General features: G+C 48.0%; 1 long non-coding RNA gene across 1 annotated transcript; it reads left to right on the forward strand.

Moving 5' to 3' along the window:
• Window positions 1–25,832: 25,832 nt before the first annotated feature.
• On the forward strand, window positions 25,833–81,831 carry LOC134911069 (uncharacterized). The gene is made up of 3 exons (XR_010176304.1): window positions 25,833–25,937; window positions 44,717–44,869; window positions 81,640–81,831. It is a non-coding gene; the product is annotated as an uncharacterized LOC134911069 (long non-coding RNA).
• The last annotated feature ends 62,348 nt before the right edge of the window (window positions 81,832–144,179 follow it).

Genomic DNA, 144,179 nt, shown 5'->3' on the forward strand with positions numbered 1-144,179 from the left:
TTTGGCAGTCAATAATAACTGCCACAAAATATTTAAGGAGAAAAATGTAAGTCAGGGGTTAATTGATTTCCATGGTGGGGAAAGGAGGAAGAATGGAGTAGGTGTGAAGAGAGTATGACCTAGTGAGAAAGCAGGAGCATGTGTGTATGAGTCCATGTTTGGGGGGGTCATGTATCATCGTGCCGTACGTGTGGTAAATCAAGCTTCGAGGTATTGCGAAGTATACATTTGAATTCCTTCTTATCCTGTGGTACAGGTCTGTGGATGGGCTGTCAAACTCTACCGAGCTCATTTCGGCTGTGGTTGTAACACAATGGGGATGCACATTTTAGTTGATGATACATGAATTGGGGGGGTATGTGGTTGCTGCTATCTGTGCCTGTATTCCCTATCGACTATGTGTGTTATTACCTGAGGGTTGCAGAGATGAAGATAAAGAACACTTACGAAAAATGCAATGATATTCTATGTCAGGTTAATGTACGTTCGTCGATTGAGGTCTTGATTGGTGTCGTTTGATTGCAGTCTTCTTCTTTGTGCTTTTGCTCATAAATCGTGAGTAAAGCAAACAACGTCCATGGATTTACAAAAAATGTTGGGCTAGCGTGATTTTAAAGTTCCTAGGGAAACTGGGGTACCCATGGCATTGTCCATAAAATCTTGTATATCAGGTCGTCTGCTCTTCTTCTTTCCATCTTTCCGTTGTCGGCCCCTTGGCTCATCAGGTCCTTCGTCTACGTGGGTCTTTGTACCTCGGAGGAAAACATAGAAATGGGTGAAAGACGGACCGTATACTCATTACATCATTACGTCATGGTTTCTAGCATTGGGTCATAAATCAAATCCAGGTTAATTACAGTTTCCTCACTCCTCAAGCTCATCACTTTCGTACTTTGTTTACACCTCATCAAAGCCTGCCCGCATCTAAATATCAATCCAATAGATATAACAACACCTAAGATACACAGGAGAAACTTTCCAACATCCATTATGACTCCTTGAGCCCACTCTCCCAAACCGGAGAACCAATTTCGCGGGTTCAACCATGACACCCAACCAGTCAGCTCATTACCTACAGCAGCAAGGGTGAGATTGTGTTTCCGACGAAATTCCCACTTTAATTGCAGAATATCGTCCATCTTTTGGTCTATGACCTCTACCGGATCCTCGGTGTTATTTGTGATATACGTGCAACACTTTATACCGTACTGTGTTGCCAATGTAACACAATATCCGCCTGTTACTGCTGTAAGGTAATTAAGAACCATCCTATGCTGAACTAGTTCTGTTTTGTAAGCTTGAAGTTCTCTTCCAGTGTATCTAAACGTGTCATCATACATTTCAGTGATATTATCTAACAAATTGGCGAGTGCGGAAATGTATTTATAATTCATCACTCCTCGAGCGGTACGAGTGAAATCTAACGCTACCAGAACCTGAATCCCGGTGGATTCATGGATAAGATCAGAGGCCGGATGCTCTAACCTTTCTGACAGTTGTCTTTTAACAAGGTGCTCGTAGTGAGTGTGAGTATAAGGAGCTTGGGCACCACGGTGTATGTCCTTCATTTTGTCATGTGTTACAGTCATCACTTCAGGCAATACTTTTCCAATATAACACAATCCTTCAGAGTTTGGGGCAAGCCACTTGTACGCCTTTCTCCCGCATATGAAATATGCATCATCGGGGAGAACATAAGGGACGGAGAAGGACATGACCATGTTACAAACCTTCCAGGTGAAATCTCCTGACCCTAATTCTTCCATCTGTCTAATACATGTATCGGTTTGTACGATATGTGCACAGTATCCTGGTGATACCTCTCCAACTTTAGTAATTCTATTTCCTAAGGTATACCTATACCGGAAAGATTTTCCTCTACTGGCTATGTGGCGTACAAGCTCTGTATCTGTAGGCATTCTATCTGCTCTGTGTGAAAAGGTCATGGTAAGGTTGCTCCATGACACTTCCCAATTTCCCGGTTTTCTAGGATTGGAGATGTTAAAACATAAGAGGGACCTATCCACATGGTATTGGTGGAGCTTCAAACTGGGAGGGCTGGAGATGTTAAACCTCCGGTCCACCGGTCTCCCACCACTTAGCTCAAGTACCTCCCCTAACGTTAAAGGAAATGGTACTAGCCCTGATTTGCTGTGACCCTGAGGTACTTGAGAGCATACCCAACAATCTGTTTGGTTCAACACGTTACCCACTAGAGAGTGATAGTCACTCAATGGATGCCGGTCCATATGGATATTAAAACTAGATTGGCATTGCTTTATGCATCCATCTTCAACCAGATTACCACAGAGCCTACAGATACAATTTTCCTCAGCTAACAATCCATCACAATTTCTTCTATCGGATCGTTTTCTGATACTCGCCTTTGCTTGTTGGATTGGTTGATCTTGGAAAACTACGCCTCCATCATCATAATCGGAACCCATTCCAGAACCTCTCTCGACCTCTATGGTACTCTCGCCGGAACAGACTGCTCTGGTCAACATCATGGTTAACATCAAAATCCGGATCACAGTCTCTTTGGGCAAGTCCATCTTTGAGGAGGAAATGGAGAAGAATGAGAAAGGGGAAAAAGAAATATCAAGGGAGAAGGGATGGGAAGTGGAGAAAAACAATAAAAGGGAGAAGGGAGTCGACAACTGCTTTCGATCTTCAAGGCTCAGGTGCCGCCTCAGTCCTCCTGGAACAGACACTCCAGTGATACAACCTCTACCGTCTGTTCCTTATCACGGGACTTCTCTGGGTCAGCAACCTTCTTGCAGTGGGATGAATGGACCCAAGTCTCTCTCTCAGCAACCTTCAATGCTGTGGTGCTAGTCAATAAGACCTGGTATGGTCCTTCCCATCTATCAATAAGACAACCTGAGCGTAGAAAATTTCGTATCATTACATAATCCCCAGGTTCAATGTCATGACAATTACTATCTGGTAAATCAGGAATCACCAACTTCAGATTATCATTTTGACTCCTCAACTGCTTACTCATGTTAATCAAGTACTTTACAGTTACTTCATTGTTACATTTCAAATCATCCTGAGGGTTAATCATGACATGCGGTTGTCGACCAAACAGAATTTCAAAAGGAGACAGATTAAGAGGGGACCTGGGAGTGGTTCTGATGCTATACAAAACAATGGGTAAAGCTTCTGGCCACGTCAATCCTGTCTCTGCCATTACTTTACTCAATTTATTTTTAATAGTGCTGTTCACTCTTTCGACCTTCGCACTCGCCTGTGGACGGTACGGAGTGTGCAGCTTGCTATCAATTCCCATCAACTTACACATTCCTTGAAAGACATCACCTGTAAAATGGGTACCCCTATCACTTTCAATGATTCTAGGGATACCATATCTACATACAAATTCCTGCACAATTTTCTTAGCTGTAAACATAGCGGTATTTGTAGCTGCTGGAAAAGCTTCGACCCAATTCGAGAAAACATCTATACAGACAAGTACATACTTTAAGTTTCTACATGGGGGCAATTGGATGAAGTCAATTTGTATTACTTGGAAAGGGCCGCCGGCAGGTGGGATATGGGAGGGTTCTGTAGGTATTGCCTTTCCAATATTCTTTCTCAGACAGGTAAGGCATGACATTGCTCTTTTACCAGCATGAGAGGAGAATCCTGGGGCGCACCAGTATGCTCTTACCAATTTGCACATCCCCTCCTTGCCTAGATGAGTCAGCCCGTGAGCTGCTTCAGCCAGACATGGAAGGTATGCCCTGGGGGCCACTGGTTTACCATGTCCATCCGTCCAGAGCCCTGAGGGCTCCTGGCCATATCCCTTTGCCTTCCAGACTGCTCTCTCTTGAGTGGAACACAAACTCTGCATCTCACACAACTTCTGTGTGTTGATGGTATTAAATACCATCAACTGTGTGGTGTCTGTCCGTATGGGGGTAGCAGCTGCAAGCTTTGCAGCTTCGTCTGCTCGGCTGTTACCAAGGGATACTGGGTCTTGGCTATACGTATGTGCTTTACATTTGATAACAGCCACTCTGTCGGGTTCCTGTATCGCTGTTAGAAGCCTTTTTATATACGCTGCATGCGCTATCGGTGTGCCAGCTGCCGTCATGAAATTTCTGAGCCGCCATAGGGCTCCGAAATCATGGACTACCCCGAACGCGTATCTAGAATCGGTGTAGATATTGGCAGACTTACCCTTAGCCAATTCACATGCTCTGGTTAGGGCGACCAGTTCAGCAACCTGGGCTGAGTGAGGTGGGCCTAGCGGTTCCGCTTCTATGGTGTCTTGGTCATCTACGACTGCGTATCCAGTACACAAGTCTCCCGAGTCTGACTGTCTGTGACAACTACCGTCCGTGTAGAACGTGAGTTCTGCATCTTCTAGTGGATTGTCACTGATGTCAGGCCTTGCGGTAAAATTTTGGGTCAAATATTCCATACAATCATGTGCATCCTCCTTTGTATAAAATCCTCCTTCCCCATCACTCTCACCTCCCACCCTTTGTGCCTGTCCAGGCACACCTGGGAGAAATGTTGCAGGGTTTAATGCGCTGCATCTCCTTATGGTGATGTTTACTGGGGCCATTAATGCCAATTCCCATCTCGTAAACCTTGCTGATGAGACATGTCTGGTTTGGGCAGAATTTAATAAGGCAGATACTGCATGTGGTGTATGGATTGTGAGGTTGTGGCCTAGCACGACATCTTCGCTTTTCGTCACTAGCAATGCTATCGCCGCAACGCTACGCAAGCATGTGGGGAGGGACCGCGCTACCGTATCTAGCTGAGCGCTGTAGTATGCAACTGGCCTGCTGGCGTCACCGTGTTTTTGTGTTAGTACACCTGCTGCGCACCCAGCACTTTCTGTTCCGTATAGTTCAAAGGGTTTCCCATAGTCTGGCATACCTAGTGCAGGTGCCTGCGTTAGACACTGTTTGAGTCTCTCAAATGCCGTTTCAGATTCGTCTGTATGCGAAATCCGATCAGGTTTGTTTGAGGAGACCATTTCCTGCAGAGGTAGTGCCAATATGGAAAACCCTGGGATCCAATTACGGCAATACCCACACATTCCTAAAAACGTTCTGATCTGTTGCTGGGTTTGTGGTAGTGTCATGTCTCTAATGGCTTGGATTCTATCAGCGGTCAGGTGTCTCAGTCCTTGTGTTAGACAGTGTCCCAAATATTTTACCTTAGCTTGGCATAATTGCAACTTGTCTTTGGAGACCTTGTGACCTGTGTCTGAAAGATGAAACAGGAGCTGTTTCGTATCTTTCAGGGATGCCTCCAATGAATCAGAACACAGTAGTAGATCATCCACATACTGTATCAACACTGATCCACTTTCTGGTTGAAAAGACTGTAAACAATCATGCAAAGCCTGAGAAAATATACTTGGACTATCTATGAAACCTTGGGGTAATCGAGTCCACGTGTATTGGACTCCTCTGTATGTGAATGCAAACAAATATTGACTGTCAGGGTGCAGAGGTACCGAAAAGAAAGCGGAGCAGAGGTCAATAACAGTGAAAAATTTGGCAGTGGGAGGAATTTGCATTAGGATGACAGCTGGATTAGGCACTACGGGGAACTGACTCTCGACTATTTTGTTAATCCCCCTTAGATCCTGCACTAGCCTGTAACCCCTCCCCCCACTCTTTTTAACAGGGAAGATGGGACTATTTGCTGTGCTGGACGTTCTTACTAGAATGCCCTGTTGTAGCAAGCGCTCTATTACGGGAAAAACTCCTAACTCCACCTCTGGCTTCAGAGGATACTGTGGGATTTTTGGAGCTATCCTACCATCTTTTACTTGCACTACTACTGGAGCTACGTTTGCCATTAATCCAGTGTCTTGTCCATCTTTTGTCCAAAGTGAATCTGGTATCTGAGATGTCATCTCTTCTACCTGGGATGGATTCCTATTTGTCATAATGGAATGTGACATTAATTTTGATGGGGAGTCTAACATATCTCGTACTTCTTGAGCGTGATTCTCAGGTATGTCCAAGAATACACCTTCAGGAGTACAATAAATGACGCAACCCATTTTACATAGTAAGTCTCTTCCCAGGAGATTGGTCGGTGCCGATGCAGCCAGCAAAAAGGAATGCTTGGTGTGCAGAGGCCCTATTGTAATCTCGGCTGGTTTGCTAACAGGGTAGTGCTGGACTACTCCTGTTACTCCTATGGCTGGAACTGTCCTACCAGTGGTTCTCATGCCCACTGTCGAATTTATCACTGACTTGGCCGCCCCTGTGTCTACAAGAAAGTTTAAAGTTTTACCAGCCACATTGATTGCAATCTCTGGTTCGCTTCCAAGACTGGCAATCAATTTAACTGGTTGCAGATTACAGGTATGGCCACACCCCTATTGGGTATGCTGACCGCCCTGAATCCCATTGGCAGCAACTACTTGTGCGGGGGTTAGCTGGGAACTACCAGAGGCATGCCAATCTCTGTTTGGGGGATATCTTTTTGTTTCCCCTGTATGTGGCTCAAAACTCCGCCTCTGTGGACCCTGCTCCCAATGTCGTGTGTGGTGTTGTTGTCTAGGGGGTTGAAAAGATCTTTGTACATTTCTTACTCTACAGTCTCGTGCAAAATGTCCTGGTTTGTTACAAGAAAAACATGTTATCATACTTGCCTTATCCACAGGATTCGGTGGTACATACGCAGGCTGCCTTGTGGTCAGCGCCTGTATACTTACGGACATCAACTTATCACTTTGCGACTCCCTGTGCCTAGTGATGTTTTTGTCGTGATCAACAGCAGCCTCTCTCAAAGTGGACACTGACAGACCTCGCCAGCATGGCTGCGTGGTCTGTACCCTAGCCTTTAATGTTTCTTTCAAACCATCCATCAGTACAGATACTGCTACTTCTCGATGGTTTGGGTTGGTCTTTATGTCTTCTATACCAGTGTATTTTGCCATTTCTGATAATGCCCGGTGGAAATATTCTGCTGCCGTTTCAGACTCCTTTTGTTTAATGGAGAATAGTTTATTCCATTTAGCAACGGCTGGGAAATATTCTTTTAGCTGCAAATTTATCCTTTTTACATTATCCTGGTCGTACACATCTGTAAGTGGTACATCTTTATCTAATAGACAATCAGCTAAGAATTTAACTGAGTCGACACTGGGAGGTAAGCAAGCTCTTAACACTATCTGCCAATCCTTATTATTGGGCTCTAAAGTGTTTCCTAAATCCCTGATGTATTTTTGGCTTGCCACTAAATCCTTTCTGGGGTCTGGGAATTCAGACACTATGGTCCTCAATTCCATTCTAGTTAACGGGCAATACATGGCAATGTTCCTGACGGGTGTGACTCCTGATGCATCTGTTTTCCCATTGGGAACTACTATCACCTTTACAGGAGCAATTCTAACAACTTCATTCTGTGTAGATTCTACAACTTGTGGTACAATTGTTTCAGTGTAATGCATGGTGCCGTACTTACCCGCTGACACGACCTCACCTATCCCTCCGCTAGGGGCCTTCACTAATCTCGTGGGTGGTGCTGTGCCTACTGTGGTCTCTGCTATGGTGGCCGCTAGAGAGAGCGCTGAAATCGTTGCCGAATCGTCTTCTTGTTCACACTCCTGAGGAAGGTTCAAAACAGGGTACAACTTGCACGGGTTAATACTTGCATGAGTTATTTGGTTAACATCATTAACATTTACATTGTTACTAAGAGTTTGTGTTTTACAACCCAGTGCGTTTCTCTCCGCAATCAACTTCTCTCCTGCAATATATGGTGGAGGAGGAGCTGTGGCAATCAACTTCCTGACTGCCCCAGATCCTGCCGCCAGAGCCAAACCTCTCTGTATCTCACCTTCCTGGTGCCATAACTGTAAGTAATCATGATGCTGAATTCGTCTCTTTGATGATTTTACGAGACATATCCTCCTCCTTAAATTTTGTAACACTTCCGGACTGAAGCTACCTATTCTTGGGAACTTGTCTCTGTCTTGAACAGTCATTCTCTCCCATTCATCACATAAAGATTCGGTGTGAATTCCATATTTTTCACACATTACATATCGTGCCGACCCAACTGGTCGGTTCACAGAATCAACCTGAACCAGGGTTGATCGCCCCCTACCTGAGCAACTGGCCCCCATCGTCTGTAGGTGTTGCTTAGTCCTCCTTGGATTTTCTGTATCAAGGTTTTCAGCAAGCCTTTACAGACAACCAAATTACTCCGCAGTAGGCCGGCGGTGGCGGTTTACCGAGTACCCCACTCACTCGCCCACCTCGACCAATACGACCTGATCACACCGACGTGGTGCTGGCGTACTCGATACAGGGCCCCTATGGAACCTTCAGTTTACTGGAACATATGAGGGATACCCGCAGGACACTTACTCTTTCCAGTAAACGTTGGGGTTGTTAGATAGTTCCTGAGTGACCAGCGAACTTCCCTTCCAAAAATAAAAAATTACACAAATCACGTCAGAATGTACAAATAGCGTTTATGACCTTCGTACACAAATAGTACCGGTCAGGTTTACTAATGCACACAATTACGTGCGGTACAATCGTTCAGCACATAAGCAACTAATCTTATGTGCGGAGCGACCAGTGGAATCGAAAATTTCGGCTGCGAATTCCTTCAGCCAGAGCTTAATGGCCTATATGGGTTCTGCACCAACACCCCAGGCGTTGTGCCACTGGACTTTTATAGCGGACCTTTTTACCTTATGACCTCCTGGTCTTGTTCCTTATGACCTCCTGGTCTTGTTACCTTATGACCTCCTGGTCTTGTTACCTTATGGTCCGCTATACTCTAATGCTCAAATATTATTTAACCAGAGATGCCTCCCTGGCCACCGTATATGTCACTTACACGTATGTTCCTTAACGAGTACCCGACTTTCCTTTTGGTTCCACCTTAAAGTTATATAAACTTTTGTATACAAAACACACTCACTCAACACATGTACACTTTTGTTTCTATATCTATTTCTGCGCAGAAATTGTCTTCAGGCCAAGAGTGTTACCAATTAGGAGCAGGATCTGTTAAACTAAATTTCAGATTTTCCAAAAATAGATTTGCGTTATTTACCGCGTCGCGTTATCTACCGCTGTGCGTTACTTATCGCCTTTGCGCCACTTATCGCTTTTGCGCTACTTATCGCTTTTGCGCTAATTCAACTTTATCACAACTTGAGCTACGTGGGCGTAACCAGACGCTACGTTGCGTAATGTACGCTGCGTGCGTCTGCCTTTCGGATTGCGTACGCTAGTCTTTGTTAGCGACACGTGTACGCAATGCAAAGGATCCACCGTAACACAATATATATTTTATCAATGTAGATGATCCCTGATCATCTACCGCAATCCACACTGCACACTGGCTGCCTCGTCTCTCGGACAAGCCGTGTGTTGTTCTATTCTTTAACTATTACCTCTATTTATTAAATAACAGCAAATCTCCTTTTAGCACTTTCTATCAACTATAAAATTTGGCAAACAGGAATAGTGATATACGAAAAATGGAACAGAAATGCAGATATATGCGTGCGTACGCAAGACAAAAGACAAATAAACAGTTTTTTAAAAGACAAGCGTTTTGTTCTTACTTCCGGTTACCGGATTCCTTCAGCACTCTTTACCTAAGTGAAGCAGACGCTTATCCCGTCAGCAACTGCGAGACAACCTCCCACCCTTTTGCTGGGGGATAATGTCTGCTGATCTACCTAGTGCAGATGTGAAAAGGATCGGACGAGTCCCCAATTGACAATGCTAAATTCCTATGTCGTATAAACAACCCTTATGAAGCTAAGAACACTGTACGCTGTTTACTTAAGAAATACCGTAATGGTACGCTATTTGCGTAACGATCGCTCAGCCGTAGGCGAGACGCTCAAGCGTCACGTTCGCTCACGGCCCAGCGATCACAGGACACGTTATTGGTTATGTCTAGGGGAATGATTCGCTATGGCGTAGCATACACTCGAGACCACGAGGAGGTCACCAGCGATGCAGACGCTCACAACACTATACCTTGATATTAAACCTTATACCGACGAAACACACAGAATACCTTTAATGTGAGTACAGGGTGTAAATGCAACTTTGTGTAGCCTGACTACCTACAAAGCTGTTTGAGCGTCACCGACGCTCAAGTGAACACTTAACACTATAGTAAATACACAGATACTGTTTTAGGGTTCCAAAGCCTATTATCTGTATTATATCTAGTATACTTGTAAAAGAGTAACACAGTACAAATGATACACTACAATATAACAAAGACTTCCTAACCAAACACCTAACTAAGGGATAAACTACAATACTATCCTGGCCTAACACAATACAATACAATACTATAAAGTTTAGTCTAGGGGAGTTACGAGAGAAAAGAGAAAATAGAGAGAGAGAAATAGACACAGAGGGAGAGAGAGGAATTGGCTCACAGAAAGACAATGATTACGGAGAGAACTTACGCACAAAGGGTATGATCGCCTGCGCCTCGATATCCAGCTCCCGATTATCAGCAGATAACCGTTGATGAGAGAGTGAGAGCTGGATGTGGTCGGCCTGCCTATTTATGCCCCACACACAATGCAATCTCCTGGTCCTACAATCCTTCAGTTTATTGGACACAGGAATTCGGCCCTGTACTGTAACCAAAGGTCATAGGTTGATTCATACAGGTGGGCTGTGCTGAGTTTAAACGGCTCAGGTGGGTGGGAAACTGGGTTTCCCGCCGCATACCTGAGTATGGGTAAATAATAGAAATGGACATAAACTTCTTATGTTCATAACTATTCGCACGAGCGATTAATACGCTCCAAACCAACACCGGAATATTGCTAATTAAATACTCTTCCGATGGGTACCAAATACTGCTGTATGACTCCTGTTAGACCCTTCGTGCAATACAAAGAGGGACTCCTCCGCTCAGGGACATTCTATCTAAACCAAACTTACAGAAACTATTGAGGGGAACATGATCTATAAACGACATTAATTGTGAACTTTTGTAACGAATGAGTCGCACGCTACGATCACATAAACTCTACCGTAAATGCGCATACTGCGCGTGCGAGTGCACGCTATTGCGGGTATGCGCTTCCACGGGAGAGCATACGCATGCGCAGCACGGACCAGTGTGCGGTGCAAATATGGCAGTGTGCATTGAGACATTTTTCTGACTTCGACACCCATACACACAAAGGAAGGGAGAGATCCCTGTAGCAGAGTGAGCCGCGTTGTTATAGGCAAACTCCGCCATGGACAGATGAGCAACCCAGTCAGTCTGACACTTGGAGACATAACACCTGAGGAACTGCTCCAAGGACTGGTTCACCCTTTCAGTCTGCCCATTAGACTGCGGATGGTAACCTGACGACAAGCTGACAGAAATCTGGAGATTGGAACAAAATGCCCTCCAGAATTTGGCCACAAACTGGGATCCGCGGTCAGAGACCACATCAAGTGGCAACCCGTGGAGGCGCAAAACATGCAGCATAAATAATTCAGACAGGCGTCTGGCCGATGGCAGCCCAACCAATGGAACGAAGTGCGCCATCTTCGAAAACCTGTCAACGACGACAACCCAGATGGCTGTCATCCCCGAGGATTTGGGCAAGTCCACCACAAAATCCATTGAAATGTGGGTCCATGGCTTAGATGGAATAGAGAGTGGATGTAATGGGCCAACAGGAACCCCTCTAGGAGTCTTATTTCGGGCACAGATGTCACATGCCCGAACCCACTGATCCACATCCCTAGCCACCGAGGGCCACAACACCGCCCTAGATAGCAACTCCCGAGTTCTGGCAATACCCGGGTGACCTGCCGACTTTTTGGCATGGAATTCCAGGAACACTCGCTGTCTTAACCTAGGAGGCACAAACAAAAGACCTACCGGAAGGTCTGGAGGAGCCTGCTCCTGTGCTCTAAGGACTGATGACAAGAAGTCCTGGGTAATGCCCACTTTAATACATGATGGGGACACAATGGGCAATGGCTCCTCGGTGGTCTCCTGGATTGGAGCAAAACTCCGCGAGAGCGCATCAGCATTGATGTTTTTTGACCCAGGGCGATATGTTATCAAAAAATTAAAGCGAGCAAAAAACAAAGCCCATCGTGCCTGCCTGGCATTGAGGCGCTTCGCTGACTCTAAATATGCCAAATTCTTATGGTCGGTGAGAATTGAGACCACAAACTTAGCCCGCTCAAGCCAGTGTCTCCACTCCTCGAGTGCATCCTTAATAGCCAACAATTCCCGGTTACCCACGTCATAATTCATCTCGGCAGGCGAAAATTTACGGGAAAAGTAAGCACAGGGATGAAGGCGATTATCAGACACCCCCATCTGAGAGAGCACTGCCCCAATACCCATCTCAGAGGCATCCACCTCCACCACAAAAGGACGCTCTGGATCTGGGTGTCGCAGCACCTTGGCCGAGACAAATGCCCTTTTGAGATGGGCAAAAGCCGCTTTGGCCTCACAAGACCAGTGAGCAACATCCGCCCCTTTCTTAGTGAGTGCCACCAAGGGCGCCCTTATAGACGAAAATCCAGCGATAAATCGTCTATAAAAATTCGCAAAGCCCAGAAAACGCTGAAGCGCCTTCAAACTAGTGGGCTGCACCCAATCCAGGACTGCCTGTACCTTGGAACCCTCCATTTGGAAACCTTCTGGGGAGATAATATATCCTAGAAATGCAATTTGCTGAACTTTAAATTCGCACTTCTCCAGCTTCGCCCCAAGCCGGTGGTCTCTGAGTTTCTGGAGGACTAAGCGTACATGCTTCCGATGTTCCTCCAGGGAATGGGAGAAGATTAGGATGTCATCTAAGTATACAACTAAGAATCTATCCAAATATTCCCTGAGCACATCGTTCATGAAGTCCTGGAAGACTGCCGGGGCATTACAGAGCCCAAAAGGCATCACCAAATATTCATAATGCCCTGAGTGGGTATTAAAGGCAGTCTTCCATTCATCCCCCTCTCTTATTCGGATTAGATTGTACGCACCGCGTAGGTCAATCTTAGAAAAAATGGTTGCAGTACGAAGCTGGTCAAACAAGACCGAAATGAGAGGCAGTGGGTATGAGTTTTTAATCGTGATACGGTTCAATTCCCTGAAGTCGATGCAGGGTCGCAACGAACCGACCTTTTTACCCACGAAGAAGAACCCCGACCCAACTGGAGACTGTGAAGGTCTGATAAATCCCTTAGCCAAGTTCTCCTGAATGTACTCTGCCATAGCCTGAGTCTCAGGACGTGACAGGGAGTACAACCTGCTCTTGGGAAGCTTAGCATTCGGCAACAAATCAATGGCACAGTCATAGGGGCGATGGGGAGGTAGTACCTCTGCAACTCTTTTGGAGAACACGTCCGCAAAATCTGCATAACATCCTGGCAATCCTGGCAAACTTAGCTGCGAAAGCCTGACTGGAAGGTTCAAGCAACTCCTGAAACAATCAGTACCCCAACTAAGAATCTCCCCAGAGACCCAGTCAAATTGAGGATTGTGGGCCCTTAACCAGGGTAACCCCAACACCAATGGGGCAAAAGTACAGACAGTCACATAAAAGGACAATTTTTCAGAGTGTGTGGCTCCAATAAACAAAGAAATCTGGCTAGTGCAAGAGGTAATTTTACCCTGGGATAATGGTTCCCCGTTTAACCCACAAATCTCAATCTCCGATGCCAAGGGTACTAAGGGAACAGAGTGTTTCAGGGCGAATTGGCGGTCCATAAAAACCCCGTCGGCCCCACTGTCCACAAAGGCCTCAGTCTTGACAGTTTGACCGAGGATCTTCAAGGTCACCGGAATGATAAAAGTCTTCTTGGGAAATTCTGACTTCTGGCCTGACAGGATATTTCCCATCACCCTCAGGCCCTGAAGTTTTCCGGCTTTACTGGGCATGATACCACCACATGACCTTTATTCCCACAGTACAAACATAACCCCTGCTGTCTCCTCCGCGTCTTCTCACGCGAGGAGAGGCGGGTAGCCCCAATCTGCATAGGCTCCTCGGAAAATTCCTCAGAGTCTGAGGTTCCCTTGGGAAAGAAGGAAACCTCGGTCTCCCTTTCAAGCCTGCGCTCTCTCAGCCGTCTATCCACCCGAATGGATAACTGCATGAGCTGATCCAAGCTATCAGGCAAGGGATATTGTACCAGTTGGTCTTTTAACTGGTTAGAAAGACCTCTTCGGTACTGGTGTCTCAGGGCTGGGTCATTCCACTGGGTATCATGGGCCAACCTCCGAAACTCCGTACAATAAACCTCAACTGGCCTTCGCCCTTGCTTAAGGATCGAAATCTGAGCCTCGGCTGAGGCCGTCTTGTCAGGGTCATCATACAACATGCCCAGTGCCGTAAAAAAAGCATCAACACTTTTAAGCGACGGACAGTCAGGCTGCAACCCATATGCCCAGACCTGTGGGTCTCCTTGTAGCAAGGAAATCACTATGCCCACCCGCTGAATCTCCGACCCAGAAGACTGAGGCCTAAGCTGGAAATATAGCTTGCAGCTCTCCTTGAAACAAAAGAACTGCGAGCGATCTCCAGAAAAACGATCCAGGAGATTTACTTTCGGCTCCTTAACCCCTGAAGGAACTGCTGCTGCGGGAAATCCGCCAGCGGCCTGCGAGGTGTGCATTTTAATGGACAAATCATTAAATTGTCGAGTCAGGACCTGCACCTGATCGACCACCTGTTGCAAAGTATTTTTAGGGGTATGCTCCATATTCCCAAAAAATTTCAACAGGAGTATTAGGCTGCTGAATATGTTATGCACACCAGTGCCAGCAGGAATGTACTGGTGTCTGAATGGAGAGGGATGCAAAACAAATGAACTCACAGACATACTGGGGAATATGACATTACATACATAGAAGGTGATAGGGTAACAAAATAAACACAAAGTGAACAGAGAAGCCCAAAGGCTAAGAAACTGGGTGTCTCCCTAGTATTAGGAATGCTCAGATGGAAAGTAGCGAGATGTTGTGATTTAATACGTAAAGAACCCGAAATGCTGTTGCTAAGGGCAACAGCAAAACCCTAAAGGGTTACCAACGGGTGTGGCAGTAAACTCCTTCGTCAGAGATGGAGTAATAGACACAAGGAGAGTCTCCACAATCCTAGTCCTCACTTGCAGTGCACTGGTTCAGCTTACTGCTACTAAACTGACACCTGAACACCTTGCACAGTGAGAAAGGATTTTGGCAGGCAAGTCTGAGAATACAGCCGCAAACCTGCTAGGTTCACAGAGTAGCAAAAGAACCCCAGTAGGTTAAATGACTGACTCCAGTCTTACTGCTAGGTCTGGATTGGCAGAGTGTAATACCAAATCCAAAGGCCTATTTGCAGTAAGCAACAAACAAATACAAAGTTTACACAGTACTAGCTAGCTTTCAGGAACTGACTAACCAACAAAGATTCAGCAGCATCTGCCTAACCTGAGAAGAGGGTTTATATAGCAGGTGCTGTCCACGCCCCACTCAGACCTCACAGACTGTGAGCACAAAAACCAGCACCGGATCCCCTGCCGTGCACAGAGCCTGTAACCACTGCACAGCATAAGACCCGAACCGCAGTATCAGCTACGCTCAGGTTACTCCGCTAGCACTTGTCTCCCGGTTGCCATGACGACGTGGCAGCACAGAGAAGGAGACCCTAACAGTACCTCATCTGTGTCACCCCTGTCTGTCTACCCCTCCCCTTAGACTATAAGCTCTCATGAGCAGGGCCCTCTTCCCTCATGTGCTTATCCTTTTTCTTACTTTAATAATCCTCAACTGCCCAAATCATGCAGTTTTTTGGCCACCTGGAACTTATCTCTGTCATTTACTGGTGTAGTTCTGCTTAGTTACCCTGTACTTGTCCTATATTGTCTTCAACTGTAAGTCACTGTTTTCCTGTTTTGATTATGTGCATATGTACTCTGTAATTGGGCGCTGCAGAACCCTTGTGGCGCCATATAAATAAAGGATAATAATAATAACATAGAGGCAGTGTTGGGTACAGGTGGAGGCACAGAGAGGCAGTATAAGGTACAGGTAGAGGCACTGAGAGGCAGTAAGGGGTACAGGTAGATGCACAGAGAGGCAGTATGGGGTACAGTAAGAGACACACAGAGGCAGTATGGGGTAGAGGTAGAGGCACTGAAAGGCAGTATGGGGTGAAGTTAGAGCGCACATATAGGCAGTGTGGGATACAGGTAGAGGCACAGAGAGGCAGTATAAGGTACAGGTAGAGGCACTGAGAGGCAGTAAGGGGTACAGGTAGATGCACAGAGAGGCAGTATGGGGTACAGGAAGAGACACACAGAGGCAGTATGGGGTAGAGGTAGAGGCACAGAGACGCAGTATGGGGTACAGGTAGATGCACAGAGAGGCAGTATGGGGTACAGGTAGAGGAACAGAGAGGCAGTATGGGGTAGAGGTAGAGGCACAGAGAAGCAGTATGGGGTACAGGTAGAGGAACAGAGAGGCAGTATGGGGTGCAGTTAGAGGCTCATAGAGGCAGTGTTGGGTACAGGTGGAGGCACAGAGAGGCAATGTGGGATACAGGTAGAGGCACAGAGAGGCAGTGTGGGGTACAGGTAGAGTCACAGAGAGGCAGTATGAGGTACAGGTAGATGCACAGAAAGGCAGTATGGGGTAAAGGTCAATGCACAGAGAGGTAGTGCTGGGTACAAGTAGAGGAACAGAGAGGTAGTATGGGGTGCAGTTAGATGCACAGAGAGGCAGTATGGGGTACAGGTATAGGAACAGAGAGGTTGTATGGGGTGCAGTTAGAGGCACACAGAGGCAGTGTGGGGTACAGGTGGAGGCACAGAGAGGCAATATGAGGTAAAGGTAGAGGCACAGAGAGGCAATATGGGGTGCAGATAGAGGCATATAGAGGCAGTGTGGGATACAGTTGGAGGCACAGGAGAGGCAGTGTCGGGTACAGGTAGAGGCACAGAGAGGCAGTGTGGGATAAAGGTAGAGGCACAGAGAGGCAGTGTGGGGTAATTGTAAAGGCACAAAGAGGCAGTAGGGGGCACAGTGAGATGCACAGAGAGGCAGTATGGGGTACAAGTAGAGGCACAGAGAGGCAGTATGGGGTACAGGTAGAGGCACAGAGAGGCAGTATGGGGTACAGGTAGAGGCACAAAGATGCATTATGGAGTACAGGAAGAGTCACAGAAAGGAAGTATGGGGTAAAGGTAGAGGCACTGAGAGGCAGTAAGAGGTAAAGTTAGATGCACACAAAGGCATTATGGGGTACAGGTAGAGGCACATAGAGGCAGTGTGGGTTACATGTAGGGGAACAGAGAGGGAGTATGGGGTACAGGTAGAGACACACAGAGGCATTATGGGGTACAGGTAGAGGCACATAGAGGCAGTGTGGGTTACAAGTAGGGGAAAACAGAGGCAGCATTGGGTACAGGTAGAGGCACAGAAAGGCAGTGTGGGTTACAGTTAGAGGAATAGAGAGGCAGTATGGGGTGCAGTTAGAGACACATAGAGGCAGTGTGGGGTACAGGTGGAGGCACAGAGAGGCAGTATGAGGTACAGGTAGAGGCACTGATAGGCAGTAGGGGGCACAGGTAGATGCATAGAGAGGCAGTATGGGGTACAGGAAGAGACACACAGAAGCAGTATTGGGTACAGGTAGAGGCACAGAGAGGCAGTGTGGGTACCAGGTAAAAAAGGAACAAAGAGGCAGTATGGGGTGCAGTTAGAGGCACAGAGAGGCAGTATAGGATACAGGTTGAGGCACAGAGAGACAGTATGGGATACAGTTAGAGACACATAGAAGCAGTATGGGGTACAGGTAGAGGCACAGAGAGGCAGCATGGGGTACAGGTAGAGGAACAGAGAGGTAGTATGGGGTGCAGTTAGAGGCACACAGAGGCAGTGTGGGGTAAAGGTGGAGGCACAGAAAGGCAATGTGGGGTAAAGGTAGATGCACAGAGAGGAAGAATGGGATGCAGATTAGAGGCATATAGATGCAGTGTGGGATACAGTTGGAGGCACAGGAGAGGCAGTGTGAGGTACAGGTAGAGGCACAGAGAGGCAGTGTGGGGTAAAGGTAGAGGCACAGAGAGGCAGTATGGGGTACAGGTAGAGGCATGGAGAGGCAGTATGGGGTACAGGTAGAGGCACAGAGAGGAACTGTGGTGTACAGGTAGAGGCACAGGGATGCGTTATGGAGTACAGGAAGAGGCACTGAGAGGCAGTATGAGGTACAGGTAGAGGCACAGAGAGGCAGTATGGGGTACAGGTAGAGGCATAGAGAGGCAGTATTGGGTACAGGTAGAGGCACATAGAGGCAGTATGAGATACAGGTAGAGGGACATAGAGGAAGAATGGGGTAAAGGTAGAGGCACAGAGCGGCAGTATGGGGTACAGATAGAGACACAGATAGGCAGCATGGGGTACAGGTAGAGACATACAGAGGCAGTGTGGGATACAGGTAGATGAATTGAGAGGCAGTATGAGGTACAGGTAGAGAGAGACACATTGAGGCAGTATGTGGTACAGGTAGATGCACAGAGAGGCAGTATGGAGTACAGGTAGAGGCACAGAGAGGCAGTGTGGGGTACAGGTAGAGGCACAGAGAGGCAGAGTGTGGAATCGCCAGAGTTACACCCCCTACCAATATCTCTATCACGGTTGATAACACCATCATCTCCCCCATTCCCCACCTCCGCTGCCTGGTCGTCACTTTTGACTCCTCTCTCTCCTTTGCATCCTACATCCAACCTCTGGCGCAATCTTGTCGGTTCCAGCTAAGCAACATTGCTCGCATCAGGCCATTTCTCTCCCAGAGTGTGTGAATGCCAAATTGCTTTCTCACAAATATTTAAAATGCCCACTCTAATATATACTGCAGACGCCAGGCGCATCTTATTACCATATACGATAAAAGTGCGCTGTACATCGCAAAACACTGCATCCCATAAGAGAAAACAATACACCCACACATTATCTGAGTTCCAAAGCTCATTGATGTATATATATTTGTTATTAAAAGGATATGGATTCAATATATTACAATGTACAGTATACCTATAGTTACAACTCATACAGTAAGCAGTTAATACATACAGTTACATACAGTTACAGTTACATACAGTTACATACAGTACAATACCATTCCCTCAATGCTTATGTCTCTCTCTCTCTCTGTAAAATCATGCTGGGACTTCATCTTACCCTGAGACCAAAACAGGAACTGAACTCATGTGTGATCAGCAATGTGTTATCTAGTTTGGGGTAGGGAACTTACTCATTCATGATGAGTCACTAGTCTCTTTGTATATGCTAAACAGGTTCAGCCTTGGGAACGTCCAAAGGGGCTGGCATGAGCTTCATGCCCACTACCTGTTTGGAATATATATTGTTCTAACAAAAGTGATTTTAGCTTACATACATTTAATCATAATTATTTGTTGCAATGTCCTACAACTTTATAACAAGTATCAAATGAATCTACACATTAATCTGGTTGCTTAAATACCAAATATGACAGGTGTATCTGGTTTCGTTCAAAAAAATACACATTCATGACATTACTTCTTTATATAATTTTAAATCATCATGATGTCTGGCGCTTGATATTATTATAGTTATGTTCTGTATGAAATAAGTGTAGAATCCATCTCTGTGGCATGTCCGTGTAAATGCGTGTGTTACCATATATTGCTGTGTTTGCTGCGCGTATTTGCAAGTATAGCGACTCATAATGTGTGTAGTTTGTATGTTCTTTTTATGTAATATTTTTGACTTCGACAGTCCACCCTTTGGCAGTAGACAATAACTGCCATCAATTATTAACATAAGAAAAAAAAATATTTCATACAATAATCGGTGACCTAGACACAAGTATGTATGTATTTCGCAAATCAGACACTTGACTATATTTGGGGAAGTCAGGGAGGAGGACGAGACATCCTCTATATGCACTCGGCGGTCACAGGACCACTGGTTGGGTGTGGGACAACATTCAACCTATAGAGTATGCTGGGACAGTGCTTTGGCATATAATGTCTGATTTGCGACGAACATTTCACACATACATGTACCTACGTCTTTGTACACTGATGTTTGGATTTGATTGAGGTTCTGCTGGGTAGATGAAGAAGACACAAACAAATTGTGACAGTGACATATAAAATTTTCATGATCTATATATTCCTATCATTTTCTGAACATTGTTTCCATTTCTGGAACGTATGCTAGGTCTGTTTTGTCATTGAACAAGGGTAATAAGTAGTGTCCTTCCTAAATAACATAAACCTTTGGAGTTCAGGGAGAGCCACTCATAAACCTTTCTTCCACATATATTAATGAGCTCTTTATCTGCAATGTGTGAATAGCCATTGTCTGATTGTTCCTGATTACCTCTGAACTCCATAACTACTAGAACTTTGATTTTTCTCTGACTTTAACAAACTGATCGGCTAATCCTGGGATCCTATAAGGAAATCACTCCTTCCTCCAGAACCAGTTCCAGTCTCACACTCGACTCCTCATAAAAAAACCTCGCAAAAATAGAATATCCTGAAAAAAAATGTTTGTCAGCGGGAAAGAGAGAAAAGAGAAATAGAACAAAACAACTCTTGTTCATAACAAATCAATTACAATGACTGGTCTTTCTGCAATCCTTTAGAATGCTCAGGTAGTGTTCAACAGTGCCGCCTCTCAGTCTTCACGGAACAGAGTCTCTGGTGATACTTTTGCGATCTCACTCCATTTACGAGTTCCTTCTGGACTACCAACTTTCCTGCAATAGGAATCGTTGATCCAAGTCTCTCTCTCTCTCGGCTACTTTCACTGGGATAGTGCTGTCAACAAAACTTGGTATGGTCCTTCCCACCTGTCTATTAGGCAACCTGAGCGTAAGAACAATCACACAGTCTCTTGGTTCACAATCAAGACAGTTAGCATTTGGCATACCAGCAATCAACAGTTTCAAGTTCTTTTGTCAAGTTCTCAAATGCTGGCTCATCTCGATAAAGTACTGTACTGTCACCTTATTGGTGCATCTCTGATCATTGTGCGGATCAATCATGACATGAGTTTATCTTCCAAAAACAACCCAAAAAGACACAAATACCAAAATAAAAACAAATTTCAAAGAGGGTGATTCGTTGAGTGAAGATCTGGGAGTGGTTCCAAACCTACATAATACTAGTGGCAGTATCTATGATCACAATAGTACAATTTCAAGCTTTGCTCCTACTTCTAGGGGTACCATTATCTACACACAAATTTCTGCGCAATTTTTCTTTGCGGTAAACACAGCAGCATCCGTGGTGGCAGGAAATGCCTCTACCCAGTTTGAGAAAACATCAGTGCACACCAATACATAACAATAATTCCTAAAGGGTGTTAACTGTACAAAGTCGATTTGTATTTCCTGAAAAGATCCGTCTGCAGGAGGGATATGGAATGGCTCTGTTGGTATTGCTTTACCAATATTCTTCCTCAAGCAAGCAAGACAGGTCATTGCTCTCTTACCTGCATGAGAATAGAATCCTGGCACACACCAGTAGGCTCTCATCAGCCTGCACATACCCTCTGCCTAGATGAGTCAGACCGTGTGCCACCTCAGCTAGACTTGGAAGGTATGCTCTGGGGGCTACTGGCTTACCGTGTCCACCTGTCCACAGTCCTGAGGACTCCTGGCCATACCCCTTTGTCCTCCAGACTGCCTTTTCCTGTAGGGAACACAAATTTTTGTATCTTAATTTAACTATCGTGTGTTTGCAATGTAGAGTACCATGAGCATAACTCAAAAAAAAAAAAAAAGAAACATCTCTAGAGGAGAGAAAGAAGAAGAAAATGAAAAAGAAAATGTCAGGTTTGCCATTCACCAACAGGCATATCAGTGTCTATACAAAATTTCCATTCACCAGTATTCCCATTCTCCACCCTTTGTGCAAGACAAGGCACACTGCAGTAATACTGGTGTCATCGTACTGTTGAGATATACTGGGTTCGGGCAGAACTCTGAAGGACCTAGGCATGTGGAGTTTGAACTGTACTCGGGTCCATGTATTGTACCACCCTGTGTGAACGCAAAAGATGAAGAGGAAAACTGTAGAGAAACAGAATAGAGGTTGGTGACAGATGAGTTTGTAGAGGTAGAGAAGATTTTATAAAACATTGACTGAGGAAGCCACTGAATTACAGAGCTGCTGTAAGGTGGGGAAACGCGTCTCAATCCAATCGCTCGGTGGGACCACACTGACAGAATCCGCTGTAACACCTGACATCACTGGGACTGGCTACACCTCCGGACAAGGCTCATACTACAGATTTAAAGCACTAGAGCCGGGAGAGAATGGAAGCATACTAGCCACAGTGAGGATGTGGTAAATCATTTGTTATTAAAGGAGCATGGCCATGCTTAATTGCAATTGCACTTTTTAAAAATCCTGCATAAAAATCCTGCATAAAAATTACCTTTATCTGCATTCCTAAAACAACATTTGCTAAACACATACAGGAACCGTTTCAAGTTGAATTACATACTAATCCTTCTATGCTTGGCAAACTAATCAACACTCTTTTCTTTGCTTGGCAAACTGCAAAACAATTTAACAAACTAAGTATTAACTTGGCAAGAAAGGATCTATAGCAATTTAGATAAAGATCTTCCAAGCACGGACTATCTGTATCAAATGACTGTTTGCAAGTAGGCTATAAATATATGCATGCCGCAAGTTACTCTGGCTAAGAATACGTTTGCTATATTAAAAGTATAATAACATCATGCTGGTATCTTACAAACAACAGTTTTTTTGTGGTGATATGTAAAGGTAAAGGATGCATTGAGCTAGAGAATAATTAAACATTGTTTTTTATTGTTTTTAATAATTGTTAGTGAAATTGGTTCACAGTGAGCTATTTAAGAGTATATATTTTACTATAGCAAGTAAAAACAGCTAAATAAAAATAAAAATATATTTTAAAAATATATTCTGTCAGCGCTTTTTTAATATATTGGTAGATTTTATACAAATTTGACAACTGGATTGGGCACTACGGGGAAGTGATTCTCTACTTGGTCTACTCCCTTAAAAAATATTCTGTATTTGTCGTATCGCTATTGGGACTATACCAGCCATCAATCCAGTGTCCTGTCCATCCTAAGTTCATAGGGAACCCGGTATCTGTGAGATAATTTCCTCTACCTGTGATGGACATGCATCTAGAACAGTAGAATGCGACATTAGTCTTCGTGGGTGTCTAACATACTTTGTACTTCCTGTGCGGGAGCATAGTATATGTATATCATATCTAACAAAATTAAGTTAATCAGGGGCCATTTCTGCTAGGAAAAAGAAGCAAAAGTTTAGAGGCCCCATCTTAACCCCAGCAAGTTTTGTCAAAGGGTAATGTTGCATTTATTTTGTTCTTCCCATTAGCCGAATCTGTGTTTTCTATATGGCTCATGATTTCTTACTATATGCCCCCTGGTCCCGTGTATGGATTTAATAATGTGGCTTGTGTTTTCTGTCTAGGGGGGCTATATTGACTATATTGGAGGCACAGGAGAGGCAGTGTGGGGTACAGGTAGAGGTACAGGGAGGCAGTATGGGGTACAGGTAGAGGCACAGAGAGGCAGAATGGGGTACAGGTAGAAGCACAGAGAGGCAGTATGGGGTACAGGTAGAGGCACAGGGAGGCAGTATGGAGTAAAGGTAGAGGCACAGAGAGGCAGTATGGGGTACAGGTAGAGGCACAGAGATGCAGTATGGGGTACAGGTAGAGGAACAGAGAGGCAGTATGGGATACAGGTAGAGGCACACAGAGGCAGTATGGGGTACAGTAGAGGAACAGAGAGGCAGTATGGGGTACAGGTAGAGGCACATAGAGGCAGTATGGGGTACAGGTAGAGGCACAGAGATGCAGTATGGGGTACATTTAGAGGCACAGAGAGGCAGTATGTGGTAAAGTTAGAGGCACAGGGAGGCAGTATGGGGTAGAGGCACAGGGAGGCAGTATGGGGTACAGGTAGAGGCACAGAGAGGCAGTATGGGGTACAGGTAGAAGCACAGAGAGGCAGTATGGGGTACAGGTAGAGGCACAGGGAGGCAGTATGGAGTAAAGGTAGAGGCACAGAGAGACATTATGGGGTACAGGTAGAGGCACAGAGATGCAGTATGGGGTACAGGTAGAGGAACAGAGAGGCAGTATGGGGTAAAGGTAGAGGCACAGAGAGGCAGTATGGGGTAAAGGTAGAGGCACAGAGAGGAAATATTGGGCACAGGTAGAGGCACAGAGAGGCAGTATGAGGTACAGATAGAGGCACAGAGAGGCAGTATGGGGTACAGGTAGAGGAACAGAGAGGCAATATGGGGTACAGATAGAGGCACAGAGAGGCAGTATGGGGTACAGGTAGAGGCACAGAGAGGCAGTATGAGGTACAGATAGAGACACAGAGAGGCAGTATGGGGTACATATAGATATGTTTTGTATTTTATGTGTGGTGGGGATATACGTGGGTAGTGGAGAATATGTGTGGTGGGGATATACGTGGGTAGTGGAGAATATGTGTGGTGGGGATATACGTGGGTAGTGGAGAATATGTGTGGTGGGGATATACGTGGGTAGTGGAGAATATGTGTGGTGGGGATATACGTGGGTAGTGGAGAATATGTGTGGTGGGGATATACGTGGGTAGTGGAGAATATGTGTGGTGGGGATATACGTGGGTAGTGGAGAATATGTGTGGTGGGGGATATACGTGGGTAGTGGAGAATATGTGTGGTGGGGATATACGTGGGTAGTGGAGAATATGGGTGGTGGGGATATACATGGGTAGTGGAGAATATGTGTGGTGGGGATATACGTGGGCAGTGGAGAATATGTGTGGTGGGGATATACGTGGGTAGTGGAGAATATGTGTGGTGGGGATATACGTGGGTAGTGGAGAATATGTGTGGTGGGGATATACGTGGGTAGTGGAGAATATGTGTGGTGGGGATATACGTGGGTAGTGGAGAATATGTGTGGTGGGGATATATGTGGGTAGTGGAGAATATGTGTGGTGGGGATATACGTGGGTAGTGGAGAATATGGGTGGTGGGGATATACGTGGGTAGTGGAGAATATGGGTGGTGGGGATATACGTGGGTAGTGGAGAATATGTGTGGTGGGGATATACGTGGGTAGTGGAGAATATGTGTGGTGGGGATATACGTGGGTAGTGGAGAATATGTGTGGTGGGGATATACGTGGGTAGTGGAGAATATGTGTGGTGGGGATATACGTGGGTAGTGGAGAATATGTGTGGTGGGGATATACGTGGGTAGTGGAGAATATGTGTGGTGGGGATATACGTGGGTAGTGGAGAATATGGGTGGTGGGGATATACGTGGGTAGTGGAGAATATGGGTGGTGGGGATATACGTGGGTAGTGGAGAATATGTGTGGTGGGGATATACGTGGGCAGTGGAGAATATGGGTGGTGCGAGTACTTTATATTTCCCCTAGATACACACTTGCCCTATGCTGCTATGGCATTACCTCCGGATGTTTTAGCCTCCTTCTGGTTATTGGATAAACAGGGGCACCTTGTACTGGATTTCCCCCCAATGTTTCTGTAGTAGAGGTCTAGGGCTGGTTATATTTTTTAGGAGGGGGGACCTAACCCCCTTTATTTTAAATTAACCCTTTCTTACCTACTCAGTAAGCCTGCTGTGAGAATGGTGCTGAGAGTTACACAACGCCTTCCGCTGGCAGGATTCCCTGTTGTGCAGTGTGAGAAGACACGATTGTGAATTAATATAATTAGTGTGTGTCCTGCTCTCTGTTCCTCCTTCCTTGTGTGGCTCCTATAAAGCACCTGGGATGTCTCCTGGGTGTCACACATCTCCAGCACTCAGACATGTCTGCAGTAACCGGCTCCTTCCTGCTGCTCCTCCTCTGCTATTTGGGCACCGTCCCAGCAGCAGAACCAGCGCCTCTAGGTAAGTGACACAACTGCCTGAGTTACACAATAGCGACATGACATCTATACACTGTGACTGACACAACAATAGGTGACTGACACCTGCAGTTATAATATTCTGTATAATGTATCTATATGTGTGCTTTACCAGGGCAGGAGAACGCTATATACTGTAGGTATTTCTAGGTGTGTCATCCCGAATGTCCCTGTCACAAACTCTACATCAGCAGAACATCCAGACCTTCAAAAGTCAGATTATTGGAACATGTAGAAATCTCCTGTCTCCATAGCGCTGCATTTCCAGACATTCCAGGACAGTGACCCCAATGGCCTCAGGGCGTATGGGATGTCAAATGTTCCATTAGGGTTACGTGGGGTGATCTGACCAAGAGCTGCTTGAATCTGATACTAAGATGATCTTCTTAATGGGATTCATATATCCAATAGGATTACATGTAGCTCTCAGCTATGGTCCGCTCTTGTAGGTGTCCTATGGTCAGATTGTTGTAGCTGTGTCCGGCCGTTTATGGTACACCCTACTTATATATATACTTTAATAGAATATTTCCTAGGTAACACGTTCTATTCTAATCTTTTAAAACAATTCTTTCATAGAAATTCTGTACAATATACAAGGACCCAATCAAATCGCTTTCATCCTGTTTTTTTTACCCAATGTTGACATTTTTGGGAATATATATTCAGTAACGCAGAGCCCTATAATGTGGCTGAATATTGCTGTATGTTCATTTCCTCTTACATTATAATACATTTTCCCTTACGGTTATTTTACTTTCTCTTATTTGATAGAAACATGGCAGATCACCAGTATATATTATATATTCATTCACACTACAGAACATGGATTTTTCACGGTATTTCACTGGATTTTTTTTGCACACTTAGGGGGTCATTCTGACCTAATTGCACGCTGCAGTTTATCGCAACGGTGTGATCCGGTCAGAACTGCGCATGCACCAGTGCTGCAATGCACCGGCGCATTTCAGACAGCCGAAGGCCGTCGGGTTGCTATGATCGCCTCTGCCTGACTGACAGGCAGAGGCGGTCGCTGAGCGGGGGGGCTGTCTGGCCAATGCAGGCGTGGCCGGACTGAACAGGAGGCGGGCCGCAGCGGCTGTGTGATGTCATACGCAGCCGCTGCGGGCCGGGGAGCGATGAGTAGCTCCCAGCCAGCACGCTAAAGCTGCGCTGGTCGGGAGCTACTCTTGAAGTGCAGAGGCATTGCCGCTGTGTGATGCCTTTACACTTCTGCGGGGGGGGGGGGAGCCGGCACTGATGTGTGGGGCGTACTAGCCTTGTGCTGGGCGTCCCCCCGCATGTCAGGGTGAATGATGGTATTTAGCACAGCTACGATCATCTCGGAATGACCCCTAGTTACATCTGTTGTTGGAATTGTTGTCACCTTGCACTTTTGTACATGCTGAGTCTTGTATCATATGTAACTCACTGAATATATATATATATATATATATATATTACCAGTCTCTGTGTATCAGTGTTATCACATGATTTCACATCATTGGATTTCTCTCTTATGTTCTTTGCCAACAACTCCATTCATATTCTCCTATAGATGACTTTCACCGCAGGACTGTATTATTCTGTTACTATGTCACTGTATATATATATATATATATATATATATATATATATATATATATACTCTTTCTTTCATTGTATTATTTACCTTTTCCTTTCACATAAATCCAGGGGTGCAGGGACGGTGGCTCCGGTGGAGCTCAAGCTCCAGGTGCCAAAAATATTAGAAGGCGCAGTCCAACCACGCAAGTGCCGACACCGGCCGCCCGGCCACCTGACCCCCCACAGCTCACAGCTGTTACCAGCCGCCTGAGCTGCTTCCTCCCTCCACGCTCCTGAGTTGTGCGTGTGGCATCATGACATCACAGCGCACATGCGCACAAGTCTCCCAGTCAGAGAAATATTTCCTGTCAGTATATGGCTTTTACCCACACAGGACCCTTCCACCCACACAGCCAGACAGTGTGGAGAGACCTCTCAGCTGTATTGTGACAAGGTGCTAGAGTAGTGTATTTCAGCCACTGTGCCGTGGCGCACCAGTGTGCCCTGAGCAGTCTCCAGGTGTGCCGCCATAGAAGCAGCGTCAGGCCCGTCAGTGTGTTGCCGCTACTGAGGCCCTGGAACGATCAGTACGGGGGGGTTTAGTGGTTGCAGAGATAGGTGTAATTTTGGGCCCGGCCAGTGTTGCGCTCTTCTGGCTTTCTCAGATGTGGCTCAGGCGTTACCTATGGAGAAGCTGCGACATGACATCCTAGGACACGGAACTGCACCATGCAGCACCATTATATGTGAGTGTGCCTTGGTAATATTTATATCTTGTTCAGTGTACCGCGAGTTGTAAAAGGTTGAAAATCTCTGTGCTAGAGACTTATCAGTCACATTTAGGGACCCAGGCACAGCTAATGTACAGTGGTGGCCATTATAGTAGTGATGGGAAATCTAGTTCACTTTGGTGATTAGTTCACTGAGAAGATTAGTTCAGAAGATTAGTTCATGTAGTTCATGTAGTTCATCATTTCACTCAGTGACTCTGAGACTGAAAGGATTGAATGGATTTAGAACTAGTCTAGACTATTACACATAGAGAAGGTATTTCTAGTACTAGCTCACATTGTAGGAGTTATAATCTTGTTCAAATGATCTGATATGTTTAATATGTCTGATTTTTTTATATTTAAGAAAAGCAATAAGTTATATAGCAACCTTATAGTGACATGTATTGATGAGCCTGTTCGGATCCTCGGAATCCGAACCCCCCCCCCCCGAACTTCACCCATTTTACACGGTTCCGAGACAGACTCAGATCCTCCCGCCTTGCTCGGTTAACTCAAGCGCACCCGAACGTCATCGCTGTCGGATTCTCGCGAGATTCGGATTCTCTATAAGGAGCCGCGCGTCGCCGCCATTTTTCACTCGTGCATTGGAAATGATAGTGAAAGGACGTGGCTGGCATCCTCTCAGTATTGTTCAGGGGCTGCATATATCTGTGCTCACACTGCTTTATTGTGGGGACTGGGGACCAGCAGTATTATATAGGAGGAGTACAGTGCAGGGTTTTTGCTGACCAGTGACCACCAGTATTATACGTTCTCTGCCTGAAAAACGCTCCATATCTGTGCTGCATTGTAGTATATAGTAGGAGTACAGTGCATAATTTTGCTGACCACCAGTATATAATATATAGCTGCACGGTACAGAAGGCCACTGCTCTACCTACCTCTGTGTCGTCAAGTATACTATCCATCCATACCTGTGGTGCATTTCAGCTTTGCACAGTTTGCTGACCACCAGTATATAATATATAGCAGTACGGTACAGTAGGCCACTGCTCTACCTACCTCTGTGTTGTCAAGTATACTATCCATCCATACCTGTGGTGCATTTCAGTTGTGCGCAGTTTATATAATAGTAGGCCATTGCTATTGATACTAGTGATGTGCACCGGACATTTTTCGGGTTTTGTGTTTTGGTTTTGGGTTCGGTTCCGCGGCCGTGTTTTGGATTCGGATGCGTTTTGGCAAAACCTCACCGAAAATTTTTTGTCGGATTCGGGTGTGTTTTGGATTCGGGTGTTTTTTTTCAAAACACCCTAAAAAACAGCTTAAATCATAGAATTTGGCGGTCATTTTGATCCCATAGTATTATTAACCTCAATTACCATAAATTCCACTCATTTCCAGTCTATTCTGAACACCTCACAATATTATTTTTAGTCCTACAATTTGCACCGAGGTCGCTGGATGGCTAAGCTAAGTGACCCAAGTGGCCGACACAAACACCTGGCCCATCTAGGAGTGGCACTGCAGTGTCAGGTAGGATGGCACTTCAAAAAACCCTCCCCAAACAGCACATGACGCAAAGAAAAAAAAAGGCGCACCAAGGTCGCTGGATGGCTAAGCTAAGCGACACAAGTGGCCGACACAAACACCTGGCCCATCTAGGAGTGGCACTGCAGTGTCACGCAGGATGGCCCTTCAAAAAAATACTCCCCAAACAGCACATGATGCAAAGAAAAAAAGAGGCGCACCAAGGTCGCTGGATGACTAAGCTAAGCGACACAAGTGGCCGACACAAACACCTGGCCCATCTAGGAGTGGCTCTTTGCTGGCGCAAAGATTAAAATTAAAAATTAACTTTTAATAGATTTGTTAAAATTGTCTAACCACGAAATAAAGAAAGTGCAATAAACTTATGTGATATAATTACCATATATGGTGAATAAAAATAAATTATTAAAATCAAGGTTCGCTACCTGTGTCTTGTCTTTATTAATCCAAATTTAATGTATCCTAAGCAGGTTGTACTGTATTCGTACAATTCATTATATCAATTATTGGCTTATTAATTGTAATTAGCCCAATATTAGGATGCCGAATACTTTATAATATTTATTAATTGTATACTAATAGTTATATCATAAGTTTGGCGATAGTTCCAAATGTCATTCACTACAATATTCCTTCAGCAGTAGCTTCCCTTATTTCAAGCCAGTCAGTGTAATCTCCTATAGTAACTCTAGCTGTTATAATAAGGTATCATGTGGCTACTGAAGAGAGAGTGTCAGCATGTAAATAAATGCTGAGTATTGAGTGAGTGATGTGGAAGTGTAGGAATATTTAATAGTTCTCCCACTGTTCTATAGATATTGCACATTTATATATATCATAATTAGTGCAAACTGTGTAATGTTCATATATATCCACTATATCAATTGTATAAGTGCATTATATATATATATATATATATATATATATATATATATAGTGATTAAGTGGGGCTATTAATAAACACAGTTATTTTATTGGAGAGATCACTTTAAGTAGAGAGAGCTATATCCTCCTGCAATAGTTACATTTGTTACAATGAATACTATGTAACTAACAAGTCACTCCTGCAGCAATAGCTTCCTTTATTATAAACAAATCAGTGTAAATTCCACAGTAGCTGTTGTTATTGTAATAGGATACAGTGTAGTTGTTAGAAGGAACCTTTCATAAAGAGGAAGGGAGCGTCAAGTGTATCTCCTTATAAAGAAAAGTACTTGTAAGCTCTATAATACCAACTGTGCATTATGTTCATGTGTCCCCGCTGTATTGATTATATATGCGCATTAAATATGCACTTATATGTTTTAAATGGGGCTGCTGAGAGACACAGTGGTTTTACTGTAGATATTTTAGATGGAGGGAAATGTATCTTTCCACAATGACTGCATTTGTTGCATTGAGTGCCAGGTAGTAATTAAATCGCATCATTATATGCCAACCCTGCAACTGGGTAATTGTACAGTAATTGGGTTACCCCTATATTTAATTCAATACTAATAGCTTAGTATATATGAGAGCACACAGTTCTAAACAATAAGTTGTTCCATGACTAGCGTGTCAAGGCTGTAATTAATGCAGACTGTAATTGCTATTAGCTAAATATTAATTGTACTGCTGCATAGGCTTGCTTAAATATACACAATTGTTGCAGCTGCCAGTGAATCTTATATCATTCAGATGTCTCCCTATTATCAGAGAGAGCTTGCTATTACTGTGTCAGTCTATGCTCAGTAATATAATTTATTAGCTGGCAGCACAGTATATAGAATTGAAATAGTGCCAGCCTAATCTCTCCAAAGGGGTCCCTGTTACTGTAACAATCTATCTCTTGTATGGCAACAATAAGGGTTGGGTTAAACTGATACTAATCTGACCTCTCATTACATTACAAAGAGAGCCTCTATTGCAGTGACACTATGGCCCTCATTCCGAGTTGTTGGCTCTGTAAATTTCATCGCATCGCAGCGATTTTCCGCTTAGTGCGCATGCGCAATGTTCGCACTGCGACTGCGCCAAGTAAATTTGCTAGGCACTTAGTAATTTTACTCACGGCTTTTTCATCGTTCTGGCGATCGTAATGTGATTGACAGGAAATGGGTGTTACTGGGCGGAAACAGGCCGTTTTATGGGCGTGTGAGAAAAAACGCTACCGTTTCCGGAAAAAACGCAGGAGTGGCCGGAGAAACGGGGGAGTGTCTGGGCGAACGCTGGGTGTGTTTGTGACGTCAAACCAGGAACGACAAGCACTGAACTGATCGCAGATGCCGAGTAAGTCTGAAGCTACTCAGAAACTGCTACGAGGTGTGTAATCGCAATATTGCGAATACTTCGTTCGCAATTTTAAGATGCTAAGATTCACTCCCAGTAGGCGGCGGCTTAGCGTGAGCAACTCTGCTAAAATCGCCTTGCGAGCGATCAACTCGGAATGAGGGCCTATGTGCAGTATCCCCCACATGCAGTGCTACACATTCACAGCCATCATACACAGCCTATGTTACATATTCCTTTCTTATAATACAGGAACTATATGCCATAAACTAGTTTTGCTTTGATCTAGATACATTCATTCTATTGAGTATAGTAGGACCAGGTAGCGGCCATGACGCCGCCGACACGTGTTTCGTGCAATTTAGACTTTTTCAGGGCTGACCCGATTGTTTACCCTGGTTACCCTATATTGGCAACCAGTGTCCAATCGGTTACTCACTAGTGGATCATGTGATCCTCCTGGCCAATCGCGCGTCTCCCATGTTAAACATAGGAGACGCGTGAAAGACTTCCTGCCCACAGTTCCCTCTCTCTTACACAGAGCCGGCCATAGGTATAGGCAAACTAGGCAATTGCCTAAGGCATTTGATATGCCCAGGGGCATCAGCAGCTTCTGCTGATTAAAATGATATGCGGCATGCCTATATTCTGTGTTTAGCATTTCATATGCAGATACAGCTACAGTCTCACACAGTATATAGGCATGCTGCATATCAGTTTAATCAGCAGAAGCTGCTTGTGCATCCTAGCCACATAACAATGCAATAAGAAGCATTTTCATAAAAAAAAAGTGCCCGACGTTAGCATTGAGGCAAGATTTATGAGGACACATCTGTATCCTAGCAGAGGAGGAGGTCACAGTGTTAGTGGCAGTGTGAGTGCTGTGTGCATGTGAGTGGGTTGGTTGTGCAGTAGTGTTCGGAATATGTGTAAGAAGCATTATGAGTGTCATGTAAAAATGCATTAATAATGTGCAACATATGTGTAAGGGGCACTATGGGTGTCATTATGTGTATAAGGGCATTAATAATGTGCGGCATATGTGTAACCGGGTACTACTGTATGTGTGTCATTATGTGTATAGGGGCACTAATAATGTGCAGCAAATGTGTAGGGGGTACCAGTGGCGTCACAAGGGGGGAGCGGGGGGTGCGGCCCGCTCCCGGGTGTCACCCGCAGAGGGGTGACACCAAAATGCCGGCTCCTGCAGAGTGACAGAAGCCGAGTGCTGCACTGTTATATTATGTGCAGCACTCGGCTCCTGTCACTTTGTAGGAGCCAGCACTGCAGGGACAGCACCTCCCGAGAGTCAGCCCTCACCTCCCACACCCCCCAGTGAAAAAAAAAAATGGGTGTCGGGACGTGAAGCCCCGCCCCTCCGCAAAGCCCCACCCCCTTTGCGTGCCTGCAATGGTTTAAAAACGGGTTCCGTCCGCGAAGCCCCGCCCCTCTATTTAAGCCCAGCCCATTCCCGCTAAGCCCCGCCCCTTTTATCCTCGCTGCCGCACCGGGTGTCACAGAGGTGAGTGACGCCTCTGGGGGGCACTGTGTGTGTCATTATGTGTATAAGGGAATTAATAATGTGCAGCATATATGTAAGGGACATTATGTGTAAAAGAACATTAATAAATAAAGGGGCATTACTGTGTGGAATTATGTGTATAAATGCATTACTGATGTGTGGCATTATGTGTATAAGGTGCTCTACTATGTGGCGTTGCGTATATAAAGGGCACTACGGTGTCGTCTAATATGAATAAAGAGCAATAGGGTGTGGTGTAATGTGAATAAGGAGCAATTCAGTGTGATATAATGTGAATAAGGGGCTCTACTGTGAGGAGTAACGTTTATAAGGTAAAGTGATACTACTGTGGGATGTAATATGAATTATGGACACTATCGCATGATCAAATGTGAATAAAGATGCAGTACTGTGTGGCGTATTTGGAATTGGGGGTACTATTGTGTGGCCATGCCCCTTGCCAGCAAAAACACGCCCCTTTTTGGGCTGTGTGCCAAATGTGCGAACTGTTCCTATTTAAAATATAGGGGGTACAAACACCAAAATAAGGACTGCTATGGGTGAGGGGTGATCGTGCTGGGAAAGAGGTGCAAGGTCAGAGGCGGAACCAGCGGCGGTGCTAGGGGGCACCAGCCAAAATTTTGCCTAGGGCATCATATTGATTAGGGCCGGCTCTGCTCTTACGTCACGTCAGTCACGTGACTGGCTCGACCAATGACGATCCTCCCATGTTAAACATAGGAGGAACGTCACATGGTATCCTGCGGCCAATGGGCTGGCTTCCATGTTAGAGATAGGGGGAAAAAAACGTCCCGTTTGTATTGAATGAAAGCTAGATACTTTGCATATTGCCGTGTCGACCCGGGTCAGTGTGCGATGTGAAAGGTCCTTGGTCGTTTTAGCGGGTCGCCTGACCCGGTAATTCAACCCGGTAAAAAAGAAGGGTTTTACCCCGGTTGATTACCGGGTCAGGTGCGGTGTGAATGAGAGCTGTGTCGATGCAACACGGTTCCCATTCACAGGATAGGCAGAGGCGGTGCAGGAGATGAGCTCATCTCCCAACGCCGCCTCCCCCCCCGCCCCTGCTGCTGCTGCTACCTCCGCTGCTATGGCAACCGACCCGGTATATTGCCGGGTCGGAAAGCCAGCAGCAGAGCGCAAATGCCGGATCCCACCCGGTAAGTACACGTTTGTCTTACCGGGTAGGATCCGGCATTTGCGGTCTGAAAGCAGCATTACATAGCATAGTAGTAAGAGAATTGATGGCAAGAATTGTATATTAATCATTGCTAAGTTAAATATGGATATATTTTTTGCAAGAAGCTTGTCAGCTGGTAAGATCCCTTCTATAATAGAAATAGGTAAACAGTAATCCATTATCCTGTTCCTTATTACAATAATCATAGGTATATTCATCTGCCATTTATATTATAGCAGACTAATTCCTTATTATAGTGTTTATGGATATATTCCTCTGCTATTCATGTTATAGTAAACTATTAGCATTGAATCAAACATAAAAAAGGTAAGTATGATTTCTTTATATAGTTTTCCAATATAAATTAGGTAATATAGTTAAAATGTATATTCTTCGATCACATGGTTATTATTCTAGAACTCTATTACCAATCACTCAGATTTTGTCCATTAATATCCAAAGTAAATACAATTCATAATAGATTTTAGTGGTAATAAGTAAGATTAAATGATGTACCCCAAAGGATATCCTATAGGCAGGGCCGTAACTACGTGTGTGTCAAGGGGGCTTGGCACACAGCGCAGTTGCCCTGAGGGCGCACGGCCAGTGGCATGTAATGAGTCAAATTGACTCATTACATGCCGCCGAAGTCTGCGCCGTGCGCCGCGTTGGAGGGAGAGGAGAAACCAGCGCCGGGCAGCAGAGAGGAGGAGGAGAAACGATGCTGGGGAACCGCATCCCAGCATCCATAGCAGCGCCGGGCAGCCAATACAGAAGGAGAGGGGGATGCTGCAGCGGCGCTTACTACCAATCAAATAGCGCTGCTGCGGCTCCCTGCTCCCCCTCCCTCCTCCTCCTTCTCACCTCACAGCCTGCACCAGGAGACTCGAGGAGCCTGTCAGCGGGGAGAAGGTAAGTATATCCCCTCTCTCTCTCTCTCTCTCTCTCTCTCTTTCTTTCTCTCTCTCTCTCTCTCTCTCTCACACACCGTCTGCCGCAATGTGTAAAAAGGGGGACTGTCTGCCGCAATGTGTAAAAAGGGGGACTGTCTGCTGTAATGTGTAAAAAGGGGTCCTGGCTGCTGCAATGTGTAAAAAGGGGGACTGGCTGCCGCAATGTGTAAAAAGGGGGACTGTCTGCCGCAATGTGTAAAAAGGGGGACTGTCTGCTGTAATGTGTAAAAAGGGGTCCTGGCTGCTGCAATGTGTAAAAAGGGGGACTGTCTGCTGCAATGTGTAAAAAGGGGGACTGTCTGCTGTAATGTGTAAAAAGGGGTCCTGTCTGCTGCAATGTGTAAAAAGGGGGACTGTCTGCTGCAATGTGTAAAAAGGGGGACTGGCTGCCGCAATGTGTAAAAAGGGGGACTGGCTGCCGCAATGTGTAAAAAGGGGTCCTGGCTGCTGCAATGTGTAAAAAGGGGGACTGTCTGCTGTAATGTGTAAAAAGGGGGACGCTGTCTATTGTAATGTATAAAAGGGGCTCTACCTGGTGTAGTGGCGCTACTGTGCAGCGTAATTTGAATAATGTAGACTACTGTGCACCGTAGTATGAATTGCTATTATTTTGTGGCCACGCCACTTCTCCGTGAAGCCACGCCCCTATAAAAATGTTGCGCGCCTGCGGCGCGCCCTGCCCCTATCTTACATGGGGGGGTGCCACTATCGTTTCTTGCACACAGCGCTAAAATGCCTAGTTACGGCACTGCCTATAGGAATATGCTTAATTAACAATGGGGGTAATTCCAAGTTGATCGCAGCAGGAATTTAGTTAGCAATTGGGCAAAACCATGGCCCTCATTCCGAGTTGATCGGTCGCAAGGCGATTTTAGCAGAGTTACACACGCTAAGCCGCCGCCTACTGGGAGTGAATCTTAGCTTCTTAAAATTGCGACCGATGTATTCGCAATATTGCGATTACTAACTACTTAGCAGTTTCAGAGTAGCTTCAGACTTACTCTGCCTGTGCGATCATTTCAGTGCTTGTCGTTCCTGGTTGACGTCACAAACACACCCAGCGTTCGCCCAGGCACTCCCACCGTTTCCCCGGCCACTCCTGCGTTTTTTCCGGAAACGGTAGCGTTTTCAGCCACACGCCCCTGAAACGCAGTGTTTCCGCCCAGTAACACCCATTTCCTGTCAATCACATTACGATCGCCGGAGCGAAGAAAAAGCCGTGAGTAAAAATACTTTCATCATAGTAAAGTTACTTGGCGCAGTCGCAGTGCGAACATTGCGCATGCGTACTAAGCGGATTTTCACTGCGATGCGATGAAAAATACAGAGCGAACAACTCGGAATGAGGGCCCATGTGCACTGCAGGGGAGGCAGATTTAACATGTGCAGAAAGAGTTAGATTTGGGTGGGTTATTTTATTTCTGTGCAGGGTAAATACTGGCTGCTTTATTTTTACACTGTAAATTAGATTGCAGATTGAACACACCCCACCCAAATCTAACTCTCTCTGCACATGTTAAATCTGCCTCCCCTGCAGTGCACATGGTTTTGCCCAATTGCTAACTAAATTCCTGCTGCGATCAACTTGGAATTACCCCCAATATGCGTGAGCTATTGAGCGTGACTAGGTGATGGGATATGTTATCCCTAAATTGTTATACCTGTGTATAATGTGAATACACAGATATGTGTACAGTGTGATATAATATTAATGAGAACTAAACAATTGTGCATAATCCAAAAAGGTGTAAAAATAACTCAAGTAAATGTGAAACGTGTCAAATGTGAAAACATTAATATTTTGAGAGGGGAATTAATTTCCCCAGATTAAATGAGTGCAGAAAAATAGGGGGGGGGGGGGGGGGGGAATCAGTAATCAGTGGCATATGTCCTGTTATTTAATTAAATTGGTAATAATTGATTAGTGATTCTATATACAGAGATATATGGTATATGGATTATACTGAGTTATGTTGTGAACCACCCGTTGATTCAAATGCTAGGTCTTATCATTTGGAGGTAAGTATAATCTGCTGGGGGATCCGTTATAATACATCAATTAATAAACGATTAGAATAATCGGTCAAAGACTGCCTAGTAGTTCTAAACTATACATTCTAATATTTCAGTTCATGGTAGAGGAGCTCATCTCAATGAATTTTAAAAGCTAAGTATAGTCAATAAAGATAAAAATCAATTATCTAGTTGTGGACCACCCATTATTTTAAATGTTATATCTTAACAATTGAGACAAGCATAATCCACTATCATGTTCATAATACTTCATCAGTTTGTGATCAATCCAGATAGCGGTCACAGACTATCTAGTAGTCGCAAAATTTAGACCCTAGTATTTCAATTCATAGCAGATGGGTTTATCCAAGTAAACTTAAATAGATAAGTATGGTCAATAAGGGTAAAGGTCAGGGTATATCAATATTTGATTTTAGACTAATTCGTATATCTTAGATACATCAATTATACATCTAGATAGTGAGAACTAGTGTTGTTAATTCGAATAAGTATATAGTTTTCTTCCAGCTAATAAGATGAATTTCTCGTCTAAATTCAGCGATATCCATGAGCATAATTAACAAGAAATCAGCAGCAATGATTAAAGAAACGGGGCATAGCTGTTCTGCTCATTCAATCCTTTTATAAACTGGGAGTCCATCAGAAAAATCATCTTTGTCTCGAACTTCAACAGTTCCTTATCTACGTCACATCCTCTTATGCCTGGTTTGATCTGTTTCATACCGAATGCAGTTAACCCTTTGGGGTTGCCATCATGATGGTACAGGAAGTGACTGGCCACTGGAGATAATGTTCTAAATCTGAGTTTATCTTGTCTGGCATTCCTTATACTTCCTACGTGCTCGAGAAGCCTGGTTTTAAATGGTCGTATGGTCTTGCCAATGTATAATTTGTCACATGGACAGGTGAGTTGGTAGACTATTCCTACTGACTTGCAATCTATGTATCCATCAATAGTCCATTTTCTTCCAAATCTGTCCAGGTAATGCTCTTTAGGTGTCAAGAACTGGCAAGCTCTACATTGTCTGCACTGGTAAGATCCTTTTCTGAAATGGAGGGGTGGTTTTGAAGACGGTAAATGGCTTTGTACCAAAATATCTTTTAAGTTCCGTGCTCTTCGCCAACTCATTTGTACTTTTGGTGGAAGAATCTCTCTGAGGTCTACATCAGTTTGTAAGATCGGCCAATGTCTTTGCAGAATAGATTTGATCTCCCAACTTTTGTTGTTAAATGTACCAATAAATCTGATTGGTTCTTCTTTCAGAGTTTTCTTCTTTGGGATCAACAAGGAATCTCTTGAGTAATTACGTACTTGCTGTTGAGCTGTCCGAATGATCTTGTTACCATAACCCCTCTGTTTCAGGCGGTTACAGAGCTGTTGTTCTCTTTCTTGGTATACAGTAGTATCTGAACAGTTCCTTTTCGTTCTTAACATCTCTCCCTTGGGGATCCCCTTGATAGTAGATGGGAAGTGAGAACTTTGAGCATGCAATATGCTATTGGTAGCTGTTTTTTTACGGTAAATATCAGTTGTAACCTGTCCTGATTCATCCATTTGAATAGCCAAATCCAAGAAGTTCACCCTATGCTGACTGGATTCACCTGTCAGCTTGAGGTTGGAATCATTAGTATTGAGGATACAGATAAATTCTTCCAAGGTACTCTGATCACCTTCCCATAACAGCAGAATGTCATCTATATATCTAAAATAGATGAGAATGTGTTCAGTATATCTTTCAAGATGTTAGCTGAACACCACCTCTTTCTCCCATCTCCCCAGGTAGAGGTTGGCATACGTTGTTTTGCGCGAAGTCAGTTTTGTCTCTATGGAATTTTCTACGCTTTCTCTGTATAATGCTATCTTCGAACTCCTCAACTTCTTTTTTGAATTTATTATATGTTGTCTGAAATTTCTCCATGGATTCAAATCTTTTTAATCTATCGCCTAATACATTTATTTCCTGCGCGTATTGATTGAGAAGAATTTCATCATGACGAATCAGGATTTTAATAAGTTCTCTTGAACATTGGGTTAGAGTTTTTTCCCATTCACTCTTTAATTCTGCGTTGGCCAGTTCGTATGTTGGGAATATTTTTGGCCTTAGTCCTCTCGGTGTTATATTATGGCTTATGTAGTTGTCAAAAGTTGTCTTGTTCCACCATGTCTTACTCTGGCGCATGAGAGTTTGTTTTAACACATACAGGTCTTCCAACCAATCCCTCTTAGAAGGATCCCCTGGTTCCATATCCATGCCAAACATCAGGTCTAAGCCATTCTTGAGCTTGTCACGTCTCTCATCTAGGTCTTTAGTCAAATTGAAGGAAGTCATATTGGGACTAAATAACAATCGGGATATAAATTCCATCACTGCACATGTTACATCTGCCCCACCTGCACTGCACATGTTACATCTTCCCCAACTAAACTGCACATGTTACATCTGCCCCCCCCCTGCACTGCACATGTTACATCTGCCCCCCTGCACTGCGCATGTTACATCTGCCCCACCTGCACTGCACATGTTACATCTTCCTCACCTGCACTGCACATGTTACATCTGCCCCCCTCCTGCACTGCACATGTTACATCTGCCCCCCTACTGCACTGCACATGTTACATCTGCCCCCCCTGCACTACACATGTTACATCTGCCCCACCTGCACTGCACATGTTACATCTTCCCCACCTGCACTGCACATGTTACATCTGCCCCCCCCTGCACTGCACATGTTACATCTGCCCCCCTGCACTGCACATGTTACATCTGCCCCACCTGCACTGCACATGTTACATCTACCCCACCTGCACTGCACATGTTACATCTGCCCCCCTCCTGCACTGCACATGTTACATCTGCCCCCCTGCACTGCGCATGTTACATCTGCCCCCCTGCACTGCACATGTTACATCTGCCCCCCTGCACTGTGCATGTTACATCTGCCCCACCTGCACTGCACATGTTGCATCTTCCCCACCTGCACTGCACATGATACATCTGCCCCCCTGCACTGCGCATGTTACATCTGCCCCCCTGCACTGCACATGTTACATCTGCCCCGCCTGCACTGCACATGTTACATCTGCACCCCCTGCACTGCACATGTTACATCTTCCCCACCTGCACTGCACATGTTACATCTGCCCCCCTCCTGCACTGCACATGTTACATCTGCCCCCCTGCACTGCGCATGTTACATCTGCCCCCCTGCACTGCGCATGTTACATCTGCCCCCTGCACTGCGCATGTTACATCTGCCCCCCTGCACCGCGCATGTTACATCTGCCCCACCTGCACTGCACATGTTACATCTTCCCCACCTGCACTGCACATGTTACATCTGCCCCCCTCCTGCACTGCACATGTTACATCTGCCCCCCTGCACTGCGCATGTTACATCTGCCCCCCTGCACTGCGCATGTTACAACTGCCCCCCCTGCACTGCACATGTTACATCTGCCCCTCCTGCACTGCACATGTTACATCTTCCCCACCTGCAGTGCACATGTTACATCTGCCCACCTGCACTGCACATGTTACATCTCCCCCCTGCACTGCACATGTTACATCTGCCCCCCTGCACTGCACATGTTACATCCAGAGCCGGCGCCACCACTAGGCAGCTTTAGGCAGCTGCCTATGGGCGGCGGCCACTGGAGGGCGGCAGGTCACGCTTACTCTTACTCAGCTCCTCCTCTTAAGAGGAGGAATATTTCAAGCGTTACCGGAGACGCGGAGAGGAGCAGAAGAACTGTACGTACGGTACCACTAGCCGGCAGCACGCCCCGTAAGCAGAGTGTGTTCTTGTGGTGCGGGGCGGGAATATGTCGGCGTGGAGAGGAGCAGAAGAACTGTTACAATAGCCGGCAGCACGCTGCATACTCTATGTGCATAGAGTATTAGAGCCGCTGCCGATGAGTTACACTCACACTGACAGCGCTGGCTGGCGGCTGATAACAGTTTGGCGGTCGCGGCATCCCTGCAGCGCTGTCAGTGTGAGTGTAACCCATCGGCAGCGGCTCTAATACTCTATGCACATAGAGTATGCAGCGTGCTGCCGGCTATTGTAACAGTTCTTCTGCTCCTCTCCGCGCCGACATATTCCCGCCCCGCACCACAAGAACACACTCTGCATATGGGACGAGTCCTGCAGGGATAATTATGTTGTGCTAAGTGAGGGACTGGTGCTACACTGCGGAGCAGACTGCGGGCGGCTCCCCTGCTGATGTTCCCTGTCTTCTGCAGCCTGCAATGTAGTCGCCTCGGATTGGTCCCTATTATACATTTTTATGGGCAGAATTCTTTGCTTTACTGGGGCTCCTTGTCAGTGCTCCATTCCTCTACTGGTGTGTGTGTGTGATATATATATATATATATATATATATATATATATACTGCATTGCATTGAATGTATAAATCTTCATTTCGGCCGCACTCAGGAGTAATCTATCCTACGGTGTCCAGACACATTGTAGCCTGTCTGGGGGTCCCCACAAAATGTCACACATAGTGGCTTTTTAAAATATAATTTTTAGAGGCTGTGTGAGGATTTTTTTTTTTTTTTTTTGGGGGGGGGGGGTGCAGCAGGCATATGTTTTGCCTAGGGTGCCGAAGAACCTTGCACCGGCCCTGGTTACATCTGCCCCCCTGCACTGCAAATGTTACATCTGCCCCCCTGCACTGCACATGTTACATCTGCCCCCCTGCACTGCGCATGTTACATCTGCCCCACCTGCACTGCACATGTTACACCTGCCCCCCTGCACTGCGCATGTTACATATGCCCCACCTGCACTGCGCATGTTACATCTGCCCCACCTGCACTGCACATGTTACATCTGCCCCCCCTGCACTGCACATGTTATATCTGCCCCACCTGCACTGCGCATGTTACATCTGCCCCACCTGCACTGTACATGTTATATCTGCCCCTACTGCACTGTACATGTTACATCTGCCCCACCTGCACTGCGCATGTTACCTCTGCCCCACCTGCACTGCACATGTTACATCTGCCCCCCCTGCACTGCACATGTTATATCTGCCCCACCTGCACTGCGCATGTTACATCTGCCCCACCTGCACTGTACATGTTATATCTGCCCCAACTGCACTGTACGTGTTACATCTGCCCCACCTGCACTGCGCATGTTACCTCTGCCCCACCTGCACTGCACATGTTACATCTGCCCCCCTGCACTGCACATGTTACATCTGCCCCCCCTGCACTGCGCATGTTACATCTGCCCCCCTGCACTGCGCATGTTACATCTGCCCCACCTGCACTGCGCATGTTACATCTGCCCCACCTGCACTGCTCATGTTACATCTGCCCCCCCTGCACTGCACATGGTTATGCCCATTAGCTAACAAATGTGTTGCTGCCATCAGGTGTGAATTAGGCCCATAGTTACGGCCGTGGTGGGAATTGAACCCAGGGTCGGTGCAAGGTTTCTCAGCACCCAAGGCAAAACTTCTGACTACTGCCCCTTCCCCCTACCTGCCCTGTTGAAAGCTGAAAGGCATGCTGCTGCTCTCCCCCACCCCCGGTATGTTGCGTGGCTGCTCACCTCCCCCCACCTCTCCAGTCTATGTGGGTGCCTGTTGCTCTCACCTCTCCAGTCTATGTGGGTGCCTGTTGCTCTCACCTCTCCAGTCTATGTGGGTGCCTGTTGCTCTCACCTCTCCAGTCTATGTGGGTGCCTGTTGCTCTCACCTCTCCAGTCTATGTGGGTGCCTGTTGCTCTCACCTCTCCAGTCTATGTGGGTGCCTGTTGCTCTCACCTCTCCAGTCTATGTGGGTGCCTGTTGCTCTCACCTCTCCAGTCTATGTGGGTGCCTGCTGCCCTCAGCGCCCACTCCTCTGTTAAATTCCTACTCCCACCATCATCTCCGCCTCCCCTCCCTCCCCCCCACACACACATACTGCTGCTCTTCCCCTCTTACCTTATCAAATACAGAGAGTGCACTGCGCAGCCACCTTACCTGCAGGTTGTCAAGTTACTGCCTGTGTCGGGTGGAGGCGGAACTGGAGGCTGCAATACGGGAGCTTGGCAGTCGGCTAATGGAAGATACGAGTGCTGGGGGGATTGTGGCTGCTGTGAGAGGTAGGACCGTGCTTCCTTTTTCAGGCAGCTATAGCAGGCTGCCCCCTCAGGTCCCGGCGCCCCTAGGCAGCTGCCTAAAGCTGCCTAGTGGAAGCTCCGGCCCTGATTGAACCCATGACCCCAGTGCTGTCATTACGCCATGTATGTCATTACTTTAATGTTTAAAGGTTTCAAAATAAGGAGATAAAAACCACAAATAATGTGAGGAAATAAGATACAGTGCTGTGGATTGTGTGAGGGAGCCGGGCCCCAAACTACCTAGGGCCCCATGAGAGCTAAATCCGGCTCTGCATTAACCCCAACCAGGGTAACATCTACTGCTCACATGTTGTCATGTAAAATGCTGACACATCCCTCCCATTGTCCAGAGTCCAGGGAGACCGTCCCCTATTCAGACACTGTTCTGCTGTCCCACCTGCGTGCGGGGGGGAGCCTCTGATTACCGCTGCTCTGCTCTGCATAGCCGCAAGTGATCACTGAATAGATGGCGTGCACATGTGCATGGCATCTACACAGAGCGGGGAGGAGAGCAGGGGGCTCTTTAGCTGCTGGGGTAGCACTGGGCACACCCCCCAAAAGTCTGGAAAATGGGTCCGTTTGGTGAGGCCATGCCCATCCCATCTGAGGCCACACCCACTTTCCGGGTCATGCTCCATTCATAGAAACGTTAGGAAGTATGCTGACATGCTGCCCGTCAACATTTTAACAATGTTTATGTCATCACTGCCGACCTTGTCACTACTGCCCATCTGATCACACAGTAACAGAGTTTCCAGTGAAACTACTACGGGTAACCAGGTAATGAGGCGTCTGTCCTTTCCTCTATCCAGGTGATAATGAACAGGATTGCTTCGTGCTGCGACTGGATTTTCTAGAGTCTTGTCTAAAGAAGACTATTCCAAATTGTCAACATAACTCGGACTGTGATGCTGACCAGATGTGCTGTTCCACTCTCTGTGGCAGGCGATGCACGAAGCTTGTGGGTAAGTGGAGCGCAGCGTCCGGGTAACACACAGACAGACAGGAGGATGAGTGGGGGAATCACTGATAATGACACAAAATAATAACACACACACACGATGCACATTACAGCATGGAGCCTGTGTGTAAGTGGAGCGCAGCGTCCGGGTAACACACAGATAGACAGGAGGATGAGCGGGGGAATCACTGATAATGACACATAATAACACACACACGATGCACATTACAGCATGGAGCCTGTGTGTAAGTGGAGCGCAGCGTCCGGGTAACACACAGATAGACAGGAGGATGAGCGGGGGAATCACTGATAATGACACAAAATAATAACACACACACAATGCACATTACAGCATGGAGCCTGTGTGTAAGTGGAGCGCAGCGTCCGGGTAACACACAGATAGACAGGAGGATGAGCGGGGGAATCACTGATAATGACACATACTAATAACACACACACGATGCACATTACAGCATGGAGCCTGTGTGTAAGTGGAGCGCAGCGTCCGGGTAACACACAGATAGACAGGAGGATGAGCGGGGGAATCACTGATAATGACACATAATAATAACACACACATGATGTACATTACAGCATGGAGCCTGTGTGTAAGTGGAGCGCAGCGTCCGGGTAACACACAGATAGACAGGAGGATGAGTGGGGGAATCACTGATAATACCACATAATAATAACACACACGATGCACATTACAGCATGGAGCCTGTGTGTAAGTGGAGCGCAGCATCCGGGTTACACACAGATAGACAGGAGGATGAGTGGGGGAATCACTGATAATGACACATAATAATAACACACACAATGCACATTACAGCATAGAGCCTGTGTGTAAGTGGAGCGCAGCGTCCGAGTAACACACAGATAGACAGGAGGATGAGCGGGGTAATTACTGATAATGACACATAATAATAACACACACACGATGCACATTACAGCATGGAGCCTGTGTGTAAGTGGAGCGCAGCGTCCGGGTAACACACAGATAGACAGGAGGATGAGCGGGGGAATCACTGATAATGACACATAATAATAACACACGATGCACATTACAGCATGGAGCCTGTGTGTAAGTGGAGCGCAGCGTCCGGGTAACACACAGATAGACAGGAGGATGAGCGGGGGAATCACTGATAATGTCACATAATAATAACACACACACGATGCACATTACAGCATGGAGCCTGTGTGTAAGTGGAGAGCAGCGTCCGGGTAACACACAGATAGTCAGGAGGATGAGCGGGGGAATCACTGATAATGACACATAATAATAACACACACAATGCACATTACAGCATAGAGCCTGTGTGTAAGTGGAGCGCAGCGTCCGAGTAACACACAGATAGACAGGAGGATGAGCGGGGGAATCACTGATAATGACACATAATAATAGCACACACATGATGCACATTACAGCATGGAGCCTGTGTGTAAGTGGAGCGCAGCGTCCGGGTAACACACAGATAGACAGGAGGATGAGCGGGGGAATCACTGATAATGACACATAATAATAACACACACAATGCACATTACAGCATGGAGTCTGTGTGTAAGTGGAGCGCAGCGTCCGAGTAACACACAGATAGACAGGAGGATGAGCGGGGGAATCACTGACAATGACACATAATAATAACACACACACAATGCACATTACAGCATGGAGCCTGTGTGTAAGTGGAGCGTAGCGTCCGGGTAACACACAGATAGACAGGAGGATGAGCGGGGGAATCACTGATAATGACACATAATAATAACACACACATGATGCACATTACAGCATGGAGTCTGTGTGTAAGTGGAGCGCAGCGTCCGAGTAACACACAGATAGACAGGAGGATGAGCGGGGGAATCACTGACAATGACACATAATAATAACACAAACAATGCACAATACAGCATGGAGCCTGTGTGTAAGTGGAGCGCAGCGTCCGAGTAACACACAGATAGACAGGAGGATGAGCGGGGGAATCACTGATAATGACACATAATAATAACACACACACAATGCACATTACATCATGGAGCCTGTGTGTAAGTGGAGCGCAGCGTCCGGGTAACACACAGATAGACAGGAGGATGAGCGGGGGAATCACTGATAATGACACATAATAATAACACACACACAATGCACATTACAGCATGGAGTCTGTGTGTAAGTGGAGCGCAGCGTCCGGGTAACACACAGATAGACAGGAGGATGAGCGGGGGAATCACTGATAATGACACATAATAATAACACACACACAATGCACATTACAGCATGGAGTCTGTGTGTAAGAGGAGCGAAGCGTCCGGGTCACACACAGATAGACAGGAGGATGAGAGGGGGAATCACTGATAATGACACACAATAATAACACACACACACGATGCACATTACAGCATGGAGCCTGTGTGTAAGTGGAGCGCAGCGTCCGGGTAACACACAGATAGACAGGAGGATGAGCGGGGGAATCACTGATAATGACACATAATAACACACACACAATGCACATTACAGCATGGAGCCTGTGTGTAAGTGGATGTGCAGCGTCCGGGTAACACACAGATAGACAGGAGGATGAGCGGGGGAATCACTGATAATGTCACATAATAATAACACACACAATGCACATTACAGCATGGAGCCTGTGTGTAAGTGGAGCGCAGCGTCCGGGTAACACACAGATAGACAGGAGGATGAGCGGGGGAATCACTGATAATACCACATAATAATAACACACATGATGCACATTACAGCATTGAGCCTGTGTGTAAGTGGAGCGCAGCGTCCGGGTAACACACAGATAGACAGGAGGATGAGCGGGGGAATCACTGATAATACCACATAATAATAACACACATGATGCACATTACAGCATGGAGCCTGTGTGTAAGTGGAGCGCAGCGTCCGGGTAACACACAGATAGGCAGGAAGATGAGCGGGGGAATCACTGATAATGACACACAATAATAACACACACATGATGCACATTACAGCATGGAGCCTGTGTGTAAGTGGAGCGCAGCGTCCGGGTAACACACAGATAGACAGGAAGATGAGCGGGGGAATCACTGATAATGACACATAGTAATAACACACACGATGCACATTACAGCATGGAGCCTGTGTGTAAGTGGAGCACAGCGTCCGGGTAACACACAGATAGACAGGAGGATGAGCGGGGGAATCACTGATAATGTCACATAATAATAACACACACACAATGCACATTACAGCATGGAGCCTGTGTGTAAGTGGAGAGTAGCGTCCGGGTAACACACAGATAGACAGGAGGATGAGGGGAGGAATCACTGATAATGAAACATAATAATAACACACACACGATGCACATTACAGCATGGAGCCTGTGTGTAAGTGGAGCGCAATGTCCGGGTAACACACAGATAGACAGGAGGATGAGCGGGGGAATCACTGATAATGTCACATAATAACACACACACGATGCACATTACAGCATGGAGCCTGTGTGTAAGTGGAGCGCAGCGTCCGGGTAACACACAGATAGACAGGAGGATGAGCGGGGGAATCACTGATAATGACACATAATAACACACACACGATGCACATTACAGCATGGAGCCTGTGTGTAAGTGGAGCGCAGCGTCCGGGTAACACACAGATAGACAGGAGGATGAGCGGGGGAATCACTGATAATGACACATAATAACACACACACGATGCACATTACAGCATGGAGCCTGTGTGTAAGTAGAGCGCAGCGTCTGGGTAACACACAGATAGACAGGAGGATGAGCGGGGGAATCACTGATAATGACACATAATAATAACACACACACGATGCACATTACAGCATGGAGCCTGTGTGTAAGTGGAGCGCAGCGTCCGGGTAACACACAGATAGACAGGAGGATGAGCGGGGGAATCACTGATAATGACACATAATAATAACACATACACGATGCACATTACAGCATGGAGCCTGTGTGTAAGTGGAGCGCAGCGTACGGGTCACACACAGATAGACAGGAGGATGAGCATGGGAATCACTGATAATGACACATAATAATAACACACACACGATGCACATTACAGAATGGAGCCTGTGTGTAAGTGGAGCGCAGCGTCCGGGTAACACACAGATAGACAGGAGGATGAGCGGGGGAATCACTGATAATGACACATAATAATAACACACACACGATGCACATTACAGCATGGAGCCTGTGTGTAAGTGGAGCGCAGTATTCAGGTAACACACAGATAGACAGGAGGATGAGCGGGGGAATCACTGATAATGACACATAATAATAACACACACACGATGCACATTACAGCATGGAGCCTGTGTGTAAGTGGAGCGCAGTATTCAGGTAACACACAGATAGACAGGAGGATTAGAGGGGGAATCACTGATAATGACACATAATAACACACACACATGATGCACATTACAGCATGGAGCCTGTGTGTAAGTGGAGTGCAGCGTCCGGGTAACACACAGATAGACAGGAGGATGAGCGGGGGAATCACTGATAATGACACATAATAATAACACACACAATGCACATTACAGCATGGAGCCTGTGTGTAAGTGGAGCGCAGTGTCCGGGTAACACACAGATAGACAGGAGGATGAGCGGGGGAATCACTGATAATGTCACATAATAATAACACACACAATGCACATTACAGCATGGAGCCTGTGTGTAAGTGGAGCGCAGCGTCCGGGTAACACACAGATAGACAGGAGGATGAGCGGGGGAATCACTGATAATGACACATAATAACACACGCACAATGCACATTACAGCATGGAGCCTGTGTGTAAGTGGAGCGCAGCATCCGGGTCACACACAGATAGAAAGGATGATGAGTGGGGGAATCACTGATAATGACACATAATAATAACACACACACGATGCACATTACAGCATGGAGCCTGTGTGTAAGTGGAGCGCAGCGTCCGGGTAACACACAGATAGACAGGAGGATGAGCGGGGGAATCACTGATAATGACACATAATAATAACACACACACGATGCACATTACAGCATGGAGCCTGTGTGTAAGTGGAGTGCAGCGTCCGGGTCACACACAGATAGACAGGAGGATGAGCGGGGGAATCACTGATAATGACACATAATAACACACACACGATGCACATTACAGCATGGAGCCTGTGTGTAAGTGGAGCGCAGCGTCCGGGTAACACACAGATAGACAGGAGGATGAACATGGGAATCACTGATAATGACACATAATAATAACACACACACGATGCACATTACAGCATGGAGCCTGTGTGTAAGTGGAGCGCAGCGTCCGGGTAACACACAGATAGACAGGAGGATGAGCGGGGGAATCACTGATAATGACACATAATAATAACACATACACGATGCACATTACAGCATGGAGCCTGTGTGTAAGTGGAGCGCAGCGTACGGGTCACACACAGATAGACAGGAGGATGAGCATGGGAATCACTGATAATGACACATAATAATAACACACACACGATGCACATTACAGAATGGAGCCTGTGTGTAAGTGGAGCGCAGCGTCCGGGTAACACACAGATAGACAGGAGGATGAGCGGGGGAATCACTGATAATGACACATAATAATAACACACACACGATGCACATTACAGCATGGAGCCTGTGTGTAAGTGGAGCGCAGTATTCAGGTAACACACAGATAGACAGGAGGATGAGCGGGGGAATCACTGATAATGACACATAATAATAACACACACACGATGCACATTACAGCATGGAGCCTGTGTGTAAGTGGAGCGCAGTATTCAGGTAACACACACAGATAGACAGGAGGATTAGAGGGGGAATCACTGATAATGACACATAATAACACACACACATGATGCACATTACAGCATGGAGCCTGTGTGTAAGTGGAGTGCAGCGTCCGGGTAACACACAGATAGACAGGAGGATGAGCGGGGGAATCACTGATAATGACACATAATAATAACACACACATGATGCACATTACAGCATGGAGCCTGTGTGTAAGTGGAGCGCAGCGTCCAGGTAACACACAGATAGACATGAGGATGAGCGGGGGAATCACTGATAATGACACATAATAATAACACACACAATGCACATTACAGCATGGAGCCTGTGTGTAAGTGGAGCGCAGTGTCCGGGTAACACACAGATAGACAGGAGGATGAGCGGGGGAATCACTGATAATGTCACATAATAATAACACACACGATGCACATTACAGCATGGAGCCTGTGTGTAAGTGGAGCGCAGCGTCCGGGTAACACACAGATAGACAGGAGGATGAGCGGGGGAATCACTGATAATGTCACATAATAATAACACACACGATGCACATTACAGCATGGAGCCTGTGTGTAAGTGGAGGGCAGCGTCCGGGTAACACACAGATAGACAGGAGGATGAGCGGGGAATCACTGATAATGACACATAATAATAACACACACACACGATGCACATTACAGCATGGAGCCTGTGTGTAAGTGGAGCGCAGCGTCCGGGTAACACACAGATAGACAGGTATATGAGCGGGGGAATCACTGATAATGTCACATAATAATAACACACACGATGCACATTACAGCATGGAGCCTGTGTGTAAGTGGAGCGCAGCGTCCGGGTAACACACAGATAGACAGGAGGATGAGCGGGGGAATCACTGATAATGACACATAATAATAACACACACACATGATGCACATTACAGCATGGAGCCTCTGTGTAAGTGGAGCGCAGCGTCCGGGTAACACACAGATAGACAGGAGGATGAGCGGGGGAATCACTGATAATGTCACATAATAATAACACACACACGATGCACATTACAGCATGGAGCCTGTGTGTAAGTGGAGCGCAGCGTCCGGGTAACACACAGATAGACAGGATGATGAGCGGGGGAATCACTGATAATGACACATAATAATAACACACACACATGATGCACATTACAGCATGGAGCCAGTGTGTAAGTAGAGCGCAGCGTCCGGGTAACACACAGATAGACAGGAGGATGAGCGGGGGAATCACTGATAATGTCACATAATAATAACACACACACGATGCACATTACAGCATGGAGCCTGTGTGTAAGTGGAGCGCAGCATCCAGGTAACACACAGATAGACAGGAGGATGAGCAGGGGAATCACTGATAATGACACATAATAATAACACACATGATGCACATTACAGCATGGAGCCAGTGTGTAAGTAGAGCGCAGCGTCCGGGTAACACACAAATAGACAGGAGGATGAGCGGGGGAATCACTGATAATGACACATAATAATAATAACACACACACGATGCACATCACAGCATGGAGCATGTGTGTAAGTGGAGTGCAGCATCCGGGTAACACACAGATAGACAGGAGGATGAGCGGGGGAATCACTGATAATGACACATAAAAAAAACACACACACGATGTACATTACAACATGGAGCCTGTGTGTAAGTGGAGCGCAGTGTCTGGGTCACACACAGATAGACAGGAGGATGAGCGGGGGAATCACTGATAATGTCATATAATAATAACACACACACAATGCACATTACAGCATGGAGCCTGTGTGTAAGTGGAGCGCAGCGTCCGGGTAACACACAGATAGACAGGAGGATGAGCGGGGGAATCACTGATAATGACACATAATAATAACACACACACGATGCACATTACAGAATGGAGCCTGTGTGTAAGTGGAGCGCAGCGTCCGGGTAACACACAGATAGACAGGAGGATGAGCGGGGGAATCACTGATAATGACACATAATAATAACACACACATGATGCACATTACAGCATGGAGCCTGTGTGTAAGTGGAGCGCAGCGTCCGGGTAACACACAGATAGACAGGAGGATGAGCGGGGAATCACTGATAATTACACATAATAATAACACACACACAATGCACAATGCAGCATGTAGCCTGTGTGGAAGTGGAGCGCAGCGTCCGGGTAACACACAGATAGACAGGAGGATGAGCGGGGAAATCACTGATAATGGCACATAATAATAACACACACATGATGCACATTACAGCATGGAGCCTGTGTGTAAGTGGAGCGCAGCGTCCGGGTAACACACAGATAGACAGGAGGATGAGCGGGGGAATCACTGATAATGACACATAATAATAACACACACATGATGCACATTACAGCATGGAGCCTGTGTGTAAGTGGAGCGCAGCGTCCGGGTAACACACAGATAGACAGGAGGATGAGCGGGGGAATCACTGATAATGACACATAATAATAACACACACACGATGCACATTACAGAATGGAGCCTGTGTGTAAGTGGAGCGCAGCATCCGGATAACACACAGATAGACAGGAGGATGAGCGGGGGAATCACTGATAATGACACATAATAATAACACACACACGATGCACATTACAGAATGGAGCCTGTGTGTAAGTGGAGCGCAGCATCCGGATAACACACAGATAGACAGGAGGATGAGCGGGGGAATCACTGATAATGACACATAATAATAACACACACACGATGCACATTACAGAATGGAGCCTGTGTGTAAGTGGAGCGCAGCATCCGGGTAACACACAGATAGACAGGAGGATGAGCGGGGGTATCACTGATAATGACACATAATAATAACACATACACGATGCACATTACAGCATGGAGCCTGTGTGTAAGTGGAGCGCAGCGTACGGGTCACACACAGATAGACAGGAGGATGAGCATGGGAATCACTGATAATGACACATAATAATAACACACACACGATGCACATTACAGAATGGAGCCTGTGTGTAAGTGGAGCGCAGCGTCCGGGTAACACACAGATAGACAGGAGGATGAGCGGGGGAATCACTGATAATGACACATAATAATAACACACACACGATGCACATTACAGCATGGAGCCTGTGTGTAAGTGGAGCGCAGTATTCAGGTAACACACAGATAGACAGGAGGATGAGCGGGGGAATCACTGATAATGACACATAATAATAACACACACACGATGCACATTACAGCATGGAGCCTGTGTGTAAGTGGAGCGCAGTATTCAGGTAACACACAGATAGACAGGAGGATTAGAGGGGGAATCACTGATAATGACACATAATAACACACACACATGATGCACATTACAGCATGGAGCCTGTGTGTAAGTGGAGTGCAGCGTCCGGGTAACACACAGATAGACAGGAGGATGAGCGGGGGAATCACTGATAATGACACATAATAATAACACACACAATGCACATTACAGCATGGAGCCTGTGTGTAAGTGGAGCGCAGTGTCCGGGTAACACACAGATAGACAGGAGGATGAGCGGGGGAATCACTGATAATGTCACATAATAATAACACACACAATGCACATTACAGCATGGAGCCTGTGTGTAAGTGGAGCGCAGCGTCCGGGTAACACACAGATAGACAGGAGGATGAGCGGGGGAATCACTGATAATGACACATAATAACACACGCACAATGCACATTACAGCATGGAGCCTGTGTGTAAGTGGAGCGCAGCATCCGGGTCACACACAGATAGAAAGGATGATGAGTGGGGGAATCACTGATAATGACACATAATAATAACACACACACGATGCACATTACAGCATGGAGCCTGTGTGTAAGTGGAGCGCAGCGTCCGGGTAACACACAGATAGACAGGAGGATGAGCGGGGGAATCACTGATAATGACACATAATAATAACACACACACGATGCACATTACAGCATGGAGCCTGTGTGTAAGTGGAGTGCAGCGTCCGGGTCACACACAGATAGACAGGAGGATGAGCGGGGGAATCACTGATAATGACACATAATAACACACACACGATGCACATTACAGCATGGAGCCTGTGTGTAAGTGGAGCGCAGCGTCCGGGTAACACACAGATAGACAGGAGGATGAACATGGGAATCACTGATAATGACACATAATAATAACACACACACGATGCACATTACAGCATGGAGCCTGTGTGTAAGTGGAGCGCAGCGTCCGGGTAACACACAGATAGACAGGAGGATGAGCGGGGGAATCACTGATAATGACACATAATAATAACACATACACGATGCACATTACAGCATGGAGCCTGTGTGTAAGTGGAGCGCAGCGTACGGGTCACACACAGATAGACAGGAGGATGAGCATGGGAATCACTGATAATGACACATAATAATAACACACACACGATGCACATTACAGAATGGAGCCTGTGTGTAAGTGGAGCGCAGCGTCCGGGTAACACACAGATAGACAGGAGGATGAGCGGGGGAATCACTGATAATGACACATAATAATAACACACACACGATGCACATTACAGCATGGAGCCTGTGTGTAAGTGGAGCGCAGTATTCAGGTAACACACAGATAGACAGGAGGATGAGCGGGGGAATCACTGATAATGACACATAATAATAACACACACACGATGCACATTACAGCATGGAGCCTGTGTGTAAGTGGAGCGCAGTATTCAGGTAACACACACAGATAGACAGGAGGATTAGAGGGGGAATCACTGATAATGACACATAATAACACACACACATGATGCACATTACAGCATGGAGCCTGTGTGTAAGTGGAGTGCAGCGTCCGGGTAACACACAGATAGACAGGAGGATGAGCGGGGGAATCACTGATAATGACACATAATAATAACACACACATGATGCACATTACAGCATGGAGCCTGTGTGTAAGTGGAGCGCAGCGTCCAGGTAACACACAGATAGACATGAGGATGAGCGGGGGAATCACTGATAATGACACATAATAATAACACACACAATGCACATTACAGCATGGAGCCTGTGTGTAAGTGGAGCGCAGTGTCCGGGTAACACACAGATAGACAGGAGGATGAGCGGGGGAATCACTGATAATGTCACATAATAATAACACACACGATGCACATTACAGCATGGAGCCTGTGTGTAAGTGGAGCGCAGCGTCCGGGTAACACACAGATAGACAGGAGGATGAGCGGGGGAATCACTGATAATGTCACATAATAATAACACACACGATGCACATTACAGCATGGAGCCTGTGTGTAAGTGGAGGGCAGCGTCCGGGTAACACACAGATAGACAGGAGGATGAGCGGGGAATCACTGATAATGACACATAATAATAACACACACACACGATGCACATTACAGCATGGAGCCTGTGTGTAAGTGGAGCGCAGCGTCCGGGTAACACACAGATAGACAGGTATATGAGCGGGGGAATCACTGATAATGTCACATAATAATAACACACACGATGCACATTACAGCATGGAGCCTGTGTGTAAGTGGAGCGCAGCGTCCGGGTAACACACAGATAGACAGGAGGATGAGCGGGGGAATCACTGATAATGACACATAATAATAACACACACACATGATGCACATTACAGCATGGAGCCTCTGTGTAAGTGGAGCGCAGCGTCCGGGTAACACACAGATAGACAGGAGGATGAGCGGGGGAATCACTGATAATGTCACATAATAATAACACACACACGATGCACATTACAGCATGGAGCCTGTGTGTAAGTGGAGCGCAGCGTCCGGGTAACACACAGATAGACAGGATGATGAGCGGGGGAATCACTGATAATGACACATAATAATAACACACACACATGATGCACATTACAGCATGGAGCCAGTGTGTAAGTAGAGCGCAGCGTCCGGGTAACACACAGATAGACAGGAGGATGAGCGGGGGAATCACTGATAATGTCACATAATAATAACACACACACGATGCACATTACAGCATGGAGCCTGTGTGTAAGTGGAGCGCAGCATCCAGGTAACACACAGATAGACAGGAGGATGAGCAGGGGAATCACTGATAATGACACATAATAATAACACACATGATGCACATTACAGCATGGAGCCAGTGTGTAAGTAGAGCGCAGCGTCCGGGTAACACACAAATAGACAGGAGGATGAGCGGGGGAATCACTGATAATGACACATAATAATAATAACACACACACGATGCACATCACAGCATGGAGCATGTGTGTAAGTGGAGTGCAGCATCCGGGTAACACACAGATAGACAGGAGGATGAGCGGGGGAATCACTGATAATGACACATAAAAAAAACACACACACGATGTACATTACAACATGGAGCCTGTGTGTAAGTGGAGCGCAGTGTCTGGGTCACACACAGATAGACAGGAGGATGAGCGGGGGAATCACTGATAATGTCATATAATAATAACACACACACAATGCACATTACAGCATGGAGCCTGTGTGTAAGTGGAGCGCAGCGTCCGGGTAACACACAGATAGACAGGAGGATGAGCGGGGGAATCACTGATAATGACACATAATAATAACACACACACGATGCACATTACAGAATGGAGCCTGTGTGTAAGTGGAGCGCAGCGTCCGGGTAACACACAGATAGACAGGAGGATGAGCGGGGGAATCACTGATAATGACACATAATAATAACACACACATGATGCACATTACAGCATGGAGCCTGTGTGTAAGTGGAGCGCAGCGTCCGGGTAACACACAGATAGACAGGAGGATGAGCGGGGAATCACTGATAATTACACATAATAATAACACACACACAATGCACAATGCAGCATGTAGCCTGTGTGGAAGTGGAGCGCAGCGTCCGGGTAACACACAGATAGACAGGAGGATGAGCGGGGAAATCACTGATAATGGCACATAATAATAACACACACATGATGCACATTACAGCATGGAGCCTGTGTGTAAGTGGAGCGCAGCGTCCGGGTAACACACAGATAGACAGGAGGATGAGCGGGGGAATCACTGATAATGACACATAATAATAACACACACATGATGCACATTACAGCATGGAGCCTGTGTGTAAGTGGAGCGCAGCGTCCGGGTAACACACAGATAGACAGGAGGATGAGCGGGGGAATCACTGATAATGACACATAATAATAACACACACACGATGCACATTACAGAATGGAGCCTGTGTGTAAGTGGAGCGCAGCATCCGGATAACACACAGATAGACAGGAGGATGAGCGGGGGAATCACTGATAATGACACATAATAATAACACACACACGATGCACATTACAGAATGGAGCCTGTGTGTAAGTGGAGCGCAGCATCCGGATAACACACAGATAGACAGGAGGATGAGCGGGGGAATCACTGATAATGACACATAATAATAACACACACACGATGCACATTACAGAATGGAGCCTGTGTGTAAGTGGAGCGCAGCATCCGGGTAACACACAGATAGACAGGAGGATGAGCGGGGGTATCACTGATAATGACACGTAATGATAACACACATATGCTACACATTACAGCATTGAGCCTGTGTGTAAGTGGAGCGCAGCTTCCGGGTAACACACAGATAGAAAGGAGGATGAGCGGGGGAATCACTGATAATGACACATAATAATAACACACACAATGCACATTACAGCATGGAGCCTGTGTGTAAGTGGAGCGCAGCGTCCAGGTAACACACAGATAGACAGGAGGATGAGCGGGTGAATAACTGATAATGACACATAATAATAACACACACAATGCACATTACAGCATGGAGCCTGTGTGTAAGTGGATCGCAGCATCCAGGTAACACACAGATAGACAGGAGGATGAGCAGGGGAATCACTGATAATGACACATAATAATAACACACATGATGCACATTACAGCATGGAGCCAGTGTGTAAGTAGAGCGCAGCGTCCGGGTAACACACAGATAGACAGGAGGATGAGCGGAGGTATCACTGATAATGACACATAATAATAACACACACACGATGCACATTACAGCATGGAGCCTGTGTGTAAGTGGAGCGCAGCGTCCGGGTAACACACAGATAGACAGGAGGATGAGCGGGGGAATCACTGATAATGACACATAATAAAAACACACACACGATGTACATTACAACATGGAGCCTGTGTGTAAGTGGAGCGCAGTGTCTGGGTCACACACAGATAGACAGGAGGATGAGCGTGGGAATCACTGATAATGTCATATAATAATAACACACACACGATGCACATTACAGCATGGAGCCTGTGTGTAAGTGGAGCGCAGCGTCCGGGTAACACACAGATAGACAGGAGGATGAGCGGAGGAATCACTTATAATACCACATAATAATAACACACACACACGATGCACATTACAGCATGGAGCCTGTGTGTAAGTGGAGCGCAGCGTCCGGGTAACACACAGATAGACAGGCGGATGAGCGGGGGAATCACTGATAATGACACACAATAATAACACACACACACGATGCACATTACAGCATGGAGCTTGTGTGTAAGTGGAGCGCAGCATCCGGGTAACACACAGATAGACAGGAGGATGAGCGGGGGAATCACTGATAATGACACATAATAATAACACACACACGATGCACATTACAGCATGGAGCCTGTGTGTAAGTGGAGCGCAGCGTCCGGGTAACACACAGATAGACAGGAGGATGAGCGGGGAATCACTGATAATGACACATAATAATAACACACACATGATGCACATTACAGCATGGAGCCTGTGTGTAAGTGGAGCGCAGAATCCGGGTAACACACAGATAGACAGGAGGATGAGCGGGGAATCACTGATAATGACACATAATAATAATGATGCACATTACAGCATGGAGCCTGTGTGTAAGTGGAGTGCAGCGTCCGGGTAACACACAGATAGACAGGCGGATGAGCGGGGGAATCACTGATAATGACACACAATAATAACACACACACACGATGCACATTACAGCATGGAGCCTGTGTGTAAGTGGAGCGCAGCATCCGGGTAACACACAGATAGACAGGAGGATGAGCGGGGGAATCACTGATAATGACACATAATAATAACACACACATGATGCACATTACAGCATGGAGTCTGTGTGTAAGTGGAGCGCAGCGTCCGGGTCACACACAGATAGACAGGAGGATGAGCGGGGGAATCACTGATAATGACAAATAATAATAACACACACACAATGCACATTACAGCATGGAGCCTGTGTGTAAGTGGAGCGCAGCGTCCGGGTAACACACAGATAGACAGGAGGATGAGCGGGGGAATCACTGATAATAACACATAATAATAACACACACATGATGCACATTACAGCATGGAGCCTGTGTGTAAGTGGAGCGCAGCATCCGGGTAACACACAGATAGACAGGAGGATGAGCGGGGGAATCACTGATAATAACACATAATAATAACACACACATGATGCACATTACAGCATGGAGCCTGTGTGTAAGTGGAGCGCAGCGTCCGGGTAACACACAGATAGACAGGAGGATGAGTGGGGGAATCACTGATAATGACACATAATAATAACACACATGATGCACATTACAGCATGGAGCCAGTGTGTAAGTAGAGCGCAGCGTCCGGGTAACACACAGATAGACAGGAGGATGAGCGGGGGAATCACTGATAATGACACATAATAATAACACACACATGATGCACATTACAGCATGGAGCCTGTGTGTAAGTGGAGCGCAGCGTACGGGTCACACACAGATAGACAGGAGGATGAGCAGGGGAATCACTGATAATGACACATAATAATAACACACACATGATGCACATTACAGCATGGAGCCTGTGTGTAAGTGGAGCGCAGCGTCCGGGTAACACACAGATAGACAGGAGGATGAGCGGGGAATCACTGATAATGACACATAATAATAACACACACATGATGCACATTACAGCATGGTGCCTGTGTGTAAGTGGAGCGCAGCGTTCGGGTAACACACAGATATACAGGAGGATGAGCGGGGGAATCACTGATAATACCACATAATAATAACACACACACAATGCACATTACAGCATGGAGCCTGTGTGTAAGTGGAGCGCAGCGTCCGGGTAACACACAGATAGACAGGAGGATGAGCGGGGGAATCACTGATAATGACACATAATAATAACATACACACGATGTACATTACAGCATGGAGCCTGTGTGTAAGTGGAGCGCAGCATCCGGGTCACACACAGAGAGACAGAAGGATGAGCGGGGGAATCACTGATAATACCACATAATAATAACACACACACAATGCACATTACAGCATGGAGCCTGTGTGTAAGTGGAGCGCAGCGTCCGGGTAACACACAGATAGACAGGAGGATGAGCGGGGGAATCACTGATAATGACAAATAATAATAACACACATGATGCACATTACAGCATGGAGCCTGTGAGTAAGTGGAGCGCAGCGTCCGGGTAACACGCGGATAGACAGGAGGATGAGCGGGGGAATCACTGATAATACCACATAATAATAACACACACACGATGCACATTACACCTTGGAGCCTGTGTGTAAGTGGAGCGCAGCGTCCGGGTCACACACAGATAGACAGGAGGATGAGCGGGGGAATCACTGATAATGACACATAATAATAACACACACACAATGCACATTACAGCATGGAGCCTGTGTGTAAGTGGAGCGCAGCGTCCGGGTCACACACAGATAGACAGGAGGATGAGCGGGGGAATCACTGATAATGACACATAATAATAACACACACACAATGCACATTACACCATGGAGCCTGTGTGTAAGTGGAGCGCAGCGTCCGGGTAACACACAGATAGACAGGAGGATGAGCGGGGAATCACTGATAATGCCTCATAATAATAATACACACATGATGCACATTACAGCATGGAGCCTGTGTGTAAGTGGAGCGCAGCGTCCGGTTAACACACAGATAGACAGGAGGATGAGCGGGGGAATCACTGATAATGACACATAGTAATAACACACACAATGCACATTACAGCATGGAGCCTGTGTGTAAGTGGAGCGCAGCGTACGGGTCACACACAGACAGATAGGAGGATGAGCGGGGGAATCAGTGATAATACCACATAATAATAACACACGATGCACATTATAGCATGGAGCCTGTGTGTAAGTGTAGCGAAGCGTCCGGGTAACACACAGATAGACAGGAGGATGAGAGGGGGAATCACTGATAATAACACATAATAATAACACACACACGATGCACATTACAGCATGGAGCCTGTGTGTAAGTGGAGCGCAGCGTCCGGGTAACACACAGATAGACAGGAGGATGAGCGGTGGAATCACTGATAATGACACATAATAATCACACACACACGATGCACATTACAGCATGGAGCCTGTGTGTAAGTGGAGCGCAGCGTCCGGGTCACACACAGATAGACAGGAGGATGAGCGGGGGAATCACTGATAATGACACATAATAATAACACACACACGATGCACATTACAGCATGGAGCCTGTGAGTAAGTGGAGCGCAGCGTCAGGGTAACACACAGATAGACAGGAGGATGAGCGGGGGTATCACTGATAATGACACCTAATAATAACACACACATGATGCACATTACAGCATGGAGCCTGTGTGTAAGTGGAGCGTAGCGTCCGGGTAACACACAGATAGACAGGAGGATGAGCAGGTGAATAACTGATAATGACACATAATAATAACACACACAATACACATTACAGCATGGAGCCTGTTTGTAAGTGGAGCGCAGCGTCCGGGTAACACACAGATAGAAAGGAGGATGAGCGGGGGAATCACTGATAATGTCACATAATAATAACACACACACGATGCACATTACAGCATGGAGCCTGTGTGTAAGTGGAGCGCAGCGTACGGGTCACACACAGATAGACAGGAGGATGAGCGGGGTTATCACTGATAATGACACATAATAATAACACACACACAATGCACATTACAGCATGGAGCCTGTGTGTAAGTGGAGCGCAGCGTACGGGTCACACACAGATAGACAGGAGGATGAGCGGGGGAATCACTGATAATGCCACATAATAATAACACACACGATGCACATTACAGCATGGAGCCTGCGTGTAAGTGGAGCGCAGCGTTCAGGTAACACACAGATATACAGGAGGATGAGCGGGGGAATCACTGATAATGTAACATAATAATAACACACACACAATGCACATTAAAGCATGGAACCTGTGTGTAAGTGGAGCGCAGCATCCGGTAACACACAGATAGACAGGAGGATGAGCGGGGGAATCACTGATAATGACACATAATAATAACACACGCACAATGCACATTACAGCATGGAGCCTGTGTGTAAGTGGAGCGCAGCGTCCAGGTAACACACAGATAGACAGGAGGATGAGCGGGGGAATCACTGACAATGACACATAATAATAACACACACACATGATGCACATTACAGCATGGAGCATGTGTGTAAGTGGAGCGCAGCGTCCGGGTAACACACAGATAGACAGGTGGATGAGCAGGGGAATCACTGATAATGACACATAATAACACACACACATGATGCACATTACAGCATGGAGCATGTGTGTAAGTGGAGCGCAGCGTCCGGGTAACACACAGATAGACAGATGGATGAGCAGGGGAATCACTGATAATGACACATAATAATAACACACACACGATGCACATTACAGCATGGAGCCTGTGTGTAAGTGGAGCGCAGCGTCCTGGTAACACACAGATAGACAGGAGGATGAGCAGGGGAATCACTGATAATGTCACATAATAATAACACACATGATGCACATTACAGCATGGAGCCTGTGTGTAAGTGGAGCGCAGCGTTCGGGTAACACACAGATATACAGGAGGATGAGCGGGGGAATCACTGATAATACCACATAATAATAACACACACACAATGCACATTACAGCATGGAGCCTGTGTGTAAGTGGAGCGCAGCGTCCGGGTAACACACAGATAGAAAGGAGGATGAGCGGGGGAATCACTGATAATGTCACATAATAATAACACACACACGATGCACATTACAGCATAGAGCCTGTGTGTAAGTGGAGCGCAGCGTACGGGTCACACACAGATAGACAGGAGGATGAGCGGGGTTATCACTGATAATGACACATAATAATAACACACACATGATGCACATTACAGCATGGAGCCTGTGTGTAAGTGGAGCGCAGCGTACGGGTCAAACACAGATAGACAGGAGGATGAGCGGGGGAATCACTGATAATGCCACATAATAATAACACACACGATGCACATTACAGCATGGAGCCTGCGTGTAAGTGGAGCGCAGCGTTAAGGTAACACACAGATATACAGGAGGATGAGCGGGGGAATCACTGATAATACCACATAATAATAACACACACACAATGCACATTAAAGCATGGAACCTGTGTGTAAGTGGAGCGCAGCATCCGGTAACACACAGATAGACAGGAGGATGAGCGGGGGAATCACTGATAATGACACATAATAACAACACACGCACAATGCACATTACAGCATGGAGCCTGTGTGTAAGTGGAGCGCAGCGTCCAGGTAACACACAGATAGACAGGAGGATGAGCGGGGGAATCACTGATAATGACACATAATAATAACACACACACATGATGCACATTACAGCATGGAGCATGTGTGTAAGTGGAGCGCAGCGTCCGGGTAACACACAGATAGACAGGAGGATGAGCGGGGGAATCACTGATAATGACACATAATAATAACACACACGATGCACATTACAGCATGGAGCCTGCGTGTAAGTGGAGCACAGCGTTCGGGTAACACACAGATATACAGGAGGATGAGCGGGGGAATCACTGATAATACCACATAATAATAACACACATGATGCACATTACAGCATGGAGCCTGTGTGTAAGTGGAGCGCTGCATCCGGTAACACACAGATAGACATGAGGATGAGCGGGGGGAATCACTGATAATGACACATAATAATAACACACACATGATGCACATTACAGCATCGCGCCTGTTTGTAAGTGGAGCGCAGCGTACGGGTCACACACAGATAGACAGGAGGATGAGCGGGGGAATCACTGATAATGACACATAATAATAACACACACATGATGCACATTACAGCATGGAGCCTGTGTGTAAGTGGAGCGCAGCGTACGGGTCACACACAGATAGACAGGAGGATGAGCAGGGGAATCACTGATAATGACACATAATAATAACACACACATGATGCACATTACAGCATGGCGCCTGTTTGTAAGTGGAGCGCAGCGTACGGGTCACACACAGATAGACAGGAGGATGAGCGGGGAATCACTGATAATGACACATAATAATAACACACACACGATGCACATTACAGCATGGAGCCTGTGTGTAAGTGGAGCGCAGCATCCGGGTAACACACAGATAGACAGGAGGATGAGCGGGGGAATCACTGATAATGTCACATAATATTAACACACACATGATGCACATTACAGCATGGAGCCTGTGTGTAAGTGGAGCGCAGCGTCCGGGTAACACACAGATAGACAGGAGGATGAGCGGGGGAATCACTGATAATGACACATAATAATAACACACACGCTATGCACATTACAGCATGGTGCCTGTTTGTAAGTGGAGCGCAGCGTCCGGGTAACACACAGATAGACAGGAGGATGAGCAGGGGTATGACTGATAATGTCACATAATAATAACACACATATGCTACACATTACAGCATTGAGCCTGTGTGTAAGTGGAGCGTAGCGTCCAGGTAACACACAGATAGACAGGAGGATGAGCGGGGGAATCACTGATAATGACACCTAATAATAACACACACATGATGCACATTACAGCATGGAGCCTGTGTGTAAGTGGAGCGTAGCGTCCGGGTAACACACAGATAGACAGGAGGATGAGCAGGTGAATAACTGATAATGACACATAATAATAACACACACAATACACATTACAGCATGGAGCCTGTTTGTAAGTGGAGCGCAGCGTCCGGGTAACACACAGATAGAAAGGAGGATGAGCGGGGGAATCACTGATAATGTCACATAATAATAACACACACACGATGCACATTACAGCATGGAGCCTGTGTGTAAGTGGAGCGCAGCGTACGGGTCACACACAGATAGACAGGAGGATGAGCGGGGTTATCACTGATAATGACACATAATAATAACACACACACAATGCACATTACAGCATGGAGCCTGTGTGTAAGTGGAGCGCAGCGTACGGGTCACACACAGATAGACAGGAGGATGAGCGGGGGAATCACTGATAATGCCACATAATAATAACACACACGATGCACATTACAGCATGGAGCCTGCGTGTAAGTGGAGCGCAGCGTTCAGGTAACACACAGATATACAGGAGGATGAGCGGGGGAATCACTGATAATGTAACATAATAATAACACACACACAATGCACATTAAAGCATGGAACCTGTGTGTAAGTGGAGCGCAGTATCCGGTAACACACAGATAGACAGGAGGATGAGCGGGGGAATCACTGATAATGACACATAATAATAACACACGCACAATGCACATTACAGCATGGAGCCTGTGTGTAAGTGGAGCGCAGCGTCCAGGTAACACACAGATAGACAGGAGGATGAGCGGGGGAATCACTGACAATGACACATAATAATAACACACACACATGATGCACATTACAGCATGGAGCATGTGTGTAAGTGGAGCGCAGCGTCCGGGTAACACACAGATAGACAGGTGGATGAGCAGGGGAATCACTGATAATGACACATAATAACACACACACATGATGCACATTACAGCATGGAGCATGTGTGTAAGTGGAGCGCAGCGTCCGGGTAACACACAGATAGACAGATGGATGAGCAGGGGAATCACTGATAATGACACATAATAATAACACACACACGATGCACATTACAGCATGGAGCCTGTGTGTAAGTGGAGCGCAGCGTCCTGGTAACACACAGATAGACAGGAGGATGAGCAGGGGAATCACTGATAATGTCACATAATAATAACACACATGATGCACATTACAGCATGGAGCCTGTGTGTAAGTGGAGCGCAGCGTTCGGGTAACACACAGATATACAGGAGGATGAGCGGGGGAATCACTGATAATACCACATAATAATAACACACACACAATGCACATTACAGCATGGAGCCTGTGTGTAAGTGGAGCGCAGCGTCCGGGTAACACACAGATAGAAAGGAGGATGAGCGGGGGAATCACTGATAATGTCACATAATAATAACACACACACGATGCACATTACAGCATAGAGCCTGTGTGTAAGTGGAGCGCAGCGTACGGGTCACACACAGATAGACAGGAGGATGAGCGGGGTTATCACTGATAATGACACATAATAATAACACACACATGATGCACATTACAGCATGGAGCCTGTGTGTAAGTGGAGCGCAGCGTACGGGTCAAACACAGATAGACAGGAGGATGAGCGGGGGAATCACTGATAATGCCACATAATAATAACACACACGATGCACATTACAGCATGGAGCCTGCGTGTAAGTGGAGCGCAGCGTTAAGGTAACACACAGATATACAGGAGGATGAGCGGGGGAATCACTGATAATACCACATAATAATAACACACACACAATGCACATTAAAGCATGGAACCTGTGTGTAAGTGGAGCGCAGCATCCGGTAACACACAGATAGACAGGAGGATGAGCGGGGGAATCACTGATAATGACACATAATAACAACACACGCACAATGCACATTACAGCATGGAGCCTGTGTGTAAGTGGAGCGCAGCGTCCAGGTAACACACAGATAGACAGGAGGATGAGCGGGGGAATCACTGATAATGACACATAATAATAACACACACACATGATGCACATTACAGCATGGAGCATGTGTGTAAGTGGAGCGCAGCGTCCGGGTAACACACAGATAGACAGGAGGATGAGCGGGGGAATCACTGATAATGACACATAATAATAACACACACGATGCACATTACAGCATGGAGCCTGCGTGTAAGTGGAGCACAGCGTTCGGGTAACACACAGATATACAGGAGGATGAGCGGGGGAATCACTGATAATACCACATAATAATAACACACATGATGCACATTACAGCATGGAGCCTGTGTGTAAGTGGAGCGCTGCATCCGGTAACACACAGATAGACATGAGGATGAGCGGGGGGAATCACTGATAATGACACATAATAATAACACACACATGATGCACATTACAGCATCGCGCCTGTTTGTAAGTGGAGCGCAGCGTACGGGTCACACACAGATAGACAGGAGGATGAGCGGGGGAATCACTGATAATGACACATAATAATAACACACACATGATGCACATTACAGCATGGAGCCTGTGTGTAAGTGGAGCGCAGCGTACGGGTCACACACAGATAGACAGGAGGATGAGCAGGGGAATCACTGATAATGACACATAATAATAACACACACATGATGCACATTACAGCATGGCGCCTGTTTGTAAGTGGAGCGCAGCGTACGGGTCACACACAGATAGACAGGAGGATGAGCGGGGAATCACTGATAATGACACATAATAATAACACACACACGATGCACATTACAGCATGGAGCCTGTGTGTAAGTGGAGCGCAGCATCCGGGTAACACACAGATAGACAGGAGGATGAGCGGGGGAATCACTGATAATGTCACATAATATTAACACACACATGATGCACATTACAGCATGGAGCCTGTGTGTAAGTGGAGCGCAGCGTCCGGGTAACACACAGATAGACAGGAGGATGAGCGGGGGAATCACTGATAATGACACATAATAATAACACACACGCTATGCACATTACAGCATGGTGCCTGTTTGTAAGTGGAGCGCAGCGTCCGGGTAACACACAGATAGACAGGAGGATGAGCAGGGGTATGACTGATAATGTCACATAATAATAACACACATGATGCACATTACAGCATGGAGCCTGTGTGTAAGTGGAGCGCAGCGTTCGGGTAACACACAGATAGACAGGAGGATGAGCGGAGGAATCACTTATAATACCACATAATAATAACACACACACAATGCACATTACAGCATGGAGCCTGTGTGTAAGTGGAGCGCAGCGTCCAGGTAACACACAGATAGACAGGAGGATGAGCGGGGGAATCACTGATAATACCACATAATAATAACACACACACAATGCACATTACAGCATGGAGCCTGTGTGTAAGTGGAGTGCAGCGTCCGGGTAACACACAGATAGACAGGAGGATGAGCGGGTGAATCACTGATAATGACACATAATAATAACACACACAATGCACATTACAGCATGGAGCCTGTGTATAAGTGGAGCGCAGCGTCCGGGTAACATACAGATAGACAGGAGGATGAACGGGGGAATCACTGATAATGACACATAATAATAGCACACACAATGCATATTACAGCATGGAGCCTGTGTGTAAGTGGAGCGCAGCGTCCAGGTAACACACAAATAGACAGGAGGATAAGCGGGGGAATCACTGATAATGACACCTAATAACACACACATGATGCACATTACAGCATGGAGCCTGTGTGTAAGTGGAGCGCAGCGTCCGGGTAACACACAGATAGACAGGAGGATGAGCGGGGGAATCACTGATAATGTCACATAATAATAACACACACACAATGCACATTACAGCATGGAGCCTGTGTGTAAGTGGAGCGCAGCGTCCGGGTAACACACAGATAGACAGGAGGATGAGCGGGGGAATCAATGATAATGACACATAATAACACACACGATGCACATTACAGCATGGAGCCTGTGTGTAAGTGGAGTGCAGCGTTCGGGTTACACACAGATAGACAGGGGGATGAGCGGGGGAATCACTGATAATACCACATAATAATAACACACACATGATGCATATTACAGCATGGAGCCTGTGTGTAAGTGGAGCGTAGCGTCCGGGTAACACACAGATAGACAGGAGGATGAGCGGGGGAATCACTGATAATGTCACATAATAACACACACGATGCACATTACAGCATGGAGCCTGTGTGTAAGTGGAGTGCAGCGTTCGGGTTACACACAGATATACAGGGGGATGAGCGGGGGAATCACTGATAATACCACATAATAATAACACACACATGATGCACATTACAGCATGGAGCCTGTGTGTAAGTGGAGCGCAGCGTCCGGGTAACACACAGATAGACAGGAGGATGAGCGGGGGAATCACTGATAATGTCACATAATAATAACACACACACAATGCACATTACAGCATAGAGCCTGTGTGTAAGTGGAGTGCAGCGTCCGGGTCACACACAGATATACAGGAGGATGAGCGGGGGAATCACTGATAATGACACATAATAATAACACACACACAATGCACATTACAGCATGGAGCCTGTGTGTAAGTGGAGCGGAGCGTCCTGGTAACATACAGATAGACAGGAGGATGAGCGGGGGAATCACTGATAATGACACATAATAATAACACACACACATGATGCACATTACAGCATGGAGCCTGTGTGTAAGTGGAGCGCAGTGTCCGGGTAACACACAGATAGACAGGAGGATGAGCGGGGGAATCACTGATAATGTCACATAATAATAACACACACACATGATGCACATTACAGCATGGAGCCTGTGTGTAAGTGGAGCGCAGCGTCCTGGTAACACACAGATAGACAGGAGGATGAGCGGGGGAATCACTGATAATGCCACATAATAATAACACACACACAATGCACATTACAGCATGGAGCCTGTGTGTAAGTGGAGCGAGGCTTGTCATCATCCCGCTGTCGGATACTCGCGAGATTTGTATTCCATATAAAGTACAGCGCTGCCACGTAGAGATGTGGTGTGACGAGAGTAACACCATAGCATATCCTTACTTGGTGTTAGAGCATACAATAGTAGTACAGTGCAGCATTTTGGTGACCACCAGTATATATTGTAGTACAGTACAGTAGGCCATTGCTATATCTTTCAGCTCTGTGTCACTTCAAGTATCCATATCTGTGCTTCATTGTTGTGAGCAGTATATAGTAGTACAGTGCAGCATTTTGGTGACCACCAGTATATATTGTAGTACAGTACAGTAGGCCATTGCTATATCTTTCAGCTCTGTGTCACTTCAAGTATCCATATCTGAGCTGCATTGTTGTGAGCAGTATATAGTAGTACAGTGCAGCATTTTGGTGACCACCAGTATATAGTAGTACAGTACAGTAGGCCATTGCTGTATCTTGCAGCTCCGTGTCACTTCAAGTATCCATATTTGTGCTGCATTGTTATGAGCAGTATATAGTAGTATAGTGCAGCATTTTGGTGACCACCAGTATAGTACAGTACAGTAGGTCATTGCTGTATCTTGCAGCTCCGTGTCACTTCAAGTATCCATATCTGTGCTGCATTGTTGTGAGCAGTATATAGTAGTACAGTGCAGCATTTTGGTGACCACCAGTATATAGTAGTACAGTACAGTAGGCCATTGCTGTATCTTGCAGCTCTGTGTCACTACAAGTATCCATATACTGCTCACAACAATGTAGCACAGATGGGTCTGGGACTCCAGGTCGACAACAAAAAGGTCAACACACCTTAGGTCGACGCCAATTGGTCGACACACCTTAGGTCGACGTGGGCCAAATGTCAACATGGACAAAATGTCGACAGGAACAAGGTCGACATGGAAAAAGGTCGAAATAAGTTATTTATGTTTTTTTGGTGTCGTTTTCTTCGTAGAGTGACCGGTAACCCCAATTAGTGCACCGCGTCCCCTCGCATGGCTCGTTCGCTTGCCATGCTTCGGGCAGGATGCCTTCGCTCCGCTCGGCACAGATTACCATTCCAATCGTAGTCCACGTGGATCGTTAAGTATGAAAAGGTTCAAAAAAAGAAAAAAAATTGTGAAAAACTCATGTCGACCTTTTCCATGTCGACCTTTTGTCCATGTCGACATTTTGTCCATGTCGACCTAAGGTGTGTCGACCAATTGGCGTCGACCTAATGTGTGTCGACCTTTTTGTTGTCAACCTGGAGTCCGGATACCGTGCTGAAGCTACTGCCACTAGTCATGGCTGAGACGATGAAATGCCATCAACGTCGTCTGCCAATGCCGATGCCCAATGTCATAGTAGAGAGCATGTAAAATCCAAAAAACAAAAGTTCAGTAAAATGATGACCCAAAAATCGAAATTAAAAGCTTCTGAGGAGAAGTGTAAACTTGCCAATATGCCATTTACGACACAGAGTGGCAAGGAACGGCTGAGGCCCTGGCCTATGTTCATGGCTAGTGGTTCAGATTCACATGAGGATGGAAGCACTCATCCTCTCGCTAGAAAAATGAAAAGAGTTAAGATGGCAAAAGCACAGCAAAGAACTGTGCGTTCTTCTAAATCACAAATCCCCAAGGAGAGTCCAATTGCGTCAGTTGCGATGCCTGACCTTCCCAACACTGGACGGGAAGAGGTGGCTCCTTCCACCATTTGCACGCCCCCTGCAAGGGCTAAAAAGAGCACCCACAGTCCAGTTCCTGATATTCAAATTGAAGATGCAAGTGTTGAAGTACACCAGGATGAGGATATGGGTGTTGCTGGCGCTGAGGAGGAAATTGACAAGGAGGATTCTGATGGAGAGGTGGTTTGTTTAAGTCAGGCACCCAGGGAGACACCTGTTGTCCGTGGGATGAATAAGCCCATTGACATGCCTGGTCAAAAAAAAAAAATCACCTCTTCGGTGTGGAATTATTTCAACAGAAATGTGGACAACTGGTGTCAAGCCGTGTGATGCCTTTGTCAAGCTGTAATAAGTAGGGGTAAGGACGTTAACCACCTTGGAACATCCTCCCTTATACATTTATCAGAAGTCATTGACAAGTTTAAAAACTTTGGGTGACAGCGGAAGCAGTCCACTGACAACTAAATCCCTTCTTCCTCTTGTACCCAAGCTCCCAGTGCAAACCACACCACCAACTCCCTCAGTGTCAATTTCCTCCTTAGACAGGAATGCCAATAGTCCTGCAGGCCATGTCACTGGCAAGTCTGGTGAGTGCTCTCCTAACTGGGATTTCTCTGATGGTTCCTTGAGTTTAACACCTACTGCTGCTGCTGCTAATGTTGTTGCTGCTGGGAGTCAATCATCATCCCAGAGGGGAAGTCGGAAGACCACTTGTACTACTTCCAGTAAGCAATTGACTGTCCAACAGTCCTTTGCGAGGAAGATAAAATATCACAGCAGTCATCCTGTTGCAAAGCGGAATACTCAGGCCTTGACAACTATGTTGGTGTTAGACGTGCGTCCGGTATCCACCGTTAGTTAACAGGGACTTAGAGAATTGCTTGAGGTAGTGTGTCCCCGGATCCAAATCCCATCTAGGGTCCACTTCTCTAGGCAGGCGATATCGAGAATGTACACAGATGTTAGAAAAAGAGTCACCAGTGTCCTAAAAAATGCAGTTGTACCTACTGTCCACTTAACCATGGACATGTGGACAAGTGGAGCAGGGCAGACTAAGGACTATATGACTGTGACAGCCCACTGGGTAGATGTATGGACTCCCGCAGCAAGAACAGCAGCGGCGGCACCAGTAGCAGCATCTCGCAAACGCCAACTCGTTCCTAGGCAGGCTACGCTTTGTATCACCGCTTTCCATAAGAGGCACACAGCTGACAACCTCTTACAGAAACTGAGGAATATCACCGCAGATTGGCTTACCCCAATTGGACTCTCCTGGGGATTTGTGATATTGGACAACGCCACCAATATTGTGCGTGCATTACATGTGGGCAAATTCCAGCACGTCCCATGTTTTGCACATACAATTAATTTGGTGGTGCAGAATTTTTTAAAAACCGACAGGGGCGTGCAGGAGATGCAGTCGGTGGCCCGAAGAATTGCGGGCCACTTACGGCATTCAGCCACCGTATGCCAAAGACTGGAGCGCCAGCAAACACTCATGAACATGCCCTGTCATCAGCTGAAGCAAGAGGTGGTAACGAGGTGGAATTCAACCCTCTATATGCTTGAAAGGATAGAGGAGCAGCAAAATGCCATTCAAGCCTATACATCTGCCTATGATATAGGCAAAGGAGGGGGAATGCACCTGATTCAAGCGCAGTGGACAATGATTTCCATGTTGTGCAAGGTTCTGCAACCCTTTGAACTTGCCACACGTGAAGTCAGTTCAGACACTGCCAGCCTAAGTTAGGTCATTCCCCTCATCAGGCTTTTGCAGAAGCAGCTGGAGAGATTGAAGGAGGAGCTAAAATGGAGCGATTCCGCTAGGCATGTGGGACTTGTGGATGGAGCCCTTCATTCGCTTAACCAGGATTCAAGGGTGGTCAATCTGTTGAAATCAGAGCACTACATTCTGGCCACCGTGCTCAATCCTAGGTTTAAAGCCTACGTTGTATCTCTCTTTCCGGCAGACACAAGTGTGCAAGGTGCAAAGACCTGCTGGTGAGAAAATTGTCAAGTCAAGCGGAACGTGACCCGTCAACAGCTCCTCCTTCACATTCTCCCGCAACTGGGGGTGCGAGGAAAAGGCTACGAATTCCGAGCCCACCCGCTGGCGGTGATGCAGGGCAGTCTGGAGCGAGTGCTGACATCTGGTCCGGCCTGAAGGACCTGCCAACAATTACTGACATGTCGTCTACCGTCACTGCATATGATTCTGTCACCATTGAAAGAATAGTGGAGGATTATATGAGTGACAGCACCCAAGTAGGCACGTCACACAGTCCGTACGTATACTGGCAGGAAAAAGAGGCAATTTGGAGGCCCTTGCACAAACTGGCTTTATTTTACCTAAGTTGCCCCCCTCCAGTGTGTACTCCGAAAGAGTGTTTAGTGCCGCCGCTCACCTTGTCAGCAATCGGCGTACGAGGTTACTTCCAGAAAATGTGGAGAAGATGATGTTCATTAAAATGAATTATAATCAATTCCTCCGTGGAGACATTCACCAGCAGCAATTGCCTCCAGAAAGTACACAGGGACCTGAGATGGTGGATTCCAGTGGGGACAAATTAATACTCTGGCACTCATTCCAAGTTGTTTGCTTGCTAGCTGCTTTTAGCAGCATTGCACACGCTAGGCCGCTGCCCTCTGGGATTGTATCTTAGCATAGCAGAATTGCGAACGAAAGATTAGCAGAATTGCGAATAGAAATTTCTTAGCAGTTTCTGAGTAGCTCCAGACTTACTCCTACACTACGATCAGTTCAGTCAGTTTCGTTCCTAGATTGACGTCACAAACACACCCAGCATTCACCCAGACACTCCCCCATTTGTTCAGACACTCCCGCGTTTTTCCCAGAAACGCAAGCGTTTTTCGCACACACCCATAAAACGGCCAGTTTCCGCCCAGAAACACCCACTTCCTGTCAATCACACTCCGATCACCAAAACGATGAAAAATCTTTGTTACGCCGTGAGTAAAATACCAAACTTTTGTGCTAATTTACTTGGAGCAGGTGCACTGCGAACATTGCGCATGCGCAGTTTGCAACTAATCACTCCGTAGCGAAAAAAACTAATGAGCGAACAACTCGGAATCACCCCCTCTGTGAGGAGGAGGATGTACACAGTGAAAGGGGTGAGGAATCGAGGGATGAGGATGAGGTGGACATCTTGCCTCTGTAGAGCCAGTTTGTGCAAGGAGAGATTGATTGCTTCTTTTTTGGTGGGGGTCCAAACCAACCAGTCATTTCAGTCACAGTCGTGTGGCAGACCCTGTCGCTGAAATGATGGGTTCGGTAAAGTGTGCATGTCCTGTTTATACAACAGAAGGGTGGGAGGGAGGGCCCAATTATACAACAGAAGGGTGGGAGGGAGGGCCCAAGGACAATTCCATCTTGCACCTCTTTTTTCTTTCATTTTTCTGTGCATCATGTGCTGTTTGGGGACTATTTTTTTCAGTGCCATCCTGCCTGACACTGCAGTGCCACTCCTAGATGGGCCAGGTGTTTGTGTCGGCCACTTGGGTCGCTTAGCTTAGTCATCCAGCGACCTTGGTGCAAATTTTAGGACTACAAATAATATTGTGAGGTGTTTAGAATAGACTGGAAATGAGTGGTAATTATGGTTATTGAGGTTAATAATACTATAGGATCAAAATTACCCCCAAATTCTATGATTTAAGCTGTTTTTGAGGTTCTTTTTTTTAAAAAAACACCCAAATCCAAAACGCATACGAATCCGACACAAATTTGAAAGGGAGGTTTTGCCAAAACGCGTCCGAATCCAAAACACGACCGTGGAACCGAATCCAAAACCAAAACACAAAACCCGAAAAGTGTCCGGTGCACATCTTTAATATATACACATATATAATACACACATATACACACATATATACACATTTATATTACACACATATAAACACACATATATACACATATATAATACACACATTCACACACATGATCAGAGCCGGCCCTAACCAATATGATGCCCTAGGCAAGATTTTGGCTAGTGCCCCCTAGCACCACCGCTGGTTCTGCCTCTGACCTTGCACCTCTTTCCCAGCACCATCACCCCTCACCCATAGCAGTCCTTGTACCCCCTATATTTTAAATAGGAACAGTTCGCACATTTGACGCACAGCCCAAAAAGGGGCATCTTCTTGCTGGGAAGGGGCATGGCCACACAACAGTACCCCCAATTCCAATTACGCCACACAGTACTGCATCTTTATTCACATTTTATCTTGCGATAGTGTCCATAATTCATATTACTTCCCACAGTAGTATCACTTTACCTTATAAACTTTACTCCTCACAGTAGAGCCCCTTATTCACATTACATCACACTGAATTGCTCCTTATTCACATTACACCACACCTTATTGCTCTTTATACACATTAGATGACACAGTAGTGCCCTTTCTATATGCAACACCACGTAGTAAAGCACCTTATACACATAATGCCACACATTATTAATGCATTTATACACAATTCCACACAGTAATGCCCCTTACACATATGAGACACTTTAATGTCCTTATAAACATAATGCACCTTACACATTATGACAACCTTTATTAATGCCCTTTTACACATAAAATCCCTTACACATATGTCGCACATTATTAATGCCCTTATACACATAATGACACACATAGTGCCCCCTACACATTTGCTGTACATTATTAGTGCACCTATACACATAATGACACACATACAGTAGTACCCTGTTACACATATGTCGCATATTATTAATGCCCTTATACACATAATGACACACATAGTGGCCCCTTACACATATGTTGCACATTATTAATGCATTTTTACATGACACACATAATGCTCCTTACACATATTCTGAACACTACTGCACAACCAACCCACTCACATGCACACAGCACTCACACTGCTACTAACACTGTGACCTCTGCCTCTGCTTGGATACAGATGTGTCCTCACAAATCTTTCATCAATGCTAACATCGGGCACTTTTTTTTTTAAATGAAAATGCATCTTATTTGCATTGCTATGTGGCTAGGATGCACAAGCAGCTTCTGCTGATTAAACTGATATACAGCATGCCTATATACTGTGTGAGACTGTGGCTGTATCTGCATATGAAATGCTACACACAGAATATAGGCATGCCGCATATCATTTTAATCAGCAGAAGCTGATGATGCCCCTAGGCATATCAAATGCCCTAGGCAATTGCCTAGTTTGCCTATGCCTTTGGCCGGCTCTGCACATGATGATATCAATGTAATATTACTACAAACTGAGTTAGGAAAGTTGTAGGTTAGTTTTATCCAGTAATTTATCCTATAGAATATCAGTAACAATAACGCAGCTCTTCGTACCATACTGCACCTTATACAAAACCAGCAAAGAATTCTCTGCCGACACCACGCCGGTCACAGACTGAATGTGGTACTATGGGCCTAATTCAAGATTGATTGCAAAACAACATTTTCCTCTAATGTGTAAAACCATGCTGCACTGCAGGGAGGCAGATGTAACATGTGCACTGCAGGTGGGGCAGATGTAACATGTGCAGAGAGAGTTATATTTGGGTGGGGTGTGCTCAAACTGAAATCTAAATTGCAGTGTAAGAATAAAGCAGCCAGTATTTACCCTGCACAGAAACAATATAACACTCCCAAATCTAACTCTCTCTGCACATGTTACATCTGCCCCACCTGCAGTGCACATGGTTTTGGCCATTAGAGGAAAATGTTGTTTTACAATATTAGGCACTATGGGGCTCATTCCAAGTTGTTCGCTTGCTAGCTGTTTTTAGCAGCCGTGCAAACGCTAAGTTGCCGCCCTCTGGGAGTGTATCTTAGCTAAGCAGAAGTGCGAACGAAAAGATCGCAGAGCGGATACAAAAAAAATTGTGCAGTTTCTGAGTTGCTTCAGACATACTCAGCGCTTGTGATCACTTCAGACCATTCAGTTCTGGATTTGACGTCACAAACACGCCCTGCTTTCACCTAGCCACGCCTGCATTTTCCTGGCATGCCTGTGTTTTTTCGAACACTCCTTGAAAACGGTCAGTTGACACCCAGAAACGCCCACTTCATTTCAATCACTCTGCGGCCAGCAGTGTGACTGAAAAACGTCGCTAGACCTTGTGTGAAACTACATCGGCCGTTGTAGTAGTACGTCGCGCGTGCGTATTGCGCAACATACGCATGCGCAGAAATGCCATTTTTTTGCATCATCACTGCGCAGTGAACATTTTTAGCTAGTTATCAACACAGAATGACCACCTATATACAAAAGCTCTCTACTGGGTGCAGTGCATGTATAATCCACCAGAGGGCAGCAGACATGTATCAGGATGTATGTAACAGGTGTAGCAGGATGTATGTAACAGTATGTAACAGGTGTATCAGGATGTATGCAACAGGTGTATCAGGATGAATGTAATAGGTGTAGCAGGATGTATGTAACAGGTGTATCAGGATGTATGTAGCAGGTGTATCAGGATGTATGTAACAGGTGTATCAGGATGTATGTAGCAGGTATATCAGGATGTATGTAATAGGATGAATCAGGATGTATGTAACAGGTGTATCAGGATGTATGTAGCAGGTGTATCAGGATGTATGTAACAGGTGTATCAGGATGTATGTAACAGGTGTATCAGGATGTATGTAACAGGTGTATCAGGATGTATGTAACAGGATGTACCAGGATGTATGTAACAGGTGTATCAGGATGTATGTAACAGGTGTATCAGGATGCATGTAACAGGTGTATCAGTATGTATCAGGATGTATGTAACAGGTGTATCAGGATGTATGTAACAGGTGTATCAGGATGTATGTAACAGGTTTATCAGGATGTATCAGGATGTAGGTAACACGTGTATCAGGATGTATGTAACAGGTGTATCAGGATGTAGGTAGCAGGTGTATCAGGATATATGTAGCAGGATGTATCAGGATGTATGTAACAGGTGTATCAGTATGTATCAGGATGTATGTAACAGGATGTGTCAGAATGTATGTAACAGGTGTATCAGGATGTATGTAACAGGTGTATCAGGATGTATGTAACAGGTGTATCAGGATGTATGTAACTGGTGTATCAGGATGTAGGTAACAGGATGTATCAGGATGTATGTAACAGGTGTATCAGGATGTATGTACAGTAACAGGTGTATAAGGATGTATGTAACAGGTGTATCAGGATGTATGTAACAGGTGTATCAGGATGTGTCAGGATATATGTAACAGGTGGGATGTATGTAACAGGTGTATCAGGATGTATGTACAGTAACAGGTGTATCAGGATGTATGTGACAGGTGTATCAGGATGTATGTAACAGGTGTATCAGGATGTATGTACAGTAACAGGTGTATCAGGATGTATGTAACAAGTGTATCAGGATGTATCAGACAGGTGTATCATATGTATGTAACAGGTGTATCAGGATGTATGCAACAGGTGTATCAGGATGTATGTAACAGGTGTATCAGGATGTATGTACAGTAACATGTGTATCAGGATGTATGTAACAGGTGTATCAGGATGTATGTAACAGGTGTATCAGGATGTATGTAACAGGTGTATCAGGATGTATGCACAGTAACAGGTGTATCAGGATGTATGTAACAGGTGGATCAGGATGTATGTAACAGGTGGATCAGGATGTATGTAACAGGTGTATCAGGATGTATGTACAGTAACAGGTGTATCAGGATGTATGTAACAGATGTATCAGGATGTATGTAACAGGTGTATCAGGATGTATGTAACAGGTGTAGCAGGATGTATGTAACAGGTGTAGCAGGATGTATATAACAGGATGTATCAGGATGTATGTAACTGGAGTGTCAGGATGTATGCAACAGGTGTAGGAGGATGTATGTAACAGGAGTGTCAGGATGTATGTAACAGGTGTATCAGGATGTATGTAACAGGTGTATCAGGATGTATGTACAGTAACAGGTGTATCAGGATATGTAACAGGTGTATCAGGATGTATGTAACAGGTGTATCAGGATATATGTACAGTGACAGGTATATCAGGATGTATGTAACAGATGTATCAAGATGTATGTAACAAGTGTATCAGGATGTATGTAACAGGTGTAGCAGGATGTATATAACAGGATGTATCAGGATGTATGTAACAGGAGTGTCAGGATGTATGTAACAGGTGTAGTAGGATGTATGTAACAGGAGTGTCAGGATGTATGTAACAGGTGTATCAGGATGTATGTAACAGGTGTAGCAGGATGTATGTAACAGGTGTATCAGGGTGTATGTAACAGGTGTATCAGAATGTATGTAACAGGTGTATCAGGATGTATGTAACAGGTGTATCAGGATGTATGTAACAGGTGTATCAGGATGTATGTAACAGGTGTATCAGGATGTATGTGACAGGTGTATCAGGATGTATGTAACAAGTGTATCAGGATGTATGTAACAGGTGTATCAGGATGTAGGTAACAGGTGTATCAGGATATAGGTAACAGGTGTATCAGGATGTATGTAACAGGTGTATCAGGATGTATGTAACAGGTGTATCAGGATGTATGTAACAAGTGTAGCAGGATGTATGTAACAGGTGTATTAGGATGTAGGTAACAGGTGTATCAGGATGTATGTAACAGGTGTAGCCGGATGTATGTAACAGGTGTAGCAGGATGTATGTAACAAGTGTATCAGGATGTATGTGACAGGTGTATCAGGATGTATGTGACAGGTGTATCAGGATGTATGTAACAGGAGTATCGGGATGTATGTAACAGGTGTAGCAGGATGTGTGTAACAGGTGTAGAAGGTTGTGTGTAACAGGTGTAGCAGGATGTGTGTAACAGGTGTAGCAGGATGTATGTAACAGGTGTATCAGGATGAATGTACAGTAACAGATGTATCAGGATGTATGTAACAGGTGTAGCATGATGTATGTAACAGGTGTAGCAGGATGTATGTAGCAGGTGTAGCAGGATGTATGTAACAGGTGTAGCAGGATGTATGTAACAGGTGTATCAGGATGTATGTAACAGGTGTATCAGGATGTATGTAACAGGATGTATCAGGATGTATGTAACAGGTGTTTCAGGATGTATGTCACAGGTGTAGCAGGATGTATGTAACAGGTGTAGCAGGACAGGATTGGGCCGGCTGATGCTATAGAGGTGTCACAAGCTCATGAAGAAATAGGATGCCGCTGTCAATACAGGGTTAATGTATTTAAACAATAATATCTCCGAGTGATCGCTTATAATCATAGTATAAAGAAGAGAATTACTTGTCCTATTTATTATCACTGTAATAATTACTGTATCACATTCTATAATGATTTGTTCCCCTTGTGGAATATGATGATGTGAGAGGAATAGAATGAGCCGCGGAGCAGATCCGTCATATTATCTCTTTTTTTCTTTTTTATGCAGGAATTTGGGCGACGTTTGATAAATGGGGTCCCTGATGTCACATGACCCTGCGGTCCCGGACGCTCTGTACCTGCAGATTGGGGGCACCGGGCACAGATTATGGATGATAAATGTACATTGAGTCACAGTAACGGCTCATTGTATTGTGAGTGATGTCCAGTGTAAATGTAATAAAATGAGTTCCAGTCATCAGCATGTCACAGTCATTGTGTCTTCAGGTTTCAGCACAGTCAGTAACTACCAGTTATAACCATATAATAGTTACTGGAATACAGAGATGTTACAGCTGTCAGCAGGTGATCTCATCAGGTACCGGTATAGGGTTAGGGGATAATGAAATGTAGAAAGGTCTGGTCACATCTGGGTGAGGTCCACAGGACATGTCTATCACCCTGATCCATGTGCAGCATTCTCTGTAAGCCCAGACGTACTGTATGTATACCTGGTATCACTAGGACCCTGTAGAACCTCAGCCTCTGCATGGCGGCTGTACGCTGGCACCAGGGATAGATCTGCTGAGAGGGTCTGATGTCTGGAATGATACATACACGCAGTCTGTCACTGATCTACTGGTGATACCACAGGACATGGAGCTGAGGGTAACAGTGACACATATGGCTGTACTGTAGGAGAACCAGGAGCATGGTGGGTATATGACAATATAGGGGCAGATACACTGGTTGTGACTAGATGTTAGGCGCTGGGGTCCGCTCGTCGGTGCGGCCCGGCGCCTAGCAACCAGGGACGCCGTATGCGTACAGCCGCCGGCTCCCTGGCAACGCTAGACGCCGGGCGCACTGAGCCGCACGGACCCTAGCAACGGGGACGCCACTGGCGGACCGCGTTCCCCGTTGCTGGGTCCAGTTAAAATGATTGTGCACCTGTTTCCTGGCCGTGCAGCAAGGCAGCTGCACGGCATTTATGTAATCAGCCCTGTCAGCAGCTGATTGGAGGACTCCTGTTTATATGCACTCTCAGGGCTTCTCACAGACGCCGGTAATAGCTTCCTGCATGCTGTCCTTGTTTGCTGAGAGTCTGTTTCCAGTCTTGCTGTATCCGGTCGTTCCAGTCTCCAGTAGTCCTGTACTCGGAAGTTGTCATCATGTTCCTGGAGTCCTGACTGATCACCGTTTAACATCCAGTGGTGTTCGTGAGTCGCGGCTTTGCCGTGTGTTGCGGCTTGGCCGCTTTACCATTTATTATTTGTGTTTTGGAGCATTTTGCGGAGGGTTCCGCTTCCACAGGTCCACTCTGGTATCCGGCGGTGCTGGGTAGGAGTATTGGACAAGTGGATTTTTGGTTGTCCTTTTCCCTGGCGGTTTTTCCGCACATACTTCAGGTCTTTGCTAGTTAGCTTGTTGCCCCTGGCCTGTTGTCAGTCAGAGGTCCTCTTGTTATCATCCTGCCTCGGATTTCCCTTTGTCTCTCATTAAGACCGGGGGGCACCGGAGTTGGGCAGACATAATCCGCCCTTCAAACGTGGCTGCCAAGGGCTCAAGAAACCATAGTCTCGCAAGGGATTTCCGATAGCACGGGTGAGACAATAGAGTTAGGGCGCCAGGGGCAACTAGTCTTTCCTGCTCCCGTTACCAGCATTCCATTCCAGCGCTCTGGTCATTGTCATAAGATCTCCTCTGGTCAGGAGTGCTGGAATCATAACATTATTACCGGCCACACCAAAACTTAAAATTAAACGGGGTTTAATTTTTTTCTCATTCAGTTTTGTAAGAGTTTATCGGCCTCATGAATCCAACAGGTTTAGGGCCAAATCCTGGTCAGCTCTTAGTCAGCCAGATTCAAGAACTTACTCAGATGGTTCAGGATCTTTCCCTTCGGGTGAAGTCGCAGGAAGATCTTTTGCGAACTTCCCCGAAGGTAGTCCCTGAACCAAAGATGCATTTGCCTGACCGTTTTTCTGGTGATAGGAAAGAGTTTTTTAATTTTAAAGAATCCTGTAAACTTTATTTTCGTTTAAGACCGATCTCCTCGGGTACTGAATCTCAGCGGGTTTGGATTATTATTTCTTTGCTCCAAGGGGATCCTCAGACCTGGGCATTTGGTTTAAAAGCAGAGGATCCGGCCTTGTTGTCAGTAGACGCCTTTTTTGGGTCTTTAGGGCTATTGTATGATGACCCTGATAGAGAGGCATCCGCTGAAGGTCAGTTGCGCGCTCTCAGACAGGGTAGGAATCCTGCAGAGGTTTATTGTACGGAGTTTCGCCGTTGGTCGAACGACTGTGGCTGGAATGACCCAGCCCTGCGCAGTCAGTTTCGCCTCGGCTTATCAGAGTCTATAAAAGACAGTCTCCTTCAGTATCCCGCTCCTGAGACTCTCGATAAACTCATGGAGCTTTCTATTAAGATTGATCGTCGTCTCAGAGAGCGGAGGGCTGAAAAAGGAGCACCTGTCAGGTCAACTCCATGTGTATATTCCATTCCTGAGGACATAGAGGAGCCCATGCAGATGGGTCTCTCCCGGCTGTCTCCTGAAGAAAGAGCCAGAAGGCAAAACTCTGGTCTTTGTTTGTACTGTGGGGGTAAGGGACATTTTGCTCGTAATTGTCCGAACAAGTCGGGAAACGCCTCGACCAGGTGAATTGTGAGGGGGTTCACCTAGGTCTGCAGCTTATCTCCTAGAATAACTCCCTTTTAGTCCCAGCTAAAGTTTCCTTTGGCAGCCTCAGTTCTTCGGTGTCGGCTTTTGTTGACAGTGGAGCTGCAGGAAACTTTATGGATTTAACTTGGGCTAAGGCCTTAGGCATTCCTCAGTTATCTTTGGGTAGGTGTGTCACCATGCATGGCTTAGATGGGAGTCCACTGTCCAATGGGGTTATTTCCCTCTGTACACCCCCTGTACTACTTACGGTAGGAGCTCTTCATTCTGAAAAAATCGAGTTCTTCCTTACCCATTGCCCAGCAGTTCCAGTGGTTCTGGGTCACCCTTGGCTGGCCTTTCATAATCCCACCATTGATTGGCGGTCGGGGGAGATTTCACAATGGGGTACCTTCTGTGATAAGGAATGTATTACGTTTCCAGTCAGAATAGCAGCTGCCATTCCTGAACTCATTCCCGTGGAATACCAAGAGTTTGCTGATGTGTTCTCCAAGGGCAATGCAGACATTCTGCCTCCACATCGGCCTTATGATTGTGCTATTGAGCTAATTCCTGGTGCCGCATTGCCAAAGGGAAGGTTATATGCTTTATCCGGGCCAGAAACTTCGGCCATGAATGATTATGTTAAGGAGAGCCTAGGGAAAGGATTTATTAGGCCATCAAAATCTCCTTTAAGTGCAGGCTTCTTCTTTGTGGAGAAAAAGGATGGCTCACTTAGACCTTGCATTGACTTTAGAGCCCTGAATAAAATCTCAGTAAAAAATACTTATCCTCTGCCGCTGATTTCTGTCCTCTTTGATCAGCTGCGTTCGGCTGTGATTTTTTCTAAAATTGACCTAAGAGGAGCGTATAACCTCATCCGAATCAAGTCTGGAGATGAGTGGAAGACGGCCTTCAGTACTCAGTCGGGTCACTACGAGTACCTGGTGATGCCGTTCGGCTTGTCTAACGCTCCAGCAGTTTTCCAGAACCTCATTAACGATGTGCTCCGTGACTTCCTAGGGAAATTCGTGGTCGTTTACTTAGACGACATCCTGATTTATTCTGACTCAATTGAACAACATGTTACCCAGGTGCGTCAGGTTCTTCAAAAGTTACGTGAGAATCATCTATATGCCAAGCTGGAGAAATGTGAGTTTCATGTCACGGAGGTATCTTTTTTAGGGTACATTATTTCCCCTCGGGGATTTTTCATGGAACCTAAGAAGCTCCAGGCCATCCTTAGTTGGGCGAAACCCACCAATTTAAAAGCAATTCAGCGCTTTTTAGGGTTTGCGAATTATTATAGGAGGTTCATTCATTCTTTTTCCGACCTGGTTGCTCCCATTGTGGCTCTGACAAAGAAAGGAGCGGATCCTACCAACTGGTCGCGTGAAGCTGAGTTGTCCTTTTGGGCCCTGAAACAAGCTTTTGTCTCGGCTCCAGTCCTCAGACATCCCAATCCAGAATTGCCCTTCGTTGTGGAGGTTGATGCCTCGGAGGTTGGAGTGGGGGCTATCCTATCTCAAAAGGATCCGGAGTCTCTGGAACTACATCCTTGTGCCTTTATGTCCAGGAAATTCTCCTCCGCTGAATCCAACTATGACGTTGGTAACCGGGAGTTACTGACAATAAAATGGGCTTTCGAGGAGTGGAGGCATTGGCTGGAGGGAGCAACACATACTATTTCAGTATTGACTGACCATAAAAACCTGCAATACATCGAATCAGCTAAGCGGCTGAATGCCCGGCAGGCTCGTTGGGCTTTATTCTTTACTCGTTTCAAATTTATTATCACTTTCAGGCCAGGTTCCAAGAATACCAAGGCGGATGCCCTGTCACGCAGTTTTCTTCCGGTTCACAATAACAGTCCTGTTACTCCCATACTTCCATCTTCAGTCATTTGGGCAGGCCTCACACAAGATTTATTTACCCAGTTAAAACAGCTTCAACACCAAGCTCCTGGAAATACTCCTGCTGGTCGTCTTTACGTCCCTGAGTTTTTGAGAGCTACTGTTTTGACTGAGTTCCATGATAACAAAGTTTCCGGGCATCCGGGGATCTCTAAGACTTTGGAGTTAGTCTCCCGCTCAGTATGGTGGCCTGGTCTTTCTAAAGACGTTAAGGAGTTTGTTTTTTCATGTCAGGTTTGTGCACAGCATAAGGTTCCCCGTTCCTTGCCTATTGGGCAACTTATGCCCTTAAATGTCCCCCTCAGGCCATGGTCTCATATTTCCATGGATTTTGTGGTAGACCTTCCCCTTTCAGCCGGATTCCGAGTCATATGGGTGGTAGTGGACCGTTTTAGCAAGATGGCTCATTTCATTGCTCTTCCCCGACTGCCATCTGCCCAAGGATTGGTTGTTTTGTTTCTCCGCCATGTTTTCAGACTTCATGGGTTGCCCACTGATATTGTTTCTGATCGGGGTCCACAATTCATTGCACAATTCTGGAAGTGTTTTTGTGCTTCATTAAAGATGAAATTGTCATTAACATCCGGTTACCACCCCCAATCCAACGGGCAAACCGAGCGAGTTAACCAATCATTGAAACAGTATTTGCGTTTGTACTCAGCCAAACTCCAGAATGATTGGTCCGAGTTTCTTCCATTGGCGGAGTTTGCTTACAACAATTCTTGTCATTCCTCCACTAATGTGTCTCCATTCTTTTCAGTTTTTGGTTTTCACCCCAGAGGTAATTCTTTTTTTCAACATTCCTCAGTTTCCTCGCTAACCTTAACCTCCCATCTCAGAGCCATTTGGAAAAAAGTGCACCTTGCTCTCAGAAAAGCGGCCTTTCAAGAGAAAAAATTTTCAGACAGGCTCCGACGTCCTTGCACTTTTAAGGTGGGAGATAGGGTATGATTGTCGACTCGTAACATTAGACTTCGACAATCCTCGGCTAGATTGGGACCCAAATTTATTGGACCATTTCATATTATTAAAAAAGTCAACCCAGTTGCTTTCCGGTTACGTTTACCAAGATCTCTCCGGATTGGAAATACGTTTCATTGCTCCCTGTTGAAACCATACGTTTCTTCCAGTAGATTTCCTCAGAAGATCTCTCAGGGAAGATCTCCAGTGGATGTACAGGGACAACAGGAGTTCCTGGTGGAGAAGGTTCTCGATTCCAAATTGTCCCGGGGCAGGCTTTATTTTCTGGTTCACTGGAGAGGCTATGGTCCAGAGGAAAGGTCTTGGGTCCTGGATAAGGATTTTCATGCCCCAATGCTCAAGAGGGCATTTTTTCGGGAATTTCCTCGGAAGCCTGGCTTTAGGGGTTCCTTGACCCCTCCTCAAGGGGTGGGTACTGTTAGGCGCTGGGGTCCGCTCGTCGGTGCGGCCCGGCACCTAGCAACCAGGGACGCCGTACGCGTACAGCCGCCGGCTCCCTGGCAACGCTAGACGCCGGGCGCACTGAGCCGCACGGACCCTAGCAACGGGGACGCCACTGGCGGACCGCGTTCCCCGTTGCTGGGTCCAGTTAAAATGATTGTGCACCTGTTTCCTGGCCGTGCAGCAAGGCAGCTGCACGGCATTTATGTAATCAGCCCTGTCAGCAGCTGATTGGAGGACTCCTGTTTATATGCACTCTCAGGGCTTCTCACAGACACCGGTAATAGCTTCCTGCATGCTGTCCTTGTTTGCTGAGAGTCTGTTTCCAGTCTTGCTGTATCCGGTCGTTCCAGTCTCCAGTAGTCCTGTACTCGGAAGTTGTCATCTTGTTCCTGGAGTCCTGACTGATCACCGTTTAACATCCAGTGGTGTTCGTGAGTCGCGGCTTTGCCGTGTGTTGCGGCTTGGCCGCTTTACCATTTATTATTTGTGTTTTGGAGCATTTTGCGGAGGGTTCCGCTTCCACAGGTCCACTCTGGTATCCGGCGTTGCTGGGTAGGAGTATTGGACAAGTGGATTTTTGGTTGTCCTTTTCCCTGGCGGTTTTTCCGCACATACTTCAGGTCTTTGCTAGTTAGCTTGTTGCCCCTGGCCTGTTGTCAGTCAGAGGTCCTCTTGTTATCATCCTGCCTCGGATTTCCCTTTGTCTCTCATTAAGACCGGGGGGCACCGGAGTTGGGCAGACATAATCCGCCCTTCAAACGTGGCTGCCAAGGGCTCAAGAAACCATAGTCTCGCAAGGGATTTCCGATAGCACGGGTGAGACAATAGAGTTAGGGCGCCAGGGGCAACTAGTCTTTCCTGCTCCCGTTACCAGCATTCCATTCCAGCGCTCTGGTCATTGTCATAAGATCTCCTCTGGTCAGGAGTGCTGGAATCATAACACTAGAGATGAGTGGTTCAGATTCCCAGAACTACGAGTATAGCCTGTGGAGTCATTCACGAGCCCGGTTCACGAAGTCCCCACCAGGCTCGGGATCGCAGAAGAGGCCAAAAGTCATCATCCCGCGTTGGATTCTTGCTAGACTTCGAGTCTATAAAGGTTCAGCGTCCCGCGATTCAGCACCATTTCCCTTCATGCTTACACACTGCGAGGAGCTCTGCTGCTGTGCGCTGTCAGTCTTTGTACTTTTAAGGGTAGGCTGTCAGAGTGTCCATCAGGGGCTGTGCTGTGGGGCTGTGTCAGAGTGTCCATCAGGGGCTGTGTCAGAGTATCTAATTGGTGCTGTGTCAGATTGTCCATCAGGGGCTGTAAGGCTGTGTCAGTCAGTGGTATAACGGCCCGGGGCTGTGTCAGTCAGTGGTATAACGGCCCAGGACTGTGTCACTCAGTGGTATAATGGCTCGGCACTGTGTCAGTCAATGGTATAACGGCCAGGGGCTGTGTCAGTCAGTGGTATAACGGCCCGGGGCTGTGCCAGTCAGTGGTATAATGAACCTGGGCTGTGTCAGTCAGTGGTATAACGGCCCAGGGCTGTGTAAGTCAGTGGTATAACGGCCCGTGGCTGTGTCAGTCAGTGGTATAACGGCCCGGGGCTGTGTCAGTCAGTGGTATAACGGCTCGGGGCTGTGTCAGTCAGTGGTATAACAGCCCGGGCCTGTTTCAGTCAGTGGTATAACGGCCAGGCTGTGTCAGTCAGTGGTATAACGGCCAGGGGCTGTGTCAGTCAGTGGTATAACGGCCCGGGGCTGTGTCAGTCAGTGGTATAATAGCCCGGGGCTGTGTAAGTCAGTGGTATAACGGCCCGGGGCAGTTTCAGTCAGTGGTATAACGGCCCGGCTGTGTCTGTCAGTGGTATAACGGCCCGGGGCTGTGTCAGTCAGTGGTATAACGGCCCGGGCCTGTGTCAGTCAGTTGTATAATGACCCGCGGCGGTGTCAGTCAGTGCTATAACGGCCCGGGGCTGTGTCTGTCAGTGGTCACGTATATTACCCTGACGCATGTACAGCATTCTCTGTAAGCCCAGACGTACTGTATGTATACCTGGTATCACTAGGCCCAGTCAGTGGTATAACGGCCCGGCTCTGTGTCAGTCAGTGGTATAACGGCCCAGGACTGTGTCAGTCAGTGGTATAATGGCACGGTCTGTGTCAGTCAGTGGTATAATGGCACGGTCTGTGTCAGTCAGTGGTATAACGGCCCGGGGCTGTGTCAGTCAGTGGTCTAATGGCCCGGGGCTGTGCCAGTCAGTGGTATAATGACCCTGGGCTGTGTCAGTCGGTGGTATAATAGCCCGGGGCTGTGTCAGTCAGTGGTATAACGGCCCGGCTCTGTGTCAGTCAGTGGTATAACGGCCCGGGACTGTGTCAGTCAGTGGTATAACGGCTCGGCGCTGTGTCAGTCAGTGGTATAACGGCCAGGGGCTGTGTCAGTCAGTGGTATAACGGCCCGGGGCAGTGCCAGTCAGTGGTATAATGAACCTGGGCTGTGTCAGTCAGTGGTATAATGGCCCGGGGCTGTGTCAGAGTATCTAATAGGTGCTGTGTCAGAGTGTTCATCAGGGGCTGTGAGGCTGTGTCAGTCAGTGGTATAACAGCCCGGCTCTGTGTCAGTCAGTGGTATAACGGGCCGGGACTGTGTCAGTCAGTGGTATAACTGCCCAGGGCTGTGTCAGTCAGTGGTATAATAGCCCGGGGCTGTGTCAGTCAGTGGTATAACGGGCCGGCTCTGTGTCAGTCAGTGGCATAACTGCCCGGGACTTTGTCAGTCAGTGGTATAACGGCTCGGCGTTGCCCGGGACTTTGTCAGTCAGTGGTATAACGGCCCGGGGCTATATCAGTCAGTGGTATAATGGCCCGGGGCTGTGCCAGTCAGTGGTATAATGAACCTGGGCTGTGTCAGTCAGTGGTAAAATGGCCCGGGGCTGTGTCAGTCAGTGGTATAACGGCCCCAGTGGTATAACGGCCCAGGGCTGTGTCAGTCAATGGTATAACGGACCGGGGCTGTGTCAGTCAGTGGTATAACGGCCCGGCTCTGTGTCAGTCAGTGGTATAATGACCCGCGGCTGTGTCAGTCAGCGGTATAACGGCCCGGGGCTGTGTCTGTCAGTGGTATAACGGCCCGGGGCTGTGTCAGTCAATGGTATAACGGACCGGGGCTGTGTCAGTCAGTGGTATAACGGCCCGGCTCTGTGTCAGTCAGTGGTATAATGACCCGCGGCTGTGTCAGTCAGCGGTATAACGGCCCGGGGCTGTGTCTGTCAGTGGTATAAGGGCCCGGGGCTGTGTCAGTCAGTGGTATAATGGCCCGGGGCTGTGCCAGTCAATAGTATAATAACCCTGGGCTGTGTCAGTCAGTGGTATAAATGCCCGGGGCTGTGTCAGTCAATGGTATAACGGCCCCAGTTTTATAATGGCCCAGGGCTGTGTCAGTCTGTGGTATAATGGCTCGGGGCTGTGTCAGTCAGTGGTATAACAGCTCGGGCCTATGTCAGTCAGTGGTATAACGGCCCAGGCCTGTGTCAGTCAGTGGTATAATGACCCGCGGCTGTGTCAGTCAGTGGTATAACGGCCCGGGGCTGTGTCTGTCAGTGGTATAATGGCCCGGGGCTGTGTCAGTCAGTGGTATAACTGCCCGGGGCTGTGTCAGTCAGTGGTATAACTGCCCAGGCCTGTGTCAGTCAGTGGTATAACGACCCAGGGCAGTGTCAGTCAGTGGTCATGTATATTACCCTGATGCATGTACTGCATTCTCTGTAAGCCCAGACGTACTGTATGTATACCTGGTATCACTAGGCCCAGTCAGTGGTATAACGGCCCGGCTCTGTGTCAGTCAGTGGTATAATGGCCCAGGACTGTGTCAGTCAGTGGTATAACGGCTCGGGCTGTGTCATTCGGTAGTATAACGGCCCGGGGCTGTGTCAGTCAGTGGTATAATAGCCCGGGGCTGTGTCAGTCAGTGGTATAACGGCCCCTGTGGTATAATGGCCCGAGGGCTGTGTCAGTAATTGCTATAACGGCTCGGGGCTGTGTCAGTCAGTGGTATAACGGCTCAGGGCTGTGTCAGTCAGTGGTATAACAGCCCTGGCCTGTGTCAGTCAGTGGTATAACGGCCCGGCTGTGTCAGTCAGTGGTATAACGGCCCGGGGCTGTGTCAGTCAGTGGTATAACTGCCCAGTGCTGTGTCAGTCAGTGGTATAACTGCCCGATGCTGTCAGTCAGTGGTATAACGGCATGGGGCTGTGTCAGTCAGTTGTATAATGGCTCGGGGTTGTGTCAGTCAGTGGTATAACGGCCCGGGGCTGTGTCAGTCAGTGGTATAACGGCCCGGCTCTGTGTCAATCAGTGGTATAACGGCCCGGGACTGTGTCAGTCAATGGTATAATGGCTCAGGGCTCTGTCAGTCAGTGGTATAACGGATGAGGGCTCTGTCATTCAGTGGTATAGCGGCCCGGGGCTGTGTCAGTCAGTGGTATAATGGCCCAGGGCTGTGCCATTCAGTGGTATAATGACCCTAGGCTGTGTCAGTCAGTGGTATAATAGCCCGGGGCTGTGTAAGTCAGTGGTATAACGGCCCCAGTGGTATAACGGCTCAGGGCTGTGTCAGTCAGTGTTATAACGGCCCGGGGCTGTGTCAGTCAGTGGTATAACGGCTCAGGGCTGTATCAGTCAGTGGTATAACGGCCCGGCTGTGTCAGTAAGTAGTATAACGGCCCGGGACTGTGTCAGTCAGTGGTATAACGGCTCGGCGCGGTGTCAGTCAGTGGTATAACGGCCCGGGGTTTGGGCCAGTCAGTGGTATAACGGCCCGGGGCTATGTCAGTCAGGGGTATAATGGCTCAGGGCTGTGTCAGTCAGTGGTATAACGGCCCGGGACTGTGTCTTTCAGTGGTATAATGGCCCTGGGCTGTGTCAGTCAGTGGTATAACTGCCCGCGGCTGTGTCAGTCAGTGGTATAAAGGCCCGGGGCTGTGTCAGTCAGTGGTATAACGACCTGGGGCTGTGTCAGTCAGTGGTATAACGGCCCGGGGCTGTGTCAGTCAGTGGTATAAATGCCCGGGACTGTGTCAGTCAGTGGTATAACGACCTGGGGCTGTGTCAGTAAGTGGTATAATTGCCCGAGGCTGTGTCAGTCAGTGGTATAATGGCCCGGCTCTGTGTCAGTCAGTGGTATAATTACCTGCGGCTGTGTCAGTCAGTGGTATAACTGCCCGGGCCTGTGTCAGTCAGTGGTATAATGACCCGCGGCTGTGTAAGTCAGTGGTATAACGGCCCGGGGCTGTGTCAGTCAGTGGTATAACGGCCCGGGGCTGTGTCAGTCAGTGGTATAACGGCCCGGGGCTGTGTCAGTCAGTGGTATAACTGCTCGGGTTTTGTCAGTCAGTAGTATAACGGCCCGGGGCTGTGTCAGTCAGTGTATAACGGCCCGTGGCTGTGTCAGTAAGTGGTATAATTGCCCGAGGCTGTGTCAGTCAGTGGTATAATGGCCCGGCTCTGTGTCAGTCAGTGGTATAATTACCTGCGGCTGTGTCAGTCAGTGGTATAACTGCCCGGGCCTGTGTCAGTCAGTGGTATAATGACCCGCGGCTGTGTAAGTCAGTGGTATAACGGCCCGGGGCTGTGTCAGTCAGTGGTATAACGGCCCGGGGCTGTGTCAGTCAGTGGTATAACGGCCCGGGCTGTGTCAGTCAGTGGTATAACGGCTCGGGTTTTGTCAGTCAGTAGTATAACGGCCCGGGGCTGTGTCAGTCAGTGTATAACGGCCCGTGGCTGTGTCAGTAAGTGGTATAATTGCCCGAGGCTGTGTCAGTCAGCGGTATAATGGCCCGGCTCTGTGTCAGTCAGTGGTATAATTACCTGCGGCTGTGTCAGTCAGTGGTATAACTGCCCGGGCCTGTGTCAGTCAGTGGTATAATGACCCGCGGCTGTGTAAGTCAGTGGTATAACGGCCCGGGGCTGTGTCAGTCAGTGGTATAACGGCCCGGGGCTGTGTCAGTCAGTGGTATAACGGCCCGGGGCTGTGTCAGTCAGTGGTATAACGGCTCGGGTTTTGTCAGTCAGTAGTATAACGGCCCGGGGCTGTGTCAGTCAGTGTATAACGGCCCGTGGCTGTGTCAGTAAGTGGTATAATTGCCCGAGGCTGTGTCAGTCAGTGGTATAATGGCCCGGCTCTGTGTCAGTCAGTGGTATAATGACCTGCGGCTGTGTCAGTCAGTGGTATAACGGCCCAGGGCTGTGTCAGTCAGTGGTATAACGGCCCGGGGCTGTGTCAGTCAGTGGTATAACGGCCCGGGGCTGTGTCATTCAGTAGTATAACGGCCCGGGGCTATGTCAGTCAGTTGTATAACGGCCCGGGGCTGTGTCAGTCACTATAGTAGTGCACATAAGAGGCTGGCAGTCAGTAGTGTACATCTCAGGGTCTGTCAGTCTTTGTGTCCAGTACAGCTAGTGATTTTTTTGGTGCTGTCACTGTCCATCTAAGGGGCTGTGGTGCTGTCATTGTGTCCAGTGACCAGTCCCCTAAGTCCATCCCAATGGTACTGCAGTGACTATGAAGGCCCCACCCTCTGCGTTCACAGTGCATGTGTGAAAGCGGTCTGACTCCACGCAGTGTGGGACAAGCTGCATCGACAACATTTTTTTACAATTGTTTGGTCTTTCCATTGTTTGTTGTGTGCACTGCGCCCATTATTTGTGAATTGTGATCCGTGAATTGAAAAATGGATAACAATCAGTTTACAGAACCAAGTACTAGCGCTCCAGCTGCTGCCACCAGCCGTGATGCAGATTTAGGGGGTCATTCAGACCTGATCGCTCGCTAGCTACTATTTGCTGCGATGGGATGAGATAGTCGCCGCCTACAGGGGAGTGTATTTTCACTTTGCAAGTGTGCGATCGTATGTGCAGCCGAGCGATACAAAAACACTTTTTGCAGTCTCTGAGTTGCCCAGGACTTACTCAGCCGCTGCGATCACTTCAGCCCGTCCGGGGCTGGAACTGACGTCAGACACCCGCCCTGCAAACGCTTGGACACGCAAGTGCCGCGATCGCAAGCCACGCCCCCATTTTCGTCATTATGGGGGCATGAACAGCGCTGTGAGAGCTGCTGGTCATGCCCCCTGTCCCTCTCTGCCGTGAATAGACGCTGTGCGCATGCGCACAGCATCTATTCACCGCTGCTCTGCTCAGAGCAGCGAGTGACAGGGGGGATCTCCCAACTGCCCCCCCACCCGCGGGACACTGCGACCCGCGGGTGGGACAGCGGGACAGACCGTGAAAAACGGGACTGTCCCGCCGAAATCAGGACAGTTGGGAGGTATGAGGGTGGGTGCCCAAGGACAATTCCATCTCACACCACCATTCATTTATCCCGCTGTTATGTGGCAGTGTTTCATAGATATGCTACAAACTGCCGTCTGTTTATGCCGCTGCTCTGTCTCCTAGTAGTAAGTAACTAGCCAGCTCGCTCCAGACTTTGACCTAAAGTGGATGAAAACAACATTGTGAGCTGTGGGGGTGGTCAAATTGTATGCAAATGACTGGAAATTAATGTTATTGAGGTTAATAATATTCTAGGGACAAAAAAAAAAAACCTCAAAAATTATGTGATTTTGGTGTTTTTGATATTTTTTTAAAAAACAAATCCAAATCCAAAGCCCGTCATGGCTGTTTGGCAAATCCAAATCCCGCCGATGAATCCAAATCATCTGGTCCTGCGCACATCTCTAGTTGTGACTATCAATGGCTGAAGGCCAGGGAAGGAAACAGGTGCAGGTAATTCTGAATACAGAGTAATTGGTAATAAATCCAAGTTATGTAATACTTTGTTATATGGAAATAGGAGAAATGATATCAAGTCCAGTGGTCATACAGATGACCTGTGAATATGGATAAACACTAGTGAACATCTCCGAATATACAATGATATTGTTAGCAAACACTTTATGCAGGAAGTATGAAGTCACAAGACTTGCCAGCAACAAATTGTCCAAAGTTCCAGGTTACTTAAAGATATGCTCCAGGATTGGTTTCTTGAAACAGAGGAGAATGCAGAATAAACAACCAGGAAACCCTGAAGTGCAGAGGCCAGGATGCAGGACCACAGAGACAGGATTCTTTAAAGTGCAGAGGCTAGGATGCAGAACCACACAAGCAGGATTCACGGATGAGCAGAGGCTAGGATGCAGAACCACACAGGCAGGATTCACGGATGAGCAGAGGCTAGGATACAGGACCACACAGGCAGGATTCCCTGATGAGCAGAGGTTGGATGCAGGACACACAGGTAGGATTTTCAGATGTGCAGAGGCTAGGATGCAGGACAAAAAAGGCAGGTTTCTCTGAGATGAAGACGCTAGGATGCAGGACCACACAGGCAGGTTTCTCTAAGATGAAGAGGCTAGGACGCAGAACCACACAGGCAGGAACCCCTAATATGCAGAGGCTAGGATGCCGCAACACACAGTCAGGATTCCCTGATGTGCAGGGGCTAGGATGCAGTACCACATAGACAGGTTTCCCTGATATGCAGAGGTTAGAATGCAGGACCACACAGGCAGGTTTCTCTAAGGTGCAGAGGCTAAGATGCAGGACCACACAGGCAGGTTTCTCCAAGATGCAGAGACTAGGATGCAGGCCTACCCAGGCATGTTTCTCTAAGATGCAAAGGCTAGGATGCAGGACCACACAGCAGGTTTCTCTAAGATGCAGAGGCTAGGATGCAGGACCACACAGGCAGGTTTCTCTAAGGTGCAGAGGCTAGGATGCAGGACCACACAGGCAGGTTTCTCTAAGATGCAGAGACTAGGATGCAGGACCACACAGGCAGGTTTCTCTAAGATGCAGAGGCTAGGATGTAGGACCACACAGGCAGGTTTCTCTAAGATGCAGAGACTAGGATGCAGGACCACACAGGCAGGTTTCTCTAAGATGCAGAGGCTAGGATGCAGGACCACACAGGCAGGTTTCTCTAAGATGCTGAGGCTAGGATGCAGGACCACCCAGGCAGGTTTCTCTAAGATGCAGAGGCTAGGATGCAGGACCACACTGGCAGGTTTCTCTAAGATGCAGAGGCTAGGATGCAGGACCACACAGGCAGGTTTCTCTAAGATGCAGAGACTAGGATGCAGGACCACACAGGCAGGTTTCTCTAAGATGCAGAGGCTAGGATGCAGGACCACACAGGCAGGTTTCTCTAAGATGCAGAGACTAGGATGCAGGACCACACAGGCAGGTTTCTCTAAGATGCAGAGGCTAGGATGCAGGACCACACAGGCAGGTTTCTCTAAGGTGCAGAGGCTAGGATGCAGGACCACACAGGCAGGTTTCTCTAAGATGCAGAGACTAGGATGCAGGACCACACAGGCAGGTTTCTCTAAGATGCAGAGGCTAGGATGTAGGACCACACAGGCAGGTTTCTCTAAGATGCAGAGACTAGGATGCAGGACCACACAGGCAGGTTTCTCTAAGATGCAGAGGCTAGGATGCAGGACCACACAGGCAGGTTTTCTAAGATGCAGAGGCTAGGATGCAGGACCACCCAGGCAGGTTTCTCTAAGATGCAGAGGCTAGGATGTAGGACCACACAGGCAGGTTTCTCTAAGATGCAGAGACTAGGATGCAGGACCTCACAGGCAGGTTTCTCTAAGATGCAGAGACTAGGATGCAGGACCACACAGGCAGGTTTCTCTAAGATGCAGAGGCTAGGATGCAGGACCACACAGGCATGTTTCTCTAAGATGCAGAGTCTAGGATGCAGGACCACATAGGCAGGTTTCTCTAAGATGCAGAGGCTAGGATGTAGGACCACACAGGCAGGTTTCTCTAAGATGCAGAGGCTAGGATGCAGGAACACATAGGAAGGATTTTCTGATGTGCCAATGTAATATGTCGGCGTACCTGAGGTCCCGTGTCTGTCCAGTTGTGGCCAGTCTGGTCGTCCAGTTCTTTTGCTTCTTTTTATTTAGACACCTGCCGAAATCCATGTAGAACACCTGTATGGGACCTGGGCAGAAGGACAGAGATACCCAGTACGGACAACACCCTCCACGTGCCCAAGGACTACTACAGTGGGGGATGGTAACAAGGTTTATTGTAAAAGAAGGCAGTCACTGTTGAGGTAACTTGTGTGGCTGGTGTGTAAACTTAGTACAATTCAGAAAGGCACATTACAACAACCTTAACACAAATGCTTTTCTTTGTTATACATCAATACTGGAACAGGTATTTAGAAAAGCTAGTTCAGGAATTTCAAACAGTATAGCACTAGGCCACTAGTTGGCGCTACGGGCTCAAATATAAGGTAATGAGGTAACCAAGCAATATTCCTGCGCACTACAGCTGCCACTAAACGTCAGGACGTCCGTGTGAGAATACAGTTCTCAGCAATAAAGCCAGTAAATCAATCACTTGATGTAGTTCTATTTATCCAGTAGGTGGCAGTCTCGGCTAAATGCACAGGGAAAGGCTTTTAGTGATCGCCCCTATATCCTTGTGTTAGTCAGCTGGCTGTTTGTATCCAATGGCCAAGGTACTGCAGAGTGTGTGTCAGGCAGTAATGATATCAGCAAACAACGAGCTTGTCCAACAAAGTGTAGATATTCCCTTAGGGCGTCAATTGGCATGCAGGGGTAACACAAGGAATGTAGGGCTTTCACACACAGGGTAAGCCAATATTAAATAACAGGTACCGTTACGGTTATAGCTCTCTCCCTGGAATGTAGTATTGGACGTAGGGGGATCTTTATACTGGGTGCCTCCTTCTAACATGGCTGGCCACGTATTATGCTCGATCTGAAGATCAGGAGCCGGGCGCTCTCTGCCCTAACAAGTCTCTCCTTACTTATCCCCGGACCACTGGGGAATGGCTGCTGTCTGAGGGCGCGGGCTGGAGTATCAATATGTCTGTGGGGAGTACCTGGTCAGTAACAGCAGCCAGCTGGAGCATAAGTACGCTCCTCTCTGTGTGCAGCCACAACTCCTGCGTACCTTCTCAGCGCCTCTCCTCAGTCTCTACAGCCTCAGCTCCCTCCGGCTCCCCTCAGCGTGGCGCAGTCTGGCGGCGATGATGCAGCCTCCGGTCCCAGGTCGCGGAAGCTGCGCTTCACTCACTCTGCCCGGCTGCCCGCTCCGTCTCCTGGCGGCAGTGGACAAGGTTGGGGATCTCGGCTCAGGGCGCCCGGCACGGCTCTCCTTTGACAGCTCCCTTGCTGTCCCGCCAGCCATCCTCTGCTGTAGCAGCGCCGTCCGCTCTCCCGCACACGGCTCACGCTGCCCCTGTCCTCCTTGCCCGCGGCTGGCGGCTCTCCCTCCTGACGGGTTCAGTAGCGTGCGCCGCTGCTCTCCTCTCCTGCCCGCCAGAGCTCTCCTCGGTGCCAGTCCTGCCTCCTCTCTTCCCGCTCTGTGGACCGCCAATTCCCCCGAGTCTCCACTGGGTCCTAGTGTCCCCCAGGTAATCGTCCGGCCAGCTGTGGTTGCCTAGCAACTGGACAATCTATTAACCCCTGCGGGGACAGCAGCTGCAGTTGCGGTTAGCAGGGATCAGGGGGGCAGATACTGGGCATCACACAGAGGCTAGGATGCAGGACCACACATGCAGATTTCCCAGATGTGCAGAGGCTAGGATGCAAAACCACACAGGCAGGATTCTCTGATGTACACGGGCTAGGACGTAGGACCACACAAGGAGAATTCACTGATGTGCAGAGGCTAGGATGCAGGATCACACAAGCAGGTTTCTCTAAGATGCATAGGCAATGATGCAGGACCACACAGGCAGGTTTCCCTGATTTCAGGGGCCAGGATGCAGAGCCATACAGGCAGGATACCCTGATGTGCAGAGCTTAGGATGCAGGAACACACAGGAAGGTTTCTATAAGATGCAGAGGCTAGGATGCAGGACCACACAGGCAAGATTCTCTGATGTACAGGGGCTAGGATGCAGGAACACACAGGCCAAATTCACTGATATGCAGAGGCTAGAATGCAGGACCACACATGCAGGTTCCTCCTAGATGCAAAGGATAGGATGCAGGACCACACAGTCAGGTTTCTCTAAGATGCAGAGGCTAGGATGCAGGACCACAGAAGCAGGTTTCCCTGATGTGCAGAGGTTAGGATGCAGGAGCACACAGGCAGGTTTCTCTAAGGTGCAGAGGCTAGGATGCAGGACCACATACAGTAGGCAGGATTTTCTGATGTGCAGAGGCTAGGATGCAGAACCACACAGGCAGATTTCCCAGATGTGCAAAGGATAGGATACAAAATCACACAGGCTGGATTCTCTGATGTACAGGGGCTAGAATGAAGGACCACACAGGGAGAATTCACTGATGTGCAGAGGCTATGAAGCAGGAAAACACAGGTAGGTTTCTGTAAGATGTACAGGCAATGATGCACGACCACACAGGCAGGTTTCTCTAAGATGCAGAGGCTAGGATGCAGGACCACACAGGCAGGTTTCTCTAAGATGCAGAGGCAAGGATGCAGGACCACACAGGCAGATTTCTCTAAGATGCAGAGAGATGCAGGACCACACAGGCAGGTTTCTCTAAGATGCAATGGCTAGGATGCAGGACCACACAAGCGGGATTTTCTGATGTGCAGAGGCTAGGTTTCAGAACCACACAGGCAGATTTCTCTGATGTACAGAGGCTAGTATGCAGGACCACACAGGCAGATTTCTCTGATGTACAGAGGCTAGTATGCAGGACCACACAGGCAGATTTCACTGATGTGCAGAGGCTATGATGTAGGATCACAAAGGTAGGTTTCTCTAAGATACAGAGGCTAGGATGCAGGACCACACAGGCAGGTTTCTCTAAGATGCAGAGGCTAGGATGCAGGACCACACAGGCAGATTTCTCTAAGATGCAGAGGCTAGGATTCAGGACCACACAGGCAGATATCTCTAAGATGCAGAGAGATGCAGGACCACACAGGAAGGTTTCTCTAAGATGCAATGGCTAGGATGCAGGACCACACAAGCGGGATTTTCTGATGTGCAGAGGCTAGGTTTCAGAACCACACAGGCAGATTTATCTGATGTACAGAGGCTAGTATGCAGGACCACACAGGCAGATTTCACTGATATGCAGAGGCTATGATGTAGGATCACAAAGGCAGGTTTCTCTAATATACAGAGGCTAGGATGCAGGACCACACAGGCAGGTTTCTCTAAGATGCAGAGGCTAGGATGCAGGACCACACAGGCAGGTTTCTCTAAGATGCAGAGGCTAGGATTCAGGACCACACAGGCAGGTTTCTCTAAGATGCAGAGGTTAGGTTTCAGGACCACACAGGCAGGTTTCCCTGATGTGCAGAGTGTCAGGACCGACTCTTTTTGTGAATCTGTTAACCTTGGGCCAACCAGAGGTGTTGGTGTCGGAAGATAGTGAAAACATGGAGGATGAATAAAGTTCAGTTTAATTTTTTATTAAAAGTCAACAATTCCAATAAGGAGTTAAATGACAATCATTAGTTACCATATATAAACTGACGTATTACACTGAATGGCATAAAGATAAGCAGGATCAGTATTAAAGATGCATATGAATAAGATAAAATGTACCTGAAGATTAATGAAGAATTGTCCAATATAAAGCAATGATTGGTGCCAAACTGTAAGAAGTGGTACCTGGATATTGTAGACATAGATGAATAACCGTGAAGACTTGTTACTGACGCTTAAAGGCTGAACTGAAGAACTGTGTAGAGCTGTCTTTGAATGATGCAAAACATGAAGATACAATACTGGAAGGAATACTTGCAGGTTGCGAAGATAATACTTGTAACACTGTGAAAAGCTGCAGCAGACAACAATGGTGAAGAATGGGTTAAACTGAGAGCTGAGTAAACAATGACCAGGTTGAAGTAGAAACTTCCACAGGCTGTGTGATTATAGCAGGCAGGTTTCTCTAAGATGCAGAGGCTAGTATGCAGGACCACACACACAGCATTCTCTGAAGTGCAGAAGCTAGGATGCAGGAACACACATACAGGTTTCTCTAAGATGCAGAGGCAAGGATGCAGGACTACATATATAAGTTTCTCTAATATGCAGAGGCTAGGATGCAGGACCACAGAGGCAGGTTTCTCTAAGATGCAGAGGCTAGGTTGCAGGACCACACAGGCAGGATTCCCTCATGTGCAGATGCTAGGATGCAGGACCACACCGGCAGGTTTCCCTGATATGCAGAGGCTAGGATGCAGGACCACCCAGGCAGGTTTCTCTAAAGTGCAGAGGTTAGGATTCAGGACCACACAGGCAGGTTTCTCTGATGTACATGGGCTAGGATGCAGGATCACACAGGTAGAATTCACTGATTTGCAGAGACTAGGATGTTGGATCACAAAGACAGGTTTCTCTAAGATGCAAAGGCACGGATGCAGAACCACACAGGCAGGCTTCTCTAAGTTGCAGAGGCTAGGATGCAGGACCACAGAGACTGGATTCCCTGAATTTGAGATTCTAGGCTGCAGGACTGTGGTTCACCAAACCCTGGGTCTACCTACACATGTTGGGTCCTTCTATATATAAAATGTATAGTAACTTATACAGCACCAGCACTTAAATATCGCTGTTTGCTTGTAGAGCTTAAAATCACACCCTCACAGCAGTGGACACTGATGTGACTCAGACAGAGTGAGGACACCACAGACGACAGTTGGGTAGAGAAAGGATTTGAACCTGCTCACGCTGCAGGCAGGATAGATTTGGTAATTTGGCTGCAGGTTATAAGTAAGTAGTCTGTCTTCCCACTGGGAGTTGGAAGACAGACATCTTAGGAGGACACTTGCAATGCAGGTATCCGAGACTGAAAGGAGATGGAGGATGTTGGCGATTGAAGCACGTCCTCTCCTCAGTGTGAGCCTGCAAGTCTCCCCTTCACTGTGATCTGCCGATCATTCTATATGCTGGCGTGAGAGAGGTAGGTGCTGACTGAGGTCTGTAATCCTCACACTGCTCCTGCCATATACATTTAGCCTGCTATGGAGGACTGATGATGCTGCTGACAGGAATACTTTATGTTACAAGTAGTATACAGAAGTTTATTCGGAAATATGCAGAGACATCACTTACCTAGAGTACACCTGCTGCGGCCGCAGCAGCAAAAGGGGTGTGACTTCACAGGCGGGGCATGTCTTCATGGGAGGGGGCGTGGCAAAGCATCCCAACCCCGCTTTCATCACTCCAGGGTCCTGGAGATGTGGGCTGCCCCTGGAGACTAACGTGCCTCAGTGCTGGTTCCTTCCAGGTGATTACTAGCAGTGCAGCATCTGGTTCTTGTCACTGAGAAGGAGCCGACACTTTGGTGTCACCCCTCGGCGGGTGACACCTGGCTGCAGGCAGCATTCCCTGTACCCCCCTTTTGACGCCACTGGAAATATGTGGATGCCCTAAAATGGGTAAATGGTTTGCTCCACTTTCAGAAGGTTCTTTTTATCTTTCTAACTCAACAAAGAGATGAGGAAGTCTGCTCTGGCTGCAGAAAGATTAGGAGGTCTGCTCTGGGTTAGGAGAGATGGGGAGGCCTGCTCTGTGTTAGGAGAGATGAGAAGGTCGTCTCTGGGTTAGGAAAGATGATGAGGTCTGCTCTGGGTTAGGAGAGATGAGGAGGTCTGCTCTGGGTTAGGAGAGATAAGGTTTGCTCTGGGTTAGTAGAGGCGAGGAGGTCTGTTCTGTGTTAAGATAAATGAGGAGGTCTGCACTGGGTTAGGAGAGATGAGGAGGTCTGCTCTGGGTTAGGAGAGATGAGGAGGTCTGCTCTGGCTGCGGAGAGATGAGGAGGTCTGCTCTGTCTTCGGAGAAATGAGGAAGTCTGCTCTTGCTGCTGAGAGAGGAGGAGGTCTGCTCTGTCTGCGGAGAGATGATTAGGTCTGTTCTGGCTGCGGAGAGATGAGGAGGTCTGCTCTGGCTGTGGAGAGAGAGGAGGAGGTCTGCTCTGGCAGCGGAGAGAGATGAGGAGGTCTGCTCTGGCAGCAGAGAGATGAGGAGGTGTTCTCTGGGTTAGGAGAGATGAGGAGGTTTGCTCTGAGTTGGGAGAGATGAGGAGGTCTGCTCTGGTAAAGGAGAGATGAGGAGGTCTGCTCTGGCTGTGGAGAGAGAGGAGGAGGTCTGCTCTGGCAGCGGAGAGAGGTGAGGAGGTCTGCTCTGGCAGCAGAGAGATGAGGAGGTGTTCTCTGGGTTAGGAAAGATGAGGAGGTTTGCTCTGAGTTGGGAGAGATGAGGAGGTCTGCTCTGGTATAGGAGAGATGAGGAGGTCTGCTCTGGATTAGGAGAGATGAGGAGGTTTGCTCTGGGTTAGGAGAGATGAAGAGGTCTGCTCTGGGTTAGGAGAGATGAGGAGGTCTGCTCTGTGTTAGGAGAGTTGAGGAGATCTGCTCTGGGTTAGAAGAGATGAGGAGGTCTGCTCTGGGTTAGGAGAGATGAGGAGGTCTGCTCTGGGTTAGGAGAGATGAGGAGGTATGCTCTGGGTTAGGATAGATGAGGAGGTCTGCTCTGGGTTAGGAGAGGTGAGGAGGTCTGCTCTGGGTTAGGAGAGATGAGGAGGTCTGCTCTGGTTTAGGAGAGATGAGGAGGTCTGCTCTGGATTAGGAGAGATGAGGAGGTCTGCTCTGGGTTAGGAGAGATGAGGAGGTCTGCTCTGGGTTAGGAGAGATGAGGAGGTCTGCTCTGGGTTAGAAGAGATGAGGAGGTCTGCTCTGGTTTAAGAGAGATGAGGAGGTCTGCTCTGGTTTAAGAGAGATGAGGAGGTCTGATCTGGGTTAGGAGAGGTGAGGAGGTCTGCTCTGGGTTAGGAGAGATGAGGAGGTCTGCTCTGGGTTAGGATAGATGAGGAGGTCTGCTCTGAGTTAGGAGAGGTGAGGAGGTCTGCTCTGGGTTAGGAGAGGTGAGGAGGTCTGCTCTGGGTTAGGAAAGATGAGGAGGTCTGCTCTGGTTTAGGAGAGATGAGGAGGTCTGCTCTGGATTAGGAGAGATGAGGAGGTCTGCTCTGGCTGCGGAGAGATGAGGAGGTCTGCTCTGTCTTCGGAGAAATGAGGAAGTCTGCTCTTGCTGCTGAGAGAGGAGGAGGTCTGCTCTGTCTGCGGAGAGATGATTAGGTCTGTTCTGGCTGCGGAGAGATGAGGAGGTCTGCTCTGGCTGTGGAGAGAGAGGAGGAGGTCTGCTCTGGCAGCGGAGAGAGATGAGGAGGTCTGCTCTGGCAGCAGAGAGATGAGGAGGTGTTCACTGGGTTAGGAAAGATGAGGAGGTTTGCTCTGAGTTGGGAGAGATGAGGAGGTCTACTCTGGTATAGGAGAGATGAGGAGGTCTGCTCTGGATTAGGAGAGATGAGGAGGTTTGCTCTGGGTTAGGAGAGATGAAGAGGTCTGCTCTGGGTTAGGAGAGATGAGGAGGTCTGCTCTGTGTTAGGAGAGTTGAGGAGGTCTGCTCTGTGTTAGGAGAGATGAGGAGGTCTGCTCTGGGTTAGGAGAGATGAGGAGGTCTGCTCTGGGTTAGGAGAGATGAGGAGGTATGCTCTGGGTTAGGATAGATGAGGAGGTCTGCTCTGGGTTAGGAGAGATGAGGAGGTCTGCTCTGGCTGCAGAGAGATGAGGAGGTCTGCTCTGGGTTAGGAGAGATGAGGAGGTCTGCTCTGGGTTAGGAGAGATGAGGAGGTCTGCTCTGGGTTAGGAGAGATGAGGAGGTCTGCTCTGGTTTAAGAGAGATGAGGAGGTCTGCTCTGGTTTAAGAGAGATGAGGAGGTCTGATCTGGGTTAGGAGAGGTGAGGAGGTCTGCTCTGGGTTAGGAGAGATGAGGAGGTCTGCTCTGGGTTAGGATAGATGAGGAGGTCTGCTCTGGGTTAGGAGAGGTGAGGAGGTATGCTCTGGGTTAGGAGAGGTGAGGAGGTCTGCTCTGTGTTAGGAAAGATGAGGAGGTCTGCTCTGGTTTAGGAGAGATGAGGAGGTCTGCTCTGGAATAGGAGAGATGAGGAGGTCTGCTCTGGCTGCGGAGAGATGAAGAGGTCTGCTCTGGGTTAGGAGAGATAAGGAGGTCTGCTCTGGGTTAGTAGAGATGAAGAGGTCTGCTCTGGGTTAAGAGAGATGAGGAGGTCTGATCTGGTTTAAGAGAGATGAGGAGGTCTGCTCTGGTTTAAGAGAGATGAGGATGTCTGCTCTGGGTTAGGAGAGGTGAGGAGGTCTGCTCTGGGTTATGAGAGATGAGGAGGTCTGCTTTGGGTTAGGAGAGCTGACGAGGTCTGCTCTGGGTCAGGAGAAATGAGGAGGTCTGCTCTGGGTTTGGAAAGATGAGGAGGTCTGCACTGGGTTAGGAGAGATGAGGAGGTTTGCTCTGGGTTAGAAGAGATGAGGAGGTTTGCTCTGGGATAGGAGAGATGAGGAGGTTTGCTCTGTGTTAGGAGAGATGAGAAGGTCGTCTCTGGGTTAGGAAAGATGATGAGGTCTGCTCTGGGTTAGGAGAGATGAGGAGGTCTGCTCTGGGTTAGGAGAGATAAGGTCTGCTCTGGGTTAGTAGAGGTGAGGAGGTCTGTTCTGGGTTAAGATAAATGAGGAGGTCTGCACTGGGTTAGGAGAGATGAGGAGGTCTGCTCTGGGTTAGGAGAGATGAGGAAGTCTGCTCTTGCTGCTGAGAGAGGAGGAGGTCTGCTCTGTCTGCGGAGAGATGATCAGGTCTGTTCTGACTGCGGAGAGATGAGGAGGTCTGCTCTGGCTGTGGAGAGAGAGGAGGAGGTCTGCTCTGGCAGCAGAGAGATGAGGAGGTGTTCTCTGGGTTAGGAGAGATGAGGAGGTTTGCTCTGAGTTGGGAGAGATGAGGAGGTCTGCTCTGGTAAAGGAGAGATGAGGAGGTCTGCTCTGGCTGTGGAGAGAGAGGAGGAGGTCTGCTCTGGCAGCGGAGAGAGGTGAGGAGGTCTGCTCTGGCAGCAGAGAGATGAGGAGGTGTTCTCTGGGTTAGGAAAGATGAGGAGGTTTGCTCTGAGTTGGGAGAGATGAGGAGGTCTGCTCTGGTATAGGAGAGATGAGGAGGTCTGCTCTGGATTAGGAGAGATGAGGAGGTTTGCTCTGGGTTAGGAGAGATGAAGAGGTCTGCTCTGGGTTAGGAGAGATGAGGAGGTCTGCTCTGTGTTAGGAGAGTTGAGGAGATCTGCTCTGGGTTAGAAGAGATGAGGAGGTCTGCTCTGGGTTAGGAGAGATGAGGAGGTCTGCTCTGGCTGCGGAGAGATGAGGAGGTCTGCTCTGTCTTCGGAGAAATGAGGAAGTCTGCTCTTGCTGCTGAGAGAGGAGGAGGTCTGCTCTGTCTGCGGAGAGATGATTAGGTCTGTTCTGGCTGCGGAGAGATGAGGAGGTCTGCTCTGGCTGTGGAGAGAGAGGAGGAGGTCTGCTCTGGCAGCGGAGAGAGATGAGGAGGTCTGCTCTGGCAGCAGAGAGATGAGGAGGTGTTCTCTGGGTTAGGAGAGATGAGGAGGTTTGCTCTGAGTTGGGAGAGATGAGGAGGTCTGCTCTGGTAAAGGAGAGATGAGGAGGTCTGCTCTGGCTGTGGAGAGAGAGGAGGAGGTCTGCTCTCGCAGCGGAGAGAGATGAGGAGGTCTGCTCTGGCAGCAGAGAGATGAGGAGGTGTTCTCTGGGTTAGGAAAGATGAGGAGGTTTGCTCTGAGTTGGGAGAGATGAGGAGGTCTGCTCTGGTATAGGAGAGATGAGGAGGTCTGCTCTGGATTAGGAGAGATGAGGAGGTTTGCTCTGGGTTAGGAGAGATGAAGAGGTCAGCTCTGGGTTAGGAGAGATGAGGAGGTCTGCTCTGTGTTAGGAGAGTTGAGGAGGTCTGCTCTGGGTTAGGAGAGATGAGGAGGTCTGCTCTGGGTTAGGAGAGATGAGGAGGTATGCTCTGGGTTAGGATAGATGAGGAGGTCTGCTCTGGGTTAGGAGAGGTGAGGAGGTCTGCTCTGGGTTAGGAGAGATGAGGAGGTCTGCTCTGGTTTAGGAGAGATGAGGAGGTCTGCTCTGGATTAGGAGAGATGAGGAGGTCAGCTCTGGGTTAGGAGAGATGAGGAGGTCTGCTCTGGGTTAGGAGAGATGAGGAGGTCTGCTCTGGGTTAGGAGAGATGAGGAGGTCTGCTCTGGTTTAAGAGAGATGAGGAGGTCTGCTCTGGTTTAAGAGAGATGAGGAGGTCTGATCTGGGTTAGGAGAGGTGAGGAGGTCTGCTCTGGGTTAGGAGAGATGAGGAGGTCTGCTCTGGGTTAGGATAGATGAGGAGGTCTGCTCTGGGTTAGGAGAGGTGAGGAGGTCTGCTCTGGGTTAGGAGAGGTGAGGAGGTCTGCTCTGGGTTAGGAAAGATGAGGAGGTCTGCTCTGGTTTAGGAGAGATGAGGAGGTCTGCTCTGGATTAGGAGAGATGAGGAGGTCTGCTCTGGCTGCGGAGAGATGAGGAGGTCTGCTCTGTCTTCGGAGAAATGAGGAAGTCTGCTCTTGCTGCTGAGAGAGGAGGAGGTCTGCTCTGTCTGCGGAGAGATGATTAGGTCTGTTCTGGCTGCGGAGAGATGAGGAGGTCTGCTCTGGCTGTGGAGAGAGAGGAGGAGGTCTGCTCTGGCTGCAGAGAGATGAGGAGGTGTTCTCTGGGTTAGGAGAGATGAGGAGGTTTGCTCTGAGTTGGGAGAGATGAGGAGATCTGCTCTGGTAAAGGAGAGATGAGGAGGTCTGCTCTGGCTGTGGAGAGAGAGGAGGAGGTCTGCTCTGGCAGCGGAGAGAGATGAGGAGGTCTGCTCTGGCAGCAGAGAGATGAGGAGGTGTTCTCTGGGTTAGGAAAGATGAGGAGGTTTGCTCTGAGTTGGGAGAGATGAGGAGGTCTGCTCTGGTATAGGAGAGATGAGGAGGTCTGCTCTGGTATAGGAGAGATGAGGAGGTCTGCTCTGGTATAGGAGAGATGAGGAGGTTTGCTCTGGGTTAGGAGAGATGAAGAGGTCTGCTCTGGGTTAGGAGAGATGAGGAGGTCTGCTCTGTGTAAGGAGAGTTGAGGAGGTCTGCTCTGGGTTAGGAGAGATGAGGAGGTCTGCTCTGGGTTAGGAGAGATGAGGAGGTCTGCTCTGGGTTAGGAGAGATGAGGAGGTATGCTCTGGGTTAGGATAGATGAGGAGGTCTGCTCTGGGTTAGGAGAGATGAGGAGGTCTGCTCTGGCTGCAGAGAGATGAGGAGGTCTGCTCTGGGTTAGGAGAGATGAGGAGGTCTGCTCTGGGTTAGGAGAGATGAGGAGGTCTGCTCTTGTTTAAGAGAGATGAGGAGGTCTGCTCTGGTTTAAGAGAGATGAGGAGGTCTGATCTGGGTTAGGAGAGGTGAGGAGGTCTGCTCTGGGTTAGGAGAGATGAGGAGGTCTGCTCTGGGTTAGGATAGATGAGGAGGTCTGCTCTGGGTTAGGAGAGGTGAGGAGGTCTGCTCTGGGTTAGGAGAGGTGAGGAGGTCTGCTCTGTGTTAGGAAAGATGAGGAGGTCTGCTCTGGTTTAGGAGAGATGAGGAGGTCTGCTCTGGAATAGGAGAGATGAGGAGGTCTGCTCTGGCTGCGGAGAGATGAAGAGGTCTGCTCTGGGTTAGGAGAGATAAGGAGGTCTGCTCTGGGTTAGTAGAGATGAGGAGGTCTGCTCTGGGTTAAGAGAGATGAGGAGGTCTGATCTGGTTTAAGAGAGATGAGGAGGTCTGCTCTGGTTTAAGAGAGATGAGGATGTCTGCTCTGGGTTAGGAGAGGTGAGGAGGTCTGCTCTGGGTTATGAGAGATGAGGAGGTCTGCTTTGGGTTAGGAGAGCTGACGAGGTCTGCTCTGGGTCAGGAGAGATGAGGAGGTCTGCTCTGGGTTAGGAAAGATGACGAGGTCTGCACTGGGTTAGGAGAGATGAGGAGGTTTGCTCTGGGTTAGAAGAGATGAGGAGGTTTGCTCTGGGTTAGGAGAGATGAGGAGGTTTGCTCTGTGTTAGGAGAGATGAGAAGGTCGTCTCTGGGTTAGGAAAGATGATGAGGTCTGCTCTGGGTTAGGAGAGATGAGGAGGTCTGCTCTGGGTTAGGAGAGATAAGGTCTGCTCTGGGTTAGTAGAGGTGAGGAGGTCTGTTCTGGGTTAAGATAAATGAGGAGGTCTGCACTGGGTTAGGAGAGATGAGGAGGTCTGCTCTGGGTTAGGAGAGATGAGGAAGTCTGCTCTGGCTGCGGAGAGATGAGGAGGTCTGCTCTGTCTTCGGAGAAATGAGGAAGTCTGCTCTTGCTGCTGAGAGAGGAGGAGGTCTGCTCTGTCTGCGGAGAGATGATCAGGTCTGTTCTGACTGCGGAGAGATGAGGAGGTCTGCTCTGGCTGTGGAGAGAGAGGAGGAGGTCTGCTCTGGCAGCAGAGAGAGATGAGGAGGTCTGCTCTGGCAGCAGAGAGATGAGGAGGTGTTCTCTGGGTTAGGAAAGATGAGGAGGTTTGCTCTGAGTTGGGAGAGATGAGGAGGTCTACTCTGGTATAGGAGAGATGAGGAGGTCTGCTCTGGATTAGGAGAGATGAGGAGGTTTGCTCTGGGTTAGGAGAGATGAAGAGGTCTGCTCTGGGTTAGGAGAGATGAGGAGGTCTGCTCTGTGTTAGGAGAGTTGAGGAGGTCTGCTCTGGGTTAGGAGAGATGAGGAGGTCTGCTCTGGGTTAGGAGAGATGAGGAGGTCTGCTCTGGGTTAGGAGAGATGAGGAGGTATGCTCTGGGTTAGGATAGATGAGGAGGTCTGCTCTGGGTTAGGAGAGATGAGGAGGTCTGCTCTGGCTGCAGAGAGTTGAGGAGGTCTGCTCTGGGTTAGGAGAGATGAGGAGGTCTGCTCTGGGTTAGGAGAGATGAGGAGGTCTGCTCTGGGTTAGGAGAGATGAGGAGGTCTGCTCTGGTTTAAGAGAGATGAGGAGGTCTGCTCTGGTTTAAGAGAGATGAGGAGGTCTGATCTGGGTTAGGAGAGGTGAGGAGGTCTGCTCTGGGTTAGGAGAGATGAGGAGATCTGCTCTGGGTTAGGATAGATGAGGAGGTCTGCTCTGGGTTAGGAGAGGTGAGGAGGTCTGCTCTGGGTTTGGAGAGGTGAGGAGGTCTGCTCTGTGTTAGGAAAGATGAGGAGGTCTGCTCTGGTTTAGGAGAGATGAGGAGGTCTGCTCTGGAATAGGAGAGATGAGGAGGTCTGCTCTGGCTGCGGAGAGATGAAGAGGTCTGCTCTGGGTTAGGAGAGATAAGGAGGTCTGCTCTTGGTTAGTAGAGATGAGGAGGTCTGCTCTGGGTTAAGAGAGATGAGGAGGTCTGATCTGGTTTAAGAGAGATGAGGAGGTCTGCTCTGGTTTAAGAGAGATGAGGATGTCTGCTCTGGGTTAGGAGAGGTGAGGAGGTCTGCTCTGGGTTATGAGAGATGAGGAGGTCTGCTTTGGGTTAGGAGAGCTGACGAGGTCTGCTCTGGGTCAGGAGAAATGAGGAGGTCTGCTCTGGGTTAGGAAAGATGAGGAGGTCTGCACTGGGTTAGGAGAGATGAGGAGGTTTGCTCTGGGTTAGAAGAGATGAGGAGGTTTGCTCTGGGTTAGGAGAGATGAGGAGGTTTGCTCTGTGTTAGGAGAGATGAGAAGGTCGTCTCTGGGTTAGGAAAGATGATGAGGTCTGCTCTGGGTTAGGAGAGATGAGGAGGTCTGCTCTGGGTTAGGAGAGATAAGGTCTGCTCTGGGTTAGTAGAGGTGAGGAGGTCTGTTCTGGGTTAAGATAAATGAGGAGGTCTGCACTGGGTTAGGAGAGATGAGGAGGTCTGCTCTGGGTTAGGAGAGATGAGGAAGTCTGCTCTGGCTGCGGAGAGATGAGGAGGTCTGCTCTGTCTTCGGAGAAATGAGGAAGTCTGCTCTTGCTGCTGAGAGAGGAGGAGGTCTGCTCTGTCTGCGGAGAGATGATCAGGTCTGTTCTGACTGCGGAGAGATGAGGAGGTCTGCTCTGGCTGTGGAGAGAGAGGAGGAGGTCTGCTCTGGCAGCGGAGAGAGATGAGGAGGTCTGCTCTGGCAGCAGAGAGATGAGGAGGTGTTCTCTGGGTTAGGAGAGATGAGGAGGTTTGCTCTGAGTTGGGAGAGATGAGGAGGTCTGCTCTGGTAAAGGAGAGATGAGGAGGTCTGCTCTGGCTGTGGAGAGAGAGGAGGAGGTCTGCTCTGGCAGCGGAGAGAGGTGAGGAGGTCTGCTCTGGCAGCAGAGAGATGAGGAGGTGTTCTCTGGGTTAGGAAAGATGAGGAGGTTTGCTCTGAGTTGGGAGAGATGAGGAGGTCTGCTCTGGTATAGGAGAGATGAGGAGGTCTGCTCTGGATTAGGAGAGATGAGGAGGTTTGCTCTGGGTTAGGAGAGATGAAGAGGTCTGCTCTGGGTTAGGAGAGAAGAGGAGGTCTGCTCTGTGTTAGGAGAGTTGAGGAGATCTGCTCTGGGTTAGAAGAGATGAGGAGGTCTGCTCTGGGTTAGGAGAGATGAGGAGGTCTGCTCTGGGTTAGGAGAGATGAGGAGGTATGCTCTGGGTTAGGATAGATGAGGAGGTCTGCTCTGGGTTAGGAGAGGTGAGGAGGTCTGCTCTGGGTTAGGAGAGATGAGGAGGTCTGCTCTGGTTTAGGAGAGATGAGGAGGTCTGCTCTGGATTAGGAGAGATGAGGAGGTCTGCTCTGGGTTAGGAGAGATGAGGAGGTCTGCTCTGGGTTAGGAGAGATGAGGAGGTCTGCTCTGGTAAAGGAGAGATGAGGAGGTCTGCTCTGGCTGTGGAGAGAGAGGAGGAGGTCTGCTCTGGCAGCGGAGAGAGGTGAGGAGGTCTGCTCTGGCAGCAGAGAGATGAGGAGGTGTTCTCTGGGTTAGGAAAGATGAGGAGGTTTGCTCTGAGTTGGGAGAGATGAGGAGGTCTGCTCTGGTATAGGAGAGATGAGGAGGTCTGCTCTGGATTAGGAGAGATGAGGAGGTTTGCTCTGGGTTAGGAGAGATGAAGAGGTCTGCTCTGGGTTAGGAGAGATGAGGAGGTCTGCTCTGTGTTAGGAGAGTTGAGGAGATCTGCTCTGGGTTAGAAGAGATGAGGAGGTCTGCTCTGGGTTAGGAGAGATGAGGAGGTCTGCTCTGGGTTAGGAGAGATGAGGAGGTATGCTCTGGGTTAGGATAGATGAGGAGGTCTGCTCTGGGTTAGGAGAGGTGAGGAGGTCTGCTCTGGGTTAGGAGAGATGAGGAGGTCTGCTCTGGTTTAGGAGAGATGAGGAGGTCTGCTCTGGATTAGGAGAGATGAGGAGGTCTGCTCTGGGTTAGGAGAGATGAGGAGGTCTGCTCTGGGTTAGGAGAGATGAGGAGGTCTGCTCTGGGTTAGGAGAGATGAGGAGGTCTGCTCTGGTTTAAGAGAGATGAGGAGGTCTGCTCTGGTTTAAGAGAGATGAGGAGGTCTGATCTGGGTTAGGAGAGGTGAGGAGGTCTGCTCTGGGTTAGGAGAGATGAGGAGGTCTGCTCTGGGTTAGGATAGATGAGGAGGTCTGCTCTGGGTTAGGAGAGGTGAGGAGGTCTGCTCTGGGTTAGGAGAGGTGAGGAGGTCTGCTCTGGGTTAGGAAAGATGAGGAGGTCTGCTCTGGTTTAGGAGAGATGAGGAGGTCTGCTCTGGCTGCGGAGAGATGAGGAGGTCTGCTCTGTCTTCGGAGAAATGAGGAAGTCAGCTCTTGCTGCTGAGAGAGGAGGAGGTCTGCTCTGTCTGCGGAGAGATGATTAGGTCTGTTCTGGCTGCGGAGAGATGAGGAGGTCTGCTCTGGCTGTGGAGAGAGAGGAGGAGGTCTGCTCTGGCAGCGGAGAGAGATGAGGAGGTCTGCTCTGGCAGCAGAGAGATGAGGAGGTGTTCTCTGGGTTAGGAGAGATGAGGAGGTTTGCTCTGAGTTGGGAGAGATGAGGAGGTCTGCTCTGGTAAAGGAGAGATGAGGAGGTCTGCTCTGGCTGTGGAGAGAGAGGAGGAGGTCTGCTCTCGCAGCGGAGAGAGATGAGGAGGTCTGCTCTGGCAGCAGAGAGATGAGGAGGTGTTCTCTGGGTTAGGAAAGATGAGGAGGTTTGCTCTGAGTTGGGAGAGATGAGGAGGTCTGCTCTGGTATAGGAGAGATGAGGAGGTCTGCTCTGGATTAGGAGAGATGAGGAGGTTTGCTCTGGGTTAGGAGAGATGAAGAGGTCAGCTCTGGGTTAGGAGAGATGAGGAGGTCTGCTCTGTGTTAGGAGAGTTGAGGAGGTCTGCTCTGGGTTAGGAGAGATGAGGAGGTCTGCTCTGGGTTAGGAGAGATGAGGAGGTATGCTCTGGGTTAGGATAGATGAGGGGGTCTGCTCTGGGTTAGGAGAGGTGAGGAGGTCTGCTCTGGGTTAGGAGAGATGAGGAGGTCTGCTCTGGTTTAGGAGAGATGAGGAGGTCTGCTCTGGATTAGGAGAGATGAGGAGGTCAGCTCTGGGTTAGGAGAGATGAGGAGGTCTGCTCTGGGTTAGGAGAGATGAGGAGGTCTGCTCTGGGTTAGGAGAGATGAGGAGGTCTGCTCTGGTTTAAGAGAGATGAGGAGGTCTGCTCTGGTTTAAGAGAGATGAGGAGGTCTGATCTGGGTTAGGAGAGGTGAGGAGGTCTGCTCTGGGTTAGGAGAGATGAGGAGGTCTGCTCTGGGTTAGGATAGATGAGGAGGTCTGCTCTGGGTTAGGAGAGGTGAGGAGGTCTGCTCTTGGTTAGGAGAGGTGAGGAGGTCTGCTCTGGGTTAGGAAAGATGAGGAGGTCTGCTCTGGTTTAGGAGAGATGAGGAGGTCTGCTCTGGATTAGGAGAGATGAGGAGGTCTGCTCTGGCTGCGGAGAGATGAGGAGGTCTGCTCTGTCTTCGGAGAAATGAGGAAGTCTGCTCTTGCTGCTGAGAGAGGAGGAGGTCTGCTCTGTCTGCGGAGAGATGATTAGGTCTGTTCTGGCTGCGGAGAGATGAGGAGGTCTGCTCTGGCTGTGGAGAGAGAGGAGGAGGTCTGCTCTGGCAGCAGAGAGATGAGGAGGTGTTCTCTGGGTTAGGAGAGATGAGGAGGTTTGCTCTGAGTTGGGAGAGATGAGGAGGTCTGCTCAGGTAAAGGAGAGATGAGGAGGTCTGCTCTGGCTGTGGAGAGAGAGGAGGAGGTCTGCTCTGGCAGCGGAGAGAGATGAGGAGGTCTGCTCTGGCAGCAGAGAGATGAGGAGGTGTTCTCTGGGTTAGGAAAGATGAGGAGGTTTGCTCTGAGTTGGGAGAGATGAGGAGGTCTGCTCTGGTATAGGAGAGATGAGGAGGTCTGCTCTGGTATAGGAGAGATGAGGAGGTCTGCTCTGGTATAGGAGAGATGAGGAGGTTTGCTCTGGGTTAGGAGAGATGAAGAGGTCTGCTCTGGGTTAGGAGAGATGAGGAGGTCTGCTCTGTGTTAGGAGAGTTGAGGAGGTCTGCTCTGGGTTAGGAGAGATGAGGAGGTCTGCTCTGGGTTAGGAGAGATGAGGAGGTCTGCTCTGGGTTAGGAGAGATGAGGAGGTATGCTCTGGGTTAGGATAGATGAGGAGGTCTGCTCTGGGTTAGGAGAGATGAGGAGGTCTGCTCTGGCTGCAGAGAGATGAGGAGGTCTGCTCTGGGTTAGGAGAGATGAGGAGGTCTGCTCTGGGTTAGGAGAGATGAGGAGGTCTGCTCTGGGTTAGGAGAGATGAGGAGGTCTGCTCTTGTTTAAGAGAGATGAGGAGGTCTGCTCTGGTTTAAGAGAGATGAGGAGGTCTGATCTGGGTTAGGAGAGGTGAGGAGGTCTGCTCTGGGTTAGGAGAGATGAGGAGGTCTGCTCTGGGTTAGGATAGATGAGGAGGTCTGCTCTGGGTTAGGAGAGGTGAGGAGGTCTGCTCTGGGTTAGGAGAGGTGAGGAGGTCTGCTCTGTGTTAGGAAAGATGAGGAGGTCTGCTCTGGTTTAGGAGAGATTAGGAGGTCTGCTCTGGAATAGGAGAGATGAGGAGGTCTGCTCTGGCTGCGGAGAGATGAAGAGGTCTGCTCTGGGTTAGGAGAGATAAGGAGGTCTGCTCTGGGTTAGTAGAGATGAGGAGGTCTGCTCTGGGTTAAGAGAGATGAGGAGGTCTGATCTGGTTTAAGAGAGATGAGGAGGTCTGCTCTGGTTTAAGAGAGATGAGGATGTCTGCTCTGGGTTAGGAGAGGTGAGGAGGTCTGCTCTGGGTTATGAGAGATGAGGAGGTCTGCTTTGGCTTAGGAGAGCTGACGAGGTCTGCTCTGGGTCAGGAGAGATGAGGAGGTCTGCTCTGGGTTAGGAAAGATGAGGAGGTCTGCACTGGGTTAGGAGAGATGAGGAGGTTTGCTCTGGGTTAGAAGAGATGAGGAGGTTTGCTCTGGGTTAGGAGAGATGAGGAGGTTTGCTCTGTGTTAGGAGAGATTAGAAGGTCGTCTCTGGGTTAGGAAAGATGATGAGGTCTGCTCTGGGTTAGGAGAGATGAGGAGGTCTGCTCTGGGTTAGGAGAGATAAGGTCTGCTCTGGGTTAGTAGAGGTGAGGAGGTCTGTTCTGGGTTAAGATAAATGAGGAGGTCTGCACTGGGTTAGGAGAGATGAGGAGGTCTGCTCTGGGTTAGGAGAGATGAGGAAGTCTGCTCTGGCTGCGGAGAGATGAGGAGGTCTGCTCTGTCTTCGGAGAAATGAGGAGGTCTGCTCTTGCTGCTGAAAGAGGAGGAGGTCTGCTCTGTCTGCGGAGAGATGATCAGGTCTGTTCTGGCTGCGGAGAGATGAGGAGGTCTGCTCTGGCTGTGGAGAGAGAGGAGGAGGTCTGCTCTGGCAGCGGAGAGAGATGAGGAGGTCTGCTCTGGCAGCAGAGAGAGATGAGGAGGTGTTCTCTGGGTTAGGAGAGATGAGGAGGTTTGCTCTGAGTTGGGAGAGATGAGGAGGTCTGCTCTGGTAAAGGAGAGATGAGGAGGTCTGCTCTGGATTAGGAGAGATGAGGAGGTTTGCTCTGGGTTAGGAGAGATTAAGAGGTCTGCTCTGGGTTAGGAGAGATGAGGAGGTCTGCTCTGTGTTAGGAGAGTTGAGGAGATCTGCTCTGGGTTAGAAGAGATGAGGAGGTCTGCTCTGGCAGCGGAGAGAGATGAGGAGGTCTGCTCTGGCAGCAGAGAGAGATGAGGAGGTGTTCTCTGGGTTAGCAGAGATGAGGAGGTTTGCTCTGAGTTGGGAGAGAGGAGGAGGTCTGCTCTGGCAGCGGAGAGAGGTGAGGAGGTCTGCTCTGGCAGCAGAGAGATGAGGAGGTGTTCTCTGGGTTAGGAAAGATGAGGAGGTTTGCTCTGAGTTGGGAGAGATGAGGAGGTCTGCTCTGGTATAGGAGAGATGAGGAGGTCTGCTCTGGATTAGGAGAGATGAGGAGGTTTGCTCTGGGTTAGGAGAGATTAAGAGGTCTGCTCTGGGTTAGGAGAGATGAGGAGGTCTGCTCTGTGTTAGGAGAGTTGAGGAGATCTGCTCTGGGTTAGAAGAGATGAGGAGGTCTGCTCTGGGTTAGGAGAGATGAGGAGGTCTGCTCTGGGTTAGGAGAGATGAGGAGGTATGCTCTGGGTTAGGATAGATGAGGAGGTCTGCTCTGGGTTAGGAGAGGTGAGGAGGTCTGCTCTGGGTTAGGAGAGATGAGGAGGTCTGCTCTGGTTTAGGAGAGATGAGGAGGTCTGCTCTGGATTAGGAGAGATGAGGAGGTCTGCTCTGGGTTAGGAGAGATGAGGAGGTCTGCTCTGGGTTAGGAGAGATGAGGAGGTCTGCTCTGGTAAAGGAGAGATGAGGAGGTCTGCTCTGGCTGTGGAGAGAGAGGAGGAGGTCTGCTCTGGCAGCGGAGAGAGGTGAGGAGGTCTGCTCTGGCAGCAGAGAGATGAGGAGGTGTTCTCTGGGTTAGGAAAGATGAGGAGGTTTGCTCTGAGTTGGGAGAGATGAGGAGGTCTGCTCTGGTATAGGAGAGATGAGGAGGTCTGCTCTGGATTAGGAGAGATGAGGAGGTTTGCTCTGGGTTAGGAGAGATGAAGAGGTCTGCTCTGGGTTAGGAGAGATGAGGAGGTCTGCTCTGTGTTAGGAGAGTTGAGGAGATCTGCTCTGGGTTAGAAGAGATGAGGAGGTCTGCTCTGGGTTAGGAGAGATGAGGAGGTCTGCTCTGGGTTAGGAGAGATGAGGAGGTATGCTCTGGGTTAGGATAGATGAGGAGGTCTGCTCTGGGTTAGGAGAGGTGAGGAGGTCTGCTCTGGGTTAGGAGAGATGAGGAGGTCTGCTCTGGTTTAGGAGAGATGAGGAGGTCTGCTCTGGATTAGGAGAGATGAGGAGGTCTGCTCTGGGTTAGGAGAGATGAGGAGGTCTGCTCTGGGTTAGGAGAGATGAGGAGGTCTGCTCTGGTTTAATTGAGATGAGGAGGTCTGCTCTGGTTTAAGAGAGATGAGGAGGTCTGATCTGGGTTAGGAGAGGTGAGGAGGTCTGCTCTGGGTTAGGAGAGATGAGGAGGTCTGCTCTGGGTTAGGATAGATGAGGAGGTCTGCTCTGGGTTAGGAGAGGTGAGGAGGTCTGCTCTGGGTTAGGAGAGGTGAGGAGGTCTGCTCTGGGTTAGGAAAGCTGAGGAGGTCTGCTCTGGTTTAGGAGAGATGAGGAGGTCTGCTCTGGATTAGGAGAGATGAGGAGGTCTGCTCTGGCTGCGGAGAGATGAGGAGGTCTGCTCTGTCTTCGGAGAAATGAGGAAGTCTGCTCTTGCTGCTGAGAGAGGAGGAGGTCTGCTCTGTCTGCGGAGAGATGATTAGGTCTGTTCTGGCTGCGGAGAGATGAGGAGGTCTGCTCTGGCTGTGGAGAGAGAGGAGGAGGTCTGCTCTGGCAGCGGAGAGAGATGAGGAGGTCTGCTCTGGCAGCAGAGAGATGAGGAGGTGTTCTCTGGGTTAGGAGAGATGAGGAGGTTTGCTCTGAGTTGGGAGAGATGAGGAGGTCTGCTCTGGTAAAGGAGAGATGAGGAGGTCTGCTCTGGCTGTGGAGAGAGAGGAGGAGGTCTGCTCTGGCAGCGGAGAGAGATGAGGAGGTCTGCTCTGGCAGCAGAGAGATGAGGAGGTGTTCTCTGGGTTAGGAAAGATGAGGAGGTTTGCTCTGAGTTGGGAGAGATGAGGAGGTCTGCTCTGGTATAGGAGAGATGAGGAGGTCTGCTCTGGATTAGGAGAGATGAGGAGGTTTGCTCTGGGTTAGGAGAGATGAAGAGGTCAGCTCTGGGTTAGGAGAGATGAGGAGGTCTGCTCTGAGTTAGGAGAGATGAGGAGGTCTGCTCTGGGTTAGGAGAGATGAGGAGGTATGCTCTGGGTTAGGATAGATGAGGTGGTCTGCTCTGGGTTAGGAGAGATGAGGAGGTCTGCTCTGGCTGCAGAGAGATGAGGAGGTCTGCTCTGGGTTAGGAGAGATGAGGAGGTCTGCTCTGGGTTAGGAGAGATGAGGAGATCTGCTCTGGTTTAAGAGAGATGAGGAGGTCTGCTCTGGTTTAAGAGAGATGAGGAGGTCTGATCTGGGTTAGGAGAGGTGAGGAGGTCTGCTCTGGGTTAGGAGAGATGAGGAGGTCTGCTCTGGGTTAGGATAGATGAGGAGGTCTGCTCTGGGTTAGGAGAGGTGAGGAGGTCTGCTCTGGGTTAGGAGAGGTGAGGAGGTCTGCTCTGTGTTAGGAAAGATGAGGAGGTCTGCTCTGGTTTAGGAGAGATGAGGAGGTCTGCTCTGGAATAGGAGAGATGAGGAGGTCTGCTCTGGCTGCGGAGAGATGAAGAGGTCTGCTCTGGGTTAGGAGAGATAAGGAGGTCTGCTCTGGGTTAGTAGAGATGAGGAGGTCTGCTCTGGGTTAAGAGAGATGAGGAGGTCTGATCTGGTTTAAGAGAGATGAGGAGGTCTGCTCTGGTTTAAGAGAGATGAGGATGTCTGCTCTGGGTTAGGAGAGGTGAGGAGGTTTGCTCTGGGTTATGAGAGATGAGGAGGTCTGCTTTGGGTTAGGAGAGCTGACGAGGTCTGCTCTGGGTCAGGAGAGATGAGGAGGTCTGCTCTGGGTTAGGAAAGATGAGGAGGTCTGCACTGGGTTAGGAGAGATGAGGAGGTTTGCTCTGGGTTAGGAGAGATGAGGAGGTTTGCTCTGGGTTAGGAGAGATGAGGCGGTCTGCTCTGGCTGTGGAGAGATGAGGAGGTCTGCTCTGGGTTAGGAGAGATGAGGCGGTCTGCTCTGGCTGTGGAGAGATGAGGAGGTCTGCTCTGGGTCAGGAGAGATGAGGAGGTCTGCTCTGGGTTAGGAAAGATGAGGAGGTCTGCACTGGGTTAGGAGAGATGAGGAGGTTTGCTCTGGGTTAGGAGAGATGAGGAGGTTTGCTCTGGGTTAGGAGAGATGAGGCGGTCTGCTCTGGCTGTGGAGAGATGAGGAGGTCTGCTCTGGGTTAGGAGAGATGAGGAGGTCTACTCTGGGTTAGGAGAGATGAGGAGTTCTGCTCTGGGTTAGGAGAGATGCGGAGGTATGCTCTGGGTTAGGAGAGATGAGGCGGTCTGCTCTGGGTTAGGAGAGATGAGGCGGTCTGCTCTGGCTGTGGAGAGATGAGGAGGTCTGTTCTGGGTTAGGAGAGATGAGGAGCTGCTCTGGGTTAGGAGAGATGAGGAGGTTTGCTCTGGGTTAGGAGAGATGAGGAGGTTTGCTCTGGGTTATGAGAGAAGAGGAGGTCTGCTCTGGGTTAGGAGAGATGAGGAGGTCTGCTCTGGGTTAGGAGAGATGAGGAGGTCTGCTCTTGGTTAGGACATCTAATGAGGTCTGCTCTGGGTTAGGAGAGATGAGGAGGTTTGCTCTGGGTTAGGAGATATGAGGAGGTTTGCTCTGGGTTAGGAGAGATGCGGAGGTATGCTCTGGGTTAGGAGAGATGAGGAGGTTTGTTCTGGGTTAGGAGAGATGAGGAGGTTTGCTCTGGGTTAGGAGAGATGCGGAGGTATGCTCTGGGTTAGGAGATGAGGAGGTCTGCTCTGGGTTAGGACGTCTAATGAGGTCTGCTCTGGGTTAGGAGAGATGAGGAGGTCTGCTCTAGGTTAGGAGAGATGAGGAGGACTGCTCTGGCTGCAGAGAGATGAGGAGGTCTGCTCTGGGTTAGGAGAGATGAGGAGGTCTGCTCTGGCTGCAGAGAGATGAGGAGGTCTGCTCTGGGTTAGGAGAGATGAGGAGGTCTGCTCTGGGTTAGGAGAGATGAGGAGGTCTGCTCTGGTTTAAGAGAGATGAGGAGGTATGCTCTGGGTTAGGAGAGGTGAGGAGGTCTGCTCTGGGTTAGGAGAGATGAGGAGGTCTGCTCTGGGTTAGGATAGATGAGGAGGTCTGCTCTGGGTTAGGAGAGGTGAGGAGGTCTGCTCTGGGTTAGGAGAGATGAGGAGGTCTGCTCTGGGTTAGGAGAGATGAGGAGGTCTGCTCTGGTTTAAGAGAGATGAGGAGGTCTGCTCTGGTTTAAGAGAGATGAGGAGGTCTGATCTGGGTTAGGAGAGGTGAGGAGGTCTGCTCTGGGTTAGGAGAGATGAGGAGGTCTGCTCTGGGTTAGGATAGATGAGGAGGTCTGCTCTTGGTTAGGAGAGGTGAGGAGGTCTGCTCTGGGTTAGGAGAGGTGAGGAGGTCTGCTCTGGGTTAGGAAAGATGAGGAGGTCTGCTCTGGTTTAGGAGAGATGAGGAGGTCTGCTCTGGATTAGGAGAGATGAGGAGGTCTGCTCTGGCTGCGGAGAGATGAGGAGGTCTGCTCTGTCTTCGGAGAAATGAGGAAGTCTGCTCTTGCTGCTGAGAGAGGAGGAGGTCTGCTCTGTCTGCGGAGAGATGATTAGGTCTGTTCTGGCTGCGGAGAGATGAGGAGGTCTGCTCTGGCTGTGGAGAGAGAGGAGGAGGTCTGCTCTGGCAGCGGAGAGAGATGAGGAGGTCTGCTCTGGCAGCAGAGAGATGAGGAGGTGTTCTCTGGGTTAGGAGAGATGAGGAGGTTTGCTCTGAGTTGGGAGAGATGAGGAGGTCTGCTCTGGTATAGGAGAGATGAGGAGGTCTGCTCTGGCTGTGGAGAGAGAGGAGGAGGTCTGCTCTGGCAGCGGAGAGAGATGAGGAGGTCTGCTCTGGCAGTAGAGAGATGAGGAGGTGTTCTCTGGGTTAGGAAAGATGAGGAGGTTTGCTCTGAGTTGGGAGAGATGAGGAAGTCTGCTCTGGTTTAGGAGAGATGAGGAGGTCTGCTCTGGATTGGGAGAGATGAGGAGGTTTGCTCTGAGTTGGGAGAGATGAGGAGGTCTGCTCTGGTATAGGAGAGATGAGGAGGTCTGCTCTGGATTAGGAGAGATGAGGAGGTTTGCTCTGGGTTAGGAGAGATGAAGAGGTCAGCTCTGGGTTAGGAGAGATGAGGAGGTCTGCTCTGAGTTAGGAGAGATGAGGAGGTCTGCTCTGGGTTAGGAGAGATGAGGAGGTATGCTCTGGGTTAGGATAGATGAGGAGGTCTGCTCTGGGTTAGGAGAGATGAGGAGGTCTGCTCTGGCTGCAGAGAGATGAGGAGGTCTGCTCTGGGTTAGGAGAGATGAGGAGGTCTGCTCTGGGTTAGGAGAGATGAGGAGGTCTGCTCTGGGTTAGGAGAGATGAGGAGGTCTGCTCTGGTTTAAGAGAGATGAGGAGGTCTGCTCTGGTTTAAGAGAGATGAGGAGGTCTGATCTGGGTTAGGAGAGGTGAGGAGGTCTGCTCTGGGTTAGGAGAGATGAGGAGGTCTGCTCTGGGTTAGGATAGATGAGGAGGTCTGCTCTGGGTTAGGAGAGGTGAGGAGGTCTGCTCTGGGTTAGGAGAGGTGAGGAGGTCTGCTCTGTGTTAGGAAAGATGAGGAGGTCTGCTCTGGTTTAGGAGAGATGAGGAGGTCTGCTCTGGAATAGGAGAGATGAGGAGGTCTGCTCTGGCTGCGGAGAGATGAAGAGGTCTGCTCTGGGTTAGGAGAGATAAGGAGGTCTGCTCTGGGTTAGTAGAGATGAGGAGGTCTGCTCTGGGTTAAGAGAGATGAGGAGGTCTGATCTGGTTTAAGAGAGATGAGGAGGTCTGCTCTGGTTTAAGAGAGATGAGGATGTCTGCTCTGGGTTAGGAGAGGTGAGGAGGTCTGCTCTGGGTTATGAGAGATGAGGAGGTCTGCTTTGGGTTAGGAGAGTTGACGAGGTCTGCTCTGGGTCAGGAGAGATGAGGAGGTCTGCTCTGGGTTAGGAAAGATGAGGAGGTCTGCACTGGGTTAGGAGAGATGAGGAGGTTTGCTCTGGGTTAGGAGAGATGAGGAGGTTTGCTCTGGGTTAGGAGAGATGAGGAGGTTTGCTCTGGGTTAGGAGAGATGAGGAGGTCTACTCTGGGTTAGGAGAGATGCGGAGGTATGCTCTGGGTTAGGAGAGATGAGGCGGTCTGCTCTGGGTTAGGAGAGATGAGGCGGTCTGCTCTGGCTGCGGAGAGATGAGGAGGTCTGCTCTGGGTTAGGAGAGATGAGGAGGTCTACTCTGGGTTAGGAGAGATGAGGAGTTCTGCTCTGGGTTAGGAGAGATGCGGAGGTATGCTCTGGGTTAGGAGAGATGAGGCGGTCTGCTCTGGGTTAGGAGAGATGAGGCGGTCTGCTCTGGCTGTGGAGAGATGAGGAGGTCTGTTCTGGGTTAGGAGAGATGAGGAGCTGCTCTGGGTTAGGAGAGATGAGGAGGTTTGCTCTGGGTTAGGAGAGATGAGGAGGTTTGCTCTGGGTTATGAGAGAAGAGGAGGTCTGCTCTGGGTTAGGAGAGATGAGGAGGTCTGCTCTGGGTTAGGAGAGATGAGGAGGTCTGCTCTGGGTTAGGACATCTAATGAGGTCTGCTCTGGGTTAGGAGAGATGAGGAGGTTTGCTCTGGGTTAGGAGATATGAGGAGGTTTGCTCTGGGTTAGGAGAGATGCGGAGGTATGCTCTGGGTTAGGAGAGATGAGGAGGTTTGTTCTGGGTTAGGAGAGATGAGGAGGTTTGCTCTGGGTTAGGAGAGATGCGGAGGTCTGATCTGGTTTAAGAGAGATGAGGAGGTCTGCTCTGGGTTAGGAGAGATGAGGAGGTTTGCTCTGGGTTAGGAGATATGAGGAGGTTTGCTCTGGGTTAGGAGAGATGCGGAGGTATGCTCTGGGTTAGGAGAGATGAGGAGGTTTGCTCTGGGTTAGGAGAGATGAGGAGGTTTGCTCTGGGTTATGAGAGAAGAGGAGGTCTGCTCTGGGTTAGGAGAGGTGAGGAGGTCTGCTCTGTGTTAGGAAAGATGAGGAGGTCTGCTCTTGGTTAGGAGAGATGAGGAGGTCTGCTCTGGGTTAGGAGAGATGAGGAGGTCTGCTCTGGGTTAGGACATCTAATGAGGTCTGCTCTGGGTTAGGAGAGATGAGGAGGTTTGCTCTGGGTTAGGAGATATGAGGAGGTTTGCTCTGGGTTAGGAGAGATGCGGAGGTATGCTCTGGGTTAGGAGAGATGAGGAGGTTTGCTCTGGGTTAGGATAGATGAGGAGGTTTGCTCTGGGTTATGAGAGAAGAGGAGGTCTGCTCTGGGTTAGGAGAGGTGAGGAGGTCTGCTCTGTGTTAGGAAAGATGAGGAGGTCTGCTCTGGTTTAGGAGAGATGAGGAGGTCTGCTCTGGAATAGGAGAGATGAGGAGGTCTGCTCTGGCTGCGGAGAGATGAAGAGGTCTGCTCTGGGTTAGGAGAGATAAGGAGGTCTGCTCTGGGTTAGTAGAGATGAGGAGGTCTGCTCTGGGTTAAGAGAGATGTGGAGGTCTGATCTGGTTTAAGAGAGATGAGGAGGTCTGCTCTGGTTTAAGAGAGATGAGGATGTCTGCTCTGGGTTAGGAGAGGTGAGGAGGTCTGCTCTGGGTTATGAGAGATGAGGAGGTCTGCTTTGGGTTAGGAGAGCTGACAAGGTCTGCTCTGGGTCAGGAGAGATGAGGAGGTCTGCTCTGGGTTAGGAAAGATGAGGAGGTCTGCACTGGGTTAGGAGAGATGAGGAGGTTTGCTCTGGGTTAGGAGAGATGAGGAGGTTTGCTCTGGGTTAGGAGAGATGAGGAGGTTTGCTCAGGGTTAGGAGAGATGAGGAGGTCTACTCTGGGTTAGGAGAGATGCGGAGGTATGCTCTGGGTTAGGAGAGATGAGGCGGTCTGCTCTGGGTTAGGAGAGATGAGGCGGTCTGCTCTGGCTGCGGAGAGATGAGGAGGTCTGCTCTGGGTTAGGAGAGATGAGGAGGTCTACTCTGGGTTAGGAGAGATGAGGAGTTCTGCTCTGGGTTAGGAGAGATGCGGAGGTATGCTCTGGGTTAGGAGAGATGAGGCGGTCTGCTCTGGCTGTGGAGAGATGAGGAGGTCTGTTCTGGGTTAGGAGAGATGAGGAGCTGCTCTGGGTTAGGAGAGATGAGGAGGTTTGCTCTGGGTTAGGAGAGATGAGGAGGTTTGCTCTGGGTTATGAGAGAAGAGGAGGTCTGCTCTGGGTTAGGAGAGATGAGGAGGTCTGCTCTGGGTTAGGAGAGATGTGGAGGTCTGCTCTGGGTTAGGACATCTAATGAGGTCTGCTCTGGGTTAGGAGAGATGAGGAGGTTTGCTCTGGGTTAGGAGATATGAGGAGGTTTGCTCTGGGTTAGGAGAGATGCGGAGGTATGCTCTGGGTTAGGAGAGATGAGGAGGTTTGTTCTGGGTTAGGAGAGATGAGGAGGTTTGCTCTGGGTTAGGAGAGATGCGGAGGTATGCTCTGGGTTAGGAGATGAGGAGGTCTGCTCTGGGTTAGGACGTCTAATGAGGTCTGCTCTGGGTTAGGAGAGATGAGGAGGTCTGCTCTAGGTTAGGAGAGATGAGGAGGACTGCTCTGGCTGCAGAGAGATGAGGAGGTCTGCTCTGGGTTAGGAGAGATGAGGAGGTCTGCTCTGGCTGCAGAGAGATGAGGAGGTCTGCTCTGGGTTAGGAGAGATGAGAAGGTCTGCTCTGGGTTAGGAGAGATGAGGAGGTCTGCTCTGGTTTAAGAGAGATGAGGAGGTATGCTCTGGGTTAGGAGAGGTGAGGAGGTCTGCTCTGGGTTAGGAGAGAGGAGGAGGTCTGCTCTGGGTTAGGATAGATGAGGAGGTCTGCTCTGGGTTAGGAGAGGTGAGGAGGTCTGCTCTGGGTTAGGAGAGGTGAGGAGGTCTGCTCTGGGTTAGGAGAGATGAGGAGGTCTGCTCTGGTTTAGGAGAGATGAGGAGGTCTGCTCTGGATTAGGAGAGATGAGGAGGTTTGCTCTGGGTTAGGAGAGATGAGGAGGTCTACTCTGGGTTAGGAGAGATGCGGAGGTATGCTCTGGGTTAGGAGAGATGAGGCGGTCTGCTCTGGGTTAGGAAAGATGAGGCGGTCTGCTCTGGCTGCGGAGAGATGTGGAGGTCTGTTCTAGGTTAGGAGAGATGAGGAGTTGCTCTGGGTTAGGAGAGATGAGGAGGTTTGCTCTGGGTTAGAAGAGATGAGAAGGTTTGCTCTGGGTTATGAGAGATGTGGAGGTCTGCTCTGGGTTAGGAGAGATGAGGAGGTCTGCTCTGGGTTAGGAGAGATGAGGAGGTCTGCTCTGGTAAAGGAGAGATGAGGAGGTCTGCTCTGGCTGTGGAGAGAGAGGAGGAGGTCTGCTCTGGCAGCGGAGAGAGGTGAGGAGGTCTGCTCTGGCAGCAGAGAGATGAGGAGGTGTTCTCTGGGTTAGAAAAGATGAGGAGGTTTGCTCTGAGTTGGGAGAGATGAGGAGGTCTGCTCTGGTATAGGAGAGATGAGGAGGTCTGCTCTGGATTAGGAGAGATGAGGAGGTTTGCTCTGGGTTAGGAGAGATGAAGAGGTCTGCTCTGGGTTAGGAGAGATGAGGAGGTCTGCTCTGTGTTAGGAGAGTTGAGGAGATCTGCTCTGGGTTAGAAGAGATGAGGAGGTCTGCTCTGGGTTAGGAGAGATGAGGAGGTCTGCTCTGGGTTAGGAGAGATGAGGAGGTATGCTCTGGGTTAGGATAGATGAGGAGGTCTGCTCTGGGTTAGGAGAGGTGAGGAGGTCTGCTCTGGGTTAGGAGAGATGAGGAGGTCTGCTCTGGTTTAGGAGAGATGAGGAGGTCTGCTCTGGATTAGGAGAGATGAGGAGGTCTGCTCTGGGTTAGGAGAGATGAGGAGGTCTGCTCTGGGTTAGGAGAGATGAGGAGGTCTGCTCTGAGTTAGGATAGATGAGGAGGTCTGCTCTGGGTTAGGAGAGGTGAGGAGGTCTGCTCTGGGTTAGGAGAGGTGAGGAGGTCTGCTCTGGGTTAGGAAAGATGAGGAGGTCTGCTCTGGTTTAGGAGAGATGAGGAGGTCTGCTCTGGATTAGGAGAGATGAGGAGGTCTGCTCTGGCAGCGGAGAGATGAGGAGGTCTGCTCTGTCTTCGGAGAAATGAGGAAGTCTGCTCTTGCTGCTGAGAGAGGAGGAGGTCTGCTCTGTCTGCGGAGAGATGATTAGGTCTGTTCTGGCTGCGGAGAGATGAGGAGGTCTGCTCTGGCTGTGGAGAGAGAGGATGAGGTCTGCTCTGGCAGCGGAGAGAGATGAGGAGGTCTGCTCTGGCAGCAGAGAGATGAGGAGGTGTTCTCTGGGTTAGGAGAGATGAGGAGGTTTGCTCTGAGTTGGGAGAGATGAGGAGGTCTGCTCTGGTAAAGGAGAGATGAGGAGGTCTGCTCTGGCTGTGGAGAGAGAGGAGGAGGTCTGCTCTGGCAGCGGAGAGAGATGAGGAGGTCTGCTCTGGCAGCAGAGAGATGAGGAGGTGTTCTCTGGGTTAGGAGAGATGAGGAGGTTTGCTCTGAGTTGGGAGAGATGAGGAGGTCTGCTCTGGTATAGGAGAGATGAGGAGGTCTGCTCTGGATTAGGAGAGATGAGGAGGTTTGCTCTGGGTTAGGAGAGATGAAGAGGTCAGCTCTGGGTTAGGAGAGATGAGGAGGTCTGCTCTGTGTTAGGAGAGTTGAGGAGGTCTGCTCTGGGTTAGGAGAGATGAGGAGGTCTGCTCTGAGTTGGGAGAGATGAGGAGGTCTGCTCTGGGTTAGGAGAGATGAGGAGGTATGCTCTGGGTTAGGATAGATGAGGAGGTCTGCTCTGGGTTAGGAGAGATGAGGAGGTCTGCTCTGGCTGCAGAGAGATGAGGAGGTCTGCTCTGGGTTAGGAGAGATGAGGAGGTCTGCTCTGGTTTAAGAGAGATGAGGAGGTCTGCTCTGGTTTAAGAGAGATGAGGAGGTCTGATCTGGGTTAGGAGAGGTGAGGAGGTCTGCTCTGGGTTAGGAGAGATGAGGAGGTCTGCTCTGGGTTAGGATAGATGAGGAGGTCTGCTCTGGGTTAGGAGAGGTGAGGAGGTCTGCTCTGGGTTAGGAGAGGTGAGGAGGTCTGCTCTGTGTTAGGAAAGATGAGGAGGTCTGCTCTGGTTTAGGAGAGATGAGGAGGTCTGCTCTGGAATAGGAGAGATGAGGAGGTCTGCTCTGGCTGCGGAGAGATGAAGAGGTCTGCTCTGGGTTAGGAGAGATAAGGAGGTCTGCTCTGGGTTAGTAGAGATGAGGAGGTCTGCTCTGGGTTAAGAGAGATGAGGAGGTCTGATCTGGTTTAAGAGAGATGAGGAGGTCTGCTCTGGTTTAAGAGAGATGAGGATGTCTGCTCTGGGTTAGGAGAGGTGAGGAGGTCTGCTCTGGGTTATGAGAGATGAGGAGGTCTGCTTTGGGTTAGGAGAGCTGACGAGGTCTGCTCTGGGTCAGGAGAGATGAGGAGGTCTGCTCTGGGTTAGGAAAGATGAGGAGGTCTGCACTGGGTTAGGAGAGATGAGGAGGTTTGCTCTGGTTTAGGAGAGATGAGGAGGTTTGCTCTGGGTTAGGAGAGATGAGGAGGTTTGCTCTGGGTTAGGAGAGATGAGGAGGTCTACTCTGGGTTAGGAGAGATGCGGAGGTATGCTCTGGGTTAGGAGAGATGAGGCGGTCTGCTCTGGGTTAGGAGAGATGAGGCGGTCTGCTCTGGCTGCGGAGAGATGAGGAGGTCTGCTCTGGGTTAGGAGGGATGAGGAGGTCTACTCTGGGTTAGGAGAGATGAGGAGTTCTGCTCTGGGTTAGGAGAGATGCGGAGGTATGCTCTGGGTTAGGAGAGATGAGGCGGTCTGCTCTGGGTTAGGAGAGATGAGGCGGTCTGCTCTGGCTGTGGAGAGATGAGGAGGTCTGTTCTGGGTTAGGAGAGATGAGGAGCTGCTCTGGGTTAGGAGAGATGAGGAGGTTTGCTCTGGGTTAGGAGAGATGAGGAGGTTTGCTCTGGGTTAGGAGAGATGAGGAGGTCTGCTCTGGGTTAGGACATCTAATGAGGTCTGCTCTGGGTTAGGAGAGATGAGGAGGTTTGCTCTGGGTTAGGAGATATGAGGAGGTTTGCTCTGGGTTAGGAGAGATGCGGAGGTATGCTCTGGGTTAGGAGAGATGAGGAGGTTTGTTCTGGGTTAGGAGAGATGAGGAGGTTTGCTCTGGGTTAGGAGAGATGCGGAGGTATGCTCTGGGTTAGGAGATGAGGAGGTCTGCTCTGGGTTAGGACGTCTAATGAGGTCTGCTCTGGGTTAGGAAAGATGAGGAGGTCTGCTCTAGGTTAGGAGAGATGAGGAGGACTGCTCTGGCTGCAGAGAGATGAGGAGGTCTGCTCTGGGTTAGGAGAGATGAGGAGGTCTGCTCTGGCTGCAGAGAGATGAGGAGGTCTGCTCTGGGTTATGAGAGAAGAGGAGGTCTGCTCTGGGTTAGGAGAGATGAGGAGGTCTGCTCTGGGTTAGGAGAGATGAGGAGGTCTGCTCTGGGTTAGGACATCTAATGAGGTCTGCTCTGGGTTAGGAGAGATGAGGAGGTTTGCTCTGGGTTAGGAGATATGAGGAGGTTTGCTCTGGGTTAGGAGAGATGCGGAGGTATGCTCTGGGTTAGGAGAGATGAGGAGGTTTGTTCTGGGTTAGGAGAGATGAGGAGGTTTGCTCTGGGTTAGGAGAGATGCGGAGGTATGCTCTGGCTTAGGAGATGAGGAGGTCTGCTCTGGGTTAGGACGTCTAATGAGGTCTGCTCTGGGTTATGAGAGATGAGGAGGTCTGCTCTAGGTTAGGAGAGATGAGGAGGACTGCTCTGGCTGCAGAGAGATGAGGAGGTCTGCTCTGGGTTAGGAGAGATGAGGAGGTCTGCTCTGGCTGCAGAGAGATGAGGAGGTCTGCTCTGGGTTAGGAGAGATGAGGAGGTCTGCTCTGGGTTAGGAGAGATGAGGAGGTCTGCTCTGGTTTAAGAGAGATGAGGAGGTATGCTCTGGGTTAGGAGAGGTGAGGAGGTCTGCTCTGGGTTAGGAGAGATGAGGAGGTCTGCTCTGGGTTAGGATAGATGAGGAGGTCTGCTCTGGGTTAGGAGAGGTGAGGAGGTCTGCTCTGGGTTAGGAGAGGTGAGGAGGTCTGCTCTGGGTTAGGAGAGATGAGGAGGTCTGCTCTGGTTTAGGAGAGATGAGGAGGTCTGCTCTGGATTAGGAGAGATGAGGAGGTTTGCTCTGGGTTAGGAGAGATGAGGAGGTCTACTCTGGGTTAGGAGAGATGCGGAGGTATGCTCTGGGTTAGGAGAGATGAGGCGGTCTGCTCTGGGTTAGGAAAGATGAGGCGGTCTGCTCTGGCTGCGAAGAGATGAGGAGGTCTGTTCTGGGTTAGGAGAGATGAGGAGTTGCTCTGGGTTAGGAGAGATGAGGAGGTTTGCTCTGGGTTAGAAGAGATGAGAAGGTTTGCTCTGGGTTATGAGAGATGAGGAGGTCTGCTCTGGGTTAGGAGAGATGAGGAGGTCTGCTCTGGGTTAGGAGAGATGAGCAGGTCTGCTCTGGGTTAGGACATCTAATGAGGTCTGCTCTGGGTTAGGAGAGATTAGGAGGTTTGCTCTGGGTTAGGAGAGATGTGGAGGTCTACTCTGGGTTAGGAGAGATGAGGAGGTCTGCTCTGGGTTAGGAGAGATGCGGAGGTATGCTCTGGGTTAGGAGAGATGAGGCGGTCTGCTCTGGGTTAGGAGAGATGAGGCGGTCTGCTCTGGCTGCGGAGAGATGAGGAGGTCTGCTCTGGGTTAGGAGAGATGAGGAGCTGCTCTGGGTTAGGAGAGATGAGGAGGTTTGCTCTGGGTTAGGAGAGATGAGGATGTTTGCTCTGGGTTATGAGAGAAGAGGAGGTCTGCTCTGGGTTAGGAGAGATGAGGAGGTCTGCTCTGGGTTAGGAGAGATGAGGAGGTCTGCTCTGGGTTAGGAGAGATGAGGAGGTCTGCTCTGGGTTAGGACATCTAATGAGGTCTGCTCTGGGTTAGGAGAGATGAGGAGGTTTGCTCTGGCTTAGGAGAGATGAGGAGGTTTGCTCTGGGTTAGGAGAGATGCGGAGGTATGCTCTGGGTTAGGAGAGATGAGGAGGTTTGTTCTGGGTTAGGAGAGATGAGGAGGTTTGCTCTGGGTTAGGAGAGATGCGGAGGTATGCTCTGGGTTAGGAGATGAGGAGGTCTGCTCTGGGTTAGGACATCTAATGAGGTCTGCTCTGGGTTAGGAGAGATGAGGAGGTTTGCTCTGGGTTAGGAGAGATGAGGAGGTTTGCTCTGGGTTAGGAGAGATGAGGAGGTTTGCTCTGGGTCAGGAGAGATGAGGAGGTTTGCTCTGGGTTAGGAGAGATGCGGAGGTATGCTCTGAGTTAGGAGAGACGAGGCGGTCTGCTCTGGGTTAGGAGAGATGAGGAGGTCTGCTCTGGGTTAGGAGAGATGAGGAGGTCTGCTCTGGGTTAGGACATCTAATGAGGTCTGCTCTGGGTTAGGAGAGAAGAGGAGGTCTCTTCTGGGTTAGGAGAGATGAGGAGGTTTGCTCTGGGTTAGGAGAGATGAGGCGGTCTGCTCTGGGTTAGGAGAGATGAGGAGGTCTACTCTGGGTTAGGAGAGATAAGGAGGTCTGCTCTGGGTTAGGAGAGATGAGGAGGTCTACTCTGGGTTAGGAGAGATGAGGAGGTCTACTCTGGATTAGGAGAGATGAGGAGCTGCTCTGGGTTAGGAGAGATGAGGAGGTCTGCTCTGGGTTAGGAGAGATGAGGAGGTCTACTCTGGGTTAGGAGAGATGAGGAGGTCTACTCTGGGTTAGGAGAGATGAGGAGCTGCTCTGGGTTAGGAGAGATGAGGAGGTTTGCTCTGGGTTAGGAGAGATGAGGAAGTTTGCTCTGGGTTATGAGAGATGAGGAGGTCTGCTCTGGGTTAGGAGAGATGAGGAGGTCTGCTCTGGGTTAGGAGAGATGAGGAGGTCTGCTCTGGGTTAGGACATCTAATGAGGTCTGCTCTGGGTTAGGAGAGATGAGGAGGTCTGTTCTGGGTTAGGAGAGATGAGGAGGTCTGCTCTGGGTTAGGAGAGATGAGGAGGTCTGCTCTGGGTTAGGAAGATGAGGAGGTCTGCTCTGGGTTAGGAGAGATGAGGAGGTCTGCTCTGGGTTAGGACATCTAATGAGGTCTGCTCTGGTTTAGGAGAGATGAGGAGGTCAGCTCTGGGTTAGGAGAGATGAGGAGGTCTGCTCTGGGTTAGGAGAGATGCGGAGGTATGCTCTGGGTTAGGAGAGATGCGGAGGTCTGCTCTGGGTTAGGAGAGATGAGGAGGTATGCTCTGGGTTAGGAGAGATGAGGCGGTCTTCTCTGGTTTAGGAGAGATGAAGCGGTCTGCTCTGGGTTAGGAGAGATGAGGAGGTCTGCTCTGGGTTAGGAGAGATGAGGAGGTCTACTCTGGGTTATGAGAGATGAGGAGGTCTGCTCTGGGTTAGAGGAGATGAGGAGGTATGCTCTGGGTTAGGAGAGATGAGGAGGTCTGCTCTGGGTTAGGAGAGATGAGGCAGTCTGCTCTTGCTGTGGAGAATTAAAGCTGTGGTTTTTAAAAAATATTTTCTATTTATTCAATAAGAGAGTTTCCCGATTTGTTGGATAATTACCACTGCACAACAATATATAGGTTCAAACCAACAACATTTCCAATGACGCAATATCAAATTTACTAATCTACTCTTGTTGACATCAGCACATGGCGCTGGTATCACGTGTACCAATCGGAAGGCGCAACTGGCATTGCTAGGTGACGCTATAATACAATCACAGAGTTTTAACAATACATGTTACAACAATACATATTGGCCCTCATTCCGAGTTGTTCGCTCACTAGCTGCTTTTAGCAGCATTGCACACGCTAGGCCGCCGCCTACTGGGAGTGTATCTTAGGTTAGCAGAATAGCGAACGAAAGATTAGCAGAACTGCTACTAAATAATTCCTTGCAGTTTCTGAGTAGCTCCAGACCTACTCCTAGACTGCGATCACCTCAGTCCGTTTAGTTCCTGGTTTGATGTCACAAACACGCCCTGCGTTCGGCCAGCCACACCCCCGTTTCTCCAGTCACTCCTGCGTTTTTACCTGGCACGCCTGCACTTTTTAGCACACTCCCAGAAAACGGCCAGTTTCCGCCCAGAAACACCCACTTCCTGTCAATAACACTACGATCACTCGAGCGATTAAAAAACGTCGCTCGAGCTTGTGTAAATCTACAAAGTTTTGTGTGAAAGTACTTAGCGCATGTGCACTGCGTACCATGCACATACGCATTTTTGTCGTTTTTTTCACTTGATCGCTGCACTGCGAAAATCGGCAGCGAGCGAACATCTAGGAATGACCACCTTAGTGACCTTCCACCAAAAACGATGCATACACGATAAAAAAATTAAACATGTAGTAACTATAACTCTCACTAGTTGTGCAGAATCATATTAGACAATTATTGTATTATATATTATATAATAACTGGCACAGGTGCTGTTATGCTATATAAACAACAATCTTATAGAAGGCACTGGAGACCTAATGGCTCTTTAAGACCCTTAGGGGATACCTTATTTAACAAATGTATATCCATCTACTTTCTTGTTGTACAAGGATCTTAAATATATATATATGTATATATATATATATATATATATATATATATATATATATATTAGTGTGTAGTCTAGCTGAATCAGTGTTGGTTGAAAGATTTCAAAGGGAGAAAATTTCTAAGGGTGTCATCTGTGACTTTTACTGGAAACTTAGTGATCAATATGCAAGGACTATGAAGTAACCTCATATCTCATTGTTCTCTTACCAGGTATGTCTAGTGGGACTACAAGCGCCAGCAAGCTACACTGCATCTGCTAATTATCATATATGAATACCATGAATGCTTAGCTATAGGTATGTCTAGTGGGACTACAAGCGCCAGCAAGCTACAATGCATCTGCTAATTATCATATATGAATACCATGAATGCTTAGCTATAGGTATGTCTAGTGGGACTACAAGCGCCAGCAAGCTACACTGCATCTGCTAATTATCATATATGAATACCATGAATGCTTAGCTATAGGTATGTCTAGTTTATTAACCATTAGCAGATTTAAGCTAACTTTATTTTTAGCATTTGGGGAATGTATGATGGTTTCATACCCCCACACCATTTGTTTGTGTAAGTTTTATTGCTTTAAATGGGTGATGGGCTAGGGGAGGGTCGAATCAATCAATGTGCTCACAAACACATGTTTGTTGGTCTTTATATTAGTGTGTAGTCTAGCTGAATCAGTGTGGGTTGAAAGATTTATAGGGAGAAAATTTCTAAGGGTGTCATCTGTGACTTATACTGGACTTCTACTGGACGGAAACTGAAAGGAAAAACCAATCAATTGCAAAAAAACCATCACAAACCACCAATACTTGGACTGCAGCTACAAATGTTTGTTCACTCCTAATATTCTCCAATCCTCACTTACTCAGGAAACTATACATTCACTTTCTGCACAAACACCTGCAAAGCAACTTCTACTCTGACCCTGCAAATACCTGGAAAACAAATGTTTCACTGAGAAGCATATTTAATGAAGTAACACTGACTTGCAGTTTGCCAACACTGTAATTTTCCATCTAACATCAGCAAATATTTGAGTTGCTGTTAACCTGTATATACTGACGACAGTTTAAAATTGAATTTATTTCTGCAAACTTCACTGCTCTCTTATTCAGCCACCACTCCTCCTTCTACTCTCATTTTGCTACCACTATTTACCCCATCCACACTATCGCCAGGCTGGCAACATCCCCAATTAATCCTTGTCTTCCTATTCCTTTTTTCTGTCCCCTGCTACCACCTCTATCCCTCTCTCCCAGTCTCCTACATCTCATGCTCTCTCCTCTCCTCTGTCTGCCTCCCTTCCCCTCTTCTTCTGTTTCCCCACTGCAATTCACTTCTGCCCCTTCACACCATTTATACCCCACCACTCAACCCTGCTCTCTCCCTCCTTTGCCTGTCACCTCACCTCTCCTCCACCAGTATCATACTACACTCCCTCCCTGCCTCACTCCTGCAGTCTCCCTTCCTAGCCAAGGCACCAGCACCATCAATACACCCTCTTTATCCAATCCTTCCCCATCAATCTTACCTCAGCGCTACAGCAACCCTGATAATCTCATTCATATCTCTCCCACAAACTCCTACCCCCTATCTTGTGCCCTCTGGAATGCCAGATCTGTTTGCAACAAACTTGCCCTGACTCACGACCTATTCATTTCCAACTCCCTGCACCTCCTGGCCATTACTGAAACCTGGATTACTCCCTATGACACCGCTTCTCCTGCTTCTCTCTCTGCTGGGGGCCTCACATTCTCACACACACCCCGACCTGGGGGTCATCATGGGGGTGGTGTTGGGATCCTTTTACCCTCAAGCTACACATACCAACTTATACCTCCAGAACCATCTCTTACATTCTCTACATTTGAGGTCCATGCAATACGCCTCTACCAACCTACTAATCTTCGAGTTGCTGTCATTTACCGTCCACCTGGCATTTCCTCCAAATTCCTCGACAACTTTGCTTCCTGGCTACCTCACTTCCTCTCTTCTGACATTCCCTTCATTATCCTAGGTGATTTCAACATCCCTATCGATAACCCCACAAAACCACCTACCTCTAAACTCCTTAACCTCACATCTTCACTTGGTCTCTCCCAGTGGACCACCTCACCCTCCCATGTGAATGGGAGCTCACTGGATCTGGTTTTCACTCACCGCTGTGATATTTCTGATTTCTCCAATTCCCCTTTTCCCCTCTCTGACCACCACTTGCTATCATTCAACTTATCTATCTCTGCTCCCCCATCTCTCCCTCCTAAGGCTACCATCATTAAGCGTAACATTGAGGCTATAGACACCTCATCCCTATCCTCCCTGTTTGACTCACTTCTCTCTCCTCTTCTCTCTCTCACATGCCCTGAACAAGCCACATCCCTATACAATGCATCTCTTACTTCTGCCCTTGACTCTGTTGCTCCGCCAACCACTATTCACCCTCACAGATCAACACCTCAACCCTGGCACACGAAAGGCACCAGATATCTACAAAAATGCTCACGTACTGCTGAGCGTCAGTGGAGGAAATCACGCTCTCAAGCAGACTTCTTCCATTTCAAATTCATGCGCTCATCCTTCAGTGCTGCCCTTTCCCTCGCTAAACAATCATACTTCAAAATCCTCATCTCTACCCAGTCTTCCAACCCCCGGCGCCTCTTTGCCACTGTTAACTCCCTCCTCTGCCCACCATCACCTCCTCTCCCTTCCTCATTGTCTGCTCTTGACTTTGCCACTTATTTCACATCCAAGATTGACTCCATACGTCAGGACATCACATCCCACCAGTCCAGCAACCAGCCACCACCCATCCTTTGCCACCTCTCCCCTACCCTCTTACCAACTCTGACATATTTCTCCCATGTATCTGGCGAGGAAGTCATGGCCCTCATACATTCCCCCCCCCACAACCTCCCCACTCGACCCTATCCCCTCCCACCTCCTCCGCTACCTCTCTCCTTCTGCCTGTTCCCATCTTGCCCATCTTCTCAATCTCTCCCTCTCATCAGGTACTGTCCCCTCTACCTTCAAGCATGCTCTTGTCTTCCCTATTCTTAAAAACCCTACCCTTGATCCTAACACCCTCTCCAACTATTGACCCATCTCTCTCCTCCCCTTTGCCTCTAAACTTCTTGAGCGTATTGTCTATTATCACCTCACTGCCTTTCTTTCCTCTCACTCACTGCTTGACCCATTCCAGTCTGGTTTCCGCTCTCTCCACTCCACTGAAACTGCCCTCACAAAAGTCTGCAATGACCTCCATGCCGCCAAATCTAAGGGCCACTACTCTCTGCTTATTCTTCTTGACCTCTCTGCTGCTTTTGACACTGTGGACCACCCTCTCCTTCTGCAAATCCTTCACTCTCTTGGTCTACGCGATACTGCCCTCTCCTGGCTGTCCTCCTACCTCTCTGATCGTTCCTTCTCTGTCTCCTCTCATGATGCTACCTCGCCCCCACTACCACTAACTGTTGGTGTCCCCCAAGGTTCTGTTCTTGGTCCTCTCCTTTTCTCTCTCTATACATCCTCTTTAGGTGAACTCATTAGTTCTTTTCATTTCCAGTATCACCTCTATGCTGATGACACTCAAATCTACCTCTCCTCTCCCCTGATCTCTCCACGGCTCTCCTCACTCGTACCTCTAACTGTCTTTCTGCTATCTCTTCCTGGATGTCCCAGCGCTTTCTTCAACTCAACATGTCTAAGACTGAGCTGATCATCTTCCCACCCTCCCGCACAACCTCACCTCCCACAATCTCATTATCCATTGATGGCACGACTATCTCCTCTAGCCCCCAAGTGTGTTGTCTTGGTGTAATCCTTGATTCCTCCCTCTCCTTCAAACCACACATTCAGCACCTCTCACAAACCTGCCGTTGTCATCTCAAAAACATTTCCAGGATCAGACCTTTTCTCACCCAGGATGCCACTAAGATCAATATTCACTCACTGATTATTTCCAGACAGGATTACTGTATTCTCCTCCTAACTGGCCTCCCTGACAATTACCTCTCTCTACTCCAATCTATCCTCAATGCTGCTGCCCGGCTTATCTTCCTGACCAAACGCACTACATCCACCTCCCCTCTCCTACAAGCCCTTCACTGGCTTCCCTTCCCTTTCAGAATCCAATTCAAACTTCTCACACTCACTTACAAAGCCCTCACTCACTCCTCTCCCATCTACATCTCTGACCTTATCTCCCTTTACTATCCCACCCGTCCTCTTCAGTCTGCTAATGCATGCCGACTCTCCTGTCTTCTGATTACTTCCTCCCACTCCTATCTCCAAGATTTTTCACGTGCTGCTACCTTCCTCTGGAATTCTTTACCTCTCCCCCTCAGACTCTCCACCTCTCTACAAAAATTCAAACGGGCTCTTAAGACCCATTTCTTTACCAAACCCAGCCAAATCTCATCCTAACCCTCTGTTCCACACTCTCTATGTACCCCATCTGTGTCACCCCTGTCTGTCTACCCCTCCCCTTAGAATGTAAGCTCTCACGAGCAGGGCCCTCTTCCCTCATGTGCTTATCCTTTTCTTACTTTAATAATCCTCAACTGCGCAAATTGCACAGTTTTTTGGCCACCTGGAACTTCTCTCTGTCATTTACTGGTGTAGTTATGCTTAGTTACCCTGTACTTATCCTATATTGTCTTCAACTGTAAGTCACTGTTTTCCTGTTTTGATTATGTGCATGTGTACTCTTTAATTGGGCGCTGCAGTACCCTTGTGGCGCCATATAAATAAAGGATAATAATAATAAATATATATATATATATATATATACAAGCAGGCAGGTGCGGCACTCAGGAAAAAATGATGAATTCAAGATAGTTGCATATCAACGTTTCGGTTTATTACCGTCTTCAGGATAAAAAACAAACAAACAATGTCTTACCTTAAATTGCTAACTCACCCAGTGAACAGCAGGCAGTGTCTGACGCGTGTCCACGGCCGCCGCCGGACCGGAAGCGAGTCGCAGTCCACGTCAGAGGTACCCACATTAGCATATCCGCACCTCAACTGTACGGCACATGCTTGTGACATCACCATCACCATGACAACCAAGTATACACTACATTACCGCTGGAAAATGAAACAACAGAATAGCGTATTGTGATCTATTATGCAAAGTGTATCAGTGCATGATTAATGCAGGTAAAAAATAACAGAATATTCAAAAAAGATGTTACAAAACAACCAAAAAAGGTGTTTGCATAGACATTCGTGAATATATTGACCATATGATTGGTCAAAGGGCAGAATTTAATCCTACGTAATTAATGCCAATGAGATATAAATAAACAATAATATAATCAATGTGCATCATGATGAAAGACAAATATTTTCACAAGAAATCATAGGTACATAGACCATGTGATTGTTTCATTCAGTCCACGAGGACTAACTGTATCGAGTCTATGTATCCATTCTGTCTCACGTTTGAGTAGCAGTCGGTTACGATCGCCACCCCTACGTAGAGGTGGGATGTGGTCGATCATTCTATACTTTAAACTTGCAATACTGTGTTTATTCAAAAAGAAGTGTCGGGCCACAGGCTGTTCGCTTTTGCCGCTGTTAATGGCTGATCTAATTGCCGACCTGTGTGCCGACATTCTTTCTTTAAACTTGCATTGGGTCTTCCCAATATAAGACAGTCCGCAAGGACAGATAATTTGATATACCACGTATGTGCTATTACATGTGAGGTGGTGTCTGATTTGGTACATCCTTCCTGAGTGTGGATGTGGGAATTTGTCACCCGGAATCATAAAGCTACATGTAGCACATGTACATCTGAAACAACCCCATTTCTTATTAGCTAAAAAGTGCGTGGCTTTATTGGGGTCGCTGATGTCAGTGCGAACCAGGAGGTCCCTGAGATTCTTCTCCCGTGTATAACATGGCATAATTGTCTGATGTCCCAAATGAAGGGACTTATCAGTTTGTATAATTGGCCATCTTTTCTTAGTGACCTTTTTGATTTCAGGAGATAGATCACTGAATCTACTGACAAATGGAAATTTGTCAGATGATATCCTCTTGGGTTTTTTCTGCAATAAGGTGGATCTGTCTACTTTAAGGACCTTCTCTTTGATCATACATAAGCTCTTAAATTCATAACCGCGTTCAACAAATTTCTGAATTAATATATCAAGTTGCCTACTCGCTTCATCTGGATCAGAATTTATTCTATAAGTCCTAATCATCTGCGAGTAAGGTAAACCGAATTTAAGTTCACGTGGGTGATTGCTGTTAATGTGTAAAAAAGTGTTGCGGTCAGTGGGTTTGTTAAACACAGATGTAGTCAATCCTTCTGGAGTTAATGTAATCTGCACATCCAAAAAGTGAATCTGTGATTGACTCATCTCAACTGTAAGTTTAACTGGGCAGTCAGACTCATTATGCTGATTGATAAATAATCTAAACATTTCCTCAGTACCTTGCCAAATTAAAAACAAATCATCTATATATCGCATATAACAGATTACATTGGTGTATATTTCTTGATGAGAGAAGAATAAATCCTGTTCTATGTCAAACATGTAACAGTTAGAATATGCTGGGGCTACTGAAGAACCCATAGCACACCCAAGTCTCTGTAAATAAAAATCCCCATCAAACAGAAAATAATTTTTGGTCAAAATAAATTCTAACAACTGTAACAAAAATTCAACAAAGGTTGGTGTTAATTCATCATTAGATGTCAGGACCCTCCTGACCGCCATTATCCCAACATCATGGGGAATAATAGTATAAAGGCTAGTGACATCTGCCGTCACTAACCAAACTCCACCTGGTAATCGGCCAACTTCAGATAATTTATTTAAAAAGCTGGTGGTATCAAGGAGAAAGCGTTCATTCCTCTGGATGAGGGGTTGTAGGATAGCGTCAATTAAAGTGGCAGATGGTTGAGATAATGATCCCCTTGCAGAAATAATTGGTCTACCCGGGGGGGGGGAAATGCCCTTGTGGATCTTGGGTAGACTGTATAATACAGGAGTAACAGGAAATTCAGGAATAAGTAGAGACCTCAATTCTTCTGTAATAGTGGATGCTGTTGTTGCTTCACTGATGATATGTTCCAGTTCTTTTTTGAAAATCATGCTGGGATCAGAGTCCAATTTACCGTAAGTATCCAAATCACTGAGTTGTCTTAAGATTTCAGCTCGATAGTCGGAAAGGTCTTGTAATACTATTGCCCCGCCTTTGTCTGCGGGGCGAATAATGAGATCTTTATTGGAGGATAATGTTTTAATAGCATGACGTTCCAAACTAGTGAGGTTGGGGTGATGAACCTCATTCTTTCTTTGCAATTGATGTACATCATCTTCCAGTAATCTCATGAACGTTTTGATTGAAGCGTTTAAAGAGACAGGTTCAAAAGTTGATTTTGTTGCAAATTGCTTCATTTGTGTTGGAATAACCCATTTATCGTTTCCGGGAACATATTCTTTGTTCCCATAAAATTCTCTAAGCTTCAGTTTCCTCTGTAATTTGTATTTATCAATTTGCCACTGATGTGTGTTAAATGGACATGTAGGTATATATGAAAGTCCTTTTTGTAGGAGGCTGTGTTCTGATTGAGACAATTCATATGAGGAGAGATTATAGATTACTTCCTTCGTTGTACTGGTGGTCTTCTGCCACGTCCTTTGTCTGCGGCATTGTCCTCCTCGTCTTGTTGGTCTGTGGCCTGGGTGGCATATTTCCTGCGTGTGGTTACCGCTAAAGGGATGAAATGTTTTTGTCGTCGCCCAGCAGGTTTTTTGTTTGAATCACTGGCATCACTAGATTGTTCTTGTGAAGAAGCCGTATCGTATGTCGATTTCGGATATCGGCGGTTGCGTTGGAAATTTCGTCTTGTATTATTGCCATCATTGCCTCCAGTAAGCCACCTATATACTTTGTGGTATTCATAATCATTGTCAACTTTCTGGGCTTTCTCCTTTTTGAATTTAATGAGATCGCGTTTGTAGGTGGAGATTTGGTTCTCCAGTTTCGCCATCCAATCTGTATCTGTGTCGACACTAAGTGTGGACAGGTGAATTTTCTCAAACGAATCTGCCAAATTAGGACTTATAGAATAAATTCTGATCCAGATGAAGCGAGTAGGCAACTTGATATATTAATTCAGAAATTTGTTGAACGCGGTTATGAATTTAAGAGCTTATGTATGATCAAAGAGAAGGTCCTTAAAGTAGACAGATCCACCTTATTGCAGAAAAAACCCAAGAGGATATCATCTGACAAATTTCCATTTGTCAGTAGATTCAGTGATCTATCTCCTGAAATCAAAAAGGTCACTAAGAAAAGATGGCCAATTATACAAACTGATAAGTCCCTTCATTTGGGACATCAGACAATTATGCCATGTTATACACGGGAGAAGAATCTCAGGGACCTCCTGGTTCGCACTGACATCAGCGACCCCAATAAAGCCACGCACTTTTTAGCTAATAAGAAATGGGGTTGTTTCAGATGTACATGTGCTACATGTAGCTTTATGATTCCGGGTGACAAATTCCCACATCCACACTCAGGAAGGATGTACCAAATCAGACACCACCTCACATGTAATAGCACATACGTGGTATATCAAATTATCTGTCCTTGCGGACTGTCTTATATTGGGAAGACCCAATGCAAGTTTAAAGAAAGAATGTCGGCACACAGGTCGGCAATTAGATCAGCCATTAACAGCGGCAAAAGCGAACAGCCTGTGGCCCGACACTTCTTTTTGAATAAACACAGTATTGCAAGTTTAAAGTATAGAATGATCGACCACATCCCACCTCTACGTAGGGGTGGCGATCGTAACCGACTGCTACTCAAACGTGAGACAGAATGGATACATAGACTCGATACAGTTAGTCCTCGTGGACTGAATGAAACAATCACATGGTCTATGTACCTATGATTTCTTGTGAAAATATTTGTCTTTCATCATGATGCACATTGATTATATTATTGTTTATTTATATCTCATTGGCATTAATTACGTAGGATTAAATTCTGCCCTTTGACCAATCATATGGTCAATATATTCACGAATGTCTATGCAAACACCTTTTTTGGTTGTTTTGTAACATCTTTTTTGAATATTCTGTTATTTTTTACCTGCATTAATCATGCACTGATACACTTTGCATAATAGATCACAATACGCTATTCTGTTGTTTCATTTTCCAGCGGTAATGTAGTGTATACTTGGTTGTCATGGTGATGGTGATGTCACAAGCATGTGCCGTACAGTTGAGGTGCGGATATGCTAATGTGGGTACCTCTGACGTGGACTGCGACTCGCTTCCGGTCCGGCGGCGGCCGTGGACACGCGTCAGACACTGCCTGCTGTTCACTGGGTGAGTTAGCAATTTAAGGTAAGACATTGTTTGTTTGTTTTTTATCCTGAAGACGGTAATAAACCGAAACGTTGATATGCAACTATCTTGAATTCATAATTTTTTCCTGAGTGCCGCACCTGCCTGCTTGTATACATTGCTGGTTTACCAGCATGTGAGGGCACCTGGATAAGGTATATGGACAAGGATTATGTGAGTGCCAGTTACCACGTTGTGATATTTAGAAGGAAGCCCAATCATTCTATTGGAAACCTTCTTAACGTGGCACCCTCCGCTTTTTGATGGGATTTGCTATATTGCCCAAATATATGGATTTCGCTCACATTCTGTGATTGTTTTTATCTGGAACACTGTACACAACAACACCCTGGCATTTATTGCTCTCTCTGAAAACACAGAGAATATCAGTGCAAGATTACCGTGCATGGTAATTGAATATTACACGCAGACATCTGCGGTAAGATAAATGGCTGAATTTTATGATGATGTACCATTCAATCCGGCATTATACCCGATTGGGGACACATTTGGCTTTTCTGATGTAGAGATTGATGGCATATTACAGAAAGATTGCCTCAAAGACAGCCCTGAGGCTACCAGCACCGACATCATTTACAGGGACCTGTTACGACTCAAAAAGAAAGAACTTGATTTCTACTATCACTCCATAACTCTGAGTGATTATTACAGATCTAAGAAAATTCCGAGAGGTTTTAGGATAAGGAATTGTCCAACGATCGGCCGATACGATCCTGCCTTCTGTAAAAAATGGACAGGAATATTGAATAAATGTTCTTATGATCTAATCATTCTGGTAATTGACCAATCCAACAAAGAACTAACATCAATTAAGGAGAAGATAGATTCGTTTGAGAAAATTCACCTGTCCACACTTAGTGTCGACACAGATACAGATTGGATGGCGAAACTGGAGAACCAAATCTCCACCTACAAACGCGATCTCATTAAATTCAAAAAGGAGAAAGCCCAGAAAGTTGACAATGATTATGAATACCACAAAGTATATAGGTGGCTTACTGGAGGCAATGATGGCAATAATACAAGACGAAATTTCCAACGCAACCGCCGATATCCGAAATCGACATACGATACGGCTTCTTCACAAGAACAATCTAGTGATGCCAGTGATTCAAACAAAAAACCTGCTGGGCGACGACAAAAACATTTCATCCCTTTAGCGGTAACCACACGCAGGAAATATGCCACCCAGGCCACAGACCAACAAGACGAGGAGGACAATGCCGCAGACAAAGGACGTGGCAGAAGACCACCAGTACAACGAAGGAAGTAATCTATAATCTCTCCTCATATGAATTG

The sequence above is a fragment of the Pseudophryne corroboree genome, chromosome 4 (assembly GCF_028390025.1).
Source record: "Pseudophryne corroboree isolate aPseCor3 chromosome 4, aPseCor3.hap2, whole genome shotgun sequence".
Classification (NCBI taxonomy): domain Eukaryota; kingdom Metazoa; phylum Chordata; class Amphibia; order Anura; family Myobatrachidae; genus Pseudophryne; species Pseudophryne corroboree.